Source organism: Lepidochelys kempii, chromosome 1 (genome assembly GCF_965140285.1).
Source record: "Lepidochelys kempii isolate rLepKem1 chromosome 1, rLepKem1.hap1, whole genome shotgun sequence".
NCBI lineage: Eukaryota > Metazoa > Chordata > Testudines > Cheloniidae > Lepidochelys > Lepidochelys kempii.
The window spans coordinates 171,592,957-171,737,135 of NC_136380.1; positions in this window are offsets into that span (position 1 = coordinate 171,592,957).

Consider the following 144,179-nt stretch of genomic DNA (forward strand, 5'->3'; position numbering starts at 1 on the left):
GTTCCGTCTGGGTCTCTGGGACTGGATCCACTACTGCTGTTGCAGACATTGGCCTGGGGTCCGGGTCCATCACCTCTGACTGGGTCCTGATAGAAGTTTCCGGAACAGAGCTAGGCCTCACGGCTTGTTTAGCCTGGCTGCGGGTGACCATTCCCACCCTCTTGGCCTGCTTCACATGATTGGCCAAGTCTTCCCCCAACAGCATGGGGATGGGATAATCATCATAGACTGCAAAAGTCCACATTCCTGACCAGCCCTTGTACTGGATAGGCAACTTGGCTGTAGGCAAATTGAAAGAGTTGGACTTGAAGGGTTGAATCGTCACTTGGATCTCTGGGTTGATTAAATTGGGGTCCACTAAGGAAGCACGGATAGCTGACACTTGTGCTCCGGTGTCCCTCCACGCGGTAACCTTCTTCCCGCCCACACTCACAGTTTCCCTCCGCTCCAAGGGTATCTGGGAGGTATCTGGGCCTGTGGACCTCTGGTGTGATTCCGGTGCAATGAACTGTAATCTGTTGGGGTTCTTGGGGCAGTTGGCCTTTACATGCCCCAGCTCGTTACATTTAAAACATCGTCCAGCTGACGGGTCACCGGGGCGAGGTGGGTTGCTGGAGAACGGGGTGGTGGGACGATAAGGGGTCTGGAGGGTTCTTTGGGAGGTAGGTGGGGCTTTGGGCGGCCCCCGGTAATAGGGTGTGGTCTGGGGTGGTCCCTTCTGGTCTCCGCTCCAACTGCGACCAGTTTTCTTCTTCTCTGCCACCTCCACCCATCTGGCTCCAATCTCTCCTGCCTCGATTACAGTTTTGGGTTTCCCATCTAGGATGTATCTTTCTATTTCCTCAGGAACACCCTCTAGGAATTGTTCCATTTGCATTAGGAAGGGCAAATTTACTGGAGATTCAGCACTTGCTCCTGATATCCAGGCATCCCAATGTTTCACAATGTGGTAGGCATGTCGGGTAAATGACATGTCTGGTTTCCACCTTAGGGCTCGGAACCTCCGACGAGACTGCTCGGGTGTTATCCCCATTCTGACTCTCGCCTTGGATTTAAACAGTTCATACTTGTTCATATGTTCTTTAGGCATTTCAGCTGCCACCTCAGCTAAGGGTCCACTGAGCTGCGGCCTCAGCTCTACCATGTATTGGTCAGTAGAGATGTTGTACCCAAGGCAGGCCCTTTCGAAGTTTTCTAAGAAGGCCTCAGTATCATCACCTGCCTTGTAGGTGGGGAACTTTCTGGGATGGGAAGTGGTACCTGGAGAAGGATTGCTAGGGTTTGTTGGTATATTCTGCTGGGCCTTTATCCTCTCCATCTCCTCCACATGCTTCCTTGCCTCCATTTCCCTCTTGTGGGCAGCCTCCTGTACCTCCTTCTCCAGCCGCATGAGTTCTATCTGTCTTTCATGTTCCCTTTGTTTTTCCTCAGCCTGAAATTTGGCTAATTCCAGCTGTAGTCGAGCCGAGGATTTGGCCATTCTAACCTCTCTGTTTTTAACTAACTTTACACCCGAGGTTTAGAAATAAACAAACAAAACTTGGCTGTAAAATTTTGCTGTGCTGGAATAGAATACCTATTCTCTGATAGTGATTGTCAGCCTACAGAAAAAGACAATTCCCTTGTCTCTGCTCTGGGCCCAAATTAAAGTAAAAAACCTCCAACTACTTGGAAACCTGTTTACCCAGCCCAAAGAAAAAAAAAATTCTTTTCAAACCTGTGCTCCTTGTAAAACAAAAAAAAAATCAAAATCCAAAAAAAAACCCCTGCCACTTTTGTCTCCAGGCAAATGGGTAGAGCACACACCCCCTATTTACTTTTAGGAAGAAAAGAAAAAAAAAACCTCTGGGTTGGAAGACTGTGAATTTCCCTGCAGGAGTTAAGTACCCTGCCTCCAGGCAAAGAAAACCTGCAATTCACAAGATAATCCCCTTTTGTCTCTGCTTGGCCACAAAGCAGAGAGAAACCAAGCTGCTTTCAGTTTCAAAGCTGCTTCCTGGACTTCCTAAAAATTCCTTTTTAAAATCTGTATTTCTAGTTCAAAAAATCTCAACTGGATCTCAAAATGATTTCAGGTTAATCCCACCACTGTGCCACCATGTCACGGTTCCTCCCCCACTCTGAACTCTAGGGTACAGATGTGGGGACCTGCATGAAAAACCTCCTTAGCTTATCTTTACCAGCTTAGGTCAAAACTTCCCCAAGGTACAAAATATTACACCTTGGACTGGCCGCTACCACCACCAAACTAATACTGGTTACTGGGGAAGAGCTGTTTGGACGCGTCCTTCCCCCCAAAATACTTCCCAAAACCTTGCACCCCACTTCCTGGACAAGGTTTGGTAAAAAGCCTCACCAATTTGCCTAGGTGACTACAGACCCAGACCCTTGGATCTTAAGAATAATGAACAATCCTCCCAACACTTGCACCCCCCCTTTCCTGGGAAATGTTGGATAAAAAGCCTCACCAATTTGCATAGGTGACCACAGACCCAAACCCTTGGATCTGAGAACAATGAAAAAACATTCAGTGTTTTACAAGAAGACTTTTAATAAAAAATAGAAGTAAATAGAAATAAAGAAATCCCCCCTGTAAAATCAGGATGGTAGATATCTTACAGGGTAATTAGATTCAAAAACATAGAGAACCCCTCTAGGCAAAACCTTAAGTTACAAAAAAGATACACAGACAGAAGTAGTTATTCTATTCAGCACAATTCTTTTCTCAGCCATTTAAAGAAATCATAATCTAACACATACCTAGCTAGATTACTTACTAAAAGTTCTAAGACTCCATTCCTGGTCTATCCCCGGCCAAGACGACTACAGACAGACACAGACCCTTTGTTTCTCTCCCTCCTCCCAGCTTTTGAAAGTATCTTGTCTCCTCATTGGTCATTTTGGTCAGGTGCCAGCGAGGTTACCTTTAGCTTCTTAACCCTTTACAGGTGAGAGGAGCTTTCCCCTGGCCAGGAGGGATTTCAAAGGGGTTTACCCTTCCCTTTATATTTATGACAGACCTGTGTTCTTAAAAATGGATTCATGCACCTTTCCTGATACCACCCCACCCCACCCATATTGATGTCAATGGAACACCCCCTGTGATCCACCAGTGCTTGTAACACCATTTAAAAATATCTTTCAGTTTGTGTACTTGTTAACAAGGTGGTCTGGTGCCAAAATAAGGATGTGTGCCATCTATCACCCCACCACAGTTAGGGAACTCCATTGCAGCAAAACCATCCACTATGTCCTGCACATGACCCAGAGTCACTACCCTTCTTAGCAGAAGTTGACTAACGGCCCTGCATACTTGGATCACAATAGCTCCAATGGTGGACTTAACGTCTCTGAATTGATTCCCCACTAACCTGTAGCAGTCTGGCATCGCAAGCTTCCACAGAACAACCACCACTTGCTTTTCCACTATCAGAGCAGGTCTTATTTTAGTGTTGCTGAGCGTCAGGGCTGCAGAAAGCTCTGCACAAAGAACTTATGCAGTCAAAAATTCTGCAGCCACTGCTTATCATCCCATAACTGCATAACATTGTGATCCCACCGGTCAGTGTGACTGCCAGTGGCAACCAGGAATTGTTTCGTTCTGTGGCTTGCAGCAGGGCTGCTTGAAGGACATTGCGATGTTCCACATGGCTGCTCCTGTCTCTGCTCTGGAAATACTGAATGATAAGGAATGAGGTGTTTGTAACACTCACAGCAAGAGTGCACAGCTGATCAGGCTCCATGCTTCTTGGGCTACGGCCTATGTGTGGCTAAGTCCAGCTTTTGGGAAAAAAAAAGCAAAAATCGGTTGTTTGCTGTTGACAGGGAGGGAAAGAGAAAACTGCATCATGGGAAGTTGAAGCCATCTTCCCATTCCCCCCATATCAAGGTTCCTCCCCCACTCTGAACTCTAGGGTACAGATGTGGGTCCTGCATGAAAAACCTCCTAATCTTATCTTTACCAGCTTAGGTCAAAACTTCCCCAAGGTACAAAATATTCCACCCTTTGTCCTTGGATTGGCCGCTACCACCACCAAACTAATACTGGTTACTGGGGAAGAGCTGTTTGGACACGTCTTTCCCCCAAAAATACTTCCCAAAACCTTGCAACCCACTTCCTGGACAAGGTTTGGTAAAAAGCCTCAACAATTTGCCTAGGTGACTACAGACCCAGACCCTTGGATCTTAAGAACAATGAACAATCCTCCCAAAACTTGCACCCCCCCCTTTCCTGGGAAATGTTGGATAAAAAGCCTCACCAATTTGCATAGGTGACCACAGACCCAAACCCTTGGATCTGAGAACAATGAAAAAGCATTCAGTTTTCTTACAAGAAGACTTTTAATAAAAATAGTAGTAAATAGAAATAAAGAAATCCCCCCTGTAAAATCAGGATGGTAGATACCTTACAGGGTAATTAGATTCAAAAACATAGAGAACCCCTCTAGGCAAAACCTTAAGTTACAAAAAGGATACACAGACAGAAATAGTTATTCTATTCTGCACAGTTCTTTTCTCAGCCATTTAAAGAAATCATAATCTAACACATACCTAGCTAGATTACTTACTAAAAGTTCTAAGACTCCATTCCTGGTCTATCCCCAGCAGAAAACAGCATATAGACAGACACACAGACCCTTTGTTTCTCTCCCTCCTCCCAGCTTTTGAAAGTATCTTGTCTCCTCATTGGTCATTTTGGTCAGGTGCCAGCGAGGTTACCTTTAGCTTCTTAACCCTTTACAGGTGAGAGGAGCTTTCCCCTGGCCAGGAGGGATTTCAAAGGGGTTTACCCTTCCCTTTATATTTATGACACCCCATAAGGCATTGCAAGACCTTTTCAACCCCACTCCCCCATGTATAGTTGCACTGTGAAATAGCTATCCAGCGTGCACTACTCTTTGTGCAATGCAAGCACTGCTAACGATGGCGCATGCCACTGACACAATGAGCAATGCACATGTATGGATGTACACAACTGACTTAATTAATACAGAGGCAGGATGTTGACTTACGATAAGTTGACATATGTTTGTAGTGTAGACATGCCCTAAGTGTGAAGATGTAGTAGGCAGACAACCCAGGTAATAGAAAATTCAGAATGCTTTCAAGGAAGCCCTATTTTATAGCATCAAAGCCTAATTTACAAAGCAAAGCATTTGAATAAATGGAGTATAGAGAGCATTGACATTTAAGAGGGTTCTTTCAAATAATAGTTCTAGGAAAAAAATCACTCAGAATACTTAAACACTATAACAACACCAACTGATAGAAATGATACATGTCTTCAGAGAAGACATGGGAATCCATATTTCCAGGACAATAGTCTAAGAAGCAATTATGATTTTTATTTGCATAATCTTAGTGTTTTCATTAATGAGAAGGGGCATATCTGATAAAGGGATTGTATGCCTCTTTTCTTTCGCTAAAAATCTTATTTTCCCGAAAAAGACTACTTTAATTTTTCATGATGTATGACTTTAAGATCAATTTTTGCTAGGAATGCTTGGAGCAATGATTTCAATTAATGAGCTCAGTTGTACTTTAAGAAAATGATTCAAATATAAGGTGTTGGAATGCCCAATTCAGATACAAAGTAACTTTTCCCCCTCAAGGTGAATATTGTATAATATGTTTCAATAACTCCTGTTAAAAAAAAGTTTCCAACAGGAGATGTAGCTGGAAGCATTATTATATTGTTGAAATTAATCTTCAATATATTTCAATTTTAAGGGACAAGGAGACATCTGATCACACTGATATTCTTGTTCCTTCTGAAATTGTTAAGATAATGAGCCTGAACTAATAAAGATCCTATTTAACATTATGGTAATACTGTCTGCATTGCAAGTGAGTTAATGGTTGCTATTTATAAACATGTACATATGGTTCTCAGTATTACCATACTATTAAAACAATAAGCAAGAAGCATAAGCTGTGATACAGAAATCTGAATAGGCTTTAAGCTGTATTTACATGCCTGTGTAATAGTAATGATGAGATTGACCAGAATTATGAGTTGTAATTTTTTTAAAGTATTTTATTGACAATCCATTCTAGGTAATGTCACATCAACGCTTTAAAAATATTTTAAATAGTAATAGTGTAATTAGCTTGCTGAACAAGCTAACTTAGTGTGTGGAAGGGTAAGTGAACCTAGGCAAGAAAGTACTGGGAAACCTGTGGAAGAAAGGGCACTTCACTGCCTAGGTCTCCTGCACAGAGTATGAGAAAGCGGGGAGGAAGTTTCACTTCCTAGATCTGCTGTATGGAGCCCAGAAAAAGTAAATGTCTGCTTTGCCACTGTCCTGCCATTAGCACCTCTGGAGAAGAGTTTCCCTCTCTGAAAACTTAGAAGGTTCACAGTAGGTAAGGCTTTCCTCCTGAACACTTTGGAGAGGCAGCTGAAGTGGGGTGGGGGATGTTGCTTGTTCTTTATTCTACAAGCTTTTGAACATAATGGTAAAAGTTAAGGCTGAGGGGAAATATTATATGGGTAAAACTCCTATTGTCTTTAGTGGGAGCAGAGTTAAACCAATGCTTTTGGAAATCCTACCCAAAACTCCTTGCAAGAATGTTGCTTTTATGCTTCAGGGGCAGCTGTCAAACTCCAGGCTGAAGGGTTGGTCAACATGTGTCATTGTCATTCCTGTATTTGAAAGGGAAGGTCTGAGCTTGGCCTCTGCAAGTTTCTTATATAACATCACTGTGATTCCAGTAGGGAGAGGAAGGATTCCCAATGATTAGGTCAATAGCCTAGGACTATTGAGAGTCTTGGATTTAAGTCCCTGCTTCACTGTGTGTAATTGGGAAAGTCACTTACTTTCCTTGAGCCTCGGTTCCCAATTTGTAAAAATAGATATTATAGTTCCTAGCAAGGGTGTCAAGTATAAATACATTAAAGATTGTGATGTGATTAGATACTATGGTAATAGAGGTCATATAAGTATCTGAGATAATGTAACACCGACAGACCTTGGTCATTGGCGGGCGGGCTCAAACTGGGGACCTCTGGAGCTTAGTGCATGAGCCTCTACTGCATGAGCTAAAAGCCAACTCTTTGTTAGCTAAGGCTGTAGAGCAGACTCATTTTATCTCTCTCTAAGTGGTCTCAATGCCACTAGATTGGACAGAACACTACACCCAGGAGGTGTGTGGGTTACCATAACACTATGTCTATGACCAACACTTGGTAGGAACTGTTATATGAAGGGCAAAATTCTCTTGTATGAGTCAGAATATGTCACAAAGTTCTAAGCCAGAAAGGACTACTAGATCTCGTCTGATCTTCTGTGTATCACAGGTTTCAGCATCCACACACTAACCCCAACAACAAAATTAGACAAAAGTAAATAAGACCATGTGAGACTAGATTTATATACCACAGGCAAAGAATAAGAGGGACGGGGAGGCACCAGTGCTCAAGGCCCCTGCAATGGCAGGGAAATGATTAAGTGAGAGAGACCCAGAAAATCTGGGAAAGTGACCTCCACCCCCACACTGCAGAGGAGGTCAACTCCCCCGCCCCACATGCTCTATCTGATGTGTGTGTGGGGGGATTCCTTCCCAACCCCATGTATGGCGATTAGTTAGATTCTGAACACATAAGCAAGAGCTGCCAGCTAAGTACCTGAGAGAGAGAAAATCCCTGGTGCCACCTCAGAGCCTTAGCCCCCACCCTGCCCAGTGTCCCATCCCTAGTTGTGACCATCCCTGATGCTTCAGAGAAAGGAGATAAGAGAATCTCCCAGAATCACATGGGGGTGGCTGGGAGGAAATCCCTTCCTGGCCCCTGCTGGTGGCCACGTGAACCTCTGAAGCGTGAACTTTAAGAACATATGATTTAAATCAGAAGTGAGCCCCAGGGCTGTTGAGCCCTGCCCCCTATGATCACATGCAAAACTCTGTCATCTAATCACATTGATAAACTTCTTTAGCTCTCTCTTAAAACTAATTAAGTTTGACCCAACAGTTTCTAATGGGAGGCTGTTCCAAAACCTCACCCCTCTGGTGGTTAGAAACTTTCTAATTTGCTGTCTGAATTTGTTTGTGGCCAATTTATATCCATTTGTTCTTGCGCCAACGTTGGCATCTAGCTTAAATAGATCTTCACCCTTCCTAGTATTTGTGCCCGCAATGTACCTGCAGAAGGCAATCAGATCCCCTCTCAGCCTTTTTTTGTGAGACTTAAGCCAAGCTCTTCCAGTCTCCTCTGATAAGATAGGTCCTCCATTCCCCTGATCATTCTAATAACTCTTTTCAGCATCTGTTCCAATTTGACTTCATCCTTCTTGAACACTGATGACCAGAATTGTATATAGTATTTCAGATGAGGACTTATAATGACATTAATGTAGAACTCTAGTGCAATGATTCCATTGATGCCATAGTCATTTCTGAATATGCAATAGAGATTTATGCAGTAGCTAAGATGCCAGCCGGAAAGGAGAATTTCAGCAGATGTGTACTTCTGAGAGGAGACCAAATGTCCAGTGAAATCAGAATTGAGACCACTTGATTCATTTTAGAGCAACCCAAGCCTGACTTCTGCTCTCTTTATTGGCTTCTCACAGAAAGCAAATTCTCGATTTTGGTGCGTATCTTCAAGGTGCTCAATGGTTCAGGCTTAGACTACCCCAGAGAGTGGCTAAAGATACAGGATGAGGACCGGGGTTCAGAACTCCGGTTTTTTTTTTTGACACAATGGAACTTTCTACTATAAAAAATAAAGCTTAATCTGTGTGGGAGACAGAGCTATCTCCTGAGCCAGTCTGAGACAGTGGAATGAACTGCCACAGGAACTAAAGACCATTAAACCTCACAGTTCTTCTGTTCAATGTGTGCAATGTGTACAACTTCAACCTCCCTTCTCCAGTATAAATGCATAGCAATGTGTATATTTAACAAAAAAACCACACACACAAAATAAAAACCCTACAAAAAAAAACTACACTGCAGATATATTGTTCCCCCTAGAAAGAGAATCAACCACATTTGGGAGATGATAGTCCTTGCTTAATGTAGTACTAAAAAGCATTCAGATACTAATAGTCAAGGATATATAAGAACTTAGAATAAACTCACCATCAAATTCTCCAGAGTAACTCTTTTCTTCAGAGTACTCTATGGAATGCAGGAATTGGGTGGCACTGAATATTTTCCCAGTATTACTTTTTTTGGGTGGGAGAAGGAATAGGATATTCCCCTTAGAAAGGTACACTGCCAATGATACTAATAGTTGCATAGGTAAGTTGGGGGAAAATAGCCTCTATTCACTCTAGTTTCTTTTGAGAAAACACTGTCTACTACACTTCGATATATTATAAGGATGATAATAGAAAAAAAGTGTGTATAAGTAGTTCTTCTCACTGAAAATTCAATGCACTAAAAATGCTAATTTAAAACTACGCTTAGATACTTGCAAAGATATTATATAGCTTTTTTCATACAATTCAGTTCACAGAATTTTAATGCTCATACTGAAGTTGCTGAAAAAGTGGGTGTTAGCTAATACCCGGGGTTCTTTGGGAACTTGGACTTGCTTACGCATGAAATATTATTGAAGAAACTGAAAACAATTGTAGGGAGATTACTTTAGTTTCAGTTCAAATTTGTCTCCCAGCTTGTGACCAGGAGGGAGCAAGTGTTACACTTAATGACTATTATGATGCTCTATGAAGTTCTGTCATGAAATCTGTTTTATTTTAACTAGTTTTCATAAAGGTATAGATAATCTTCACAGTTGTTATACTAAAAGTTTGGGGGGAAATGTGACTTCACACTTTTCAATTAGAAGAAATTATTTCATGATCTTTTGGAAAAATGATTTATGGTTGAATATAATGTTAATGATTTTTAAAGGAATTTTGTTTCATAGACATGGTGTTTGGAATATCACTTTTAGAACTGTAGACCTTCTCCATCTTGTGCTGTTAATCACAATCACCCTATTTCCCAGTTGATCTCAGAATAAATAATTTACATTGGCAAGTTGTTCAGTAGTATCACATGACAAATATAGAATTTGTCATTAAAGTTGGGCTATTTGTGATATGACTGGTCACAAGAGATGAGCACCGTCCATGGAAGTCAGTGGTATGTCGATTTATACAATCAGAATATCTGGCCTTATATTGGCTGTGAAAGCCAAAAGAAAGACAATAAGATAATTTGTCTGGTTCTGTTATTTCATTGACTTTGTTGGTGTTACTCAAAGTTTCCACAAGTGTATGTATGACTAAATTACATTGGATGTAATTCTGAACTTTCCAGAAAGTTCAGGAAATTCAGTGAAATACTATGCGACTCACTAACACATAAATTAGCTTTTTTAAAAAAAAATGTACTTCCCTTCTTCCTTTTCTGAAAAAGATTGAATAGGATAGGGGAATGTGAATGTTCAGAGAATGTAGACAATTATTGCCCACTACACTAAATTTACTCTACTGTGGTGAAGCAACAAAGCGGGGTGGTGGGGGGGAATACATACAGGAGGACAACTGCATACAGACTGTATATGAAAGGGTTAGAACTCAAAAAGGAAGTTCCTTGTTAAGCCACCTTACCCCTCTAAACTACTAAAAGATAGCCATCTATAATATGTAATCTTGGAAGAGTTTTATATCGTGAGCACTTCTAATAAACATGCTTTATACCTCCTAGCAAATATTTTCATTATGTCACTGTTAGATGTGATTTCAGAAATCTGATCTTAAAGTCTGAGTTCAGTTTTCATGTCTAATTCCACATTTGAGTTCTGAAACCATCTTTGGGTATCTAATAAATGTGCAGGTGCTAATGTAGGTGTCTAAGTTTAAGAATTGGTTCACTTCTCCTTTGGACTGTTTCTCATATTTACCTTGAAAGGGTAAATCTTACTTTCAATTATATTTGACACAGTTATCTCATCTTATCAAAATATAAACCTGTATGATCGCCTAAGACTGGCACTCTCTTTGCCAGTACTAGGTAAGCAATTCTATTGTACTCAATGGGAAGGAAACATGGAGGGAAGTGTTTCAGCTGTCATTTTTCCTGTCTGTTACACATAGATACTGTACTCTGAGCCAGATTCATTCTATAACAGTCCCCAGGAACCATGGGTAGCTGGCTCGAGGTAGACTAGCTTGAAGGTCACTCTAACTTGTGCTAGGGAGTGGATCAGCTCCAGGATAGCCTTGGATTGAGGAAATATAAATGTGACATTAGGCCACTTTTGCTATTCCTGCCCCACTTTTTTGCACCCAGCATTGTTCTGTGGTACTAGAGAATCTGGCACACATTATTTTTTCTTTCAAATTCCACAAGAACATAAGTACGCTGCAGGCTGAGAGGCTGCAAAACAATATTAAAACAAATGGGTCAAAGTGTGGTGATGTAACTTTGGTCAGTAAACCCCTCTGGGCAAGGACTATATCTTCCTATGTTTGTACAGAGCTTAGCACAATGGAGATTTGGTATTGATTGCAGTAGTTAACCAGTACCATAAATAATAACAATAACAAGAGTAGAGTTCTAACATGTTGGGACATTATGGGCTCCCTTAAAAATATTTTTACTTCAGTTTGCTTCTCTCTGTTCCCAGAAAAATTATCGATCAGATTTTCCAGGGACATACCAATCCACTTCCAAAATCTGTACATCTGTTTACTGAAATGGTAAGTGCATTTTAATTTCCTCAAGCCAATAGCTGCAGAAGCAGCAGTTGCAAATATACCACTGAGAACAGAGGCTGAAACTTTTCAGCTAATGACACTATCAAGGAGATAAGAATAAAAAAATAAAGACAGAAATGTGTTTAATAGGCTCACAATATTCTCTTGATAGTGTTTGGGTATCTGCCCCAGACTCTGATTTCAATCACAATTTCTGCAGTAATAATGGAAGGAGTTACTGCCCCCCTGTTGCATCTACTGCTGCTAAGATAATTCTCATTTCTGCATCTAGACATAGCCAATGTTCTGCCTCTTGATTTTTTTTTATTAAATACAGTAAATCTAGCACACTAAAAAAAATGTAATTCCAAAAAGACCCAGGGTCAGATCCTCAGCTTGTGTAGAGTGGCATAGCCTACTGAAGGGAAAGCAGCAGAGACTGCTTACACCAGCTGAGAATCTGGCCCCAAATCTCTAAGCTTTTAAAAAAAAGAAATTTGACAAGGCTATCCTAGTAAACATCTACTGAATGCAAATGTATAGATTTTGCTTACATCAAGGTTTAATTTGCAGATTCCTCTGTAGTATATGAATGTACTTGAACATCTTCAATACAATGCAATAATCTCAAAGATCCATTTGAATACCCCCTTTCCCCTCGATTCTTTCATTAATTACGGACATTTACTAACTTCCCAAACCAGGTGTCAAGTTTCCTTCCCCACTCTGAACTCTAGGCTACAGATATGGGGATTTGCATGAAAACCCCCTAAGCTTATTTTTGCCAGCTTAGGTTAAAACTTCCCCAAGGTACAAACTATTTTGTCTTTTGCCCTTGGACTTTATTACTGCCGCCACCAAGCGTCTAACAAATATATAACAGGAAAAGAGTCCACTTGGAAATGTCTTTCCCCACAAAATCCTCCCCAAACCCTACGCCCCTTTCCTGGGGAAGGGTTGATAAAAATCCTCACCAATTTGCATAAGTGACCACAGACCCAAACCCTTGGATCTTAAGAACAATGAAAAAGCAATCAGATTCTTAAAAGAAGAATTTTAATTGAAGAAAAGAAGTAAAAGAATCACCTCTGTAAAATCAGGATGGTAAATACCTTACAGGGTAATCAGATTCAGAACATAGAGAATCCCTCCAGGCAAAACTTCAAGTTACAAAAAGACACAAAAACAGGAATATACATTCCATTCAGCACAACTTATTTCATCAGCCATTTAAACAAAACAGAATCTAATGCATATCTAGCTAGATTACTTACTAAGTTCTAAGACTCCATTCCTTTTCTGTTCCCGGCAAAAGCATCACAGAGACAGAGAGAAACTTTGTTTCTCCCCCCCTCCAGCTTTGAAAGTATCTTGTCTCCTCATTGGTCATTTTGGTCAGGTGCCAGCGAGGTTATCCTAGCTTCTTAACCCTTTACAGGTGAAAGGGTTTTTCCTCTGGCCAGGAGGGATTTTAAAGGTGTTTACCCTTCCCCTCCAGGCATGTGCATAAAAGCAAAAATCTGGGACAAAAGCTTTTGTATACCATATTTAATTAAACTGCCATTTAAACTTCCATGTTAGATTTCTAATTTTAAAGTCTTTTTTACATGCTTAGATGTCAGCTTGAGTTCTTTTATACTCCCATCATTGCAATACTTGAACACAAAGTTCAGGCACAGATGAATAACCCTTGTCTCCCTAGGGGGTTGTTGATTTTCTTCCTCTGCAGTGTCAGCCAAATCTTATAGAATCATAGAATCATAGAATATCAGGGTTGGAAGGGACCCCAGAAGGTCATCTAGTCCAACCCCCTGCTCAAAGCAGGACCAATTCCCAGTTAAATCATCCCAGCCAGGGCTTTGTCAAGCCTGACCTTAAAAACCTCTAAGGAAGGAGATTCTACCACCTCCCTAGGTAACGCATTCCAGTGTTTCACCACCCTCTTAGTGAAAAAGTTTTTCCTAATATCCAATCTAAACCTCCCCCACTGCAACTTGAGACCATTACTCCTCGTTCTGTCATCTGCTACCATTGAGAACAGTCTAGAGCCATCCTCTTTGGAACCCCCTTTCAGGTAGTTGAAAGCAGCTATCAAATCCCCCCTCATTCTTCTCTTCTGCAGGCTAAACAATCCCAGCTCCCTCAGCCTCTCCTCATAACTCATGTGTTCCAGTCCCCTAATCATTTTTGTTGCCCTTCGCTGGACTCTCTCCAATTTATCCACATCCTTCTTGAAGTGTGGGGCCCAAAACTGGACACAGTACTCCAGATGAGGCCTCACCAATGTCGAATAGAGGGGAACGATCACGTCCCTCGATCTGCTCGCTATGCCCCTACTTATACATCCCAAAATGCCATTGGCCTTCTTGGCAACAAGGGCACACTGCTGACTCATATCCAGCTTCTCGTCCACTGTCACCCCTAGGTCCTTTTCCGCAGAACTGCTGCCTAGCCATTCGGTCCCTAGTCTGTAGCTGTGCATTGGGTTCTTCCGTCCTAAGTGCAGGACCCTGCACTTATCCTTATTGAACCTCATCAGATTTCTTTTGGCCCAATCCTCCAATTTGTCTAGGTCCTTCTGTATCCTATCCCTCCCCTCCAGCGTATCTACCACTCCTCCCAGTTTAGTATCATCCGCAAATTTGCTGAGAGTGCAATCCACACCATCCTCCAGATCATTTATGAAGATATTGAACAAAACTGGCCCCAGGACCGACCCTTGGGGTACTCCACTTGATACCGGCTGCCAACTAGATATGGAGCCATTGATCACTACCCATTGAGCCCGACAATCTAGCCAGCTTTCTACCCACCTTGTAGTGCATTCATCTAGCCCATACTTCCTTAACTTGCTGACAAGAATACTGTGGGAGACCGTGTCAAAAGCTTTGCTAAAGTCAAGAAACAATACATCCACTGCTTTCCCTTCATCCACAGAACCAGTAATCTCATCATAAAAGGCGATTAGATTAGTCAGGCATGACCTTCCCTTCGTGAATCCATGCTGGCTGTTCCTGATCACTTTCCTCTCATGCAAGTGCTTCAGGATTGATTCTTCTTCCCTTATGTAGTGATAAACACCCATTTTTGCATGATTTGTGTGTATAAAAACAAACATCTTCTGTATTTTCCACAGTATGCATCCGATGAAGTGAGCTGTAGCTCACGAAAGCTTATGCTCAAATAAATTGGTTAGTCTCTAAGGTGCCCCATGTATTCCTTTCCTCACACTGAAGATTAGAAATAAAGACTCTGTCATGCCCTGAGGCATGGTCCTGTGTTGCAGGCTCCAGGTCCTCACAGAGGCAGAATGCCTTTTTTAGAGTTCACTTCCTGGGGTGCAGCATACTCCTCATTCTGCATGTTGGTCTTGCTTTGCAGTCCAGTGTACCAGGGAAACATGTCTCAATACCTCTCTATTCCTTTGAGACCAATGTGTGTCACTAGGAGCACGCTGAGGGAGTAGTCTGCAATTCTGACAAACCCTTGCATATGGCATAACAAGTGTGGAGGATCCTTGGGCCTTCTGTTCTTTCCTGGATAAGGAAGGATAAGGGCCTGTCATTATATGGCCCAAACTGAGATTATGGAAAAGGACCAAACTTTAGTCAATATGATTTCTCCACTGAAGCAAACAGCTTCAAACAGTTCATCTTTAATTCCAAGCAGAATAGACATCTGTTTATCTAGCTGGGGTACATATATAGCAGCCATTACTTTAAAGACTGTAAGGCACTCAGATGCAGTATCTGTCCTCATAAGACCACTGTGAGGTAGGCAAGTACTAGTATCTCTACTTTACAGATGGGAAAATTGACATAGACACACATTAAGGGCATGAATGCACTGCAGGTGGGAGGTGTAATTCCAAACTCTGATAGACATACACATACTAGCTCTGCTCAAGCTAGCATGCTAAAAATAGTGGTGGCTTGGGGTAGCCACCAAAGGACAATCCCATCCAAGATCCTAGGTATGTGATGAAGCACACTGCTACTTTTATCTCTCTAGCTCACGCAGAGCTAATGTATACTTCTACCTGAGATGGGAATTACATATACACTGCAGCTGGGAGATGTACCCTGAGTGATTTGTCCACAGTCACACTGTGGTATAGCAAAGAATTGGGTCTGGGTCTCCTGAGTTGAAGGTTAGTGCCCTAACCATTAAACATCCACTCTAAATTCCCCATTCAGCTTGCCTGTGTGAATATTTTGAGTGTCTCAAAACTTGGCCTCTCTCTGGATGGACCTCTTTCTTTCTTTCACTCTTACAATTTCCTTTCTACTAACAATTTCCCAGCTTTTATCTTGATTCCAAAAGTTCCACATGCTAAAATAAATCTATTTTTAGTATATAAGGACTGCAGTATTCATGTGTCTATTTCATGTTTCTCTTCAAAATCCTGTGTGGCCTTTTTCTGGGTTTTAATGTTTAATTTTAGTGTATTATGTTTTGGTATGTTTTATAATAACCCTTTGGGATCAAATTACATTTACTTACTCATATGCTGAAAATATTTGGAGCCTTAATGGTCCTTGAGGAAAAGAGAATGATACAAAATAAGACATTTGGGGCTTGAAAACTTAATTTGATACCATCTATCAAATTATTAATGATGTCTAATTAATCAAAAATTCTGAAAATTCTCTCAGATAAGTGGGGAAAAAAATTCTAAAGTCTTTCATTTTATATTAGAACAAAAAGAATATCCCAGAAAGTAAAATATAGTATGTAGCAATGCAGCCATAGCTTACAGCTTTAATTCACTGGAGATCCAAGGAAACTTATCAAATGAAAAACAATACTTTCTATGACTTACGCTTTTGTAATGTGGGAATTCTAAAGTATATTGAGTAGGATGTGGGAGCCATAAATCTTGACAAAGTTACTAGTCACATAGCTATTTTACCAGACATCATCTTACTCTAATGCCCTGTTTTGAGCCAATAACTGGTGTTTTTACAACACTGTTTTTAAACATGATTTGAAGTTAGATTCAGATCCTTCAGCGAGTTACATGTGTGCTCAAATTTACAGACTGTCATTAGTCCCACTGAAGCCTACTAAAGGACTACTCACAGTATGTGAAATGAAGCATATGTGAGTCTTTTGTAGAAAAAGGTCGAGAGTTTGGCCCAGATAACTTTCAGTATCCATAGTATGGGCCTGATCGAAAGCTTACTGAGTTCAATGGACTCCAGATTAGGCCATATGACATTAATTCCATATCGGGATCTACTAGCATAGGCTCTGATATTCATATAATGTACATGAATGCAGCAATAAAAAACCTGTGGAATGGCTCAGACTTGTGGGGCTCAGTCTGCAGAGCTAAAAATTGCAGTTTAGATGTTTTGGTTTTGGGCTGGAGCTTCTGAGACTTTCCCACTTGCAGATTCTCAGAACCTAAGCTCCAGCCCAAGCCTGAGGGTATACACTGCCATTTTTAGCCCTACAGCCGAGGATCCAAGACTCTGTGCCAAAGGTTTTCTAATTGCAGTACAGACATACCCCTAGAGACCTCTTGACTTGAAACTGAATCTTCATGGACACAGTAGTTCATACTAGCAAAATACAGAGCAGAAACAAGACTCATTTTAGAAACTGGTTGAGCTGTACCCATGCTTGACATGAGTTCCTGAACTTAATATTGAAGGATAAAAACCTGCCTTTATTGAAGTCAAGGGCAAAATTTCTATTTAGAAATAAGTAAATACTGGGTTTTTCAGTTTGTTGACAATTCTGAAAAACTGGAAATTCCACCCCCCCATATTTTTTTTTGAGTGAGTCAAAAAGTCAAAATTAATTTTGGATCTAATGATGTTTCATTTGACCTGAAATGAAAAGTTTTGATTTTGAGCGTGTTAATGGTTCTGAATCTTTAAACTTGAAGGAATTTCAAAGAGAAATGGTCAAAATGCTTAGATTTTTCTGTTTGGAATGTCAAACCTGAAACTGACTTTTTGGAATTTTTTTGTACTCAAACACTTTGAAACAAACAAAAATTAATTTAAAGTTTTGGTGCCTCCAAATTTTGGGCAAAAAATGTATCCCAGTTCTACTCCCTTTGACTTCAGTGAGGTCTGGATTTTGCCGTAGGCCATTGTAAAAGGTTCCTTGGTAATATTTTAACATATTTAACAAGAAACTGCAGAAGACCAATTATTTTTCAGCTTTAGTAACAGTTCTTAATCAGTCTAGTTGAATAAAGACAGTTCTTTCTAAATTTTCTTTCCCTTATTCATAGTTTAAGAAAACAATTTGTGTGCATACTAGCATCTTCATGTGCAATTTTCTATGCAATTGATGAAATATTGGAAATTCTGATCTGTCATGGAAAACTTTACAGAGCTTGGCAGGTAGAAATTCATACTTTTTAAAACTCCTACCTTCCTCCTCAGATATGAATGATTAATTGGCATCATAATTGGGGTGGGCAAGATAACTTCCATTCATATTCAATAGGTTTTTATCACTGTGTTAAAACCATAAACTATGACAGTAAGTAGCATGCTATTTTTTCCTCATTTATTCTTTGTAGATTTTCAATGAATTGCCATCAATGACAGCAATGTTAAGAAATTATAATTGTTAGCTATTACTGAACTTAGTGATTTAATTCATTTTCCTGTGAATGGCTCAAAATAACCATTTTTTCCCTTAGGCCCATACTTCAGCTACTCTCATCAAGGTTGCATTATCACAGCAGTGCATTTTTAGATTCAAAGTTCAAAGTATTTTGTTCTATAATAAGGATGACAATACTTTGCACTTACGTAGTGTCGTCTATTTAATGATTTGTACAGAACATTAAAAAAGAAAAAAAGAATGAATTAACCCTCACACCATCACTTGAAGTAGGTAAGTAGTAGTAGTTGACACTTTTAGTTGTTCCTGTTGAATATAAGTGGTCTCTGAGGTTTCTCTTTATAAGTATTTTATAGCCAACTTAATGTCATATTAAGGTACATAGAGTTTTTATGATATATTGACTCAAAAGGATTTCTATTCGGGAGTATATGGTAGGATCAATAGGAAGTGTTGTATGCTGCCAAATTTCTCCCTTTTCTTGCAGCTGTATTACAAGGAGATGTGTGTTCCTTTTCTGAAAGTTTATTTTAAAGTTTAGTCTTGTTCTATAGCTTTTGTCTGCTGTTTAAAAATAGTATTCATAAGGGGTGCTTATTAAGTACATTCAGGAAAGTTATGAAAGCCTTTTACCATCCCTTCTAGTATTATATAATATAAGAGATTTACAGTATTGAATGTCTATGGTTAAATAACTTTGTTAAAATTTTCACAGTTCAAGTTATGGAATCTTTAATATATTAGATCATAAGCTTGGAATACTCTAGGTGTTCATTGTATTTGGTTTTTGTCACAGACTTCTAATCACCATTCCTTTCTCCATCTCCTTTCCACACTTGTGTCTACAGAACAGTTAGGGTTTGTTAATGTACCTGATCCAGTTGGGCATTCATGTACAGTATACAAATTGCGACTGCGGAACTGGACACCAAAGTTGGAAAATTGGACTCTTGGGGTAAAATCTTGGCCCCATTGAAATCAATGGCAAAATTGAGCAGTTCTCCAGATCTAGGGTTAGGGAAACATCAGTTACAGGTTCCAATTTTTACAAACTCAATCTCACATCTAGCGGCAGACAATTCACTTAAGATAGTGCTGTTTGCATGATGGAAACAATGTCAGAAACTTAACTTATATGAGTAAGCATATTTTTTTTATACTGGGTTGATGATAAACCAATAATAGATACAATGATGACCTGTAGATTTGCTGCTGGAATTTATGGTTTTATGGTGAGTATGAGTGAGGGTGCACAAGTGCCTGTGGTGTGTGGGGGACTGGTTGGGGGTTGTGTGTTTCGGGTTATCATATGTGTTGTATGGATGCTTTTGAAGAATTGTGGCCAAGTAAGCCATAATAAATGCAATCTCCCTCATATAACCTGTCATAAACATAAAGGGAAGGGTAAACCCCTTTGAAATCCCTCCTGGCCCGGGGGAAGCTCCTCTCACCTGTAAAGGGTTAAGATGCTAAAGGTAACCTCGCTGGCACCTGACCAAAATGACCAATGAGGAGACAAGATACTTTCAAAAGCTGGGAGGAGGGAGAGAAACAAAGGGTCTGTGTGTCTGTCTTATGCTGGTTTCTGCCGGGGATAGACCAGGAATGGAGTCTTAGAACTTTTAGTAAGTAATCTAGCTAGGTATGTGTTAGATTATGATTTCTTTAAATGGCTGAGAAAAGAATTGTGCTGAATAGAATAACTATTTCTGTCTGTGTATCTTTTTTGTAACTTAAGGTTTTGCCTAGAGGGGTTCTCTATGTTTTTGAATCTAATTACCCTGTAAGATATCTACCATCCTGATTTTACATGGGGGGATTTCTTTATTTCTATTTACTTCTATTTTTATTAAAAGTCTTCTTGTAAGAAAACTGAATGCTTTTTCATTGTTCTCAGATCCAAGGGTTTGGGTCTGTGGTCACCTATGCAAATTGTTGAGGCTTTTTACCAAACCTTGTCCAGGAAGTGGGGTGCAAGGTTTTGGGAAGTGTTTTGGGGGGAAAGACGCGTCCAAACAGCTCTTCCCCAGTAACCAGTATTAGTTTGGTGGTGGTAGCGGCCAATCCAAGGACAAAGGGTGGAATATTTTGTACCTTGGGGAAGTTTTGACCTAAGCTGGTAAAGATAAGCTTAGGGGGTTTTTCATGCAGGTCCCCACATCTGTACCCTAGAGTTCAGAGTGGGGGAGGAACCTTGACATAACCAATGGAATCTGCTGCATGCAAATCCACCGTACAGTAAAGGTGGTGATTGGTTAGTTACCTCAAATATCACAATGGTCTAGGACTCTTGGTCAGGCATACATGACCTTGTTGTACCTACATACTGCATCGGTGTAATGTCTCAGAGCTCAAGCCCACATAACTACACAGCCCTGTAGCCTGAGCCCAAGTCAGCACGGGCGAGCTGCGAGTATCTAATTGCAGGGTAACTGAGAGCTTAAACATTGGTCCATTAACAGACCCTGAATCCCAGTGATGACTGAATCTGGTGATATTCTCAACATAAAGAGCTTTCAGCTCTGCCTGTAGCTGTTGCTGTAATTTCACGGTGACTCTACAGACATTATAGGCTTCAGAGTGACACATATAGATGGTAATCCTGGAATTTTATTATATATAGCATGTATCTCATATAGCATGATATATGATATAGCATGTATCTCAGAGCAGGGAACATCATGCTAAGTAATAATACATCAATCTCTGACCATTTCAAAGAAACAGTGGACTTGATTTCCTTCTCAGGTATGTTCATTTTACACTGTTTTAATTTTATTGATTTCAGTGGAGTTATTCCTGCTCCACAATGGTATGAGTGAAAGAAGAGGCTCAAAGGGGAGGGACAGAGCCACAGGAAGGGACAAGGAGGACGAACCGTCAGACCAAAATGCCACAAATTCACAGACCTCGGAAAATCACTCATTATTTTAATAATTGAGATTAGACCATCCCACCAGTCTGGCTAGTATACAATCATATTGTAGGGTATGAGTGATGTTTACGTACTCTTCTCAGCTAGAGCTGGGCAGGAAACTGTTTTCCTTTTGACAAATACTTTTCTTCAAATTTGGGAGAGTTCTCCACCCCCATGAAAAATATGGCTTTCAACAATGGAAAACAAAAAAATTCTGTTCGATGGCCGAATAGGATTTTTTTGGTCTGGTTTTACTGAAATTTTTTGCTCAATCAACTGAAATTTCACCTGAAACTTTTCAGGTTTTGGTTGATGAAAACCAAAACCCTTTTTGTTTTCTGGGTTTTCAATGAAAACCTGAAAACTATCAAAGACATTTTTATAGAATTTTCTATTTCCACAAAATAACTACTTTCTGCTGAGCAAACTGAAAAATTTCCATTAACCAGCTCTCCTCTCAGCCTCCAGAATATACAGATGGCAGTTTTCAGAAGCATTTCTCAGGGCTGATGACAGAGCAGCCTAATAGGCTCAAAAGAAGCTTTTAAGTTTTGGCACCCCAGTTCCTGATCCACAGGGCATGGTGATTTTTTTAAGTTACCAAATGAATTCCACAACAAAATATTTTGGAATATTTTTGGTGTGTACCATGAGACAATGCACTAAGGCAGCTCAAAGTCCCAAGTGCTCTCTTCACCAATGAAAGAGATGGGTGGGGAGGAAACAAAAATACAAATATGACAAACTTAGGGTTAATATTAGTTTTCTGCTGGTGATGAGGCACAAACAGGCACTTCACCAAGGATTTTGCAAATTTGAAAAGGATTCTGAAAAGAATTACAAGAATCACTTGAGGTCTGGAAATCACTTTTTATAGTAAGAGATTTAAGAAGCTCATTCTCTTTTGTTGAAGAGAATGCTCAGAGCTGCCTTGATCATGATCTACAATTACCTGTATGAGGAAGAGATTACTGGTAGTAGATGGCTCTTTAATCTAGAAAAGAAAGGTATAATAAGATCCAATGTCTGGCAGCTGAAGCTAGACAAATTCAGATTAGAAATAAGATGCTGCAAATGTTTAAAAATGAGCATAATTAACTCCTGAAGCACCTAAGGGTGTAGAATGGATTCTCCATCAACTTCAGGTATTTAAGTCAAGACTGGACATCTTTATCAACGATATGCTGTAGTTCAAAAAGAAATTAGTCTCCTGGGCTGCATAAAATCCCTAGTATGTTCTTTTATTATATACCAACAAAGTGTACATAGGCTAGTTAGTGTGTTTTATAACTCATAACCCCCCTCCCCATGTATGCATTGACACACCGTATGGACAAGTCTTTAGACCAGATGAACATAATGTTCTCTTCTGACCTTAAAATCTATGAAATCAAAATTATCTCCAAATGACTACACTAAAAGAACATTAAGGATGCAAAGTCAAGCACTCCAAAGTTAGAAAATGCCAGAAAAAAGAATGTCTATGCAAACTTAATTCAGCATCCTTCTGTATATATTGTTTAGACAGTCTATAATTACATGATCACATACTTTTTTTTTTTTTTTTTTACAGTAGACCCCTACCTCATTTAGAGCACAGGCTGCACAGTGGTAAGGGAATTAGGGATATTTAGTGAATATAGGAGTCTTCCTTTCTTTCAGAAGTTAGAGGCCTGACACAGACACCTAGCATGGAAAATTGCAACTTGAATGGTTTAGTCAGTCAAAGTTATAAGCAACTGGAAATGGGATCTTGTAAATCTTAGGCAACCTTAAGTACAGGCAGTGTTACTAGCTTTGCCTATAATAATAACCCAAAAGGACTGAAAGGTTGTGGTTAATTATTAGTAGACCAGAAGCTAGAAGAAGATGGTGTGTGGATTTAAGAGCTATCCGGTTTGCTTTGTTTCATTTAGTTTCCTTTGTTTTATGTAACTTGTCTCCAGTTGATAAGCTGTTAAATGCAGGAACAAAATGTGACCAGATACTTTGCTGTTCTGGGTCTAATTGAAGAAGAACTTGTTTTTAAGGCACTTGAGGGTACAGAGTTCTAAAAGATGGAAAATAGATGCGAGCTTACAAGACCCTATTCAGTATTGTTTACATAAGTAATGAGTGAAAAGGGTTTCTGTGCAACAGATACATTTCTATGATGACTGCTAGATAGAGGCTCTTTTGCTATGTTGAGAATAAAAATGTTTGTGCCTACAGAGTATGAATTTTCCACAGGCAGAAGTCAATATCCGGAAGCCTATTGAACCTCTTGCTGTGTAGTATACTGTGTTCTAGTTTTATCATTATAACATAATAGAAACTATCTTTTGTTGTTGTTTAGAACTTAACAATATTTCATGCAGTTCCCGAGGTAGAATAAGTTACCTACCATTAAAAATTTAGACAACTATTGCACAAGAAAATTGACTGAATACTGATCCACCAGAAAATGTGCTGTTAAAATTACTTTTAATGGAGACTAACCCATCACTTCTAGAAACTTCAATTATTTTCAGGCAACTATATTATAGCTGACTTTATAGTTTAAATTATTTTGCATCTAATGTTTGAGTGCATCATTTTTCTCAGAAAATAGTTAAAAACCCTATTAGAAGGTGAACCATGCCTTTCATAAATAAATGAAAATGTGAAATGTTGCTAGATAGTTTATAATGCTTAACCTGTTAGATGAAATGTCAGTGACCTTCACAGATGGGCTATTTTTCTGCATTTCAGATCAAAATCAAAATGTCAAATACTGGAGTAGTGTGTGCTATCAGAGGCAGAGAATATTAAGAAGTTAAATTGATGTATTGAAAAACTAGAGCTATCTTGGCATATTTCATATTGTAGTATTGCTTATCTGAATAATTCTTTGTTTTCCAATCACATTTTTCTAAGCTATTTTTAAATTGTAGTGTTCTTTGAAAATAGATGTTCTCTTAATTACCCTGGGATGGGAACAAAAGAGAAAGTGAACTGAAAGCAACATAGCATACTCCAGTTACTCAAGTTCCAGATTACAAATACAGAGAATACCTACTGTTAAGGTAAAATATTTATTTTCTTATTTTCTTTTTTAAAATTGAATGCACTGTGTGTGTGTGTATGTTATATTCTGGGACACATTCTCAAGTGATGTCTTTGTAGCTCTGGTGATTTTTTAAAAACAGCTGAGTATCCACCCATATTGTTAGTTTATTTATACTTACCCTGGAAGGAGGCTCCTTTAGGTACACAAGAAGTTACATGATAATGATATTGTGATGTTGCACTCCATATGATTTTATGAAGATATGCTAATGAGTGTGAATATAATGTGACTGGAATATGCTTCATGCAAGTCTCTTGTAAGGTATCATTACAAAGCTTATAATCTACTGAGTGTGGCCATCGTATTTGTATAAATGTATCATTCTTGTATCTGAAACTAGAAATATGAAATATAACTCTGAGATCCTATTGTAATTATGCAAAGTGTGGGCCATTAATGGTGATTTGGAATCTTGAAGGCTCCCATTAACCAAGAGAATTGACAGTAGATGACTCTGTTTACTTGCAGGCCTTCCTGTGAGTCAGGCCCAGAAGAATGAAGGCTTGGGGTCTCACAGGACATGTGACCATGTCACCTGGTACTGAAATCCATCTTAAACCCAGTGCTTTTCCATTTAGAAGGAGGGATGGGGACCCAGAAAGACAAAAGATTCCCAACTTGTGCCAAAGCTATAAAAGGGGGTGGAATAGGACAAAGGGCACAGCAGTCATAAGAAATCCCCTAGCTGCCACCTGAGCTAACAAGAACTGTACCGGGGAAAGGATTGGGCCCAGTCTGTGAAAGAAGCTTATTGAAACATCTCTGAGTGTGAGATTTTATCTGTATTCCATTTCCTACTGTTTTAGGCTTAGACTTGTGTGTTTTATTTTATTTTACTTCATAACTTACTTTGTTCTGTCTGTTATTATTTGGAATCACTTAAATCCTACTTTTTATATTTAATAAAAAAACACTTTTTGCTCATAAATTAACCCTGAGTAAGTAATTAATTCCTGGGGGAGCAAACAGCTGTCCATATCTCTCTATTAGTGTTATAGAGGGCGGACAATTTATGAGTTTAACCTGTATAAGCTTTATACAGAGTAAAACAGATTTATTTGGGATTTGGATCCCATTGGGAACTGGGTATATGAGTGCTAGAGACAGGAGCACTTTCTAAATTGTTCTCAGTTAAGTCTGCAGCTTTGGGGGTGTGGTTCAGACCCTGGGCCTTGTTGGAGCAGACTGGCATGTCTGGCTCAACAAGGCTGGTTTCTGAAGTCCCAAGCTGCCTGGGAAAATGGGCTCAGAGGTAATCCCAGCACATCAGGTGGCAGTCCCAAATCCCCAACCTGTCACAACTATTTTAAACTCTGGTAGTTTCCATCCTTTTTTCTCTCACCCACATCCCCACTCAGCCACACTGAAATCCCAAAGGAAGTATACTGTCAGAGATTTGTTGAATTGTAAATTAAGTGAGACAACTGTCCTAAATTGTAAGTAGTGTAGCTGTAACCATGTTGCTCTGTGTAGCTCATAAGCTCATCTCTCTCTCTCTCCAACAGAAGTTGGTCCAATAAAAGATATGATCTTACCCACCTTGTCTCTCTAAATTATACGAATAGGCACACTACCTGTTATGTATCTGGGGACTGGATGTAACCCAGGATGGATTACTATACTTTAGTCTTTCATATAAAAAGGAAGACTTATTTGATTTAAAGTCAGGCATTTTGTGAAATTGACACCCAGGGTTTCCATCTCCTCTTTCCTTTTATACTCTTACCAGCTTTACTTTAACATTCACCCTTCTCCCCCTCATTCAGTTTCACTGACCCTTTCCCACTCCTCCTCCAAATCCACATGCAACATCTGCAGCATCCATTGATATCTGATGCAATCCTGCCCCTCAGCCAATGCTTATTATTTAGCCTGAGAGATTCATGGATACCAAGGCCAGAAGGGACCACTGGGATCATCTAGTCTGACATTCTGTACAACACAGGACAGAGAACATTTCTAAGATAATTCCTAGAGCACATCTTTTAGAAAAACATGAATCCACCAGAACCCTTGGTAAGCTCTTCCAATGGTTAATTACTCTCACTGTAAAAACGTATGCCTTATTTCTTGTCTAATGTGTCTGATTTCAAGATTCCCTTGTTTATGCATCACAGGATTGTGTTAGCCCTTTTGTCCACAGCATCACACTTGGATCTCTGATTCAGCTGATTATCCACCAGGACCCCCAAATCTTTTTCAGAGCCATTGCTTCCCAGGATACGGTCTGCCGTCATGTAAGTGTGGCCCATTTTCTTTTGTCTTAGATTTATGTTTACTTTTAGGCATATTAAAACACATATTGTTTATACCCAGTTTACCAAGGTACCTCAATAGCTCTATATTAGTCCCTTGTCATCTTCATTATATACCTCTCCACCTATATTTGTGTCCTCTGCAAACTTTAAGTTATGGTTTTATGTTTTAGGTAGTTAGGGCAGAGGGCTAAGGGTAACTTGGTAAGTCAACATCTATTTATTTGTGATTCTAACACTACAATATAAGCAACTAGAAGAATAAAAAATAAAGTGAATATACTTAGTTATGTAAAAATCTTTATTAATTTTTTATACTTTTGATTGATTCAGTTAATCACCCCTCATATGTTCTTCTTAGATTCTAAGCAATTTGCATCATGGGCTTGATCATGCATCATCATCTACCATGGTTTGTATTGTCCTTGTACAATATTATTCCAATTAGGACCTTTTAGCACTGTTGTCATGCCCCCACCAATTTAACAGATGGGAAATCTGCCACCTGCTGGACAGCTTTAGGAGGAAGCGTATACAGGGTCAGCCTCCTCTTCCCCGAGTGCCCTGTTGTTGTTGGCCAGCCCAAAAGAGGGAAGTCAATTAGCTTCTGTCTTCCCACAAAGGTTTGTTTAAAGCCTGGGCCAGGGTTTCTCAGAACTCTCACCCCACTTCTAGCTCACCTCACCTTCCCTCCCTATAGTTGTACAGTAGAGGAACAGTGTTTTCAGGTTTTTTTGGGTCTGACTGTGATCACCTTTTACAGGAATCAGGAAGCAATTTGTCCCATTGGACAAAACCCTGTGTTGGTGGTGGGTATTTTTGCTTTTGTTTTTTTCTTTCCTCATGACATAATGGAGACCCAGTTAGGCTAAGTAGGCTTAGGATTGAAAAACTGTAAATGTTTGTTTATTAGAACTTGAGGCTGGTGTTCAGTGCAGATAATGGGACAATGTTCAGAAAATAAGAGACATGGGATTTCTCTGGTGAACACCAAGTCTGTGAGCAAAAGGGAAACCTGAAGTCCTTGCGGATAGGGGTCCCTCTTTTGTTCTTTATATCCCCTTTCCAGGGAGGAAGGTGAGATGATTCAGAAGAGCAAGTTGAATCATTGGGGTATGCAGTGGGAGAATCTACCCTGAATTATGAGCCATATGGTGTGTGTAAACCCCACACTGGACCCACACAAATGCCTGTTATGGGAATATGGAGCAGATAGCACCCGTCTCTGATGTACCAGGGTGGGACAGGAAGTATAAAGGGAGGGCTCAACAGCTCAGTTGAGCAGGAGCCAGGGAAGGAGAAGGATGCATCCACTCTCCTGAGGCACCCTGGAGCTGAACCTGTGCCCTACAACAACCTGCCCCCGGAGGAGACTGGTCCTGAAGGGGAGTTACTGGAACTGCCATCCAGTGTGTATCCAGAGGAGCCACAGGACCTGTGAATAATAGAGGTACCAAACCCTGGGGAGTAGGAAGTAGCCCAGGGGCAGCCCACAACTATCCGTCTACCTTGCAGACTGACTCCAGGTCAGCATGGTGCAGCTGGATACCTGCTGACCCAGTGGTGGACCACTCCACCTTTAGTGCCCTGGGCTTGGACACAGTGGAGTTGCGTGGGCCTGTGTCCCGCTGCCCCCTGTCACCCCACCTTTGGGGCAGCAGACTCCCAACCCTAGGCCAGGACGCCTGTGTGAATCTACCATCCATTGAGCCAGGACACTAGACTTGGTTGGTGCTCACCGCTACTGGAGTCCCTAGACTGTGGTTGTGCTCCTCCCCGCACCTGAGACCCTAGAAGGTGTGGATGCTCACACCTACCTGAACCCCTAGACAGTGTGCTTGCTGGCTGCATTAGCCTACAAGCTGAGGCTAAGGCCTGATCCCTGTTCTGCCACACCCAAAGGACTAGATCCCCAGACAGTGGATGGTTGCTGGATGCATCGGCCAGAAGGCTTTGGCTACAGCCTGCTCTCTGTTCGGTCCCGCCCAATGGGCTAGAACTACAGACTGTTAAGTACTTCCAGCCCCAGCTGAGGGGCTGCAAGCTAAAGACTACTCTGTACTCTGTCCCTCCCCAGGGCGGGGACAAGATCATCAGACTGTTATTGTTTGTTTGCCTGCCTTTGTAAGCCAGGAACAGAACAATAGACTACATATGGTTTGGCTCTGCCAGCGAGCCCCGAGCCTGGGGGTTATCACCCAATACAAGGAGGCAGAATGGCCTTCCTCCCCACTGGAGAGCAAAGGACCTCTACACTGCCACTTAAAATCCATCTCTGTGTCTCTCCTCATTCACTTGCATGTCGATATCAATACTTTAAAGCCTTTAACAATGTTGGTCATGGCTGCAGTCAATATCAGCTGCAATCGAAGGGTCTCTGACATTGTGTGTGAAATTTACTGGCAATCATGCTTTTGTCGGCATCAGCCCTCTGGTATATAACTCATTCCCCACTGAAATCCATCCCCTTCTGTCCTTCCACATTTTCAGAGAAAACTTTTATGCTTCATATTTTTCCCAGGCATGGTTTGTTTTTTTGGTGGTTTAGTATATTTTTATAATATTGTATTTGTATTGCTGCAAGGCCAAATTTGGTAGGTCCTTTTACATAAACCTATTTAACAATAATCCTCAGATCATATGTGATGCTGTATTATCATAATGAGCCTCTCCTCAGTTCTCAAATACTTTCCCCACAGTATTATTTTCAGTCCACAAATTCTCTACTTTGAGAGACGAGCTCAGTATCCGTTACACGATTACAATGCCTGTCTAGACTCCCATCTATCAAACTATGTAATTTTAAAATAAGGTAGTTCACAAATTAAAGCTCTGGTAGTTTTCCTCATACTGACAACTGTGCACATCTCCCAAAATCCATTTTAAGTACTGAAATAGAGCAGTGGAGCTAGTGTGGATATATACAAATGGTCTCTCTGTGATGTTATGATATAAGGGCTAATCTGAAGCAGGGAAGTAGTGATTTGAGGCAGGATTAAACACATCTAAGGTTAACAGGGGAGATGTATCTAGAAACACATTACATAGAATTCAACAAGAACACAGGCTGGGTCTGGAATCTTTCTCAGCCCTTGATATTTGATATTACATTATTAATCCTGACAGGTTGATACTGCATTGCTCATTATCTCTCTAGCAATATCATTTTCCAATTCAGGTACTTCATTTCTCTCATGCAATAAAATTGGTGTTTGAGACTCCAAAGTTTTTGAAAAATTGTGAGGAGTTACAGAAGATGTTTTGTAGTAACTAGGAAAGTGTTTGAGGAATGATCAAAAGATCAGAAGTAAAAAAAAATGTTCATCTATATAATGATATAATAGAAATTTAACAGTGTCTATATTCTGTCTTGGAAACAATGCAGTATGTGAAGCTTCATGAGGTCACCCAGTGGATGACCTCTACTATAAACTGTTATACATAACTGTGCATAGTACTGGTATCTACTTTCTATGTTGATAGATTCATAAGACTCCTATTGAGATAGGGTCACCAAAACTGTGAACCAGAATGGCAGTTTGCCAGGAACTGAAGTGTTGCATCTTGCTGTTCATTAAGAGAAGAGACAGCAGCTACCTGAAAGTGCAGAGTAAGCCCTCACATGTAATGCTCCCTCTTGACCTGGCCTAGCAGCTTGACTCCAAAGATGAAATGTTGCATTCTGGAATCGATAGCCTCCACATTTGGCCCCATGTGAAAAAGAAATACGGGTGGCCATTGTCTGCAACAGAGAAGCCACTGGGCTTTTGCTTCTCACCGCCCAACATATGAGCAGCTTGTAACTGCCAAAAAGGGAGTATTTTTAATCTGCAACATTGTAATATAAGTGTATCTTGTAGAATTTAAGGCACTAACTTCTTGCTAGTGGAACTGTTCAGTTATGAATTATTTATTACCTTTCTGTCCTCCATATCTTATCTTCTCCTTTCTGCATTGTCACCCTGGTAAATTAGGGCTTAATTCTGTCACCCTTACTCACTTGAATAGGCCCATTTTAAATTAATCACTCATGAGGAACCATCCATCAATAAGAAGCTGATGGACCTATGCCAATTTGCACCAGCTGAAGAATTGGCCCATTATCTTTTTTAATAAACCTGATGAAATGTTCAGACTTTCAGACTCTATCAGTTTAGTCCCACATTTCACAGTTTTAAAAAGTCACATATAACCCCCTGCAAAGATTTCTCAATGTCATTAACTGCCTACTATTCATTGAACAGACTGTTTATAATTAATATTGACCGACAATGTTTGATATAGCATTGCAATTCTGACCAACAGGAAACAATAAGCAATTTTAGCCTGTGTAGAAACTAATGTATGTTGGTCTTACTGTTGTGTATTGGGGTTATACAATGGCTACAGCGTCTGTAATAAATGTTATTACTGTGTGTACTGGGAAAAATCCAGCTAAACTGTACATATCTGGATAATGTGTTATGCGTATTTGGGGAATGTTTTAAATGTATCCCAGACTCTCTTACTGCTGCCTATGGTCTGTTTTTACACAGAATGCTGCTTTTTCAGATTTCTACTTTTGTTCATCAGCAGGATAATTTTAATAAGTAAGTTGTTTTCAAGCCTCTCTCTTTTCATGTGTATGTTTGCTTTCCTGTTCAAGGATGAAGTTTTGGGGGAAGGAAGAAAATGCATTTCACACAACTGAAATAACATTCTTCTCTCGCTGAATATTAATGAAACTATAGCATGCAAGGGTGTCAAGATGAAAATGTGGTTATAATAATACAAAATAGGAATTTACAAATAGAATTTATGTAAATATTACAGAAGTTAATCCCTCAAGGTAAAACTTTGATTTCATGCATAAATGGCAACATTACTATGTCAAAATAGAAACTTCACAAGATCTGTCATTCAAACATATTGTAGCATATTCATATGCTCTGGGAATGACGTACAGTCATTCTTCATGAAATAAATGCTTTTTAATAAACAGAGACCAGGTAAACAAGATGATTGTTGATCTTTGCTTGACTGAGTTAATGAAAGTAAAGCTGATAATGATTTGTCTAAATTATCCCTTGAAGTTACTTAACTGCAATGTTTACCTATTGGTACAACACATTTCTCAGTGTCCTGGGAATTCTTATGGATATAGATATATAGCTACATATAAATGTGTACTCATTATATGAGGACTATCATTAGAGAATATTAAAAAAAAAAACCTTGAATTATATATCAAGCACATCCAAATTGGATCACGTGTATTTTATTACTAATATTGTAATATGAATTATGCACAAAATTAGCCAATATTTTTGTTCATTGTAGCCTGCACAGTGATATTAAGCATGACTAACAGAAGATCAGTGTCTATGGAATTATCTCGCATTTCAGTGCTATTTACTCCAGTGAGATTTGTCAGAATTATTTCAGAATACTTTCTATTAATTTTGGTGTCATTACCTGTGACTAGGCCCTGAATACTGCATGCAACCACTCTGTCAGTGTTTCTAGTATATCTAAAGTGTCTTTTCTTTTGAAAGATTTTATTGCTTTGAGAGAGATTCCTTGTACTTCAAAATGGGGACTAGTGTTGGAAAAACTAATATCCTTCAGAACTGATGAAATTGTTTAAAAATTATACACATTCATTCTAGATCCCTTCTGACTAGAGGGAACTCTCTGCCAGGCCTTCTAAGGGTACGTCTACAGTACAAAATTATTTCAAAATTATTCTATTCGAATTTTTGGAAGCTATTTTATACATTCGATCTTCTGTATCCCCGCTAAAGTGCGTGAATTCGGTAGAGTGTGTCCACAGTACCAAGGCTAGCATCAAACGTCAGAGCAGTGCACTGTGGGTAGCTATCCCACAGTTCCCACAGTCCCCGCCACCCATTGGAAATATAGGTTAAGCTCCCAGTGCATGATGGGGCAAAAACATTCTCGCGGCTGTTTCTGGGTGTGTGTCATAAGAAAGCTACGGCAGACAATCGTTTCGTGCCTTTTTTCATGCAGATGCCATACTGCTTTCAGCAGACGGTGCACTGCTGCTCTCCTGCTACTATGAATCCACCTCTCATTTCCTCTCGTCTTCCTATGTAATCTCTACTATCTACTCTTTCTCTTCCTCATCGAACGCTTCCACTGCCAACTCTGCTGGGCCATGGTGAACAGAGCAGCACAGCCTCTGCCACCAGTTCTGCTCTCCCGCTATTGCCGCGCTTCCGAGCTTCTCCATGCTGTCTGTCCTGGGCTCCCACCTCTGTGAAAGCCACAGAAGACAACCATTTTCCGCCTTTGTTTGGCTACCATGAACCAAACAGCACAGCTTCCACTCTACTCTCCTATGTTTTGCGTCCTTTTTCCAGGATTACCTGTGCAGGTGCCATAGCCATGGAGCCCGATCAGATCTTCGCTGCAGTTTTGACCATTGTAAATGCCTCGTGCATTATCCAGCAGTATGTGCAGTACCTGCAAAACCGGGTGAGGAAGCGACAACAGCGCGATTACTATACTGATGAGGACATGGACACAGATGGCATGGCATGTTGCGATTGAGAGATCATGGTGGTGTTGGGCCAGGTTCATGCCATGGAATGCCAATTCTGGGCCCGGGAAACAAGCACAGACTGATGGGATTGCATAGTTTTGCGGGTACGGAATGATTCCCAGTGGCTGAGAAACTTTCATATGTGTAGGGCCACTTTCATGGAACTTTGTGACTTGCTGTCCCCTGCCCCGAAGCGCAAAGACACCAAAATGAGAGGAGCCCTCACAGTTGAGAAGCGAGTGGCCATAGCCATATGGAAGCTTGCAACGCCCGACAGCTACCGATCAGTCGGGAATCAGTTTGTAGTGGGCAAATCTACTGCGGGGGCTGCTGTGCTGCAAGTAGCCAACACAATCATTGACCAGCTGCTATCAAGGGTAGTGACTATGGGAACTGTGCAGACCATTGTGGATGGCTTTAATGCGCTGGGGTTCCCTAACTGCGGTGGGGCGATAGACGGAACGCATATCCCTATCTTAGCCCGTACATAAACTGCAAGGGGTACTTTTCCATGCTGCTGCAAGCACTGGTGGATCACAGGGGACGTTTCATCAGCATCAACGTGGGATGGCTGGGAAAGGTGCATGACATTCGCAACTTCATGAACTCTGGTCTGTTTGAACAGCTGCAGGAAGGGACTTACTTCCCAGACCAGAAAATTACTGTTGGGGATGTTGAAATGCCTATAGTTATCCTTGGGGACCCAGCCTACCCCTTAATACCATGGCTCATGAAGCCGTACACAGACACCCTGGACACCAGTAAGGAGCAGTTCAACTGTAGGCTGAGCAAGTGCAGAATGGTGGTAGAATGTGCATTTGGACGTTTGAAAGCATGCTGGCACAGTTTACTGACTCGGTTAGACCTAAGCACAACCAATATTCCAATTATAATTGCTGCTTGTTGTGTGCTCCACAATATTTGTGAGAGTAAGGGGGAGACATTTATGGTGGGGTAGGAGGTTGAGGCAACTCGCCTGGCAGCCAGTTTTGCACAGCCAGACAACAGGGCAATTAGAAGGGTGCGGCAGGGCACGCTGCACATCAGAGATGCTTTGAAAGCCAGTTTCCTGACTAGCCAGGGTACGGTTTGACAGTTGTGTTTGTTTCTCTTAAAGTTACCCGCCCCCAATATATATATGAAAGGAAATAAAGTCACAATTGTTTAAAAACTGTTCTTTATTATTTGTTGCTCAAATCATTGAGAGAAATCAGAAGCTAGACGAGGGAGGGGGGTATTGGGTTAAGGGGATGGAGGAGGATGGAAGGACAAGTCCAGAAACCAAATCAAAATTTAGGATATGCCAGCTTTCTGCTGCTTGTGCAATCCTCTGGGGTTGACTGTGTAGGTCCCATAGCCTCCCCCCACCTCATTCTTGGGCGTCTGGGTGAGGAGGCTATGGACCTTGGGGAGGAGGGAGGGTGGTTATTCAGGGGCTGTAGTGGCAGTCTGTGGTCTCACTGCCTTTCTCACATTAGATCCACCATACAGTGGAGCATGTCAGTTTGCTCCCCCATGAGCTTGACCATAGCATCCTGCCTGCTCTCATTGTGCACATCCCTCCTCTCTTCATATTCATGTAATACTTAACATGACTCTGCAATTGTTTGCCTCCATGCATTCAACTGGGCCCTATCAGTACGAGAGGACTGCATGTTGTCCCAAGTTAGTTTTTTCTGCCTTCTAATCTGGACCAGCCTCTGGGATGGAGTAGATAGGGGCTGCATTGAAACATTTGCACCTGCTGTGGGAGGAGAAAAAGGGAGGGTAGTATTTTAAAAGATACATGTTAGAGAACAAAGGGGACACGATTTTTCAGTGAAACAAACAATTCATAGTACACAGCACATGTTCTTTCTGTACAAGGTCTCATTTTGCCTCTTATACTGAAGTGCCTGTCACTTTGGTGTGAGTAAGCCATCACATACGGCCAGGCAACAGAATTCCGCTTGTAGGCAGCCTGTGGGCTCTCTGGGATGATGGCTTCACACAACACCCTCCCGCCCCCACACACACACCCACTGCGGGGCTCCGATTAGGTTCTGAGCAGGGACGAGTTTAGTCTTAAACTAAAGACGAACAGCCCAGTGCGGCTGGGTTTCCCCCCACCTCCCACTGCATGGCTCCGATCAAGCTCTCACTCACCAGAAGTGCCTTCTCCAAGGTCATGGTCTGGGAGCATGCTTTGGGAGTGGGGGGAGGCTATTGGCTCCAGCGTTAAGAATAGTTCCTGGCTAGCAGGGAAAACAATAGTTCCTGGCTAGCAGGGAAAACACTTGCTACCTGTGCACTGTCGTCGTCCTCCTCCTCCTCTTCATCCTCCAAAAACTCATCTTCCTTGTTCTGTGCTACTCCTCCCTTGCATGTGTCCATGGATAGTGGTGGGGTAGTGGCGTCGTCAACCCCCATAATGGCATGCAGCTCATGGTAGAAGCGGCATGTATGGGGCTGTGACCCAGAGCACCCATTCGCCTCCCTGTCTTTTTGGTATGCTTCCCTGAGCTCCTTGATTTTTGTACGACACTGTTCTGTGTCCCTGGAGTAGCCTTTTTCCATCATGGCCCTGGAGACTTTAGCATACGTATTTGCATTTCTTTTTTTGGAACATAGTTCTGACATAACTGATTTGTCTCCCCAACATGCAATGAGATCCAGTACCTCCCATTCAGACCGTGCTGGAGCTTGTCTGTGAATCCGGGACTGTGTGGTCTCTTGTGATGGTGGACTCTTCATGGTCGCCTGTGATGGTGGACTGTGCTGATGGTGACCAAACAGGAAATTCAAAAGTTCCCGGGGCTTTTACTGCCTATCTGGCTAGTGCATCAGAGTTCAGAGTGTTGTCCAGAGCGGTCACAAGGGAGCATTCTGGCTAGCTCCCGGAGGCCAATATCGTCGAATAGCGTCCACAGTATCTGTAACCCGAAACTGTGATCTCGATTTTAGCGCTACTCCACTTGCCGAGGTGGAGTACAGAAATCGGAGTAAAGAGCCCTTTAAATCAAAAAAACTGGTTTGGTCGTGTGGACCGAATCAGTTTTATTTCTAGGTAACTCAGCTAATTCTGAAATAACCGCGTACTGTAGACCAGGCCTAAGACTCTATGATAAGTATTGATTCTAGCTGAAAAAAATCTGTTAAAATGTTTGTCGGGGGGGGGGGGGGAGAGATTTGTTTTTAAACTGTTCAGAATTCCCCCTTGTTCGTTGGCCAGCACAGAATTCCCCTCTTGTTTCTTGGCCAGCTCTAAAGTAGGGCTTACTGGGGGAAAAGAGAGGATGTTTGGGGAGTTTGATGCAAGATGGGAATTGGTTACAGGGAAATGATGTGTAGGTCTGGGAAAGATGGATGGTTCTAAGGGGAAAAGTGAATGAATTGGTTGGGTTGGGGGGGAGGAGAAAGTCAGAGAACACCTTCAAAAAGCTTGGGGAAAAAAAGAACTTGAACTTCTGGGGAGTTTATCCAAATAGCATTGTCTCTGGGTTCATTCATCAGAAGTAACTAGATGCATGAATGGTGGTGGTGGGGGGGAACTGAAGGTGCCTAAATTAGTGAGATTGCTATTTGAGCTCAGTGTGAATTGTATATTGTCTGTCTGATAATCAGATGGTATTTCTATGCCTTAACCAGATGAAGGCATAATCACTTATGGTGTCCCAAATACTTTAAAATTAATTTGTCTGTCAAGCCAGATAACCGGAACAGTGAAAAGTACGTGCAAGCAGAATATGAGCACAGCCAAAGCAAATTTAAAAACTGATGCAAATGCTGCAAACATTATCTGTGAATATTTGTCCAGCTCTAGGTATTAATACACAAATTGACACAAATATGCTGAGTGCGTATCAATGGACTTTGGTTAATTCTAGTGGAAACTGAGTTGCCTCCTCTTGTACAAAGTACCATTTAAAGTTAAGCTGGTTCTTTCAGCATAATGAATCAGGAAAGTATGTGATCCAGTTGGCTGTGGTCAAGTTGGTACTTTAACTGCTTTCATGAGCTACAATAATTAACAAAACATGATCCAAGAGGAAATCAGTCCTTTATAGTGGTTCCTTGCCAAGTAATGCTATATGGTCAATCTGACACCAGCATTGCCAAAGACCAAAACATAAAAGAAAAAAAAAATCTTACAAAACCTTTCACTGCCATTCACAATTTGAAATAAAAGTACATGAGAGATGTGTCACAATGTTAATGATGCAGAGGAATCTTCTAAGTTAAAAAAAAAAAAAACTATGTCCTGTAGAACTTAGTGCTAGTGAAAAAGAGCATTTGATATACACTTCCCCCAAAACAGCAAGTTTCATTACAAAAAAAAGATGAAATTATTTGGCTTTAGAAAGGATCTGATTAAAGTTTTTTGAATAGCAATTTGGGATTTATACATACTAAGGCCCTGATTCTGCAAATATTCTTGTATACAAATTATTTTACTTGGGTGCTTAATTGTTTTTTTTAGGACTGGTGTCTTTAAGTGCAAACTAAAGAGTACCAAATTCCTTTAATTTCAACCCAAGGGAAAATTCCATCAAAACTCTTATTAACTAAAACTGATGGGGTTCCACATTTTGTTCTCAGGATCTAAAATATGGCACTTGAGATCATTGAATGAATTTTTAAAAGGATAAACAATTTTTCTTCAAAGAAAACATTTGGTAGTGCAGTTCTTTACAAGGTTATTACTTATTGTGCTAATGCATGAGGCAAAGAGCAGACACCTCCATGAGAAATCAAGCATATGCCATATGTTCTTCTCAAATAGGAAATTCTAATGACTATATCTGAATGTCTTGCATAAATTTGGTCTCACCTACTCTAAGTATTCTTGATGCAAAACAAAAATATCTTTCTTCGGAAATTACTTGTTCCATAGTGGAACATTAAACACTCTGCAAGCTGAGTACGGTATTGATATGTTTAAGGGAGGATCTTTCTCTAGATTTTTTTAAAGTATAACTTTGCTCAGTCTTATTAATTTTCAGATGTTTTCAGAGGACAAAGCAATTATAATAATAGATGTTGTAATTACATGTTCACTGACTATCAGCTATGCAGCTCAGATGAATTTGAACAATATACAGGGGAGAGGGTTGGGGTTTTTTTGTTTGTTTTTTTACTTATGAAGTGTCTGCAGTGAAGTTGGTTTTCTGGCAAAAATTCTGTCTCATTTGAGGCTTTGACATGTATAGAATAGTCAGATGTGAATTCCTCATAAACACTATGGAGTAAAATGTCTTACCATATGTCATTTGACAGGTAATTTTAATTAGGCTTGAAAATAATGTCAGGTTTGATCTATGAGTTTGAAGTATGATAGTGGGTATATAATAAATTCCTAAACAGCACAAATCTCCAAGTTCACCATTTAATTGTCACTTGACAGCTTTCATTAATTTCAATATTTTTGATGAAATAAAGGATAAAATCAAATACTTAGTTGTTCACTGGAACATTTGGGAACAGGGAGGCAATCAACCTTGTCCTCCAAAACTATAAAAAGGTAGGTAAATAAAAACTATTTGAAGGGTAAACTAGAACATCCAAAAAACAAAATATGGAAACTAGTCAATTCATATTGAAGCTGACAGAAAGCATTTCCTTTGTTTAAGTCCAAAAGTATCATCGTTTACAGTACTGCATATGCATACCTTTTAGTACCACAAAATAATGCTTCAATCTGTATATTGTTCAAAATTTCTAATGCACAATATCAATATATTATACCTCTTTAAAGAAAAAAAAAAAAGGAAGCAGCCAGAGAGAGCTAAATTAGCTAGCTAGATAATATCCACTAATGCCAAACTAGCAAATGTACAAAGGGAAAACAACATTTGCATAGTTGGTTTTTTTATCAGTTCCACAAGAATGCTAGTAGTGAGGGGTGCTTTGTGTTGTGGTAAATAATACAAACGCACTGTCCCTTCTCAAGATGCTCTCATTCCTGAACTCTCTCACATAAACTCTGAATAAAGGAGGGATTAGCAGTAGAGTTAGTTGGAAAAATTCCAACCAAAACATTTGGAATTTTCCAGTTGAACAAATCAGTACTTTTTGTGGAGATGGCCAGACTTAGTCAAAGTTTTGATTAAGTCCAGGCTGGTTTCAAAACCTGCCTAGTTTCCTACCATTTCACCTGCCTGCTCCTCAGCAGTGCAGATTCCAAGATCTGTGACCCTCACGTAGCCAGCAATGCACAGTGCCTCAATGACTGGGGACATAGGGTTTTCTGGATCTGTAGCTCCAGGACAGCCAGACATGCAGTCTCTCCCAGGGGTTCTGAATCAGAATGAAAATAAATTTTGAAATACTTAAGTCCTCCCTGAAATGGAATTTCTTTTTCTGGTACCGGTCTAATCAGCGGTCAAGTGAAACCTTAAAATCCATGTGCTGATGCTTTAAGAATATTCACCCCAAATAATAAACACCTGAAATTCTAATTCTTGCTTTTGATAACTACCACTTCTTCTGTATTGTATCAAATGACTTAAATTGCAAATTGCCCTGTTGTGTATTGTTATGTAATTATGTACACAATTATATTCCCCTTGTTCCTCTTATTCTTCAAGGAATCTCAGGCCAAAATTCAATTATTTTTTCTGCACTTCCTTCCCGCCCCCCCAGAAACTGTTCCACACAGTCAGTAACAAATGCAGAGTATTTAAACTCTGAACTTTAAATTGTACTAGCAGCTCCCAGTCATGCTCAGAGAGAACACACACAAGCTTAATATTAAAGTATGTAAATTTAATACAGACTGGCTTATCTTGTGAATCCCTAACTCATGCTGCTGAGTATTTACTCATATAAGTAACACTTAACTTCAATGACTAATTACAAATAAGTGCTCACCAGCATGAGTAAGCATCATACAGTTGGTCTACAGTAGGTGCATTTAAAGTGTTTTCTTTTTAGCATTTTGTTTCGATGCAAAATATTTATGTTTCTAATTATATTTTCCATTTTAAGTATAAAGAATGTCTGGCCAAAGTTAGCTTAACTATTCGGCAAAAAGTAGAAGGCAAATATTTTACCATGGCAAATGTACAAACAAAAGCAGAACTTGAGGACCAGATCTTCAAAGATGAGGATTTACATGGACCCAACTTGTGTATGTAAACTCTAAAGAATGCATGCAAGATGAATGCATACAACACTATACTGTAAAAGAGATTGACTATAAATAGCAGCTGAAGTGCATGCATCCCATATTACACGGCAAACATCAGCAGTGGCTGATATAATCCCAGTTTAAAATAATTTGTTAATAATCAAACAGGTTTCCACTGTCAGTTCATCAGATTTTAGGAGTGATGAAATCTCACCACCTACTGTTCCATCCATATTTCTTATAATATACTGATGTATACTTAGTTAAAATATATATACTTCTCCCCACCCCCCAAAGCTACCCTAAGGTAATGACTGAGTTCACTCTTCTGTCTGTAGTCAGAGGCATCCATCCAGCAACACTCTAACAGCAATAATGGACTTGCTTCCCTGCACTCAGCTCTGATTTACACAGAAACACAGATGCATATGTCAGAGTTCCCTCCCCACTCTGAACTCTAGGGTACAGATGTGGGGACCCACATGAAAGACCCCCTAAGCTTATTTCTACCAGCTTAGGGTAAAACTTCCCCAAGGCACAAACTTTTTGCTCTTGGAGGGTACACTGCCACCACCAAAAAGAAAAGGAGTACTTGTGGCACCTTAGAGACTAACCAATTTATTTGAGCATGAGCTTTCGTGAGCTACAGCTCACTTCATCGGATGCATACCGTGGAAACTGCAGCAGACTTTATATACACAGAGAGATCATAAAACAATACCTCCTGGGGTGGGAGGAGGTATTGTTTTATGATCTCTGTGTGTATATAAAGTCTGCTGCAGTTTCCACGGTATGCATCCGATGAAGTGAGCTGTAGCTCACGAAAGCTCATGCTCAAATAAATTGGTTAGTCTCTAAGGTGCCACAAGTACTCCTTTTCTTTTTGCGAATACAGACTAATACGGCTGTTACTCTGAAACCTGCCACCACCAAGTGATTTAACAAAGAATCAGGGAAAGGACCACTTGGAGTTGCTATTTACAAAAAATATCCCTCCAAGCCCTTACACCCCTTTTCCTGGGGAGGTTTGAGAATAATATCCTAACCAATTGGTTACAAAGTGATCACAGACCCAAACCCCTGGGTCTTAGGACAATAAAGAAATCGATCACTCTCTTAAAAGAAACAGAACTTGATTATAAAGAAAAAAGGTAAAAGAAGCACCTCTGTAAAATTAGAAGGGAAGCTAACCTCGCAGGGCAATCAGATTTAAAACACAGAGGATTTTCCTCTGGGCCAAAACTTTAAAGTTACAAAAAGAAAATCAGGAATACACCTTCCTCTCAGCACAGAGAAAATCACAAGTCAAAACAAAAGTAAACTAACACGTTTCCTTGCTAGTACTTACTAATTCTAATGGAGTTGGAGTGCTTGCTTTCTTGATCTAGCTCCGGCAAGCACACAGAACAGACAGACAAAAGCCTTTCCCCCCCAGATTTGAAAGTATCTTGTCCTCTTATTGGTCCTTTTGGTCAGGTGCCAGCCAGGTTACCTGAGCTTCTTAACCCTTTACAGGTAAAAGGATATTGTGCCTCTGGCCAGGAGAGGATTGTATAGTACTGTATACAGGAAGGTTGTTACCCTTCCCTTTATATTTATGACAGCATATAACCACCTCATCACTGCTGCTGTCTTCTGAGCTTTTAGTAAGGAAATAAAACACTGTGGCATAAAGCAGTTGCATCTGTCAGTCACCCTATGTCATAATATTGAAGATTTCTCCCTTTTCAGAATCATGTGTAATACCTGGGTATAGTGATAAGAGGGATAGATATCCTAGGACACAGTCAATAGGGGTCAGTCAAACTTTTAAAATTGCCTGATAAAGCCAGCCTTGTGTTTAAGGATCTAGAAATAACTCAATGGAAAAGATGGATTGCCTTATTTTGTCAATACTGGAAGCATGAAAGTGGATGCTTTCTGTAGCAAAATAGACCCAGAGTTAAGAGGATGAAACACCTTCCTTGGTTACAGAACTTTCCACCTTTTTGCCCTTTCACTTTTCAATTTAAAGAAAAATGCTTTGAGCTCAAATTAGATCTCAATTACTGAAATAGCTCAGGTTAAGAAGTTTTGTTACTAGAACAACAAATTTAGTTTTTTTTCTTTTACTAAAATGATCTTGGTTAAGGTAAGCTTGGCAGTCTGGTCTTCAAATTGCATGCCAAGCTGTACAAATCCATTACATATCCTTAGCAAAAAGGAAACCATTAATTGATTTTCTTGTTCCCATCCCTTAGTACCAGAGCCTGTGAAGTATTGAATGACCAGCACTCGTACTGAAAACAATAGGAGTGGAGGGTATTCAGCAGTACTTCATAGGATTGGGCTAGTTATCTTGTATCATTTCTCTTATCCACCCTGCTTGTCATTTAGAAATAATCTAGTTTACAGCTAAATCTTTTGTTTTATTTCTTCAAGGTATGTTTTGTTTGTTGACTAAACCACTGCTGATTTTTGACCAGCAATGTGGGATGTGTGATGAGGTGTAGCAGAAGCCATTTTGAATCACTTTCTTAGAGAGAATTCCTGACTTGTGTGTGTGTGTGTGCGCACGCTCTCTAAGTCAATTGGGAGGAGGGAGCAGAACCTGTCAGTGGCAGCACTACGAAGGGGCTCTGAGTCAGGGTGAAGGGGGTGGCTGTTTATCAGCTCATCTCCAAGGTTTATCCTGTGTTTTAGAAGAGCAGTACCTCCACACAGACACACTAGAGAGGAGAGCAGCCCTTCCACCAAACAGTGGAGTGAATAGCAGGCTATCAGTCCTTGCTGCAAGAAAATATCAGATAGATCTAGGAGATGATTGTGGTGACAGAGCTGCATGGCAGGGTGGCTTCCTCAGAAGTTTCAAATAGTTTGGACGTGGCATGCAAATTCTGAACTTTCTGGCCCACCTGCCCTCGTTCTGTGGTGCCTTATTCAACAGAGCAGATTTTGCTTCCCTATACACTGCATCATGTTCTCTGGTGTTGTCTTGCATAACAGGTAGCAATAGAGGAGAGACCAGGGTGCTTGGAGAGAAGGTCCCTGAGAAATCAGAATCTCTCTGTCTCTATCAGAGGGAGACCAAGAGCTGACATTAGTCTTAGGATAGCAATTAGGGTAATATTGGGAGAGGGGAGGGGTGAGGGAGGAATTAGAGGCTGGATCTGCTATGTTCCTCACAGGAGGGGAAGAACAGAGTGAAACAGGCCCTGAGCTGCTGGGCTCTTCACTGTCTGGGAAGCTCCCCTCTCTGCTTCCCTTCTCCCCATGGGCCCTACTTACTCTGTCTGACCTCCCTATTCCTCTTCAGGGAAATAGTAGGACAATTTACTGTGCAGGTGAGCTTCTTTTCTCTGCCCCTTGGAAGGAAGAGGAAGAGAAGGTCAACAGTTGGGTAGATCTTCCTGGGGGCAACACACAGCAATAGAGCACTGCAGGAAGGCAGAGTCCAGGAAGGAGGTGGCGGCAGTCTGGGCAGGAACCATCCCTCACTCCCTCAGACCCCCTTCCCCTTATATCCCATGAGAAGCCAACTCAGCTCTGTCCCCAGGCAGCCTGGACAGAAATTTCTCCCCCACATCTGTAACACATTGCAAAATGGTGCATTTCACTCTGTCTGAGGAAACAGTCTAAGAACACAAAATACATTATAACCTGCCACTTGTAGTATAATGCATAGCAAAACTCTGTGAGGCCAATTTACAGGGTGCTTTTGCATGTAGTTGGCAGTGTTTGTGTGAGTTTGCATGTTTTTATTTATTTTATTTCCCCGAACAAAAAATATACACTCTGAGAGGGAGAGAGACAATACTCTGGTTTCACTAACAACCACAGGCATTATGACCTCAGCCTCAAAATTGCTTCTCTTCCTCCAGTAACCCCAAATCCTGGTTTGAAATAATTCATCTACTTGACTGGCTCCCCTCCCAGGAACCTATCCTATCACCAGGATCTATAAAGTAAGGAGATAAAAAGGAACTCAGTGTCAAGTCAGAGGTGTATTGGCAGTCTGGGTTAGTACTTTGAGATGAGCCCATACATAACATTCAAAAAGATTGAGGGAAAGGATATCAACATGTGTAAGGTTGCATGCCAGTAGATTTCAAGGAAAATGGAAAGGGAGCTTGAAAATAGCAGTTTTATTGTCTATAACATCTGACATCTAATTTTTTTCTAATACAGATAACTCAGATTCAGTGATGAAAATCCCACACTAAATCAATGGGAGTTTTACCTAAATAAGGTTTGTAGGACAAGGCTGATTAGCAACTCAAGGGGTTAACCTGAACATGTGGTTCTTGTCACTAATAAATCCTCTTTTAAAGCATATGTTTTCTTGATAGGGTGGATTTAAAAAATAAAATAATTCCTTATAAAAGAGCTTTACAGTCTTTCACAAACTAATTATAATGAAGATTACTAGATAATAAAGAAGGAAGGTTCAATAAACAAATGACTGCACCACAACTAAGGTGGGGCAGAGTTTGTCTGGGGCTTACCCGGGAAGGACAACTCTGCTCTATGGCGGGGGGGGGGGGGAGAAGGAGGTCAGAAACTGCTGTAAAACAGCTTAGCAATGACTCATCCCCACCCCTCCAGGAATGTGAGGGCCGAAGGGCATGAAGGTGGGTGGGGCAAGTCTCTTTGTTCCACACAGCAAGTTAGCCAGCTCCCTCCACACCCCCCCAGTGGAGGTGAATGGCAGGCTGGGTTAGGACCTGCTGTGGGTATTACACTAATTGCTCCTTTTAAAGGGGGGCTGGGAAGGAATTTTTCCCACACCACCAGAATTAGCTTTGATGGAGTGAGGTTTTTTCGCCTTCGGCCATAGTGGGTGTAAGGGAGGACCTTTTCTGGTAAGAAGAAAAGGTGGTAAGCTATATGTCACAACTTATTTTGTACAGTTGGGCGGATGTTCAGTGCAGATACTCCACAGGGAGAGCAGCCAGTGACCAGATAAATGGCCTGGTAAAGGACTTAAAAGGAGGTACTGGATAAAGGAACAGAACAGGGGAGGGGGACTCCTCTGACTGGTATGGCAGGGAGCCAAATCCCCTCCCCCCCGTTCTCATGGCCCACTTTAACCTTCTTACGAGGTGGTGGAGGATAAGGGCCAAGGCATGGGTCGGCTGGGGGACCTGGATGGTACACCAGCCCCGGAGAATTGATTTGAATAAGCATGGATTTGCCTGCTCTGTACACTTTATGTGCTAGGTTGTCTGAAACATCTATATAACAAAGTTGCGTCCTGATTAAAATCCATAACAAGTGTCTCCTGTCCTTCTTGTGGTGTACCCAGACAATGGCTGTACTGCACCTTTAAGCAGAGGAATTTTGATGGCTGGCTGAATGAAGGAAATAGTGCTATATGGCTGCAGGGGGTCAAACTGCTTCAAAAGGGGACAAGGAACTCATCCCCTGGAGACCGGATGGGCGGAAGGATTTAAAAGGGGCAGCCCATGCAGAGAATCCCCCATTTACATGGAGCAGGCTGAGGCTGCGTCCACCCTCCCTCACCTTTAAGTGGCAAAATAAGTGGTAACGAGCTGCTGTGGGGATTGCACTAGCCACTTCTTTTTAGGGGGGCTGGGAAGGAATTTTTCCCGCACTACCAGATTGGCCTAGGTGGAGTGGGTTTTTTGTTTGTTTTGTTTTTTGCCTTCCCCAGAGCAGGTCTGAGGAGGGCTTTGTTGATACGTGGCATGAAGGGTGTTAGGCTATGATATCGTAAGTGCGGGGCAGATGTCCGGTGCAGGTACTCCATAGGGAACGCATCCAGTGATCGGATAAATGGTCTGGTAAAGGACTTTAAAAAGAGGTGTTGGTTAAAGGAATAGAACAGGAGGAGGGGTTGGGGCTGGGGCTCCTATGAATGGTGTGGCAGGGAGACACCGCCCCCTTTCTTATAGCCCACCTTATCCCTTCTATAAGGGTGGGTGGATGGTAAAGTCCCAGCAATGGGTTGGCTAGGGAACCTGAATGGAAAAAAGGGGGAGTGCTGACGAAAGCCCCCCAGGTAGTTAATGAATGAAAATGGGGTTACCAGCACTGACCACTTTTATGTGCTGAGTAATCTCAGACATCTAATAATAAAGTTGCGGCCTGATTAAAACCACATCTAGTGTCTTCTGTCCTTCTTTGGTATACCAGGACAATGAGTTTTCCACCTGACAAGTGGAGAGCATATTTCCTGAAGTACTTTCACAGGTAACAATAACTTCTGTTCACTGAGAAAATAAGATTCAGATTTCACATTTTTTTTTGTTTTGTTGTTTAGAGGCGTCTGCATCACACTGATATCTCAAAAATTGCAACCAGTGGCATTAGTGTTTGGAAAAAAAACATCAACAAAACTGTGACATCTTGGGAATTCAATCTGGTCAGTCTCCTTGGTTTTATTTTTATTTGTTTTAAGTCAAAATTATGAGCCTTCAAACACATTATTTAAAGATAATTAGGAATTAAAAAGGGGGAAGTGACAAAGAAACGAATTAAAACTGCCTAGTGAAACCAAATTAGAGAAAGCAAGTTGGACCTAATGCCTGACTTAATTGCTATGAAGGATAGCCTGTGCCAAAGATAGGGAATATCATGAAGATTCTGTGATGAGTAGTAAGGATATATCTGTTGAGAGTCTTCCACATAAGATAAATTGTCATCATATGATGGTGATGGGTGGCAGCACAAAATACTGAGATAGTATTAGGGGGAGAAAATAGAACTCTATCACCATCAACATTTTGAGTTTTGACCTTAAGAAAATATATTTAAAATATTCTTTAGAACCCTCTCAAATCATGCTGCACAAAACCTCGTGAAATTTTTACTTTCACAAATCACTTGTAGCATTGTTGAAATAGAGGGGTCTGCAGTTATCAGCATAATATTTGGCTTAGCATGTTGCAAATGGTTTTTAAATACAGTATTACAAACATTTGAAATTACGTAAAGCTTTGATAAACCAGTAAACATTTAAAACCTATCACTGACACTCCTGATTGAGGAAACTATAATGAGACTTGGCTTGTGTGTCTGAGCTTGCAGCATCAAGGCCTAAGTTCAATTAAAATTTTCACAACATAGTTTTTCTTGTGTCTGTTTAGTTTTCTTATACATCTATTTTAAGAGGAAATGGTGAAAACAAGCATTTAAGGATTCTAACAAAATGCCAACCACACAATAAATTAAATTGTAGAGAAGTCTGCTTCCCACATATGTTGTTCTTTGTACTGTATGTCCTTTGCTGGTTTTTCATTTGATTTAGTATTCCCATTAATTCAATGTACCACTTTCCTGTCTATCTTGTTAATACTGCAGCTCTGGGAAAGAAAAGAAAAATGCCTTTTAGCTATAATGAATGTGAGACAGAAACAATAACTCTTCCCTCTCTCCTTTTCACATGTGTATTTCTTGCCATTAGCTAAAATTAAATGGCAGATGTATTATTAATGACAAACCTAGGCAGTTTCCTGGTGGCAAAGTGGCCACTGATGTTCAGGGGCAAATTCAGAAGAGGCTCTTACCCCCGCATACACTGAGACTTGGTGGGTAGTGAGATTAGTGACATATCATCTATTAATCGAGTCACGCTCCTTTTTAGGAGTATTGTGCCGTTAGAAGTGAGCCTCTTTCCCTCTTTATATTTAAGATGTGCTAGCATTAGCATTGTGGTTGTTCTTGTCCATGTGCAGTGAGCCTCCATTTGTCCCTATGCATTCTTCCTCTAAATGAACTAAATAAATAAATTAAAAGGCCACCTTTCAAAATTTGCCTCCATGTATATTCTTTTAGGAAACAGAGTTGCCTGTTCTAAATGATTAGCTGAACCTCTCACAAGCCGTAGCAGGGAGGGAGTATAAAGCCAGCTTTCCATGAGTGCTTCTAAAAGGTATTATTGGTGGATAAGTAGATGGGCCCAGATCTACAAAGGGACTTGGGTGTTTTCGTACCCAGTGAATCTACAAACCATGTGTTAGTTACATAGACTTCCTATACAATGCATCTTGGGGAGAAAAGCCCCAAGAATGGTATTCACAAAAGCCAGCATGCTGAGCAGAGAGCTGACTTAGCTAGCCAATAGCAGATGCTGATGAGGAGTGTGTCCTAAGCCCCAATCCTGTTATGGAGTTAGGCACCTGAATACAAGCTGGAGGAGGGAGGTACCTATCTCTGCTTGGGATCCACAGCCAGGAATCTTCTCCTGGAGTCAAGGACCTAAGCTGTTTCTTAGAAGAACAGTGGTAGTGTATGCCTAACTCCACACATAACGGCCTGGGAAGGGGACGAGCATAACTTTAGTGCAGAGGTTAAGGCAGTCATCCAGGATGTGGAAGGCACTGTTTCCATTCTGTGCTCTGACCGATGAGAAGGATCTGCACAGGGTTTTCCACCTTTCAGCTGAGTGCCTTAATGGAACACAGTAGGTACTGTACTCGGCCTAAGGAATTCTCTGGCGTGAGAGCTCATAGTGAAAAATACTGTCTGGATGTTTAAAGAGGTTGATTAATTGTATGCTAATATTTATAGCTTATCCTTGCCAAGAGGTACAGAGGTATGAGTATCCCCATTTTACAGATGGTGATGGAGAAAGAGGGATTTCTGTGACTTCCCCAAGGTCACACAGGAAGTCTGCAGTAGATCTCAAATTGAACCCAGAGTCCTGGGCTATCCATTAGATTCTCTTATCTAGTTGTGCAAAAAATGTCCAGCTGTGTGTTCAAGTAAAAGTCACAGCTCACTTTTCATCTCTGTTTGTCTTAGTGGTCAGGAAAAACTGCCCAACCCCACCACCCTCCATATCTGTATATCACTGCACAAATGTTCTGCCTTCTGAGAAGTCCAGAAGTAGGCAACAAGGAGGCTAAAGCTGGAAACCCAAGAATCTGATTCATGTTCAGGGGAGTAGCTAGTAGTGCAGCTACACTACTGCATATCCGAGTCAGAATGTTAATTTATAAAGTTTTTATTTAAAGAGTATATTTCATTACATTTACATATACTTATATTATAAACATGGAGGACCCTGGCTGCCCATTTTGCAGCCTTTAGAATTCTAACTTGGTTCCTATATATTAAATAAGTATGGGTTGGCGCCAATCAAAGGATCATAGCGTAACATTGATTTTTTTAAAGCAGAATTCTTCAGTAGGAAGTTCTCTTCTGACTGGTAGTACAATAGGAGGCAAAGTTAGCCTATGCAACTACAGGACCACATAAGTGCTTTTAGACTCCTCCAGTGTCAGGGTGGTCACTCACTGTTTTAAGGTACCCAATTCATTGCTAGAACGATAACATTTGACCTGATCCAAAGCCCACTGAAGTCATTTGAAATCTTTCCATTGACTTCCAGGGTTTGAATAAGGCCTGTAGACATTCCTGAATTATCACCTTAACCAGGGGAGGGTATAACATTTCCCCCATCCATATCACATATGTTGCAGTAAGTTTCATATCTCACATTTCACAAACTGAACATGGATAAATGAGTGTGAATAGTTCCTCAAAAAAACAAAACAAAACAAAACAAACAAAAAAACCACCTGGTGTATAGACAGTTCCTCCTGTAGTAAGGATAGTATCCATGTGATAAACTCTAGAAGCATTTCAAAAATACAGATCCATGCATGTTTGGCTGACTCACTGGCCCTTTGCCATTTTTTTCATTAAATTTCCAAATCCATTTTCCACAAGGATTTACTTTAACCCCTGCACAGCCACCCTTCTAATGTAAATTAACCTGTCACCTAATAAATATTTCTATCTTTTCCTGCACCACCAGCTGTAAAATTCTCTATTGCTCCCCCCCACACCCAAGTTACCCTGTCCCAAAGGAGAATTGGCAAGATTCAGAATTGTTTCTGTCACAGCTCTTCTAGACACCAAAATGTATCTTTAAATTCTAATATCCCCTGACAAATAAGGGCTAAGAGCAGAAGCTATGGATCATTGGAAAGCTGATTCCCAAGATGTAAATGGAACTCAGCACTCACTTCTCACCTTGAGATAACAGAGGTTTGAGTCATGGTATTTTAGAAGAAAAATTCTAATAAATTTTTGTGGTATATCCAGAACAGGTGGTGTGGTATATCATAAAATCACCTGTAGTTTACCACTTATGAATAATGCAGCCATCCTAAATGTACTCCACAGTATATTTTTATATATAAACACACATGAACTGTTCATTCCCATGTGAAAAAAAATCACTTTATCATTCCTCTTTCATTGCTTTATTAGTTTGTCTTTGTCTGCTTGTTCTAACAACCTCTACAGTAGAACTGTAGTTTAAAAATATGGTATCTTAGCAAGCTGAGAGGCAGAATGGTCTATTGGATGGGGTGTTGGAATGGAATCTATTGGAACTTAGTCTCTTACCATATATTCATACAGTGCCTAACACGATTGGGCCTGATCTAAGCGGTGGCATCTAGGCTCTCCTAGAAAATTGTGTTTAAAAAAAGAAGTTAAAAAGTAATAAAGTCAAGTGTTCAGAAGTTAGGAAATGCCAGAATTAATGTTGCCTCCAAAACCATAATTCCTATGTGCATATGCATTATGATATAGTCTTTAATTTCATTGTCACATTTTCTCCACATGACCCGTACCTCATTCAGTGCACAGGATGGATAGTTATTACTGAATGATCTATTCAATATATATATATATATATATATATTAGTCAACATGTGGTACATGCCTTATTTACTGGACTTTTACCATATCCTGCTTGAAATACAGAATTTTGAATTTCCTCATCCACTTTTCGATAACACTTATTCCTCTAGTAGCTGTGTGCTTCACAAACATTAATTAATCATTACAACATTCTCGTGAGATTATACATTATTCCCATTTTACAGAAAAGGGCCTAAGAAATACAGTTTAAAGCCTAAATTGTCAAAGATCTACTAAATTTTAATTCCCAATTTGAGATTACTCAGGACTGGTTTTTCAGAGTACTTGGCAAGTTTGTGTTTCTTGCTATTTTCCAAATGGAGAAAGTTAGAAAATGTTTGTTTAAAAAAAAAAAGAAAAGAAAGGGTGGGGTGGGGTGGGGTGGGGTGGGGTGGGGTGGGTGGGAGAGGATTCCAAAACCTGAAAATAGCAAACCAAATTTTTTTGTTTCCAAAAATAAACTACATGTCATTTTTAAATTGAAAAATGTCATATTTAAAAAAAATATTGGGGATTTTTAAGATTAATAAATAGGATATTTTTGTTTTTTTCAAACTAACATTTTTCCATGGAAAATTTTAATGTTGACAAACACATTCTTCGATAAGAGAAATTCTTGGTCCAAAACTTCTGACCCTATGGTGAGATATGTACCCCACACGCGCAACAAAAGGATTCATGTGGGCCTGAGAGGTCATTTATGATACTGGGCTGCACCTGGAGAGTAGCCCAGACTTAATGAAAGATTAAGCACATCTTGGGAGAAGCTGGGTAGTGGTAAGAAAGAGTCTGGAGCAGAAGGGGATTGAAGGGAGAGAGAAGAGCTCTGTAATCACTCTCTTGGGTAACGGAGTACAGATTACTGAGAGAAACAGGAATGTCCCTACAGGGGAGAATGAGTCCAGGGAAGGTCCTGGGGGAAAAGCCTGAAGAAAGGCCTGTGGTACGAATGAGTACAAGGAGGCGGCAGAAAAGGATCTGACATAGAAGACCTTGGCTGCTTGTTTTAGGAACTCAGTTGAGTGGGAGGGACTCGGTTTCCCTTTCATCCACTGGAAAACATGATGTGGAAACTCCCAGACCAAGTGGGAGGACTAAGGAATTTGGAGCCAGGCCTCTAGGGAGAAAGCCCTGAGAGACATCACTCTGTACAAGAGCAGGACAAGCCAGCAGAGCCCAGAAAGGGATGAGAATCTGTAGAAGAGTAAGCCCAGATAGGGGCAAATAATTATGATTCTTTTCGTTTAGTTTATTGGACTCTTTGTTTACCCTGGAAGGGGTAGAACTGCAGATGATCTGGATGGAGGGCTGAGTAACGAGAAAAGACAGACAATTATAGGGCCAGAGTTGCTGTGTACAGGAAGCACCAGATGAGGAAAGAGCCTGCTACAGCATGTACAGTCACCAGAGGGCATGCTTGCAGTGAGTATCATCTAGATATAGTCTACATATGCCTTCTGCATTGTAGGGAGTGAAATTCAGATCCCATTGAAGTCAGTGGCAGTTGACTTCCTTGGGTCAAGGATTTCACTCATGCTGAATAACCATAGGCAGTTTCGTCTTTAGGCTTTTTCATTTCTGTCCAAGAAATCAATTGAATTACTTGACTGCTGCAAGAGCTTAAATAGTAGTTCTCTCCATTTTGAGGCTAAATCCTAAAATGGTCTGAGCATCCATTAACTTAAATAAGCATAGTACCTCTTAAGATTTTGCCCTTTGTAAATGCTTTACAGTAACTTTAATATCTCCTCCCCACTTTGCTTTCCTCTAATCCCAAATCCATTACAGCATTGAATACTTTGCTGCATTTTTAAACTCCATTGGCTCCGAACACTGTTCTTCAGCTCACTCTTCCCTCTCATCTATGTCAAAAATATTAGTTACAGTTCTAGCTGAAAGAAAAGGAGTACTTGTGGCACCTTAGAGACTAACAAATTTATTTGAGCATAAACTCGAGCTGAGAGTCTTATTCCTTCTGATTTAAAGAGAGTTTTGGTTCTTATCCCATTTTTTGTTTGGACTGGGATACTTTTCAGTTGTTCAGATTTTGTGTCAGGTTTAATCCTGCCAGTCTTTATGGATTATTATTGCACCAAGTTTTTCTTTCTATTTTCACAAATTCTCAACTTCTTCTTGTTAGTGATGCAATCACTACACAGGGCACCTAATTGATGGGTTAACTATAAACAAATTTACTTTCAGAATTTAAGTGAAACTTAACCTATTTCAGGTAAATTGTAATGTATTAGTGTTCTGAGTGCATGAATTACAATTGATTGAAGGGATGGCTTGTTTGTTTATGAGGTTTATTTGTAAAGTGGTTGGGTAGAAGACAACTGACAGGTTATTTCTTCTAACTGAGATAACAGTGATTACCTGTATGCATGCAGTAATATTGTTATTCAAAACATTTTGGTGGGGGGAGTAAAGCTAGACACTTTGCATCAATACATCTTTTTTTCTTAAAAGAGATTTGTCTGAAAAATTAAATATTTCTGTGTTCCTACTGGCATAAAGCACTGCAAATGTGCTGCCATCTGTTCCATTTACAGTACTTATTATAGGAAAAAATAGGCTATTAGAGAATTTAAAATATTGGGAAGACATTTTCCTTAACACTCTATAGATTATTTGTGTATAAGCAACAGTAATGATCTTGAATTCCTAATGAGCAAAATTTTTCTTCATCCATTCCTCAAATAAATCAACTCATGTCCAGTAAGGTGAGAAATAGTTTTGGTACAATGACTCTCTCTGCCTTAAATCTGTAACTACACACACACCAAAATGTGTTAAAAGAATATTATTGAGGTTTCAAAGCCAAGCACTCACGTTAGGAAATGTAAGAATTAAGGTTGCCTGTGCAACTTTAATCTGGTCCCTTTGTGCATATGCTTTAGGATACAGTTGACAGTCTTTAATTAACAAGACTGTAAATCTGATCAGACTACTTTTTTCCCCCACAGGACCCTTGCCTCATTCAGTGTACAGGATGGTCACTGTAGACTTATGAGCAGCTATTTAATATGTTGTCTTCGCTTTGTTCATTGTTTGGCCTTAGTTGCTGCATACTGTTCCAACCCTGTGCTGAAGACAGAATTAATAATTTCCTCATAGGCTTTTCTATGGTGTTCATTGCTTTAGTACCTGAGTGCTTCACAAATATTCATTTTAAAATTTCCCCTGTGCGATAGCAAATTGCAGCACAGGAAGATCGAAGTCAAAGGTTTTTCCACCAATTTTGGGAGCCCAATTTGGGGCACCCAGGGCTTGAGTTTTCTTACTTGAGTACTTAGTATTATATAGCATTTCATATATTCAAAACACAGCTCCCATTTACAGTACTTCTGTAAATGAGCCAAAGGGGCTCAAGGTAGACCCCTAGGACTTTTCTACCCAAACAATTATATCAGAGCAAGTCGAGGTGTGAATCTACCTTACACTGGCCTATTGCAGTTGATCTGTGTGGTCTGTCCCGCTGACGCTCATTAACAGTTCATTAATTTTGAGCTAGCCCTGTTTCAAATCAAAGCATTCTAACAACCTAATGCACTTTAGCAGGTACACACAGACTGTGGGAGGCAATGTGGGGTAGATTCACACCCCTCTTTGCCTTGCTCCAATTGCTTACATAGACAAGGCCCTAGAAAATGAGAACATAGTCAGTGACCACCTGTGAAAACTTTAGTTTGTGACTTACCTAGCATAACACAGAAACTGGAGTCCATGACAGAATGCAGTTCTCCAGGGCAGCATTCAACTGCTCTAACCATGAAACAGTCTTTTCTCTTTCTTTAGTCCTCTGTCTCCAGGAAGAGTCCTTTCAAATTCTGTGACAAAGAAGGCAGGGACCCTACAGACAGGTCTCTTTCTCTATGCAGCTCTGCTCCACGCCAGCTCCATCCTGTGCACTGAAATGAGACATGAGTCCTGTCGAAAAAATAGCATGTGGTCATGTAATTAAAGAGTGTATCACTGCATATTTGCAAAGGGGCTGAATTAAAGTTGCAGAAGCAGGACAGAGGATGCTCAGTTGCTCTATGTGGATGGTGCATAGGAATTATGAGGGGACGGAGCATGCTCAGTGAGGACAGAATCCTTGGTGACTTTACCTGTTAAGTTCTAGCAAGTCTCTACTGAGCCTGCGCAAACAGTCTCCTGTCCCGTCCCCGTCTTCCCCCTGCTCCCCACAAAAAGGCTTATAGCATGGCCAAATCTGATCCGATTTTCACAGGGATGGCAAAAGCATATAACTGACACAAAGGCCACCCCTTACCAAACTTGAAGTCCCTGCCCCAAAGCTGGGGATACTAGAGGTTTCCACAGAAAGGTCACCAGAACCTTTTTAATTCTGAAAAACATTTTAGTTCTTCCCTCGCGCCCCCGGCCTTATTCTTGGAAATGGTTGAAACATTTTGGTTAATGTTGTGAGTGAAGATATGCCCCTCAATCAAAGCAAATTTAGATTCCATAGGGATTAAAAAGATTAGTAGCCACAGGACCTTGTCTACACTAGTGCTCCTATTTCTGCTAACAGCAGTGTATCACTTGTTTGCAACAACTTTATATTTCTCAAGGCCTGAATTTCTAAACAAAAGTCTCTTTTGAGACAAACATTTTGTCATATCTCTGTTGCATATTAAGAAATAAACATTGCAAATATGATGAACAACTACAGAACAGTAATATGTCAGGTTAGTTATTTTAATGTAAAACTAAATTGATAAAGAAAGTATAAAGGCCTGATGGTAACCATGAGGTGGAAATAGGTAAGAATCCTAATGCCCATCATCACAAATACTTATGAATATTTTGGGTCCTGAACTAGCTTTATCATAGCAATATTCAAGCCATTTCCTAGATTCTTCTTGTTTTTAATGTTCTTATAACAGTCTCATAAATCAATATCACTGTACATTGTACTTAAAAATATGGGGTTTAATGCTGCAGTTATTACTGCCTAGCTCTGGAAATTGATGCTTCTGGAGATTATGTTAATACAATGTGTACTATAAAAGAATGAATTGAAATGTCTGATCATGTTCCATAGTATTCTGACTAAGAACATAGATTTGACCTTGTTAATCAAATTAGCTGATCACTCAAATCCACACATGTTGTGCATGCAGAGGACAAGCAGGGTTAGGACCAGAGTCTATATCTGAATTTCGAAAACCAGCTGAAACGAACAGTCTCTCTTATAACTACTACTTGAACCATGCTATTTTTCCAGCCCTGTTCTTTAGAAATGAGAACCTGATATACAAAAATAAGATAAAAATAGATTTCATAGTAAAATATTAGAGGTCAGATTCTGGTTACATAAATCCACAGTGTTTTTGTCCTTCTTTTTGTCTTTTTAAATGAAAAAGGTAGTGGGACGGAAAAGTCAACTTCCTCTTCATACATATAAATACAAAAATACAGCCGCTCCCTTTGCTTAAAATGATAAAATCAAGTAAATTGCTAAATACCCTTATCTCCCACATAGGCAGACCTGTGTAGCGTTGAGTGCCCTCAGGTCCAGTCCATTTCAGCTGGATAAAAATAAAAATAATAATATAGTGTTTAGTACTTTTTCTGGCTACAGCATAACACCTTAATGGAGGCTGCCAAATTATGCACTTAATGGACAAACTATACTTATCTTAAGTTTTTTCTTTGTATTAGCTGGCACAGAGGTAGGCTATAAAAATGTTTGGATGAATAACACAAGCCTTTGGCCTAATATAATTCTAATATTTTAACATATGCTGTTGAACTAGCAAAATTATAATGGTATCCTTTAAATCATGCGCCTGGGAGCATTCCAATTGGTTTAAAGCACTCATCTGTAAAGTCCCTCATCAAGTTGGGTTGATCTTTTTAAACTTGGCAATGTAGTTTTCAATTGCTACTATTTCTAGCAAAACAATATTTCCCACTACGATTAATTTCAGCTGGACTTTCATGCCGGTGCCAGTGGGATGACTGATGCTTAACTTGTTCATATTACTGGAGGTTACTTAAAAAAAAAAAAGTCAGGATATGGACACATTCATAAAAAATGTTTTAAAAGATATTTTGCTCACCAGGCAAAATGTCTTTCACACAGAGATATATAACGTTAGTGAAAGTATGCAGGTGCTACAAGCTTGTCACTAGTAACCTTGGCTGAAGCAGTTTAAGATATAAACTAACCAAATAGAAACAGATTGGGAACAGGTTCCCAATTGTTGTTCCTTTTTTTTTCATCTTTTTGTAGAGACCAATTATTTACAAGAAACATTGATTCCCTGGAATATAGGAAAGACCCTACCCAGAGGCAAATCTCTCTCTCTAGCTTCCTAGCATACTAAGAGAAAAAATGTCTTTCTCCAAATGTCAAATACAATTTCATATTTTCAAGAAACATTAAAAAAACAATAGGGAAATACATTTTTAAATATTGCAGGTATGTGAAATGAAATCCACTTGTATTATATCAAGTAATATGAAAACTGAATCATATTGGAATATTCTCGTTGGACTAGACTGAGAGTGGATAAGGTGTTAGTTGGATCATTCGGAGGGAGGTGCTGTGGGGAGGCAGAAGACAAATGAAACAATGTCTGCATTAATAACATTTATGCTAGAGACTAAAAGGGAGATTAAGCAGGAATTTATTTCCTTTTTCAAATCATTGTATAGCTTCTGGCATCTTAATAACACACAATAAGCACAGGAACAGCTTAAAATATAAAATTAGCTCAATTGTCCTCAAAAAATATGGTGCTTTAAATAGTAGCATAATAGTAGTAGAAATAAGATAAGATATACTAGTGGGCAAGAGTGCTGATCCAAATGGATCCCTGATAGAAACTGAAGTTACTAACCTCCAAATTGTCCTCTCTTCTAGATAGGGTATTTAATATTTAACCGAAAGGGAAAATTCCTTCTTCAGTATCGGTTGCTGGTATAATATTTTGACATATGGAAGGTGATAGCCATACACCTGGCCTGTTCATCTCATTATGCTATTATGAATATAACATCTTTACTAAAATTCTGGCAGTTGGATTGGAAGAGGTAATTTCTGACCCTATACACAGAGACCAGGTTGGGCTCATTTGGAAGCATAACTCAATGGATGTTGTGTGCAGGATTGGGAAACCAGATCCACATGAGATTATCCTTCGGTAACTCTCTCTGTACATACAAGAAAAAAACCAAAAACATTAAACTTGATTGAGTGGAGTTACCTGTTGCAGCTATTATTACCTATGGGCTTTGTAGAGAATTAGGTAAACTGGATTTGAGTACTATATACCGTCTCAAAGAATAATTATCAGAAGAGGTAAAACATAGTTTTAGACGGTCATGGCATTAGGCAGGACATTGGAACCAGAGCTGGACAAGACACCAATTTTTCATGTTGTGGGGAATTCCATTATTTCAATTTTTTTGTTCTGAAATGGAACGGAAACAACAAAATATCAAACAATTTTGAAAAAAATGGTTTGTCAGATTTTGAGTATTTTATTTTATAAAATTTGAAAAATGAAATCAAAATTTAAAAAAAATCTGGTTATATTCCTAGAAGAAGTGCTCTTTTTTAATTTTTTCTTTCTAAAGAAAACTTAGTACAAGTTGATACATTTCTGTGAAATGCTGCATTTTACATCAGAGACAAACTCTACCTGAACATTTCCAACCAGCTCTAATTAGAACCTTTGGACCAACTTTATGCTTACACACACAAATTAAGATGTGAGATTGAGCCTTTAACCACAGCACTGTTTGAAGAGGTGAAATGTAGATACTTTCTCCTGGAAGGAAATCGGCTATTGGCAAGCTGTGGTGGCCAGTGTACTGGGAGATGAATTTAAGAATCTCTCCATTCACTGCCTGCCATATGTGATAATAAGCATTCACATCAGACTGGTTTGGAGGTTGTACATAATATGTGAAACTTCCTACAGTTGTATTTTAAGAACAATGGTGGGGGAAAATATACGTCTGGTTTCTTTATCATTACAGAGAACACATGGCTACAGCTTCCACTCTATTTTCATTGTTCTTCTAGTAGATCTTCCCCTGAATATGTACACATTGTATTCTGATATATTAAAAATCTTTCATGGGGGAGAGAAACACCCCCTATTGTCAATATGTGGGTTCACCAAATTTGGCCCATGTCTAAATTAGCTCTGTAGTAGGCAGACGATATCAGGACCATGGCCCAATTCAACAAAGCACATAAACACATGCTTATGACCATCAATATGGCTATCTATATAGATATGCAGACCTTTTTTTTTTTTTAAAGTGTGATGTAGAAAAAAAATTCTCCAATAAAGTAAGGTCCAAAGACTTCAGGGTAAATTTTCACAGGTGTGTAGATCAATAATTAATAGCCTAAGTGAGATGTAGATGTGTTTAGCACCTCTGAAATCAAGCCATTCTAAGTGCCTAAATATGGATTTTGGTGTCTAACTTTAATCACCCACATTTGAACTTTGGCTTATATAACTGTCACCTTGATTTTATTTTATGAAGCTGTTGTTCCTAAAATACTGCTGATACCCACACTATTATTTCATATTAATATATGCTTTCTTAATATTCTATAAAACAAAGGTGTTTATTGTAATAGCATTACAACATATGCAATATAAAACATACCAAGTAATAATAGTTTTTTTTAACTATTCAATTCCTAAATTGAATGTGAGAGAGAGGCTGTGTATGGTAAACTATTTAGATAAAGTTTATATACAGTATGTTAAATTGCAGTGTTGTCTTTGTGGTTAAAACAAGAGACCACCCCAGATTATCCAGTAGCCCATGGGATGTAGACTGTAGACTGAAAATCAAGTTCCTGCTCTGGATCAGGCATCGCAAGTGAGTGCCTTAACTACCAGGTCATACAGTCAGTCTTTTTTTGGGCCCAGTGATCATTTAATTTATACAAAGGGGAACAGCTCTGACAGAGAGAGAATAAAAGAGACCAGTTCTATAACTTTGTGGTAAAGGTACTTACCTGGTAGCTTGGCCGCCTAGGTTCAAATCTCTGCTCTGCCTGATTCAAAGCAGAAACCAGAACTTTGGCCTAACCTAGGTGAGTGTCCTAACTGTGCCTTGGCTGCTCTGGGTAGGGTGACCAGGCAGCAAGTGTGAAAAATCAGGACAGGGGGTAGGGGGTAATAGGAGTCTATATAAGAAAAAAAACCCCAAAATCAGGACTATCCCTATAAAATCAGGACATCTGGTCACCCTAATTCTGGGATATATCCATTTTTCAGTTCTGAGAGGTCTTGACTTCATTCTGATGAGGAACAAAACAAAGGTCAAAACCTTGAATTTTTTTTAAGACAAAAGTATTATTTTCTGTCCAGCCCTACTGAAAAATATCTGGATGCAGGAGTTTGACCTGGGATGGCTGCGTCCTTCCTATTTCCAGCTAATCCTGAGTGCCAGAACAGCTGATAGGGACTGCTACAGTTATCATGCAAGTTAGAACAGCTAAAAGCATCTGAAACCTGCCCTGGAGGTCCATCCAGTCTCTCATCAAGCCCCAGTTTTCCACAAGTGCATTGGCCCACCTGTCTGAGGTCCCTGTACCAGGTTTAGTATTGGCACAAGGATAAATTAAGGCCAGTGAGTCTGATATTTATTTTCTATTTTCCTTTATTTACACAATGTGTGTATATTAAAGAAAGATACCAATCACTGGCTTTCCTCTTTTCCCCCTCTCCTGTTTTGTTAAGAAAGATACCTGGCAAATTGAAATACTATAAAGCCTATCTGTATAACACACTGGAAAGCACTAAACAAAAACCTTCCCCTCTTCCCGCAGGCACACCATGCCACTTCTAGTAAGCCACCATGCTACGGGCTACAGTGCAATTGTTGAATGAAATATCAAGTCTATATTCATTCATATTTTAACAGGCTGAATGAACAACTTGCTGTTTAGTTTTTTTTACATTATTATCAGGCTCGCGAGGCATTTCCTTAGTGAGCGATATTCAGGAGCTGTTTTGACTTTGAGATCATCATTCCTCACAAGGGCCAGATTAACGCAGAGGCTTTAGGGGCTGCAGCCCAGGGCCCTGGGACAAGGGGGGGCCCAGTTCAGCAGGGCTTAGGCAGTCTGCCTGCATGCCGTGGCCCCACACCGCTCTCAGAAGCAGCTGGCTGCTGGCATGTCTCTGTGGCCCCGGCGGGGGTGGGGAGCCAGCTCCATGCACTGCCCCTGCCCCAGCACTGTCTCCGCAGCTCCCATTGGCCAGGAACCCTGCAGCTCCCATTGGTTGTGGGGGTTGTGCTTGCAGGCATGGTCAGAACATGGAGACATGCTGCCCCTCTCCTCCTAGGGGCGTGCAGAGACGTGCCAGCAGCCGGCTGCTTCTGGGAACAGTGTAGGGCCACAGCATGCAGTCAGGCAGCTTGCTTGAGCCCTGCTATGCTGCTGGCCAGGAGCCACCTGTGGTAAGCACCTCCCAGCCGGAGCCTACACCTCACACCCTCTCCTGCCCCCCAACCTCCTGCCCCAGGTCAAAATCCCCTCCTGCACCAAACTCCCTCCCAGAGTCCACACCCCTCACCCTCTCCTTTACCCCAACACTCTGTCCCAGCCTGGAGCTACCTCCTGCAACCCAATCTCTCTCCCAGAGAGAAACTAATGTAACAGCTGTCTAAGGTAAGAAGTAGGCTATTTTGAATTAATTTAACTATATTCTACATGTTTTAGGACTGAAATGTAACCACAGAATGGATTTATGTTAATTAAAAGGCACATTTAGTATAGTGTTAATAACCTCAAAGCCATAATTGTGATCATTTTGTTTTAAATTAGGAAAAAGACTTGTATACAGGTGGCCCACAAAATCTAATAGTCCCGGGCCCACAGGAGAATTAATCCGGCCTTGTCCCCGTGAATTCGAGATTTTGAATTTTTTTCCCCCATCCAAATTATGACAAATTTAAAATCTCAAAGCTTTTAATGAATTGATAATCCAAAAAAGTTGGACTGTATCAATCAATGTGTTAATCATTTTTTTTAATTACAACAAAGGAGAGGATATTTACATATTTGTATGTTGACCATATGGATAAAAGTGCACATCTGTAAGTAAATCGCCAGTATAACCACCATTTACATGTTTGACTTGTAAACAGAGAATGATCTGAACCACAATACCTGGATCTGGATGCAGATCCGAATTTCCCTAAAATGTGGAAATATTTACATTTGGAGTTCTAGTTTTAGCCTTTAATGTCATATTGTATTTCAATATATAGTATTGGAGCACAAATATTATCACAGAGTATATTGGGTGAAAAACATGTACAGCATATTTCAAATAGAACTCTTCCTCAGCTCCAGAATTAGAGGTTAATCACCCCCAATTAATGTTTCATGTATATGCACATTCAGAATACTTCTGAGATTAAACCTGAACATCTTTCTTGTTAGCATATGCATGTGAATGCAATCTTCTCTGCATGAGTAACAAGGAGTCACTTTAAAGCTAGGGAAAAAGCTTTGTGATACAGCCTGTTTTGGACCAAAATTTTCACATATGGGTACCTAAATTTAGGAACTTAAGCAAAAACAACTTCATTTTTCAAAGGTGCTAAGAACCTGCAACTTCCATGGGAGTCAATAAGAACTGAGATACCTTGTCATCTCTGAAAATAAGATCCCCATGATTTAGATCAGACAAAATTTTTGCCCTAGGAGCCTTGTCTGTTCTGGCAGGTAAAAGGAGAGGTATTGGGCTTTTTGCTGGTAAAGATTAGTACCTGTCTTGAAGAGGGCAGGAGAGTGTTGATTGGATGCATGCTTACAGCCTGGTACTGACAATCTATTCAGCTATCACTGGGCAAATGAACTTCATTTCTTGGTAAAGGTTTGTGGTGAGACAACTCTTAAACTATTGTTATACCTCTGACTTTCTTGACACATGTCAGTCAGGGTTACCACTGGAGTATGGTTTAGACTGCACTTCTCAAATGATCTAATAATATCTACAAGGAGATCTATCAGCCATATGATGTACATGGGATCATGAGGTGGTGTTTGCCACAGGTCAGGACCACTTCATCAGAATTCTGCCTTTATGGCCCAGGAAGGTCACCTACTCTAGGCTTTAGAGTCCCTTACTGTCACTTCTCTTGAGGGGAGACCTGCAATTCACTCCCTCCTGACTGGGGTATTTCTAGGTTGCACAGTTCCCTGACTATACTGTGATATCCCAGCAAGAGACTCTACTATGCATGCCCACTTACTTTCTCTTCACAGACTAACAACAGAGTAATTGTCCACTGTTACAAGGTACCACACAACCCTTCTTATGCAACCTTGTTTTATTCTTAAGATAAAAACATTACAGAAAAATAAAAAAAAATAAAATAACCAACATGCATGCTAATGAGCTTACCAGGAATCACCCTAACATGGGCTCTGGCAGGAACAGAGCCCTTAAAAACCCCGCCAAAGTTGTTTCCTTGTATTTTCATCACAGCTTCAGCTCAGAATAAGCATACAGTCTTATAGGGCCACATCAGGTCCAGTCTTTCCAAACCTACCGTAAGGATTGGGGCCCTCTGTGGACCAGGGGTCCTGTCTGTTTGTTGGATGAGGAAGAAGGCCCTGAGTCTGTTTGAAACAAGGCTACTTATCCAAAAATCATCTTCTTCTTCTTTTTTTTTTTTTTTTGTCTGTTGGTCCCCATAGAATCTAGTATATGCAAATCTCTCCAGGGGATGGCTTCAAAAAGATAATTACATTAGCATCACCCTCCTTCTAGAGGCATTATGTACCATTCCACAATGGCATATACACAATTGCTTTTTTAATATAAACAACCCCAAGTGTATTAAACCTAATGCAATAAGGCTTAACTTAATTCAGTAATGTTCATAAGGTTTGCCTCAGATATTGTCAGTCTGTCAGATTGTTGATGTGCTTGTGGTCTCTGGCACAACTGGATGGGACTGTCCTGGGGGTTCCTTTTCCTTGGGGAGATCTCAGATGAATTAATGGTTCTTCTCAGGTACAGTATCAAAGAGTTCTATGATATGAGGCCAGTGGGAGAGTTAGTGAGGTGATAGTAGTGGGAGTATCCTGCTTAGACACTGGATAAGTGCAAGCTGGCTAAAATGTTAAGGTGCATAAAATAGATGATCATGGTAGGATGATTGAACCAATGAGATGATTTGGCACAGATTATACAAGCCCCCTTGCTGAGGATCTTAGTTCACTAGTGGACTAGGACAATGACCTCTACATTGGACTATTTTAAATGAATTCAGAAGCTAGAGCTAGGGCAAAATGTGGCAGCTCATTTGAGTGGAGTATCCATGTGCTACCAGTGTTTTGGGATTTGCCTGTTGGCTAATGGGTGGACTTTAAAGTGTTTTTAAAACCCTTCATTTTTCTACCCTTCTGTTCCCTCATTCAAATCAAAGAAGTTTTTGATAATTTCAAAGTTGTGAGATTTCATGCCAAGACTTCTCCAAAATTCTTGTGTGTTTGAATAGCATCATTTAGGCTTTGAGATAAACTTGACAGTCAAAGGTTATAATTACCAATTTGCAAAAGCTGAAAAGTGGTGTTCCTTTGAGAATTGGATTCATGGCTTCTGATGTAATTAGAATAAATCCTTATGAAACCATTATGTAAGCCCAGAGAGTGAAAAAATAAAACCTTCTAGACTTTGCATTTAACATCAAAGAAGAAAATAGAATAATAATAAAAATAAGAAAATAAATATTTAGCACTTATGTAACACTAAGGAACAAGGAACATGTTTACTTGACCCCCATCACTCTCTTTACTTTCAACAGTGACTATGTCCTCTTCACCCCATGTTCCTCTCTTCCCCCTCTTCTGTCTTGAATAGGATCTCTTCTTGACCCTCTCTTTAACTGTGCCAAACAGTTAACCTGTTCCATTAGGCATAGAACCTAAGGATCTCTGCTCTCCATCTTTCACAATCAAGTAAAAAGCAACTCAAGTCGATGGCAGTATTTTCTCTACCCTTTTAGTGTATTTCTTAGACATGGTAACTAACATACAATATTGTGCTACCTCAACCAGAACCCATACTCCTCACTTCAATATAGAGGTCATCTCTGAATGGTTTCAGTTATAAGCCAAAATCACTGGTGACTGCTGCTGGCCCAGGGAATGTATAGTACCTGATTCTGCTCTCCACTCTGTATGACCATGTAGTATTTTACAGGTGCTGTAGAGGAATCATGAGGGGCTCACGAGCAGGGTATAGCCAATATAAGCAACTTATACTGACCCCATGCCCATAAGCCTCAGAATATTGGATTGGGCATGCTTGTAACACTCATAAGAGAGTAGATCCTGCACAGTCCAGGACCCAAAAGATGCTCTAGTTATTGATTGGCAGTTTTGGCCCATGAAGTCTCCAGGACTCCAGAGGGCATAGCTTTTAACCCTCACCCACAGTGTGGCTTCAGATGATCATTCGGCACCATCAACATGATTTTAGCAGCCAGGCAGATCCAGGAACAATGTCAAGAACAACACCAGGAGATGTATACAGCCTTCATTGATCTGAAAAAAAGCCTTTAGCTCTGTCAAACTGAGGCTCTGTGGAAAATCATATCAAAGTTTGGCTGCCCAAGCAAATTTACCACCATTATAAGACTCCTCCATGACCAGTGACTGCCTCCATCTTGTGCAGTGCTCTATCTCTGAGCCCTTTGCTATCTGAACTGGTATAAAACAAGGTTGTGTACTGGCACCCACTCTCTACTCCATTTTCCTAGCAGCTATGAAAACACTAATCCAAGACCATCCATTATAGGGAATGGGGATTCAATATCGGACTGATGGCAACCTTTTCAATCCTATTGCCTCCATACCAGAAGTAAAGTAACACCAGCAACAATAACTGAACTCCAGTATGCAGATGATTGTGCTATAGTTGCACACTGAAAAGAGGATCTATAAACAGCCCTTAATTGCTTCTCTGAAGCTTACAAAAGCCTAGGGTTAACCCTTAACATCAGAAAAACAAAAGTTCTCCATCAGCCAGCTTCTGGTCAATCATCAGACCCAGCAAAGAATTTCTACATTGACAGAGAAGAACTGGAAAATGTAGAACATTTGCTGACCATGGAAGTCATCTGTCACAGAGAGCAGACCTAGACCTTGAGATTCAGCACAGAATCCACTGTGCCAGATTGTCTTGATGGGTGTTCAACAATCACAACATCAGAACACACACTAGACTTTTAGTTTACAAAGTGGTGGTAATCCCAACTATCCTCTATGGCTGCGAGACTTGGTTGACTTACAGAAAACACCCGGAAAACGTGGAATGCCAACATTAGCACTATCTTCAGAACATCCTCAACATAAAGTGCGAGGATTGCCACACTAACATCAGTGTACTCATGGAAGGCAACACTTTCAATACTGAGACTCTGATTATTTGGCACTCGCTGAAGTGAAGCAGGCACTGTGTGCACATGCCTGATGCACAACCCAAACCATTGCTATACTCACAGCTCACCAAAAGAGAAAGGAAAAGGGGGCAAAAGGAATGCTTCAGTGTCACCCTCAAGATAAATATAAAGAAGTGCAACATTGATACCATGCATTGGGAGACAGCAGCCCAGGACTGGCTAACTGGTGAAGACTTGTTAGAGAAGGAACAATCACTTTTGAAGAAAATTGCCTTTCCCTGGCCACAGAAAAATGAGAGAAAAGAAAGGACAGATGATGGTCACACAGCAATCATGGCCTTTACCTGCCTTCCAACATCACCTGCAATGTTGACAATGAGTTTGCAGCTCAAAGATGAGCAAAGGACTCCTCAGTCTCTGAAGGACTCATAAAAAAATAAATCCTGTGGAACAGATCATCATCCACTTCGAGGGATCACCGACCAACCTTCCCCCCTTTCTCTCAAAAAGTATAGCAGATAATCTAGCCCACAGTATCACTATCAATTTGTGAACATTCTGGTCCATATCCTATATTATAGGTTATAATCGATTAGGGATACTAATAGAATCTACTTTATTCATAAAGAGTCATAGATTATTTTCAGCCACCAAAGAAAGGTAGGAAAAAAGCTTAGTCTAACTCCTCTGACAGTGCATGGTATTACCAGCCTTCTGTTCAAACGTGGGAGTGATAATGAATCATTGTGATTATTTATATGGCGAAAGTCAATTGTGTGAGCTTTTTGTGGGGCACTACCAGAGCTTTGGGGGAAATAATTTACCTTTCCAATGTACAGGCAGGCCCCCTCCATGTCAGCTAATCTAGCTCATACCTGGAATAGTGACTGCTGCTGCTCCAGTACCACTTGCAGGAGTGTTTATACCCACTTGATCCATATAGTCGTGGATCCCATGGTTGTCCTGTCCCTGGACCATATCCAAAAAAAAAAAAAAATCTGTGCGCCAGCCTGCATGAGGTCAAGACAAAATTCTGCTACATGATGCATAGGAGGCCCCTTGTGCCTTCAGTCTGCCACTGGCCTTCTGGGCAGCCTGTGTACAGAGTTTATGTGATGTGGAGAGGCATGCACAGGCCTTCCATATCATGGGTGAATTTCATCCATAAGACTAGCTGCATGTTATTTTTTCCCCCACCAATTTGATTGCACCATGCCAGGTTTTTTTTTTCCTTATTGTTATTGCTCAAATAGATAATGGGTCAATTTCCATGTCTATATCCATTTAAAAGATTAATGAATGAATAATCATTTCCAATTATACAGTTCTTACTTTTGAATGTGGTGTTTATCTTGGGAGATTCCAAACATTCTACCCTGCACCAAATTTGAAATGTTGTATTTTATGTAGCATGGAGAAGTCACTAGAATGCCTGTGAAGGAATCAGAATATTTAGGGAGGAAAGCCTTCCATTCTCTTATGCATCAAATATCCATAAAGCATTTAATTTTGCAAAATGTTCATGGGGCGAGTGAGCTTTCCATCAAGATAGGATTAACGGCAAAACATTATTTGAAACTGATTGGCCTTAGGACTAAGTGCCTGATTACGATCCCAATGAAATCATTTGTAAAATTCCTACTGACATCAATGGGATCAGAAATAGGCCCTAAATGTATAAATTTATGTTATGGGTTGACAATATTTACTTAAAACAATTTTATATATGATATATCATAATTATATATTTGATATAAAGAAAATAGACTTTGTTGTTCAGGTTTTAATATTTGTTAGCTAAAGAAAATATTTTTTCATGGTCAAGATAAAAACAAACAATAAAAAAACAACCTTTTGTCTTTATTGTTTTATACTCATTGAAGAACATTGTCAAATGTGTAGAAGGTGACTAAAATTGTTAACCACAAAAGGCGTGTGGAAAGCGTAATGTTTTCAGGTTTTTTCCCCGCAGTTGATTGCTACTGTAAGTTGATTAAGTCCATTGAGGAGTTCTTTGTAAAGTTAAGCATATGGAAATCTTTGCAGAATATAGGACTCAGAAGGTATATCCATGCTTACCTAAATGCACATGTGTATGTGATCAATAATTTTATTTCTATTCATCAAAATATTTTTCTGCTCCATTAATGCATTCCGATTTGAAAAAAACTCATAGTTCTATAAGCTATTTTGATGTACTGATGTGATGATCTCTGCTTATCTAACACCAACACTGACCATTCATTTTTATCTATTTGCTGGTTGGCCAGATCAGAAGGTGCACATTGACATCTCCATATTAGTAAAGTGATGAATCAGATCTTTGGGGAGATCAATGTTGTTGAGATGGATCAAATGACAAAGCAATTACTGATGAACAAGTTTCAGTCCGTGTCCTAGGGTATGTTTACACTGCAATAAAACAGCCATGGCTGGTCGACGTCAGCTGACTTAGGCTCATGGGGCTTGGGCTGCGGGAATGTACAATTGCACTGTAGACCTTTGGGCCTTTTGGCCTCCTAGCCCTAACATAAACAGGTACCGGGCAGTTTCTACCACCAGTTGGAGTTCTGTAAATTTATAAATTTAGAGCACCCAATCCCACTCACATGTTTCAAAATGGCATCTTACATCAGTGAGCCAACACTGCTGGCTTCTTCTGGTTCCAGGGGTTGCATGTTGGAGTAGGGGCTAAAACACTAAGGTTCTATTATCTTCTAAGATAGGAGAGTATTCCGGTTATACTTTCTGTAATATACTGAGGATGAAAATGGGGCAAACGTTGCACAGTATGGACTCTGTAGTTAGGTTTTCCTTCTCTCTAACTCTCTTTGGGGTTTCAGTGAATGGGTTTAATTAGAGCCTCAAGGGGAACCCGAAGGGTACCCTATCATCCACAAGGCCAAATATTCAGGCTGGGTGAAGTCCCTTTTGTGCTGCGTTTAACTGGGAGTAGAAGGAGTTGGGACACTCCAGTGATATTCAGCCAGCAGAACCAATCCTGGGAGAATATTCCAGCTCTCATAGGAGTAGCCTGTAATTTGCTCTGCCTTGTGCCAGGGTTGGGGATGACAAAAAGGTAGCCCAGAGGAATGTGATCTTGGCACAGCTGAGAATCAAGTCTTCGAATTTGAATGATCATTTTCTGAGTTTATAAAAGTCCAGACATTGAAGTTTAAGATTAGTTGTTGTGAATTACTTTTAATCAGTTCTTCAAACATTTTAGAGATTCAGATCCACATCTCCAGATCCAGACTCTGTAAATTTTAAACTGATATGTGAAATGTTTGCTTCCTTTTTTCGAGGTTTCAGATGTTGGTTGCTCCAAGCATATCCGTCTTCTTCATGGTAAAATACATTAAACGAACCCAGAGGCATTTTTAAAAATATACTAAAATCTGTTAAACTCTTCTAGCTATATTAAAATATTATTAATGTATTTAAAATATTTTTTTTCATAAACCTTCAAGTAGAAAAGTTCCATTTAAACTGGAAAAGTGGTCTTTTGAGTTTTATGGGGCTTTGTGTATTAAGTTAGTAGTCTATTTAGTAATACTATACAAATAAAACAGAATAAAATGGTAGATGGTTCACTTTAGGAGATCTGAGCAGTTATGGCAGCTTTATCATTCTCTGGTTTCACAATATATCTCATAGCTTGTGGAGCTAATGCAGGGGTCATTTTGGTCAGGTGCCAGTGAGGTTACCTTTAGCTTCTTAACCCTTTACAGGTGAGAGGATTTTTCCTCTGGCCAGGAGGGATTTTAAAGGTGATTACCCTTCCCTTTATATTTATGACAAGGGGTGTGTGTGGAAAGGGTGGCATCCAGGCCATGGAACAACTGTTTTTTTTAGCTGGGCCAAACCTGAGTAACTCCATGACCCCATGTGACAGGTTGTAATGCCACCTACTCAGATTTGGAGGTAGTGGGTGTAAGGGGCTCATGGGTCCTGGGGTCAGATGCTTGAGAGATGGAAGAGATAAGTCAGGCACTGGAAGACAAATGTGTGGTCTTCCCCCTCCATCCACGCATACTTTAAAGGGCACCCACAGCCCCTCCATCAAAAATACTTAATCTCTTTATATAGTTTATTTCAATATTACTTTGCTCTGTAAGAGTAATTAATATTAAGAAAACTAGACACTGTATACAAAGGAAAAAACTAGTTGGTAGCTAGAACAGTTTGCAAATTTTCCAATGGAACAGGTTTCTGTCAAAAAATGCTGATTCAATTAAATCAATATGTTCTGCTGGGACCATGGTGATTTCAATGAAATATCATTTTTGAAAAAAAGTGGAAACAACGTGTTTTGACACTTCACTTTTGATTTGGAATGCCTTTTTTGTTTTAAAATGTATTTTATTTTATGGTTATAAATTAAGTCAAAATCAAAATGTTTCATTTTAATTTTATTTAAGCGAAAAATTTCCATTTCCAACACTTTTGCCCCAAAAATTCTTTTTGAAGGAAACTTTTTCTTAAGGTTTTTGTTCTGGAATTAAAACAAATTTTGAAATTGTGGAATTTCCAGTGAAATGGAAATTCTGGTACCAGCACAACTCTACTAGTAATCTGATCCAGAGCAGACGTAATCAGTACTGTCTATCCCATTCCTATCTCTTTCTCTCTTTTTATCTCCTGGCTTTGCTGTGGAAAACTTGGAGTGAACTCTTTCAAGGGGTACCAGACTCTGATACTCTGCTGTTGCCTTACGAACAGCTCATGGCTGGGTGGAAAGAACAGAAGTAAATTAGTCATACATACTACAGTATACCACTTTTGACTAGAATTCATTTGCATACTGAAATTATATTGGACAAGATACTTGCTTGCTCTTCAAGACCAAGAGTTCAGTTGGAAATGATTTGATGGCATGTATGGAAAAAATGTGATTTGAATGACCCTCACTCATCTAAATTGCTGAACTGCCTATGTAGCTCAGTGCATATAGATACTAACCAACCGGCACCTGCAAACTTTTTTTCTTTTAATTCCATGCAAATAACTATATTCATGTAACTTTTAATTGCCTAAAAGTCAGGAAATTCAGAGTTAAAATTGAGGCACTCACACAAGAGAGATCTGGGAGAAAGTATCAATAAAGAAAAATATAGCTCTTAAATACATACAGCATAAATACAAATAAAAACAATCTTTGATGAAAGGTTACAACTCTGAGGCACACAATGGGAGTATAACCCACCTCCAGGAAAAAAAAAACTTTTTGTGTATTAATAATAATCAAAAAAACAGCCAGGTGGTCAAGACTGAGAAGATCCAGGATGAAAGAAACAAGATACACATGAGAAAGGTTCATCAGGCTCTTTTCCAGCTGACAGATCCTTTTTTTTTTTTTTTCTTTTTGGTGAGGCAAACTGCTGGTCTAAAAGAGCCCACATGGGCTAAACTTCAGTGCCCACCACCAGGTGTATCTGTTTAAAGTTAGCAATTATGGCAGACTGTCCAATTTTTTAATTTCAACTGGTTGAAATCTCAGATCAAGGCTGAGGTGCTTTTTATGTTCTGCCTACTCTTTTGAATGGCCAGATACCACAGAAATGGGTACTGCATAAAAGTGAAGTATGGTGGGTAACTCTCCTAACTCTACTGCGATGACAGGATAGTGTGTATGTATATTAGGGAGAAGGGCTCAAAACTGACATTGGGCTGCTCCTCTTCCTCTCCCCGCATTTGAAAACTGCAGGATCATGGGGAAAGTGCATGAAATGTCCCTAAATAGCTTTGCATAAGATATACTTCATTGTCTCCTCTGGGAATCTTTTTTTAATCTCAACTACCAGTATTAGATGTGATTCCAAAACAAAGTTGCTAGGTTATTTCTTTTGGGGGGAGTATTTTTGTTCATGCACATTTTCAGTTTCCTGTCTCTTAGTGCTGTGTTTGGTATCTCGGGATTTGAACAAAGTAAGCACTGATACTCTTTCCCGGAAGAGTGGCACCTTTTTAAAAGACTCTCAGCAGCCCAGGAAGAAATCCTTAATTAAGGTGTATTGCGCATCAGAGAAGCTCTGTTGTATCACACTGCAGAAACAAAGGACGAGGGGAGCTGCTTGTGAGGAATGATCATTCCCAGGGTATTGTCTTTTTTTTTAAAAACAACCAAAAACACAGGAAAATGTGACAACAATTTTGTCACATGAGTATATTGTCCTGGGAGAGGGACTCTTTCCTGGGCCTGCTCGTGCTGTTCTTCTCTGGCAATATGGGGGAGAGACGCAGTTTAAAAATTAGATTTGCATGACTATTTCCTATGAAATTGCTCCCCTCTATATCCAATTACTTTCTGGTGCACTTTGAAAGGTGTTTGGCACCTACCAAATTGACTTCAATGAGATATTACCTTGTTTGAACGAATTAGAAACATTTTCTCTGGCTCCCCTCTCTCTTTACTCCATTTTCATTTCCTTTTCTTTGTCCTTTATTACACCTCTCTTTGGTTGGGGGAGAAGGCAAAACATCTATAAAGGAATAAATAGGTAGAAATAAATGAGAGAGGGGGAAAAAAAACTTTAAAACTTAAGGAAATGTATTTGTAAAACAACAAAACTTGGCAGCCTTTTATTTACATTAACACCTCTGACTTCACATGCCCCACAGAATGAAGAGCTGGGCCGGACAGACAGATGGGAGTTTCCCTCGGATCTGTCTGAGAGGAGGAACGCTAAGTGCTGCATTGTGGGGGCTGTGTTGGTGAGTATCTGAGTGTCTGTTGTGGGGACAGTTTGGCAGTTTGACCATGTGCTTGATTGATTGTCTGAAAAGCGTGAATTGGGAGTGCTTTGTTCCAGGTGAGCCTTGAGTGGGCCTGACTGTTATAAAAAGCCAGTTAGCTGCGAACCAGCTGAGCGGCGAACAGCAGAGAGGCTAACAGAGGGAGTTTGCCTGGGGAGGGCCCACTGAGGCTTACATCTTGCCGGCTTCTCTGAGTAGTTACTACAACTTCTGAGGAAGCTCGTAGAAGGAAGGTAATATGGATGGGGGGTATTCAGCTGTTGTGACCTGCACTGGATGTCCCATGTTTGTCTTTCTTCCACAGGACAGAAGCGACTTTGTCTGTACAAAGTGCAAGCAGGTCTCCATACTGGAAGAGAAGTTTCAAGGTCTGGAGAAACAAGTATCAACCCTGTGTTGCATAAGAGAAACTGAAGATTTCCTGTACAGACGTCAGGATATGCTTCTATGACACAATGTTCTAAAGATTCAGAGCAGACTGCGCAGCAGGGACAGGAGGACAGTGAAGAAATTTGGCAGCATGTGACCTCCAGGAGAAGAAAGGGGAGCGTCCATGTACCAGCAACGCAGATAGAGGTAAGCAACCATTTTCATGTTCTCTCCACAGATACTAATGCGGAGAGTGGACCAGATGATACATCTGAGAAGGGAACAGAAGGAGATTCTGCAGATTGGAAGGCATGAGATGTACTGTCTTAGGGATGGGGGTTCCACGACCACCGCTCCCAAGAGAAGGAGGCGGGTGGTTGTGGTCGGGGACTCTCTCCTCAGGGGGACTGAATCATCTATCTGCCGCCCCGACCGGGAAAACTGAAAAGTCTGCTGCTCGCCAGGAGCCAGGATTCACGATGTGACAGAGAGACTGCCGAGACTCATCAAGCCCTCGGATCGCTACCCCTTCCTGCTTCTCCACGTGGGCACCAATGATACTGCCAAGAATGACCTTGAGCGGATCACTGCAGACTACGTGGCTCTGGGAAGAAGGATAAAGGAGTTTGAGGCGCAAGCGGTGTTCTCGTCCATCCTCGTGGAAGGAAAAGGCCTGGGTAGAGACCGTCGAATCGTGGAAGTCAACAAAGGACTACACAGGTGGTGTCGGAGAGAAGGCTTTGGATTCTTTGACCAGAGGATGGTGTTCCAAGAAGGATTGCTAGGCAGATATGGGCTCCACCTAACAAAGAGAGGGAAGAGCATTTTCACAAGCAGGCTGGCTAACCTAGTGAGGAGGGCTTTAAATTAGCTTCACTGGGGGAAGGAGACCAAAGCCCTGAGATAAGTGGAGACGTGGGATACTGGGAGGAAGCACGAGCAGGAGAGCGCGAGAGGGGAGGGCTCCTGCCTCATACTGAGAAAGAGGGACAATCAACGAGTTATCTCAAGTGCCTATACACAAATGCAAGAAACCTGGGAAACAAGCAGGGAGAACTGGAAGTCCTGGCACTGTCAAGGAATTATGATGTGATTGGAATAACAGAGACTTGGGGGAATAAGTCACATGACTGGAGTACTATCATGGATGGATATAAACTGTTCAGGAAGGACAGGCAGGGCAGAAACGGTGGGGTACTTACATTGTATGTAAGAGAGCAGTATGACTTCTCAGAGCTCCGGTATGAAACTGCAGAAAAACCTGAGAATCTCTGGATTAAGTTTAGAAGCGTGAGCACCAAGGGTGATGTCGTGGTGGGAGTCTCCTATAGACCACCAGACCAGGGGGATGAGGTGGACAAGGCTTTCTTCCGGCAACTAATGAAAGTTACTAGATCACAGGCCCTGGTTCTCATGGGAGACTTCAATCACCCTGATATCTGCTGGGAGAGCAAGACAGCGGTGCACAGACAATCCAGGAAGTTTTTGGAAAGTGTAGGGGACAATTTCCTGGTGCAAGTGCTGGAGGAACCAACTAGGGGCAGAGCTCTTCTTGACCTGCTGCTCACAAACCGGGAAGAATTAGTAGGGGAAGCAAAAGTGGATGAGAACCTGGGAGGCAGTGACCATGAGATGGTCAAGTTCAGGATCCTGACACAAGGAAGAAAAGAGAGCAGCAGAATACGGACCCTGGACTTCAGAAAAGCAGACTTTGACTCCCTCAGGGAACTGATGGGCAGGATCCCCTGGGAGAATAACATGAGGGGGAAAGCTGGCTGTATTTTAAAGAATCCTTATTGAGGTTACAGGGACAAACCATCCCGATGTGTAGAAAGAATAGTAAATATGTCAGGCGACCAGCTTGGATTAACAGTGAAATCCTTGCTGATCTTAAACACAAAAAAGAAGCATACAAGAAGTGGAAGATTGGACAAATGACCAGGGAAGAGTCTAAAATATTGCTCGAGCATGCAGAAGTGAAATCAGGAAGGCCAAATCACACCTGGAGTTGCAGCTAGCAAGAGATGTTAAGAGTAACAAGAAGGGTTTCTTCAGGTATGTTAGCAACAAGAAGAAAGTCAGGGAAAGTGTGGGCCCCTTACTGAATGAGGGAGGCAACCTAGTGACAGAGGATGTGGAAAAAGCTAATGTACTCAATGCTTTTTTTTGCCTCTGTCTTCACGAACAAGGTCAGCTCCCAGACTGCTGCACTGGGCAGCACAGCATGGGGAGGAGGTGACCAGCCCTCTGTGAAGAAAGAAGTGGTTCAGGACTATTTAGAAAAGCTGGATGAGCACAAGTCCATGGGGCTGAATGCACTGCATCTGAGAGTGCTAAAGGAGTTGGCAGATATGATTGCAGAGCCATTGGCCATTATCTTTGAAAACTCATAGCTATCGGGGGACGTCCCTGATGACTGGAAAAGGCTAATGTAGTGCCCATCTTTAAAAAAGGGAAGAAGGAGGATCCTGGGAACTACAGGCCAGTCAGCCTCACCTCAATCCCTGGAAAAATCATGGAGCAGGTCCTCAAGGAATCAATTCTGAAGCACTTAGAGGAGAGGAAAGTGATCAGGAACAGTCAACGTGGATTCACCAAGGGCAAGTCATGCCTAACTAATCTAATTGCCTTCTATGATGAGATAACTGGCTCTGTGGATGAGGGGAAAGCAGTGGATGTGTTGTTCCTTGACTTGTGCAAAGCTTTTGACACGGTCTCCCACAGTATTCTTGCTGGCAAGTTAAAGAAGTATGGGCTGGATGAATGGACTATAAGGTGGATAGAAAGCTGGCTAGATTGTCAGGCTCAATGGGTAGTGATCAATGGCTGCATGTCTAGTTGGCAGCCGGTATCAAGTGGAGTGCCCCAAGGGTTGGTCTTTGGGACGGTTTTGTTAAATATCTTCATTAATGATCTGGAGGATGGCGTGGATTGCACCCTCAGCAAGTTTGCAGATGACACTAAACTGGGAGGAGAGGTAGATACGCTGGAGGGTAGGGATAGGATAGAAAGAAATCTGATGAGGTTCAAGAAGGACAAGTGCAGAGTCCTGTACTTAGGATGGAAGAATCCCGTGCACCGCTACAGACTAGGGACCAAATGGCCAGGCAGCAGTTCTGTGCAAAAGGACCTAGGGGTGACAGTGGATGAGAAGCTGGATATGAGTCAACAGTGTGCCTTGTTGCCAAGAAGGCCAATGGCATTTGGGGATGTATAAGTAGGGGCATTGCCAGTAGATCGAGGGACATGATCATTCCCCTCTATTCAACATTGGTGAGGCCTCATCTGGAGTACTGTGTCCAGTTTTGGGCCTACACTACAAAAGGGATGTGGAAAAATTGGAAAACGTCCAGTGGAGGGCAACAAAAATGATTAAGGGACTGGAACACATGACTTATGAGGAGAGGCTGAGGGAACTGGGATTGTTTAGTCTGCAGAAGAGAAGTATGAGGGGGGATTTGATAGCTGCTTTCAACTACCTGAAAGGGAGTTCCAAAGAGGATATATCCAGACTGTTCTCAGTGGTAGCAGATGACAGAACGAGGAGTAATGGTCTCAAGTTGCAGTGTTGGAGGTTAAGGTTGGATATTAGGAAAAACTTTTTCACTAGGAGAGTGGTGAAGCACTGTAATGAGTTACCTTGGGAGGTGGTGGAATCTCCTTCCTTAGAAGTTTTTAAGGTCAGGCTTGACAAAGCCCTGGCTGGGGTGATTTAGTTGGGGATTGGTCCTGCTTTGAGCAGAGGGTTGGACTCGATGACCTCCTGAGGTCCCTTCCAATCCTGATATTCTGTGATTCTATGACGGATGGAAAATCTGAAGGGCCCATACATTATGTGTTAAAGCAGGAAGGTAAGTATTAAGGGAAGGAGGGGATGGGCAATTGAACAAAACTGATCCTAAAGGATAACTCTACACTGAACGCTCCTTTCAGCAGTGGGTAGAGTAGAGACTTCATGTCTCACTAGCACAGGGATAAAAAGCAGTTTAGACAGTGAAGCACTGCTTACATGAGTAAAGACATGCCTGAATCCTGTGGGTGTCTATCAGTGTACGTACCATACAGGGCTCTCTATGCACCCAAGCAGTTCCTCCCCATCTATGCTTTTATTTTTAGCTGTGTAGTGTCCTAGAGCTTTGGCAGTTACTTTGCTGCTGGCCATCAACTCCTTGCTGCAGGAAGGGGCCTTTCCCTGATACAGTGAAAGACTCTGACAGGGGAAGGATGTGGGGAGGTAGTGGGAAAAGCCTCAGCTGCTTCCTACTGCCCCAAAACTTTCCCTACTGCCTCCTACCTGCCAGAGCCTTTCACTGACGCCTGTAGCTATACTCTGCAGTTTAATTGAAATCTGATTTTTGCAGCAGTGTACCTACCCATACCCAATGCACCTCTTCAAGAGGTGTGCTGTGTGGATGTAGCTGGAATGTAAAGTTTCCAGTTCAATTAAGGAACGTGCGAGAAGTCCCTAAGAAGAACTTGTTTGCCCTTGTTATTCTAAATCTTCTTTAAACTCCTTGCAGACATCAAATGATTTGTTTATCAAATCAATATCTTTGAGAAACTGTTTTCGATGTTAGATTTAGAGCTGTGACAATCTTCTCCTGGTCTCTTCTTCCCCCCCCCCCCCTCCAGTAATACAGTAACTAATTTGTTAGGGTCACGGTTGTACTTTGCCATTTTGAGCCCTAAATTAAGCAAATCAAATGAAGCCAGTAATTGGTTAGTCAAACTCTCATTTAATTTCTCTAGAAATGCTTGTCCCTTTTTTTCTGATTTGGCTGTGTGTGCTCTCAAATGAGAATTCCAGCAGTGGGATGATCTCAGCTTCAATCGCTCTCTAACCATTCATTCTGATCGGAAAATATGCCCACATATTTACTGAGTGAATGTACATTTCTAACCTTCTTGTGACTGTTTGAACATCTATTTGCAAATACATTTATTATTTTCATCCTTACCCTTTATTGTGTAAACTTTTGAAAATATGCACTATTCCTGTAAGACTCTGTGTGTGTGTGTGTGTATATATATATATAGACTCATAGAAGTGTAGGACTGGAAGGGATCTCAATAGGTCATCTAGTCCAGTCCCGTGCACTTAGGGCAGGACTAAATAATAACTAGACCATTCCTAATAGGTTTTTGTCTAACCTGTTCTTGGAAACCTCCAATGACAGAGATTCCACAACTTACATCCACATGATAAATTACAGAGCAGTCAGATAAAGGAATCTATTATGCACCTTTGTTCATTTGACCTGTCCTCTGTGCCCTAATCAATCTCCCCCAAGTTTTATTCTGCCATTCCAAACCTCTAAGAAGTGTCAAACTGTCATTACAGTCAGCCTGCTAGAGAAATGTTTAGTTCCTATCCAAATATGAAATTTCTCTCCCCCTCCCAAAGGGAATTACCCTGCCTCCTCCCAGTTCACATCATAAACATGTAAGAGTTAAAAGATCCAAGAACATTCCAAGAAATTTCCACCTAATTATCTCAGCAGAATGATAATCAGATTGGGGAAGTAACTCAAGAAGACCTTGGTAAAATGGAACACCTTTAAAATTCACTGCTGATCAAATGTTGCAGTTCTTTCCCAGATAAACTGTTTAAATCAAAAGTGAATTGGGCAGAGCACTGATTGATTGCTGAAGTTAGCCTCTTGGAATATTAAGAGATCTCATTTTGATCACACTGGAAAAAACTAAGTAGTAGGCAAAGGGAGGGAAAGACAGAACTGGTCTGTGATGGGTTGGATCACAGAAACCCCCTTGGTAACTGCCAACTGATGTGCCAAGACTACTTCTGCCCCTGCTTTCCCTGCCAGTTTGGGACTCCAGCACCCTGACTTGTTGAGCCAGACACACCAGTCTGCTCCAACACAGACCCATAATCTGAACCACATGCACCAAAGCTGCAGACTTAACTGAAAGCAACTTAGGAAGTGTTCCTGGCTTTAACACTCAGATGCCCAACTCGTAATGGGGTCCAAACCCCAAATAAATCTGTTTTATAAATTGCTATAACTCATAAATTGTTCACCCTCTATAACACTGATAGACAGATATGCACAGCTGTCCCCCCCCCCAAGGTATTAATACATACTCTGGGTTATTTAATCAGTAAAAAGTTATTTTATTAAATACAGAAGGTAGGATTTAAGCGGTTTCAAGTAGTAACAGACAGAACAAAGTGAATTACCAAGCAAAATAAAATAAAACACGCAAGTCTAAGTCTAGTACAGTAATAAAACTGAATACAGATAAAATCCTCACCCAGTAAGCTTCCTTTTACAGACTAATCTCATTCTAGTCTGGGTCCAGCAATCACTCAACCCCCTGTTGTTACTGTCTTTTGTTCCAGTTTCTTTCAGGTATCCTTGGGGGTGGAGAGGCTCTCTCTTTAGCCAGCTGAAGACAAAATGGAGTGGTCTCCCCAGGGTTTAAATAGACTTTCTCTTGTGGGTGAACACCTCTCCCTCCCCGTGTGTAGAATCCCGGCTACAATATGGAGTTTGGAGTCACATGGGCCAGTCACATGTCCCTGCATGACTCCGAAATGTAGGTAGCAGCCATGGTTCACATGCTACCTTGAATGTCCTCAGGTAGACTTATGTGGATTGTAGCATTCCAAAATCCATTGTTCCTTAAGTTCTTCTTGATTGGGCACTTAACTTTTCAAATTCCTTTCTAATGAAGCTAACCAAATGCCTTACAAAGCTTACTTAGAAATCAAGCAAGTACACAGCCAATATTCATAACTTCAAGGACAAAAATGATACATGCATACAAATAGGAGAAATGTATTCAGTAAATCATAACCTTTACAGAGATATGTTACATGGCATATATAGCATAAAACATATTCCAGTTATGTCATATATACATTCACAAGCATATTTCCATAAAGGCTTATGGGGGGCACTGTTACAAGGTCAGAATGGTACAGTGATAGTAAGAAACAAAAATACAGTGACAAATAGGCTCATGTAGGGAATTTAAATAGAATAGGCATTGACCTGCTGTGCTTGCCAGTTTGAGTAGTGTTAAATTTCTAACTGAGGTTTGCTTTTCCTCCTTCTGCCGTAATTCATGGTAAATGTAATTTGAAGTAATAGACACTACAGTCCATAGCAGGCATGAATTACAGAAATGCTCATTAGCGTCCTTATAAAGTCATTGGGTCTGTCAGAAGTTGCAATCGCTTGTTTTCTTTGTTTTATAATTTAGATGTAATATTTTTCTCCTGATTGAGATATTGGTTAGGAATTGCTGACAGAGTGCAAATGGCAGCCACAGTTACTCCCCCTAATATGATGTTTCCCCACTAGAGCCAGTGGGATTCACTGTGAAGTAATATTTTTCCAAGCATAGGTGCTTCCATCCACAGCTGGTTAAGGGAATTGAAGCCCTGACACATAATAATACAGCACCTTGTACAATTCCACCCCATGGCTCTGCAAAATGGCTCTAACCCTTAAATGAGTAGACTCAGGAAGTGGCACTGGGGCCTCCTACCTTCCCAGGACCAGCAACAGGTGTAATTGTCCATCTAGTAGCAGCAGATAGTGGCAATAGGGGTCCTTTCCCCAATGCCACACACACACCGAGAAGCAATAGCAACAGCAAGTCGCCATAGCACAGCAGGGAGGAGAGGTAGAGGGCAATGTCTGTGTGCTTTAGGGGAGAGGGAGGAGGATTAAACTATAACCATTTGAAAGTTCTCTGTCACTCATGCACACACAGTAATATTTCCATGTTCAGGTATATAACACACCTGGTGACTTCACTGAAACGAGAACTCAGTTGATATTTCAATATTGAAAATCTGTGTGTATGTGTGTGACAATCAGCATCCAAAGAAGGAATCTGGACACTGAGTCAGGGAAACCAGGGGGATCTGAACCCCAAAGAATAAGCAATCGATCAACTGATTATATACAATATTATTGTACTAGAAAAGAGTATCACATAAGGTATTATATTAAAAACTGGTCATGACTGTCATTGAATGATGTATTTTTGGGTTCTGTATACAGTTACAAATGTGTGCTGGAAATATGTTAAAATATGTTTTGGAGGCAGTGAATAAACAAGCCTGCATCAGATAAAGGAATGTGGATTCACCTGTCTGACTGACTTGATTACAGGCAGAGGACAATAAAAATATATTTATATATAAGGCAAACAAAGCAATCAGGAAACAAGGGTTGGAGAAAACAGCCTGGCAAGCGCACTGGGGGCCACACCAGTGTCTAAACCCCCAGTAAGCCTTCCTGGCTCTTGAGGCAAAGTTCAATGGACTGTGGGGAAATATAAGGGAAACAAAAAGTCAATGTTGTATCCATCACCTAGGAGACAAAAGGGAATAGCACTCTTGGTGGCTCCCTCAACAAAGTGTTCTCAACTCACTTAGAATTTATTGTTGGTGAGAAATTGCTTGAGGTCCAGGTTTATAATCTGTTAAATTTTAGAGACTAGAAAACATTTTTAAGTTTTGTTTTATTGGTAATGTTTTATTGGTCTGTTACTCTGGCTTAGTATCTCTTAAATCTATGTTCTTTATTGATAAATTCATTCTTAGTTTTTCTATAAACCATCACAGTTCACTATATCAAAGAGAAGTGTGTCCCCTCAGCTCAGCTAACAGGCTGGTTTGTACTTTGTCTCTTTGAGGGCAGAGGATTTGGCAATTTCTGTGAGTCTCCAGTGAGAGAGACTGACCACTGTGGAGAGACATCTCTGAAGAACTCAGAAATGGGGTTTACTGAATGTTACCTGCAAGGCATGGTGTAGACTGGCAGAGTTTTGTGGAGATTGCTGGTGAGGTAGGCAAACTGGTGTGGCAGGGAGCTGACACGCAGTCTAAGATCCAGCAAAGCTCTCCCTTGCTGAGGCTGAGAGGTAACACAGTGTCTCACAGTTCTGTGTCTCCTCAGAGAGGCACAGCATGCATGCAATGTGTATATACTTATATGTATTTGTATACATGCACACCTGCATACAGATAACTGTGATTACAAACGTAAATAATTAATTTCTTGTATGCACACATACGAGGATAATTATCTATGTGTGATATAATTTCATCCACTACTGAAGTACAGCCATCTCTGGGTATGTCAGCACATCAATAAAAGAAAAAGGTAAAATACCTCCATCAATAATAATCAACATTTACAGATAGGCAAAGTAAGAAAAATGCTGCTTGGGACTTTATTAGAGTTTGATTTAAGGATATTTACTTTGTATATTTTGATATGATGTTGACAATTTGTGTTTTAACAGTTATAAAGTATTTAACTCTTTGAATCTCAATGGCTACTGTCATTAAGAAACTGTCTGTTCCCCACATAATTTCCTGCAAATGTGAAAATATAAATCCATAAAAATAAGAAAAAATACTTAAAACCCATAACTGTGTGCAACTGAAAATTAAACTTGATAAAAATGGGAGGAAATGCTTAAAATAAACACTAAGATTACCAGTTGAAATTGTAAAAAACACTGCTTAATTCTTTTGTAGGGAGAGAACCTGAAATATAAGGCCGAGTATCAGAAGCCTGGTATGAGGCCTAAGGCCTGGGCTAAAGTAATGGTCAAAACTTGCTAATATAAAGCAAAGTCAGGTTGTGAGCAAGAGGCAGGCCCTGCTCACAGAATTTGGCAAGCATAGGGCTGATAGTGATAGGCACAGAACATTCACACGAGCACATTCCAGAAGGGAGGTACCAGAACACCTCGATACCAACACATTCCCCATAGATAATAGGAACACACTGACTCATCCTAAAGATGAGATCAGGATGACATGATGACTGGAGATATTTTGACCGAACCAACAGGTACAAGGTAATGAGAGGCCCCTGGATACGTCAATGGGTGGCACCCTAATACATCTGAGGGTGGCACCTTGAGACATCAGGAGTGATGCATAACTTGTTTGTATTGTTGTATAAAGATGTGTCTCAGAGGGAGTATCTTTGTCTGGCCTAGGGGATAGTGGAAAGTCCCGCCACTAACTGGGCCAGTCCATTGTCACGGGCATACGTGTGCTAGCACAGTGGCTCTCAAAGCCGGTCCACCACTTGTTTAGGGAAAGCCCCTGGTGGGCCGGGCCGGGCCGGGCCGGTTTGTTTACCTGCCGCATCCGCAGGTTCGGCCGATCGCGGCTCCCACTGGCCGCGGTTCAATGTTCCAGGCCAATGGGAGCTGCAGAAAGCGGTGCGGGCTGAGGGACATACTGGCCGTCCTTCCCACAGCCCCCCACAGCCAATGGGAGCAGCGATCGGCCGAACCTGTGGACACAACAGGTAAACAAACTGGCCCAGCCCACCAGGTACTTTCCCTGAACAAGCAGTGGGCTGGTTTTGAGAAGCACTGTGCTAGCATAACTGTAGACATTGATCCGAGGAGCTAGGGCCATGATTTGCTGACAGTAAACCTGACCAAGTGCCTTCGCATCTTGATGGATCTTGTGGTCGTTGGGTAGTTTGCTTGAGGTCTGCTGTGCCAGCTGTCTTCTTGGAGCTGGGACGGCACACAGGGAGAACACACACAGAGACACACACACACACACACACAGCTGAACATCCATCAACATCTGACAAAACCTCTGCTTTTCAATTAAATGCATTGATACAGTAGTTTTTTCTGAACTTACGTTTAACTTGCTAATCTCTCTCTCTCTCCTTTTTAAAACTCTTTTACAAAGAAATTTTAAAAAGCAGTTGAACTAAAATCTAATTTGTAACTGTCCATATGTTTGATATGTGAAGGAACCACATTCCATTAACATGGTCATACGTCCCTGGCAGTGCAGGATTTGCCTTCTGCTTCCAACTTAGTATTTGTGTTTAATCACCTTTATGTTACATAGTTTGAGATCTCAAGTCTTATTTGCTAAGAAATGTATTGCTACTCATTTCTTTTATTGCTGTAAAGTAGCTTCACAATCGGTTCTCACATCAACCGCAGTGTAAAGGACTATACCCTACTGTAGATAGTATCCCTTTTATATAGTGGCCTTTACTGTCTTCTGTGTTCCAGAAGCTGTCAGAGCAGCAGTAGGAGGTGTGTGTGTGTGTGTGACTAGGCCTTTTATATTTGTATATAATTAATTAAAGTGTTTATCTGTACCCCACTATGTCTCCTTCATATTACAGTTGTTGTAAAAACAGTAAGAGACATGATCAAACGTGTGTTCAGCAGCGTTTCAGACCATCACTAGACCTGATTTCTGGTCCATCAGGAAGAAACTCCATGTCTATTGCTGTCTGACCACTGCAAGGCAGAAATTTAAAAGCTTCTCACTATCCCATCACAGAAGTGGAACAGTATGTTGGCAAACTGTTGTATCAAATATGTTTTGTTTTTTAATACTATCTCCTGGAGAATTCTAACCAACTGCTGGATCAGGCTGACTGACAATGGCCTATTTGGATTTTACAGCCACTTAGGAATTTCTATACTGAATCAGACCCAAGGTTCATTTACTTCAGTATACTGTCTCTGACAGTGGCCAAAGCCAGATGTTTTCTCTATATGATTCAGAATACCATTCATCTTGTTTGCTTTTTTTTTTTTTTTATTGGAGCTATACGTTGAGCGGAAGTCTCTATTGAGCTGTCTACTCTGATGGCCAGGTCCATTCCCTCAGTTGATAGTTAATTTAGATCCATGTAAGGCATATTAATAATTCTGTTTTTTGCCCCTCCAATATGCATTACCAACAGGTTACAATCTATGATCCATCTCTGTGTCCTCTCTAGTCAACCAGCCAATCTTGGATATTTGCAAAGCAAGTGATCTGCTCATCTGTATGCATGTTAACAATGCACTATGTGCTGGTGCAAGTGGCCAGGCACTACGTATGATTAAGATAATCCTTGTTACAGTCCATGTTCCTGCCCTTGATGAAGGCTACTGCTTGACAGTCACCAACTGCAAAATACTTTATATGGACTAGCTCTTGAAGTAAAAGAGGTTAATTACTGTACAGTAAATGAAATTCTCAGAGTTGTATAATTAGTGTGTGTGTATATATATACATGACTATATATATATATATATATACACTATATATTCCATGACTTATCCACCAACCACACTAATTTGGAGTCCTGATGTCAGAAGCTCTTAAGTGTGGAAGTGTAGCTCCATCCTTTATACTTTCATGGAGCAGAAAAAGAAAGGAAAGGCATGTGCACTACCATGATAGATTCTGCTGACTAGAAAATTCTCTGACCTGTGTGCACTGGGCATGCACTTGCCCATCTGTGGAGTAGGTATACAGACTAGACGTTGTGAAGAACATCAGATACAATACAAGTAAGTAACCTTTTTCTTTCCTTTTTCTTTTTTCTTTCATATGAATGAAGTCCTTTTGTTCTAGATCATCTCTATCTTTCCAAGATGGGATAGCTTCAACTGACCAGATCAAAACTTGTCACAATTGTCAGGTGATTAAATAAGAGGTCTTTGCAATGGACTAACTGCACAAATATTAGCTGTTTAGACTATTCTGTAGGCAGTCACTTTTTATTTTCTGAAATGACTTCTGTTTTTCAGAGTTATATTATACTCTGAGGCCAAAAAATTACTTGAAACAAATTTCTAGAAACAAACAGTGAGAAGTAAGATCCACAAACCAATTTTTACCAAGGACAGAATTTAATCTGTCAAATAACCTTTTCTCATTACCCACTTTTATTAGTCTATTCTGTAGCACATTGGTATCTCACTTCTTTTAAATGACTTGTTCTTCCAGGCTATTTAAACAAATCATATCTGATACTGCCTTGAGAGCAATGGATGTTGTGCCTAACAAATGATATACCTGATTCTGAACTCACTTTTACTGGTGTAACTCCTTTAACTTCAGCGATGTTACTCTTATTTGTCACCAGTGTGAGGTGCACCTGATTGTCTTAGCAATCCAGTGTAAATCAGGAGTAATTTCATTCAAATCAATAGTGTTACACTGGTTTAAAACCAATGAAAGTGAGATCAGCATCAGGTCTTTTGTGTCCAAAAACACACTCTTGAAAAGTGAAAGTGGAAATAACAATAGCACTGAGATTCACTTCCAGGCAAAATAAAGAATGAGCTATAAGCAATATGATTTTGATTAAGCCTTAAAAAAAAAACCTGTCATTTGGTTTCTTTCTAAACCTAATTGTGGCTTCAACTTTAAGTATATATTTTACAGCTGTCTAAATTAAGGTACCATTTTGAACACAGTATTTTACTCTTGAAACACTATGGGTGAACGCCTGATCATATTGAAGTCCATAGGAAAACTCCCATTGACTTCAGAGGGGCCAGGATTTCACCCTTTGACAGGGTTGTTTTTTTTTTTTTTTTAATTAATCTGTCCAGTCCTAACACAGAATTAATGATAGAAATGGTAGAACTGGTGTATTGTGACAGCAGTAACCACCAAAATAACGATAGACATCATGCTCTGTACATTTTGTCTTTTATTTAGGTTCTGTATCTTTGACTTTTACTGACTGAAATGGAAGAATAAAAGGAAAAAATAATTAAGGCAAATATAAGCTTAAATCCTAGCTAGCAGAAAAGCTCATTCAAAATGGTTGGAGGAAGAACTATTAATGTAAGAAAATGCTTTTTTATATTCGTCTCTGCTGATTCTGAGTAGGATTGCCAATTTTCCCAAAATCTAAGATAGTATTTATGGGTCCTGAACTGATTTTGTCAAGCTGCCAAAACATCCTCAATTCAGGAGAAGTCACTTTTTCTCATTTACTGGGTAATAATCATAGAATTGTAGGACTGGAAGGGATCTTGAGAGGTCATCTAGTCCAGTCCTCTGCACTCATGACCATCCCTGACAGGTGTTTGTCCAACATGCTCTTAAAAATCTTCAATGATGGAAATTTAACAACCTACCAATTTAACAACCTAGGCAATTTATTTGAGTGCTTAACTCCCCTGACAGTGAGGAAGTTTTTTTCCCTGATATCCAACCTAAACCAACCTTGCTGCAATTTAAGCCTGTTGTTTCTTCTTCTATCCTCAGATGTCAAGGAGAACAATTTTTATCCTTTCTCCTTGTGTTACCTTTTATGTACTTGAAAACTGTTATCCTGTCCCCTCAGACTTCTCTTCTCCAGACAAAACAAATCCATTTTTTTTCAATCTTCCCTCACAGGTCATGTTTTCCAGATGTTTAATCATTGTTGTTCCTCTTCTCTCGGCTTTCTCCAATTTGTCCATATCTTTCCTAAACAGCATGGCATAGATTGGAAGAATTACTTATCGTGTCTTACTTACAACATTCCTGGTAATACATCCCAGAATGATGTTTGCTTTTTTTGCAACAGTGTTACACTGTTCACTCATATTTAGCTTGTGATCCACTATGACCCTCAGATCCCTTTCTGTAGTATTCCTTGCTAGGCAGTCATTTCCCATTTTGTATGTGTCCCATTTTGTATTTGGAACTGATTTTTCCTTCTTAAGTGGAGTACTTTGCATTTTTCCTTATTGAATTTCATCCTATTTACTTCAGACCATTTCTCCAGTTTGTCCAGACTTCAGATCATTTTGAATTTTAATCCTATTCTCGACGACACTTGCAATGCCTCCCAGTTTAGTATCATCCACAAATTTTTTGTGTGTACTTTCTATGTTATTATATAAATCATTTATGAAGCTATTGAAAAGAACTGGACTCAAAACTGATCCCTGTGGAACCACACTTGATATGCCCTTCCATCTTGACCATGAACCACAGATAACTACTCTCTGGGAATGGTTTTCAACCGGTTATGCAACCACCCTATAGTAGCTCTGTCTGGGTTGTATTTCCCAAGTTTGTTTCTGGAGGTTGTCATGTGAACAGTATTAAAGGGCTTACTAAAGTCAAGATATACCACATCTACCACTCCCCTTCCAATCCACAAAGCTTGTTACACTATTAGAGAAAGCTATTGTTTGTTTGACATGATTTGTTCTTGACAAATCCACGTTGACTGTTACTTATCTTACTATCTCGTAGGTGTTTGCAAATTGATTGCTTAAATATTTGCTTCACTATCTTTCTGGGCACAGAAGTTAAGCTGATTGGTCTGTAATTCCCCAGATTGTCTTTTTTCCCCTTTTTATACATCGGCACTACATTTGCCCTTTTCCAGTCCTCTGGAATCTCTCCTGTCTTTCATGACTTTTCAAAGATAATTGCTAATGGCTCAGATAACCTCCTCAGTCAGCTCCTTGAGTATTCTATTCATACTTGTTATGTCTCTGAATGCACAGTTATGCCAGGCCTATTGTGTAGGCAGAGGCCTTATAAGGTATGTCTACACATTTTGGAGCCTCCCAGCCTGGTAGGTAGTTTAGATTAGTGGAGATCGAGCTGGTGCTCTACAGGTAGCTGTGTAGACAGAACTTTGAAGTTGTGGCTTGGGCTAGAACTTGAGCTCTGGAGCCCACCCCCCTTCCTAGGCTTCAGCCTGACAACCTAGCGTGGGATGCTTGCCCTGCTTGGTCCAAAATGTTGTGTAGAGTAGATGTACCCACAATGGTCAGGAGCAGCACAACCGAAACCCAGCCTTTCAGTAGCTTGCTTTTGCAGCGGAGCTGCTTTCTCCTTCTAAAAGAAAGCAGCTTGGGCAATGTTCTGGTGCTTCGTACCCTTGTATCTCTCCAGAAGAATTCTTCCTGCACTACTTTCTCTTCCTTCCCTTCTCATGGCCACCAGTGAACAGAGACCAAACAGAACAAATGCTTCTTGATTGGCGTCCCAGAATACTCATCTTCAAGTACATCTTCCTGAAGGGGAAGGAGCTTACTATATTTCTAAGGCATTTTGGAGTGTTTCAGAGTATCATGCACTTGATGCAAGAAGAGCAGGATCTGTCTGTTTGGAAGTACAGCCCTTTGAGAGACAAGCAGGCCTACTTGAACTGATCCCACTTGAATGCCATTTTTGAATGGCAATAATCATGGATAGTCTAGGAATAAACATGTTGATGGAGGGAAAGAGAGATTAGGGAGATGCATGAAAGAGACACAACTCCCATAAAGAGACAATTCCATGGCACAACTTCCGTTGACTTTAATGGAACCAATATTTCACTCCATGGCTCTAAGAGTAAACTACCTTAGAACTGTTCATGCAGAATCTTGATTCTGGATATAGAAAATAAAAGTAATCAATTTTAGGACTTTCCCGTACAACCCAATTTCACTATTATGAAATCTGCAGTTCCAGCCATAAATGAAATTAAATTGAAAAAAAAATCTATGAACCCATTCTTAAAAAAAACCCTCATATTTTTGATTATATTTGGGTCAGAAATGTAAATATTACAGCTGCATCTGCATGTTGCCTAGTTTAATACTTTTCATTAATGCATTTTGAGATTAAATCATACTGATCTGCATGAAGCACACAATATTTTAATTCAAAAAGAGAGGCTCTTTCCTGCTTTATTCTGACAGTCAGAAGAAATTATAGTACTGTACATTTCCCACTTACATGAAAAAGTAACTTCTCAGTGAAAGGGCATATTGTACCTTTCTATCTGGTTCCAGTTTTCATGTTCTACCCACTTCAATTCTTTTTAGTCTCCAGAACATTTTTTTTAAAGGCTGAAATATATGTAGACTTTGCTTCTAAGTTATGGAAAATGTGTTTTTTGCTGTCACTAAAATATTTTTCATACTTGTCTTTTCAAGGTGGACATGTGTGCACTTAGGTATGAGTGTAATATCTGAGGCCCACGGGTAACTAAATCATGCCCAAATTATATTCCATAAGCACTCAACTCACAGAAAAGGCACAAAAATAGATGTGTTCTGCATGAAGTTGAGCTTCTATTTAATTGTTTCCACATCTCTGTCACTTTAATCCAGACTGAAACGACTCATTCTGTTTAGTAACATTCCCCTTCTTCCATGCCTTACAAAAATAAAGGAAAACAGTTTTTTTTAAAGTAATTCTGGATGTGTTAAACTGTATATGGCCTGTAAAGAACCTAATATTAAATAACCAAGGGAGGTATTTTAGGGAACCAAATCTCCATCCAGTCATTGAAACCCTCCTCCTATAGAATAATGGGTCTGTGCAACTATAGAGCAAAAGGTTTTAACGGTCACTATGGTTCACCTTATTTCCTTTACACTGCAGGTAGAAACATTAATGTCCTTTCATTCTATCTTGAATAGAGCTGTTTTTGCAGCACTGTCATCCTGTTCTCAACCTGAACATATCAATTGCCTAGACAAACACACAGTGGAGTGAAATGCATTTATATTTTGTATATAGCAAAATGCTTTCATGACCGCTATATTCTGTGATCCAACACTATACTTAATATATAATAGCTCTCGCTTAAAGCTTTCTCCAAGGAAAGCTTGGGACTTTTCAAAGATCATCAAGAACTTGTAATCCTGGAAACACAAACAGTAGCACAGAAAGAACCTGTGTCTACTTCTTTATAACAGAATAATAGAAAACAACACTAAGGCCCTAGTTCAGCAAAGTAGTTGAGCACGTGCCTAACTTTGTCAAGGCGAGTTACTTACAGGCTTAAATTTAGGCATGTTTTTAAGAACTTTGCTGCACTGAGATTTTAGTGTAATTCGATGTGATTGCCTAATGGACCTATAGACTAGAACTGGGCAGGAAACAGTTTTCCTGTTCTGTAAAAAAATTAGGTTTCAAAAAATTTCTTGTCTAGAATTGGAATGAAAAGTCAAATGGATAAAATTTTTGTGAAATGAAAATTATTTGTATTGCAGTCTATGGAAATGTTTTGATGTTTCTGAAGTGTTTCATTTTGATTTTGACCTCTGTGGAAGTATAACATTGTATAAGTATAACGTTGTATAAGGGGACATGCTGGATACATTGTATATGAGAGCGCATGCCAAAACATGTTACAAAGTGTCTGAGGGAGCACACGTAGGGACAGTTAGCTTTTGAATGGAGAAGCAATTAAGATAGAGCCAGCACGTCTAAGAAGCAGGCATCAGAATGGAAGGTGTGAAGGGCAATTAGTTAAGTTAACTGGAAGCTGTTAAAGGAGATTGTTAAGGGTGGCAGGTAATTGAAGATATGTGACTGGTCTCAGGGATCTCGAAGGGTGGTGACTAAAATATTTTTCTTCTTTTGTCTGTAACTTCTCTGTAACTTGTTCTCCAGCAAGCTGTATAAATTAAGGGACACAAGCCCCACTCGGGGGGCTCACTTCTAAATGTATTAGCAGAGCAGCTTTGCTAATAAAACAGAGTGGTCTGATAAATTGTGAGTCTGAGTCAAACTTGGACACCTCTTTCATTTATGTTTTTACTCTAATTAGCTTAAATGTTTAAATAGTCATTGGGACCAGAACACTGGATTTGTTTATGTTGAAAATGTGAAAATGGTACAGTTAAAAAAGAGCTCAAAATTAATCAAAACCCTTTCCAGCAGAAAGTCTTGCTTTTGATAATTCAGCATTTGTTTGACTGAGCAGGGGAGGTGCGAGGCGAATGTCTTGTCAACAAATTCCTGGCCAGCTCCAATATAGACATAGACATTCTGCTTTTGATCTGCTGTTTGAAGGTATGTTGTTCTCTGAGTGTGCTTGGTACTAGTCAAGCTTACAGTAAGCCACATGTTTAAGCCCTGATTGGTCAAGGTGTTCAGTCATTTTTCTTCATTTATAATATTGAAGTTTGGTAATCCTCAATTTGTATGGTCTCTTGCATCGGATTATATTATATAAATTTTACATGATAGCTAATTTTTATTTTTTACAATATATCATAATTCGATCATCAACTGTTAATGGTACAGCAACAAACTGAATTATTTCTAAAAACTTCACTATTAAAGCTAGATAGTTTACACTGAACTAACATGTCAGTTTCAATTATCAGGTGAGTCTTTTCTATAGGTGAAGATTGAAATAAGTGTTCCAAGAAATAAGACAAAACAGAAGTCTCTCTCACAAAATGGCACTTTGATTTTTTTGTTTTTGTTTTTGTGAACATATCTAGACTCCCTTGCGTACATGACAAATAGCTAATATTTTCTTCATTTAACATCAGTTATTCTATGAAACATTTCAATTTTCTAACTTTGCTTCCAATTATAAACCAGTTGACTGTTCCTAGGGATGAAACTAATATCTAGTGGTGATTTCCTTCATTTAGTCACAGTAAATAGAAAACAAAGACAGTCAAAGACAAATCTAAATATGATAGGTTCAAATTATATTTTGCTGTGTTACTGATGATCTCATTCTTGCACACCAGGAGCAAACTTAGACTAATGCAGCTGAACAATACGGAATGCCAAATAAAAATGTGCCAATACTTTTCTGTGAAAGAAATGTAATTGTTTAATAGTAGTAAGAGAGCTGAATTACCTAGCAGGGTGAAATCCTCATCCCACCAAAGTCAATGGCAAAACTCTCACTTCATTAGGACCAAATTTCATTCCACTTTGTTCCATCAAAGTGAATAGTAACCTGAAAACCTAAAGAAACAAAATGCTTCCAAAATGTACTGATCCTGTAAAGAGCCATCAAAGAGGCCAAAAAGGAACAAAAGTCAACCATACATTTGAAATCTAAATGTACACCAGTACAAACAGTTACACTTCTAACATGAAATAGTCATAGAGTATAGGGAGAGATTCAATTGCATTAAATCAGGCTTTGAATCCCTTGTCATTCTTAGAACACTCACAGTTTTTCTTATGGTGCATGATGTATTCTGTGTGTTGAGTTAGATATAATTCTGTAACACCTCAAAATCACATTTTGAGTTGCACATGTTCTGTGATAGCAAAATTAATTTGTAATGGTAGATCAAGAGTAGCCATCCCTGGACAAAAATAGTAGTAGCCTGGGTCTTTTTGAGCTGGAAGACTTTTCTGGCCACTTTCAGAGACAGCTTAGGTATTGACAATTAGTTACCAGCCATGTTATCATAAATTGTATTGGTCCTCTTCTAATAAAGTTGAATCAATATAGTACATTTTTTACAAAAAGTCATATGGCCCAGTAAGAGGTCATGAATTCTACAATATGATAATAGAAATGTTTATCCTGGTAGCTGTGGGCTACACACACACCTCTGCTAAGCACCTCCGCAGAGTGAGGCCATATACCTGAAAAGTGAATATGTATACTGAATGGTTGGTGTGGCAGAATGCCCAAAGCAGCTTTCTCATCAGAGCTATCATCCCAAATTACTGCCACAGTGTATACTTACTTGGGCTATCTCCCATGTAGCAGCTCTTTGAGTCATGATGAATGTCTGTCAAGATGCTAACTGTTAGGTACAGCATTTCTGTAGCAGCTGTTTCAATTTGGACTGTATCATTTCTTGGAGTGTCACTCTGTAGAAAGTGTATATAAAATATGTGCACAAAATTTAGCGCTTATACAAGGTAGAATGGGAAACTCAGCATTGGTTCAAGTTGAGTTTAGCCTGGATAAGTCCTGTATAGGTTTCCTCAATGTACGATGTAGGGAGGATACATTTATACTTTTAGGCACTTTTAAGTGTCTAAATGATGAGGACCATAGTAAAAAATCAACCACATTTGGTAAATAGCACTCTTCCCTCTATATAGCGTACACATACCTCAGGGGCCAACACTGTGCTCAGTAATTTAATCAAGCCTCTGACAGCTTGAGGTCATTTAATGAAGATCCTGTACCACTTTTCTGGAGAGTTGCAATGTTGACCCTGACATCCTGCCCAGTTTCTGATTTGGAGAACTGTATTCTGCCTACATAAATTTCCTATTAAATATCAATTGCATAAAGCCCACTCTTCAATTCTGGTCCTAAACTGTTGGGCAATAAAATTTGCGCTATAGCTTTTAAAGAGTAGTTTTGATAGGTAGGGAGGGAAGATATCAGTCAGCTCTCTATGAAGAACAGGAAAGAGCAGCTATGAGGGGGCTAGGAAACCTTTCTGAGGACAGTGAACTGAGCTGAGATAGCTGTGAGTGTGGAAAGGGCAAAAAGATAGATTTACTAAAAAGGGCCCTGCAAACACACACCATGCATGGATGATTACCTCTACATTTTGAAAGCAAATCTAAATCAGAACATATTTCAAGAAAACTGACAGATCTGGGGACCGAGATTGGGGGCCTACATCAATGGGTAAAGCAAATAAAAGCAGATCAAAATCAAAAGGGAGGAGGGGAAGTACTGCAGAGGAAGATCAGCTCAAACTGCCAGCAATCAACTGCCATGACCCACATGACCAAAGGCTGAAATTCCAGAAAAACATCCTGGCTGGCAACCTACTGGTTTTATCGGAAAATAGTTGTGACATTTTAGCTTTGAATATTAAGAATGATTGCCAGGTATGCTTATACAGTAGATAGTAAAGAACCGCTACCTGAAACCAGCCCATTATAAGCCTCTTCCAACAATATTATGACTGATATTTTAGTAAAATTGAGAGGGATCCTGGAATGTTCCACAGATACTTGGAAAGAAACAATATTAGATTTCAGGACCTAAACATACATCCCTTCCTTGATCTTAGTCCAAAGACTCAAGAAATGTGGGAAACTTTGGTGGAAATGGAAAAACTTTTCTTTAAATCAAGCATTCAAGCATCAGTACCATATGCTGTGAAACTCTGAGCACTGCCTGGGGATGGGTGCAAAACAACGTTTAGGATGCTGATTCTAATAAATATCTATCAAAGGTCCAGTTCTGAATGCAATATTGTACACTCCAGCAATGAAGCTCTGAAAGAGTGAGGATGAAAAATGATGTTGGGTTTTTACTCTCCACTATTCTAATTTAGCATTTTCATATGTATGTATGTTTGTAAGAGCCTAACTATACCACCAAGGTCAAAACCACATCAAAAATATTTTTTTGGTCTCAAGGTTTAATAGGCCCTGTAGCATGGGAGGTGTCTTTGAAAAAAGTGGAACAGTAGACTACGGTAATTCAGGACATTGTAAAAGTGAGATGCCCACCTTCATTTCCAAAATGGAGGGCGGACAGTTTAAAACTGAAACTCCTGTAAATCTGTCATTTATCTTATGGAGACAGGTGCTTAATATGCAAATAACACAAAAACTAAGGACAAGCCTTCAAATGTAAGTGAATTCTGATGTATCCCATATGCACATGTTGAGAATTTAATTAATGTAGGCAATTGGCTGAGAGAATCATCAGATAAATGACACTAGAAGAGTATAAGTATACCGGTACTTTTTTATCTGAACAGTTGTCAGAAACATCCTTATGAACTACACAAACAGTACTATATAGTCTCCTCTTTGAGATGGACACAGAAAACTCCTTTGAGATGCCACACTCCCTGCTTTTGTTATTAATGTTCTGTATGATAATATACAGAGTTTTATCTTTCTATAAAAATGTAGCCAGAGAGATGTCATATCCATTCCTATGGGTGCAGACAGGGAATTTAGGTTGTGGGAATTTAGGGCTGCCATTGGGATGGCAGGTCTTCCAATGGATTCCTGTTTGTGGAGGCAGACCCCTTCTTGAATTGCTCCACTTCTAGGAACGGTTAACTCTGTGTTCCCCTATTAGACAAAATTGTGTTTGTAGGTGGCTTTGAGTGAATTGGACCCACAAAATGGATGCAGAAGAGTAATTCTTTGCTATGCAACGTATCAGTCTTGTATGGTATTCTATATAATCATTTGAATAGGAAGAAAGATAAGTAATGTGTTGGACGACACGTGTGGCATCAGAACACAGATTAATTTTATTAATAATGACAGTACAAAAGTCTTGTCAGAAAATGTCATCTCTATTGAAATGGTATAATACACATTTTTATACAGCGTTGTAAAAAGATGCTGAATGATACAGTGACAGAGACATCAAGTTTCTTTTCCGGATGCTGACTAACCAAAGCCAGGTAAAAACAGTGCTGGCTTTGAGATTAAAACTTTTGTTTCTTATAGGTTATCAGTCTTTCTGCAGGCTGTCCCTCTGCACCATGAGAGAGTTTCACTGAAGTGGAGTGAAAGTCCCAAATTTTCAGTGCATTTCAAAGGTATTTCTTTTTGCTTTTTCTGGAAGTTTCCTCTACGCATGATGCATTTTCGTTCAAGCAGGAATGGATGTCACGATGATAATTCTACTTTCCACAAGAATTTTCTTCCACAAGAATGATGTATATTGCTGCATTTCAAGAGGATGGTCATATTGCAGCTCCTTCCTCTGGCTCATCAGGGAAGGAGAGGAGCAGAGCAATTACACTACTCTGCAGAAGAAGGATAAGGAGTCATCCCGGGCTTTCTTTCCTGCTACAGCTGCGAACAGCAAGGAGTGAGCATCATTTTCATTGGAGCTGACACTTGGTTAGTAAAGATGAGTTGGCCTTGCTACCTCTTGGCCCTTTCTTTGCAGAGGGCCTCTGTATATACACTGCCAGTACCTGCTGTATATGCAGCTGCAGAGAGTGGAAAGACCCTACCAAAATTTTAGAAGAGGAGATATTTTGCCATCTCCTGTTGTAGCAAACTGTTTTATATTTTTTAAAAATTTTTATATAAGTCATTTTTTCTGTTGGGGGGGGGATGAAAACAATACAGACAAAATCAGTTCATTTTTAGGAATATGCGGTATATTTTACATTCAGTTTAAAGAATGATTAATTTTATAAACATGCCTATTATTTCAGAATTGTCCTATGACTACAGTTTTCAGAATAGTACTGGATCAAGGGTGCCCATCAAGTCAAACAAGGTGCCAAATATAAGTATTTCTTTGACAACCACTGACGTATCTCTTGCATATAGCATCAAGTTAATTGGATATGTCTTTCAAACATTGTGCAAGGGATTTTTATACATTAAAAAGTTAAACTCTTTTCCAGATAGTTATGGAATAAAAAGTAACACAGGTTCCAAAGGGAAATCCTTCAGCATTTTCTTTGTTTTTTTCTGGGAAATGGTTATATACTGGATATGTGTAATGTCTGAAAACCTATAATGAACATGTAAGCAAAAAATACATTGGCCCCAAGCCTGCTTTTTTACACGGGGCCAAAACCCAATTACTTGCTGAAATATTAAAGCCACACTTAAATAATTAAAAAAACCCTAATGGGTCAGAGTTCACCTCCACTGGAAGGGCAAAGCAGCTATAATGTTAACTTAACCAGGTAATGGAGGGCTTCCCTCTGTGCTGATTGAATCCCCAGGGAGCTTAGGAGGGCCACAAAGGCTCTGCATCCCCACCCCCCACACTCCTCTTCACCTTCACTTATGCCAAGGACTGGTTTGCCTTTTTATGGCTGGCTCCACTATTAGGAAATGCAGGTAGTTAAAGTTGGTGCAAAACCACTTTTGCTCTCCTCACCTTGAGTATAGCTTTGAAACAGCCCTGAAAGAGATTTCTTTTTTAAAAGAACAGTTTATTCATGGCTTTATTTATGTAAGCAGTGTCAGGATGAGCTCCACCCTGACATCTGGTGGTGAGGTGTGGCAAGTTGTGGAAAAGAACTTCAGGGGCCGATCTCATTTGCATAGGCACACCCACCACGCCTAGAATGAGACCATAGCTGCCCAAATGGTCACTTTGGCTGCTGTGGGATCCCCAGTGTCTCTGTTATTGGGGCAGGAAGAATAAATTGTTATTACCCTGATTATGGGAACTGTGCTTGGAACTGTACGTGGCCTTTTGTTATGATGGAGGGATTCACCATCAACTAAGTAGCACTCGCTAGGCAAGGGTCATGGGTTCCAAAACTGTGTGAATGGAGAGAGGCTGGGGATAAGTAGTAGTACTTGGTGGCATGGGCCCCTTGGTGAGGGCCTTACATGCTGATTGCACTTCCTCCTCTCTCCACTGTGGAATATCAGAGCTAATTTTGATTTCATTAGAAGTCTAGTTATAGGCTGCTGAGCTCACTTTGGGCTGACAGTGCACCAGCACTGGGGCTCCCCTACTATAAGCTAAGAGCTGAAATCACTGAGTGTTGTGTTAAGTAGTGGGGGAGCCTGAAGATATATTGTGGAGCAGTTTGCGGGACGGCTGGTGAAGCAGTTCGACGCGGAGCAGTGTGTGGATGGCAGGAGCTGCTTGTGGGCCGTGGAGCTGAGTTCGTGGGGCAGCTGAGCGAAGGAGTTCGTGGGGCGGCTGGCGGAGCGGAGCGCAGCTGAGCGAAGGAGTTTGTGGGGCGGCTGGCGGAGCGGAGCGCAGCTGAGCGAAGGAGTTCGTGGGGCGGCTGGCGGAGCGGAGCGCAGCTGAGCGAAGGAGTTCGTGGGGCGGCTGGCGGAGCGCCGCTATGGAGCTATGGGGCGGTCAGCTTCAGATCACGTAAGGTGCCTCTTACCCCCGTCCCATTTCCACCCAGGTTGGGAGGTAAAGCTCCGCCGATAAACTTTCGAACTCTGGGGCTGCCCTGACCAGGGACAGAGACTTTTGGGGCATTGGACTTTTGGGACTTTGGGTGATTTGGGGTTGCTGGACTCAAGAACCAAAGGGAAAAGGGCCTGCCCCAATTTGCCTGGGGTGGGGTTGTTTTTGCTCATGGGTTGTGTTATGAATCCTGTTGGTGGTGTTTCCCCAACATAATGCCACATTGTTTCTCTCTGTTATTAAAAGACTTTTGCTACACTCAGACTATGTGCTTGCGAGAGGGGAAGTATTGCCTCTTGGAGGCGCCCAGCGGGGGTGGTATATATTTGTCCCAGGTCACTGGGTGGGGGCTCGAGCCGGTTTGCATTGTGTTATTGGAATGGAACCCCTAGATATTGAACCCGGCCCTTGTTGCTGCCAACTCTGACGGGCAGAAGGGTTACATTTTTGGGGGCTCGTCCGGGATCGCCTGGGTCAGTACCCCTCGCAAGCACCTGTTGAGTGATCCACTACATTGGGAAACAATTTATATTTTTTTTGTTTGTGCTTATATTTTGAGGAAATTACTGTTTGTATAATGGCTAATATGTCAGGTTTGTTGGGCCCTGGCTCAGCAGCTTCTAGCTCGGAGGCTGCAGCCTCGGCTGATGATTGGACAAAAGCTCTGGGGCAAATATTGGAAAAGGTTGTGCTGCCCCATGCTGAGTCAGACTCTTGTCGTAAGTTAAGATTATTTGCTGGGGAGGAGGAGTTTGAACCCTGGTTAGAGCATACCACTGAAATGCTGCAAGAGTGGGCCGTACCAGATGCAGAAAAGCGAAGATGCCTTATAGAGAGCCTTGGCGGCCCAGCATTAGATGTGATTCGCACCCTGAAGCTCATTGACCCTGGGGTCAGTGTGAAGGACTGCCTAGAGGCCCTTGAACACAACTTTGGGAGCGTAGAGGGCCCTGAAGACAGCTACTGTAAGTTCCTTAATTCCCGACAACAAAAGGGCGAGAAGGCTTCAGCCTACATACAGAGACTGGAGAGACTGCTTCAGAGAGCTGTCATGAGGGGAGCAGTGACTGCTGAGCAGATGGATCAGACCAGACTGGCTCAAATTGTAAGAGGAACTCAGTATCAGAACCCGATTCTACTTCATCTCCGGCTAAGAGAACGACGGGAACATCCCCCAAGTTACTCCCAGCTGATAAAAGAGGTCAGAGAGGAGGAAGAAAGGCAGGCTGCCAGTGAGTTTTGGGAAGCCCAAACATCGGAGCCAGCCAGCACAACACCACTGCAAATGGCCAGTGTACTGATGGTGAGCACCAGAGAGGAACTTGCCCAACAAATGCAGGTCCTGACGGAACGGATAGCTGAGCTGCAAAGTACCGTTGACCGAGTTAAGACTTCTAGGAATAAGAAGCCTCAAACTGTGGCGATTGAGAAGCCCGCACTTAGAGCCACCATCCCCCCCAGGCGAAGGGGGAAAGGTCAATTCTTCTGCTACCGATGTGGTCAGGATGGACACAGTGCTGCCAAGTGCCGTAATGAAGAAAACCCCTCCTTAGTGTATGGAAAGCTGAGGATCAGTTGGGAGAGATCCGGTAGCTGCCAGAGGGTCTGGGGACGGGGACCCCCCAGGTCTGCAGGATTTGAAGATTCCCCCAGAAAAGACTGTCCAGCTGGGATCCCTGCAGGACTGATAGGGCCTCGAGCAGAGGTCATGGTGAGGATCGAAGGGGTGGAGTGTAAAGCAGTGCTTGACACTGGATCTCAAGTGACTATTATATTTCAGTCATTCTACCAACAGATGCTTAGGCACCTGCCTATACAGCCACTGACTGGCCTTGGCCTATGTGGCCTCAGCATGGATGAATACCCCTATCAAGGGTATGTCATAGTGCACCTGGAATTCCCAGAGGAGGTTGCTGGGGTAAGAGAAGAGGTAGACACAGCTGCCTTAATATGCCCTGACCCTAAAGGGACTTCCGATGTGTCTGTGCTGATAGGGACCAACTCCAGTCTCTTCAAGGTACTCGCGGATTACTGCAGAAGGCGGGCTGGGGACCAGTACCTGAATACCCTGATGATCCATACGCTTTGTGCTGAAGCCTATAGGAAAATTGAGAGCGCTAAAAGGGACACATCTGAGCTACCGCTTGGGGCACTGAAGTACGCGGGCACAACCCCCTTAGTAGTGCCTGCAAGGACGGAGCAAGAAGTGCTTGTCATGAGTACCTGTCTGAAAGGCAGTAAAGGGACGTTAGCAATGATAGAGCAGCCGATGGGAGGAGAGCTCCCTGAAGGAGTGCTGGTCCCCAGTGGAGTCATAACCCTACCTGCTGAAGCCCAGGAAAGGGTGACTATACTGATTGCTAATGAAACGAGTCGTGATATTTTTGTGAAGCAAGGACAAAAGATAGCAGACCTCTTTGAGCCTGAGTCGATTGTAAAACCCCAGTATGAAACTCCAGTTTCGGCAATAGACCCAGCAAAGTTTGACTTTGGAGATTCACCAGTGTCCGAGGACTGGAAAGATCGCCTGAGGAAGAAACTTTGTGAAAGATCCAAGGTGTTCTCACTGCATGAGTGGGATGTGGGATGTGCAAAAGGAGTAGAGCACAATATCAGACTACATGACTCTCGACCTTTCAGGGAGAGATCTAGGAAGATTGCTCTCTCTGAGATGGAAGATGTGCGACATCATCTTCAGGAGCTGGCTGCGAATGGCATCATTACAGAGTCCCGCAGCCCATACGCCTCACCCATTGTGGTAGTCCGCAAAAAGAATGGGAAAATCCGGATGTGTATTGACTACCGCACCCTAAACAGCCGTACTGTGGTCGACCAGTACACTATGCCTCGAGTGCAAGACGCCTTAGACTGTTTGCTGGGAAGCCAGTGGTTCTCTGTGTTGGATCTTCGAAGTGGATACTACCAGATCCCTCTGGGAGAAGAAGATAAGGAGAAGACAGCCTTCATCTGCCCATTAGGGTTTTATCAGTTCGAACGCATGCCCCAAGGGATTTCTGGAGCACCTGCCACCTTTCAACGTCTCATGGAGAAAGTTGTGGGAGACATGAATTTACTGCAAGTGTTAGTTTATTTGGATGACCTGATTGTGTTTGGAAGAACCTTAGAGGAGCATGAAGAAAGACTTCTTAAAGTGCTTGATAGGTTGGAGGATTATGGTCTGAAGCTTTCAATTGACAAATGCCAGTTCTGCAGAACCTCAGTGAAGTATGTGGGTCACATTGTGTCCCAAGAAGGTGTGAGTACCGATCCTGATAAAATAGAAGCACTCACTACATGGCCACGTCCAAGTAACTACAGAGAACTCAAGACCTTCCTTGGATTTAGTGGCTACTACCGCAGATTTGTGAAAAACTATGCTACGATTGTAAAGCCTCTGAATGATCTTACCAGGGGACATCAGTCCAGCAAGAACAAATCTAAGTCCAAGAATAAGGGGAGGTCCCCAAAGCCTCCTGTGCAGAGACACAATGGCCCCTTTGCACCATTTGGGCCACGGTGGGATGAGAGATGTGAAAGGGCTTTTCGAGAAATCATTACTTGCCTAACTCATGCTCCAGTCCTAGTTTTTGCTGACCCAAGCAAACCATTTATCCTGCATACTGATGCCAGTTTGGAGGGTCTGGGAGCAGTCCTGTACCAGGAAGTGGAAGGCAAATGTAAACCGGTAGCCTTTGCCAGCCGAGGATTGTCTGATAGTGAAACTCGCTATCCCACCCACAAGCTGGAGTTTTTGGCCTTGAAATGGGCCATCACTGAGAAATTTCGAGACTACTTGTATGGTGCTCAGTTCCAGGTGTGGACAGACAACAATCCACTGACTTATGTGTTAACAAGTGCTAAGCTGGATGCTACAGGGCAGAGATGGGTGGCCGCCTTGGCTAGCTATGAGTTCAGCATTCAGTACCGATCAGGGAGAAGCAATGTAGATGCAGATGCATTGTCCAGGCGTCCGCAGGCTCCAGAAGTTGCTGTGATACCCACAGATGGAGTGAGAGCTATTTGCAGTGTGAGTCGCCGAGAGCCAGAGGCCCGTGAAGACTTTCAGGGATGTGTTGCAGAAGCTTTGGGCCTGCCCCCTGAATGCATGCCTTCTGCTTCGGTGAACTATATTGCATTAGACCAATCTCCTTTGCCCATGCTCAATGCGGCTGACTGGCAAGAAGCCCAGCGGCAAGATATTGACATTCGTGATACACTACTTGCCAAAAGGGAGGGGCGAAGCCCAGCTGCGGTTGTCCCACCTAACCCGGAGGGTAAACTACTATTGAGAGAATGGACCAAACTAAAACTGATTCAGGGAGTGCTACACCGAATGACCACTGACCCTTTACAAAAACAACGAGCACAACTAGTACTGCCAAAAAAGTACAGAGCCCTGGCCATGAGGGCCCTGCATGATGACTTTGGGCATTTAGGGATGGAGAGGACCCTGGAACTTATTCGTAGTAGGTTCTATTGGCCCCGAATGGCTGAAGATGTTCGCAGGAAATGTGAGACTTGCGCTCGATGTGTTCAAAGGAAAACTCTGCCCACGAGGGCTGCATATCTCAAGAACATCACCAGCAACAAACCTTTGGAGTTGGTATGCATTGATTTCTTGTCTGTGGAGGTAGACAAGAGGAATGTTGGAAACATTCTAGTAGTGACTGACCATTTTACACGGTATGCACAAGCATATCCCACACGTGATCAGAGGGCCACCACCGTTGCTCGAGTATTGTGGGACAAATATTTCTCAGTCTATGGATTCCCGGCTCGGATACACTCTGATCAGGGGCGGGATTTTGAGAGTCACCTTCTGAAGGAGGTGCTGAAGATAGCAGGAATTAAAAAGTCTAGGACAACGCCTTATCACCCCCAAGGTGATCCTCAGCCCGAGAGGTTCAATCGAACCCTATTAGATATGTTGGGAACTTTGCGACCAGAGCAGAAGGCAACCTGGAGCCAGCATGTCGCATTTCTGGTGCATGCCTACAATGCCACAAAGAACGATGCTACGGGAGTCACCCCATATCTCTTGATGTTTGGGCGAGAACCAAGATTACCCATAGACTTGTGCTTTGGTGTATCAGAGGATGGAGATAGCTATGAAACTCATCAGCAGTATGTATCCCGACTAAGAGAAAAGCTGCGGGATGCTTATCGCTTAGCTACCGCTGCGGCTCGGAAGAACGCAGACCGCAACAAACATCGATATGATGCTAGAGTGCGTTCGCAGGAGCTCCAGCCGGGGGACAGAGTCCTGCTGCGAAATTTGGGTATTGCTGGCAAACACAAGATAGCTGACAGATGGAAGGCAATACCTTACCTGGTGATGGAAAAGCTGGGAGATCTGCCAGTCTACAAGATCAAACCTGAAGACGGTCCAGGGCAAATAAAGACGGTGCATAGAAACCTTTTGCTCCCTGTGGGGGAATTGGTAAGCACCCCTTGTGAGATGGGCCACGGCAGGGCCGCCGGGCAGAACAGAGGTGCTAGACCAAAGCCGCCATCCAACACAGACAGTGGGCCCCCTGCAGCTAACTTACCCCTATTCTGCACATCTGAGAGTGAGTCTGAGGAGGAAGACACAACCCTGGTGTATCCTGGGATGGAGACAAGATTTCAGTCTCGATCAGCTGAACCAAACGAGAGTTTTCCCTCTTCCGCCCTAAACCCAATGGCGGAACTATTTAGGCCCATTTCTGATACCCCGGTGCTGCTGATGAGACCCCCCTGTGATGACACACACAGGTTATTGGACAATGGGGACAGACAGGTAGAGGATGTCCTGGGCACCTTGGACCCTCCAGCGTTAGAACTAGGAGTGCAGGGGCCTACGCCAGTAGCCGAGGGACCCTCCAGGGAAGCCTCTCCATCCGTCACTCAAGAGGATGTTCCCCCTACCTCGGCAACAGAGATTCTCAATAGACGAGACAGGGTGATAAGACCAGTGAAACGGTTAACTTATGATGCACCTGGGGTGACTAGTGAGGAGCCAATACATTTAGCACACAGGCTTGTGGAAGCTAAAGTGGGCTTCCTGAGGCCCTTTGGAGGAAACCAATGAGTTGGTATAAAGGGAGTGTGATTTGTCGGGACGACAAAGTCTCGGCTGGGGGGAGGATGTAAGCAGTGTCAGGATGAGCTCCACCCTGACATCTGGTGGTGAGGTGTGGCAAGTTGTGGAAAAGAACTTCAGGGGCCGATCTCATTTGCATAGGCACACCCACCACGCCTAGAATGAGACCATAGCTGCCCAAATGGTCACTTTGGCTGCTGTGGGATCCCCAGTGTCTCTGTTATTGGGGCAGGAAGAATAAATTGTTATTACCCTGATTATGGGAACTGTGCTTGGAACTGTACGTGGCCTTTTGTTATGATGGAGGGATTCACCATCAACTAAGTAGCACTCGCTAGGCAAGGGTCATGGGTTCCAAAACTGTGTGAATGGAGAGAGGCTGGGGATAAGTAGTAGTACTTGGTGGCATGGGCCCCTTGGTGAGGGCCTTACATGCTGATTGCACTTCCTCCTCTCTCCACTGTGGAATATCAGAGCTAATTTTGATTTCATTAGAAGTCTAGTTATAGGCTGCTGAGCTCACTTTGGGCTGACAGTGCACCAGCACTGGGGCTCCCCTACTATAAGCTGAATTCACCTAAGAGCTGAAATCACTGAGTGTTGTGTTAAGTAGTGGGGGAGCCTGAAGATATATTGTGGAGCAGTTTGCGGGACGGCTGGTGAAGCAGTTCGACGCGGAGCAGTGTGTGGATGGCAGGAGCTGCTTGTGGGCCGTGGAGCTGAGTTCGTGGGGCAGCTGAGCGAAGGAGTTCGTGGGGCGGCTGGCGGAGCGGAGCGCAGCTGAGCGAAGGAGTTTGTGGGGCGGCTGGCGGAGCGGAGCGCAGCTGAGCGAAGGAGTTCGTGGGGCGGCTGGCGGAGCGGAGCGCAGCTGAGCGAAGGAGTTCGTGGGGCGGCTGGCGGAGCGCCGCTATGGAGCTATGGGGCGGTCAGCTTCAGATCACGTAAGGTGCCTCTTACCCCCGTCCCATTTCCACCCAGGTTGGGAGGTAAAGCTCCGCCGATAAACTTTCGAACTCTGGGGCTGCCCTGACCAGGGACAGAGACTTTTGGGGCATTGGACTTTTGGGACTTTGGGTGATTTGGGGTTGCTGGACTCAAGAACCAAAGGGAAAAGGGTATGCCCCAATTTGCCTGGGGTGGGGTTGTTTTTGCTCATGGGTTGTGTTATGAATCCTGTTGGTGGTGTTTCCCCAACATAATGCCACATTGTTTCTCTCTGTTATTAAAAGACTTTTGCTACACTCAGACTATGTGCTTGCGAGAGGGGAAGTATTGCCTCTTGGAGGCGCCCAGCGGGGGTGGTATATATTTGTCCCAGGTCACTGGGTGGGGGCTCGAGCCGGTTTGCATTGTGTTATTGGAATGGAACCCCTAGATATTGAACCCGGCCCTTGTTGCTGCCAACTCTGACGGGCAGAAGGGTTACATTTTTGGGGGCTCGTCCGGGATCGCCTGGGTCAGTACCCCTCGCAAGCACCTGTTGAGTGATCCACTACATTGGGAAACAATTTATATTTTTTTTGTTTGTGCTTATATTTTGAGGAAATTACTGTTTGTATAATGGCTAATATGTCAGGTTTGTTGGGCCCTGGCTCAGCAGCTTCTAGCTCGGAGGCTGCAGCCTCGGCTGATGATTGGACAAAAGCTCTGGGGCAAATATTGGAAAAGGTTGTGCTGCCCCATGCTGAGTCAGACTCTTGTCGTAAGTTAAGATTATTTGCTGGGGAGGAGGAGTTTGAACCCTGGTTAGAGCATACCACTGAAATGCTGCAAGAGTGGGCCGTACCAGATGCAGAAAAGCGAAGATGCCTTATAGAGAGCCTTGGCGGCCCAGCATTAGATGTGATTCGCACCCTGAAGCTCATTGACCCTGGGGTCAGTGTGAAGGACTGCCTAGAGGCCCTTGAACACAACTTTGGGAGCGTAGAGGGCCCTGAAGACAGCTACTGTAAGTTCCTTAATTCCCGACAACAAAAGGGCGAGAAGGCTTCAGCCTACATACAGAGACTGGAGAGACTGCTTCAGAGAGCTGTCATGAGGGGAGCAGTGACTGCTGAGCAGATGGATCAGACCAGACTGGCTCAAATTGTAAGAGGAACTCAGTATCAGAACCCGATTCTACTTCATCTCCGGCTAAGAGAACGACGGGAACATCCCCCAAGTTACTCCCAGCTGATAAAAGAGGTCAGAGAGGAGGAAGAAAGGCAGGCTGCCAGTGAGTTTTGGGAAGCCCAAACATCGGAGCCAGCCAGCACAACACCACTGCAAATGGCCAGTGTACTGATGGTGAGCACCAGAGAGGAACTTGCCCAACAAATGCAGGTCCTGACGGAACGGATAGCTGAGCTGCAAAGTACCGTTGACCGAGTTAAGACTTCTAGGAATAAGAAGCCTCAAACTGTGGCGATTGAGAAGCCCGCACTTAGAGCCACCATCCCCCCCAGGCGAAGGGGGAAAGGTCAATTCTTCTGCTACCGATTGTGGTCAGGATGGACACAGTGCTGCCAAGTGCCGTAATGAAGAAAACCCCTCCTTAGTGTATGGAAAGCTGAGGATCAGTTGGGAGAGATCCGGTAGCTGCCAGAGGGTCTGGGGACGGGGACCCCCCAGGTCTGCAGGATTTGAAGATTCCCCCAGAAAAGACTGTCCAGCTGGGATCCCTGCAGGACTGATAGGGCCTCGAGCAGAGGTCATGGTGAGGATCGAAGGGGTGGAGTGTAAAGCAGTGCTTGACACTGGATCTCAAGTGACTATTATATTTCAGTCATTCTACCAACAGATGCTTAGGCACCTGCCTATACAGCCACTGACTGGCCTTGGCCTATGTGGCCTCAGCATGGATGAATACCCCTATCAAGGGTATGTCATAGTGCACCTGGAATTCCCAGAGGAGGTTGCTGGGGTAAGAGAAGAGGTAGACACAGCTGCCTTAATATGCCCTGACCCTAAAGGGACTTCCGATGTGTCTGTGCTGATAGGGACCAACTCCAGTCTCTTCAAGGTACTCGCGGATTACTGCAGAAGGCGGGCTGGGGACCAGTACCTGAATACCCTGATGATCCATACGCTTTGTGCTGAAGCCTATAGGAAAATTGAGAGCGCTAAAAGGGACACATCTGAGCTACCGCTTGGGGCACTGAAGTACGCGGGCACAACCCCCTTAGTAGTGCCTGCAAGGACGGAGCAAGAAGTGCTTGTCATGAGTACCTGTCTGAAAGGCAGTAAAGGGACGTTAGCAATGATAGAGCAGCCGATGGGAGGAGAGCTCCCTGAAGGAGTGCTGGTCCCCAGTGGAGTCATAACCCTACCTGCTGAAGCCCAGGAAAGGGTGACTATACTGATTGCTAATGAAACGAGTCGTGATATTTTTGTGAAGCAAGGACAAAAGATAGCAGACCTCTTTGAGCCTGAGTCGATTGTAAAACCCCAGTATGAAACTCCAGTTTCGGCAATAGACCCAGCAAAGTTTGACTTTGGAGATTCACCAGTGTCCGAGGACTGGAAAGATCGCCTGAGGAAGAAACTTTGTGAAAGATCCAAGGTGTTCTCACTGCATGAGTGGGATGTGGGATGTGCAAAAGGAGTAGAGCACAATATCAGACTACATGACTCTCGACCTTTCAGGGAGAGATCTAGGAAGATTGCTCTCTCTGAGATGGAAGATGTGCGACATCATCTTCAGGAGCTGGCTGCGAATGGCATCATTACAGAGTCCCGCAGCCCATACGCCTCACCCATTGTGGTAGTCCGCAAAAAGAATGGGAAAATCCGGATGTGTATTGACTACCGCACCCTAAACAGCCGTACTGTGGTCGACCAGTACACTATGCCTCGAGTGCAAGACGCCTTAGACTGTTTGCTGGGAAGCCAGTGGTTCTCTGTGTTGGATCTTCGAAGTGGATACTACCAGATCCCTCTGGGAGAAGAAGATAAGGAGAAGACAGCCTTCATCTGCCCATTAGGGTTTTATCAGTTCGAACGCATGCCCCAAGGGATTTCTGGAGCACCTGCCACCTTTCAACGTCTCATGGAGAAAGTTGTGGGAGACATGAATTTACTGCAAGTGTTAGTTTATTTGGATGACCTGATTGTGTTTGGAAGAACCTTAGAGGAGCATGAAGAAAGACTTCTTAAAGTGCTTGATAGGTTGGAGGATTATGGTCTGAAGCTTTCAATTGACAAATGCCAGTTCTGCAGAACCTCAGTGAAGTATGTGGGTCACATTGTGTCCCAAGAAGGTGTGAGTACCGATCCTGATAAAATAGAAGCACTCACTACATGGCCACGTCCAAGTAACTACAGAGAACTCAAGACCTTCCTTGGATTTAGTGGCTACTACCGCAGATTTGTGAAAAACTATGCTACGATTGTAAAGCCTCTGAATGATCTTACCAGGGGACATCAGTCCAGCAAGAACAAATCTAAGTCCAAGAATAAGGGGAGGTCCCCAAAGCCTCCTGTGCAGAGACACAATGGCCCCTTTGCACCATTTGGGCCACGGTGGGATGAGAGATGTGAAAGGGCTTTTCGAGAAATCATTACTTGCCTAACTCATGCTCCAGTCCTAGTTTTTGCTGACCCAAGCAAACCATTTATCCTGCATACTGATGCCAGTTTGGAGGGTCTGGGAGCAGTCCTGTACCAGGAAGTGGAAGGCAAATGTAAACCGGTAGCCTTTGCCAGCCGAGGATTGTCTGATAGTGAAACTCGCTATCCCACCCACAAGCTGGAGTTTTTGGCCTTGAAATGGGCCATCACTGAGAAATTTCGAGACTACTTGTATGGTGCTCAGTTCCAGGTGTGGACAGACAACAATCCACTGACTTATGTGTTAACAAGTGCTAAGCTGGATGCTACAGGGCAGAGATGGGTGGCCGCCTTGGCTAGCTATGAGTTCAGCATTCAGTACCGATCAGGGAGAAGCAATGTAGATGCAGATGCATTGTCCAGGCGTCCGCAGGCTCCAGAAGTTGCTGTGATACCCACAGATGGAGTGAGAGCTATTTGCAGTGTGAGTCGCCGAGAGCCAGAGGCCCGTGAAGACTTTCAGGGATGTGTTGCAGAAGCTTTGGGCCTGCCCCCTGAATGCATGCCTTCTGCTTCGGTGAACTATATTGCATTAGACCAATCTCCTTTGCCCATGCTCAATGCGGCTGACTGGCAAGAAGCCCAGCGGCAAGATATTGACATTCGTGATACACTACTTGCCAAAAGGGAGGGGCGAAGCCCAGCTGCGGTTGTCCCACCTAACCCGGAGGGTAAACTACTATTGAGAGAATGGACCAAACTAAAACTGATTCAGGGAGTGCTACACCGAATGACCACTGACCCTTTACAAAAACAACGAGCACAACTAGTACTGCCAAAAAAGTACAGAGCCCTGGCCATGAGGGCCCTGCATGATGACTTTGGGCATTTAGGGATGGAGAGGACCCTGGAACTTATTCGTAGTAGGTTCTATTGGCCCCGAATGGCTGAAGATGTTCGCAGGAAATGTGAGACTTGCGCTCGATGTGTTCAAAGGAAAACTCTGCCCACGAGGGCTGCATATCTCAAGAACATCACCAGCAACAAACCTTTGGAGTTGGTATGCATTGATTTCTTGTCTGTGGAGGTAGACAAGAGGAATGTTGGAAACATTCTAGTAGTGACTGACCATTTTACACGGTATGCACAAGCATATCCCACACGTGATCAGAGGGCCACCACCGTTGCTCGAGTATTGTGGGACAAATATTTCTCAGTCTATGGATTCCCGGCTCGGATACACTCTGATCAGGGGCGGGATTTTGAGAGTCACCTTCTGAAGGAGGTGCTGAAGATAGCAGGAATTAAAAAGTCTAGGACAACGCCTTATCACCCCCAAGGTGATCCTCAGCCCGAGAGGTTCAATCGAACCCTATTAGATATGTTGGGAACTTTGCGACCAGAGCAGAAGGCAACCTGGAGCCAGCATGTCGCATTTCTGGTGCATGCCTACAATGCCACAAAGAACGATGCTACGGGAGTCACCCCATATCTCTTGATGTTTGGGCGAGAACCAAGATTACCCATAGACTTGTGCTTTGGTGTATCAGAGGATGGAGATAGCTATGAAACTCATCAGCAGTATGTATCCCGACTAAGAGAAAAGCTGCGGGATGCTTATCGCTTAGCTACCGCTGCGGCTCGGAAGAACGCAGACCGCAACAAACATCGATATGATGCTAGAGTGCGTTCGCAGGAGCTCCAGCCGGGGGACAGAGTCCTGCTGCGAAATTTGGGTATTGCTGGCAAACACAAGATAGCTGACAGATGGAAGGCAATACCTTACCTGGTGATGGAAAAGCTGGGAGATCTGCCAGTCTACAAGATCAAACCTGAAGACGGTCCAGGGCAAATAAAGACGGTGCATAGAAACCTTTTGCTCCCTGTGGGGGAATTGGTAAGCACCCCTTGTGAGATGGGCCACGGCAGGGCCGCCGGGCAGAACAGAGGTGCTAGACCAAAGCCGCCATCCAACACAGACAGTGGGCCCCCTGCAGCTAACTTACCCCTATTCTGCACATCTGAGAGTGAGTCTGAGGAGGAAGACACAACCCTGGTGTATCCTGGGATGGAGACAAGATTTCAGTCTCGATCAGCTGAACCAAACGAGAGTTTTCCCTCTTCCGCCCTAAACCCAATGGCGGAACTATTTAGGCCCATTTCTGATACCCCGGTGCTGCTGATGAGACCCCCCTGTGATGACACACACAGGTTATTGGACAATGGGGACAGACAGGTAGAGGATGTCCTGGGCACCTTGGACCCTCCAGCGTTAGAACTAGGAGTGCAGGGGCCTACGCCAGTAGCCGAGGGACCCTCCAGGGAAGCCTCTCCATCCGTCACTCAAGAGGATGTTCCCCCTACCTCGGCAACAGAGATTCTCAATAGACGAGACAGGGTGATAAGACCAGTGAAACGGTTAACTTATGATGCACCTGGGGTGACTAGTGAGGAGCCAATACATTTAGCACACAGGCTTGTGGAAGCTAAAGTGGGCTTCCTGAGGCCCTTTGGAGGAAACCAATGAGTTGGTATAAAGGGAGTGTGATTTGTCGGGACGACAAAGTCTCGGCTGGGGGGAGGATGTAAGCAGTGTCAGGATGAGCTCCACCCTGACATCTGGTGGTGAGGTGTGGCAAGTTGTGGAAAAGAACTTCAGGGGCCGATCTCATTTGCATAGGCACACCCACCACGCCTAGAATGAGACCATAGCTGCCCAAATGGTCACTTTGGCTGCTGTGGGATCCCCAGTGTCTCTGTTATTGGGGCAGGAAGAATAAATTGTTATTACCCTGATTATGGGAACTGTGCTTGGAACTGTACGTGGCCTTTTGTTATGATGGAGGGATTCACCATCAACTAAGTAGCACTCGCTAGGCAAGGGTCATGGGTTCCAAAACTGTGTGAATGGAGAGAGGCTGGGGATAAGTAGTAGTACTTGGTGGCATGGGCCCCTTGGTGAGGGCCTTACATGCTGATTGCACTTCCTCCTCTCTCCACTGTGGAATATCAGAGCTAATTTTGATTTCATTAGAAGTCTAGTTATAGGCTGCTGAGCTCACTTTGGGCTGACAGTGCACCAGCACTGGGGCTCCCCTACTATAAGCTGAATTCACCTAAGAGCTGAAATCACTGAGTGTTGTGTTAAGTAGTGGGGGAGCCTGAAGATATATTGTGGAGCAGTTTGCGGGACGGCTGGTGAAGCAGTTCGACGCGGAGCAGTGTGTGGATGGCAGGAGCTGCTTGTGGGCCGTGGAGCTGAGTTCGTGGGGCAGCTGAGCGAAGGAGTTCGTGGGGCGGCTGGCGGAGCGGAGCGCAGCTGAGCGAAGGAGTTTGTGGGGCGGCTGGCGGAGCGGAGCGCAGCTGAGCGAAGGAGTTTGTGGGGCGGCTGGCGGAGCGGAGCGCAGCTGAGCGAAGGAGTTCGTGGGGCGGCTGGCGGAGCGCCGCTATGGAGCTATGGGGCGGTCAGCTTCAGATCACGTAAGGTGCCTCTTACCCCCGTCCCATTTCCACCCAGGTTGGGAGGTAAAGCTCCGCCGATAAACTTTCGAACTCTGGGGCTGCCCTGACCAGGGACAGAGACTTTTGGGGCATTGGACTTTTGGGACTTTGGGTGATTTGGGGTTGCTGGACTCAAGAACCAAAGGGAAAAGGGTATGCCCCAATTTGCCTGGGGTGGGGTTGTTTTTGCTCATGGGTTGTGTTATGAATCCTGTTGGTGGTGTTTCCCCAACATAATGCCACATTGTTTCTCTCTGTTATTAAAAGACTTTTGCTACACTCAGACTATGTGCTTGCGAGAGGGGAAGTATTGCCTCTTGGAGGCGCCCAGCGGGGGTGGTATATATTTGTCCCAGGTCACTGGGTGGGGGCTCGAGCCGGTTTGCATTGTGTTATTGGAATGGAACCCCTAGATATTGAACCCGGCCCTTGTTGCTGCCAACTCTGACGGGCAGAAGGGTTACATTTTAACTCTGACGGGCAGAAGGGTTACATTTACATACAAATAATGTGTAAAGGTATCTATACATTGTGAAACAAAAAACGATATTTTGCAAGTGTATTAGAATCAGAAAGGGAAGCTGATCAGCCTGTTTTCATTATTCCAAATCTTGAATGTAGTTGGAATATAAAGATTTAGATTAAATATAGTTTTTAAACAACAGGATAAGTTGTTGAAAAATAAAGTGGATTTTTTAACACTTCATTTGATATTTTTGAAGCTGCTTGGAGGACTTAGACACACAGAAATCCTATATTCCTTGATTATGGTGATAGCCTGGGACTTAGGAGACCTTGGTTCAATTCCCTATAGAACTTAAACAGCTAAGTCCCATTTTCAAAAGTGACTTAGGCAACTAAATCATTTAGCCATTACAACACTGAGCAGAGCAGTGTCTCAACACCTTTAAACATTGGAGCCTGCATCACCCATCTCTAAAATGGAGTTGATAGTGTGACTCATATTGCAACCACATACAGTATATTTGGGGACCATGTTGTGTTAAATTTATGAACAACATTTTTGGGCTAGGAATTTTATTCATCTCCATGGGGGGAGAGTTACACATCTTTTCCAGGAACTAAAAACAGTGCTGATGGCTAATTACTGCAGCCCCTGAGGTTTAAACCGATCCAGAAAAGTAGCATCAGTAGGGTACTTTACATATGCTGGGTTAAACAGGTATCAAAGGCCCAAGAGAAACAAAGAAAGGGCTTTGGGTATAAAAGGCTGAGTTTAAACAGATCCAAGGTGTTCTTTGCAAACTAATGACTTTTTGTCTAAGGGGGAGTCTCAACCCTTGATGAAGGGTTGGAAGAACATTAATCTTCCAGAGCCCCATAGAACTGACAGCAGATTTCTGCTACATGTAGTATGAATTTCATTTCAACCTATATTACTATATTATTTGTCTTCTCTGTATGTTTTCTGTCCTGAATAAATGTGGTATTTGGAAAGAGCTGTGTGGTAACTTGTAACTACAGACTTTAACTATTCATAGTCCTTGGAGAGAGAGCACAGAACAGGATCTGGACTCAGTCATTCTTACTTGCTGGGGTGAATCACAAGGAAATGCTGGGAACTCTGCAGCCTCAAACCATGGTCAGGAGAGGGGATGGATGTTGGTCACTGCCCATACAGTGGTAAAGGCTAGGGGCCTGATACCTGAACAGGTATTCTTAGAACAGACCACAGAGACAGTTGAAGGTGCCGTTATACTGAAACTGTGACAGACAGTATTTCCCTCCCTTACAGTTTGGAGAAGTACTAATGGGGCAGGTGTCATGGCCTTCAAATCAGTTGGATTCCAGGACTAAATAGGAAAAGGAAAATGCAATCCTGCAAAATTCTTGTCTTTCAGATTTCAGAGTAACAGCCGTGTTAGTCTGTATTCGCAAAAACAAAAGGAGTACTTGTGGCACTTTAGAGACTAACCCATTTATTTGAGCATAAGCTTTCGTAGCTGTAAGATGTAGCTCACGAAAGCTTATGCTCAAATAAATGGGTTAGTCTCTAAGGTGCCACAAGTACTCCTTTTCTTTTTGTCTTTCAGTGTTACTCTTCAGACTCTACTTTTCCCTAAATCTCTCTCTCTCCCAACAGGCACCTCCCCTTGTATTGTCTGGGGTCCCCATGCACACACCCTTCTTAACTACTTTAACGAATGAGCATGATTGCCCAGTTAGTACATATGCTGTATATGTGAATCCCGTAATAGAAAAGAGAGGACTTGGCTTTGTCTGAGTGATGGTCAACACGCTTCCAACAGCTGTACAAACACAGGAAGTTTTCTTTCCAGTGTGTGCATTTTAAATTTCTCTCAATTGTTTTTATCCTTGGAAATTTGTGGTGGGCAGAAAGATGGCTTCCTTTTAAGTGGTGTGCTTAATGCAGGCTAGAAAGTGCAACATGTTACTTGAAAGATGCACTGAAAGCTCTTTTGAGAACGACAGTATTTAGCTGCTCTAAAGCAAAGCTCTTCCTTTGTGTTGTTTGAGACCGTCATTGTGAGTGCTTGGGGTATGTGCACCATGCTAGTGTGTGGGAGACCTACTTTCAGGAACTTGTCTCGTTATCCCCCTCCTGCCGCCCAACACCCCTGAAGCTGAATGAAGCATACTGTAGAAGTAATTGAGACAGGCCTGAGTGAGGTGGTTGGGATAAAAGCTGTTTAAGTTGCTGCTCCCTGTAGCTGTGTTATGATTGACATGTGGTAGGCACACATTCCTGGAAAGCTTCCTCTTCCTTAACCTTGTTTCTGTCTATCAGATCGGGGTAGCTGAGCATCTCACAATCTTCAGCGTACTAACCCTCACAAACTAAGTACCATTGTCCCCAGTGTGCAGCTGAGGCATACTTGCCCAAGGTCGTCTGTGGTAGAACAGGGGCTTGGACTCAGGTTTCCCACATCCTAAATATGTGCCCTAGCCTCAAGACCATCCTTCTCATAAGGGAATCGATGCCCCCCCACAAGGTTGGGGAATCTGGGTACAAAAGAAGGAAAAATAAAAATAAAAAATACTAATATTTTCAAAAGTTAGCAGCGGGGAGGTTCTGATAACAGACTCCAGGCCAGCCGGCCCCCTGTGCAGTGGTTACTGGAGCATAGTGATGTTATCTCATGATTTGGTACTGAATCCAGCTTGCCTTATTTATGTGAGCAGTCCCAGAGATGTCAAGGGAACTTCAGATAATAAGATACACAACACACAGTCAGTCTGTGGAGCTCCTTGCCAGAGGCTGTTTGTGATGGCTTGCCCCCCTTCAAGATGCCACCTGGTGTGCTTAGATACCACTGAGCCTGCCAGTTCTGTCAGCATGGGCCCCCTTTAACCTGTCTTGCTGAACCAGGCTCTTAAGCCTCCTCTAGCGTGCACACAGGCAGGGTGACACCCCGCTGCAGAAAGACACAGATGCTGAGATCAGCTCTGGGAAGATTCAGCTTAAAGGACTTGCCCCAGCACTCAGCTATCCACCTCCCTTGCAGTGCAAACCCAATGGTATATTGTCTTGCACTGTAGAAAAATCTATACAACGCAAGCTCATAAATTCGCCCCCTCCCTCAATGTAGAGAAAGATATGCACAACTTCTTCCCACCCTTCCAGTTAGAAATTACGGAAACTGAGTTTAATAATAAAACAAACATTCTTAACTATAAAAGGCAAATTTTAAGTGGTTAAAGAGGTAGCAAATGAAACAAAGCAGATTATTGAGCAAATAAAACAAAACATGCAAACTAAGCTGGATTCACTAAAGAAACAGGCTACAGAATGTAATTTCTCACCGTAAATGTTGAATAAGGCAGGATGCCGAGTTGCTGTAGCTCAGAGTTCCATTTATTTCTTCTTACAGACTGGACCCATGACTCAGTCTGGACTCTCACCTGCCTTTCCCTTCAGATTAGTTCAGGGGTTCCCAAACTTGGTTCACGGCTTGTTCGGGGTGAGCCCCTGGCGGTCCGCGAGATGCTTTGTTTACCTGAGCATCTGCAAGTATGGCCGCTCGCAGGTCCCAGTGGCCGCGGTTCACCATTCCCGGCTGATGGGAGCTGCGGAAAATAGCGCGGACCGGGCCACCACTTCCCACAGCAGTGCATATTCTCTGCAAAGTGTAGAGCTCTATTTGCCCCCTGTGGAGAACAGACAGGAGGAAGCTTGCCATCAGTGAGCCTGGATATATGCTTCTGTGTGGATGGATTCTCCTTTGGATCCTGAAGCCCACTTCAGCTGTTAGCTTGTGTAGCCTCCACGGAACAGTTCCATGATTGTGATGGGGAGAAGATGATCATCTGCCAGTACCTGGACTGGCTGATCAGGGCAGGGACTGGGCACAAGATATTTTTTTTTCTTTTGGGATAAGAGCTCATCATAGGCCGTATTTTGTGGAAGTCAGTGTTTTTACAGAGAACAATATTTCTAGCTATAATTGATAGTTCTTATATCGCTGTAGACAAAGCCAGTAGGTTAAATCAGTTAGTCCTGTGGACTATTACCTATTTAAATACTCATTGCTATCAAAATACTACTTAAAAATGACTGTGTAAAATGACACCACATTCAACAGTGTGGACAAGATCATATCTGCTCATTTTAATGGCAAAAACAAGTTTTTACTGTTTTTATACGCTAGTTAAACTACAAAAATAACACAAGTCAGAAAGTGAGAGCTGGATTCTATTTTACCATTTGCATTTACAGGATGGCCTACTACATTCCAATCAAGTGCATCCTTCCAATCTTATTGCCTTCAATTACAGTGTAATTTGATGAAATAGCATTGACGAAGATATGAGAGGCATAATTTAGCCTATAGATCCTTTAGTACTAGATGATGATGATGCAAAAGAAAGAATAAGCCACTTTAAGGCTCATATTCTAGTTTTGTTTTATGGGATTGGCTTGTTAAAACATCTCTTTACTTATTAATTGAGCATATATGCTATGGAACTAAGGATCAATAAACCAGGAACCTACAGTGGGGTTTATAGATACCTTTGTAGTCTCATTAGACCCATTTGGCTGTGCTTCAAAGGTCTATGTAAGATTTTTTTCCCTATTAATTACTGGTGTTTTGTCATATTTCTAGTTTAAAGTTAGAAAACAAACTGTACAGTCATTAATGCAAACAGAGGAATTGTATTCCTAAAAACAAATAAAAAATTAAGAAAAAGAGTATTAAACGTAAAATCATGGACTGGATAGAGCACTTCAGTTCAGATCTGTCAATCTAGCATGTTTTATAAACCTTAAATTCTCAACATTTACCTAAATCTTAAATGAACTAAAACCAGTTTCTTTAGAATGCCCATTCTGCAAAAAGATTCCTACTTAGATGTTCTATGCCTGAAAATATTTCATTGTTAAGAAAACTGCTGCTGCCTTTGCTGATATTTGGAAGTAAGGTCCAAAAACAATGTGTTTGGGAGATATGGGATTTGGGGGAATTTGTTTTCTATTGTTCCATTTGTGTTTACAATTGCTTTTTCAGGTTTTTTAAATGGTGTGATAGATGATTCAACTTCTGCACATCACTACACAAATGGATTTGTTCTCAGTCCAAGTTTGTACAACTTTCTGTGGCATTAGAAGGGTTTCTATACTTTGTTGGGTGCTTGCTTTTTGCTTTCTGTGTTGCTATAGCAGCCAGTTCAAACTGTCTGTCTGTTCTGGCAGTATGTGCTAAGAACAACATAAATATGACTCTAATATAGGACCAGATTCTGTATCTACCATATGTAATGAGTAGTTTAGTGCCATTTGTTCGAGAAATACACAATAAAATATAACTTCATCAATAAGCATTCTAGCCTTTCAGTGCTTCATTGCAAGTGCAATATCAGAAAACCATCTTCTTGCAGCAGTTTGTGGCAATATCTGGACATTGTGGGCATCCTTGCAAAGTATAGATTGTTGTTGGGCAATTTTGGCCACCCTGTTTGGTTGTGAGATTGACTGGCAAATTTCCTGGTGACACCTTTAAAATCATCAGAGGATGATGGCAACCTGATCCTGCTTCACTAACTTCCTAAACTCTAGTTGGACAAAACCATTACGAGTTTATATGATTTCCACTCTAAGGGACAGAACCTGGCACCACTGAAGTTTATAGGAGCGCTGCTATTGATTTACTTTTGCAAGAGGGAACACAACTTCATTTTCAGATCCCAGGTAGCCTTTTCAAATGGGACAGAAAAAAATCATATTCTTTGCTCATTAACTGGTCTGGAACTCATTGAGAGAAACATGGAACTTCACGTTGCCATTTTTACAGACTCTTCTTAGGGAAGAACAATTCTTTAAAATATTTTATTTTAGAAGACACAGACTGTCAGAACTATTCTTATGTATTGTAAACAATGGAAACTGGGTACGCCAACACTCCAATCTTAGGGGTTATTGCAGCTTTGGTAGACATACCTGCACTAATGTTACGCATGCTAACACCGCTGAAAAGAGCAAAGTAGGTGAGGGACGCCCAGGCTTCAGCAATGCGAGTATATCCAGGGTCCCAAGTGTTCTTGTACAGCTTGTGCTGCAACATCTACACTTCTATTTTTAGCTGGATGAGCATGGGTGAAGCTAGCACAGGTATGTCTACTCCAACTGCAATCACACCTTGAACTGCAGGGCAGACATACACAGTAGCAGCAATTTTAAATAAACACTGAATAGATTTAAGTTTGGTTAGACTCACTTTTTCCAAAGGCATGATACAATTAATAATGTTGCCCAGATGTTTTTTCTATTAAGGAATGCCAGGCTGATAGTCTCTGTAGTGCAATTTTAATGGTTTAATTAGGAGTGCTTTTTTTATATTGCAAAATGGTATAATTGGACACAATTACAGGGGTAAACATTTTATAGTGACTTGGAAAAAGAAGTGTCAAAAATATATTAAACTCAATCACCTTGTTTTGCAATCACCAGAGTGTCATTTAAGTCACATTGATATATGCACTGAGAATTTATTTCAGAAATATGTAACCCTGGAATACTTTATTTTTGTCTTCTCTTTATTGACAACTATAAAAAATGTGAAAGATTTGCATACAAAAATCCCATAAATTGTGTTCAATATAATTATCTATTTGTTTCTATGCAATTTATTTAGTAGCATTCCCAAATCTGGGCTACAGTAAGAATGTTACCTAGCAATTATTATAGGCGGGGCTAGTTAAGATTGCCCAACACTTCCCATTATAAGACCCTGTTTTCAATTACTTATAACTACATACTTTAAATGCTGCCAAACTTTTTTCATGATGAAATGTTCCAATCTGGGTGTCTGCTTCAGGCTAATGTTTTTTAAGCAAAAATGGTTCAGCCTTTTCTTACAATTGGATTAGGTGAAAATAAATTGTATTTCTCATATACCATTTAAAAATACTTACATCTGTAATACTGAGAATCTCTATTGCCTCCATGCTTTGAATCAAGGACTTGACATTTTGCAGAGTTTACCTTCATATCAGGGATAAACCTTTTGCTGTTCCTATGAAAATCTGCCTAAATCTGGCCAAGTTATCAGGCTTTGTGAAATCTCAAATTGTGCATATTCAGTAAAGACTCGTTAGAGTTTGACCACTAATTTCTACAAATATTCCATCTCTACTGAGCATGCTCAGCCCAGGGCTGCGATTGCTGAGCAGGACTTTCCTTATAGTTGGGATCCAGCATTGGCTGTGGTGCTAAACTTGTTTCTCCTTGTGCATAGTGCCCCCCCCCCCCCGCCCCATCTTGGCAGAAATTTAAACATATGAGGCTTTTAATTGAAATCAGTGGGATCCTACTCAAGATTAGAATCCATGATTGTATCTGGTCTCCCTTCAACTTCTCTCTCCTAGCCCCTCCACACAGGTGAGGTGCAATCTGATACTTGGTGTGTGGTATTGCGCAGCATATGCTGTCTGCCACATTTCTCTACACAGAGTAGTTAACACAGTACCACTGCTTAAACCATTGCTTTGCAAAGCTCTTAGAATAAGTTTAAATATGACCTTTTCTTTCCAATGAGGCTCTTGCCACAGTGTTCTACACCTTTGTCGCCTCCAGATGTGCTTTACGTAGGGGTCACCTTTTAAGATCATTCCAACTCCTATTGAAGTTAATGGGAGTTAGATTGGCCCCTGATTCGTATACTAAGGTCTATTTGTTGTTATGCTTAGCAGCTGGGATCATAATATCCCTTCCCTGGACGCCTAAAGAAATCTACTACAGTGTTTCTATTTGTTTGGGCAAGAGCAATATCTTTTTTATATTGTGAGAGAGACACTCTCAAATGGGAATAATGCATCACAGTGAAATATCTGGCCTTACAGAATTTAAAATCAGAATGATTTAACTCATTTAAATAAATCAGTAATAACCAACATGGACTGAAATAGAATATCTTTAATGCTAAAAAATATACACACAAATTATTTGTAGGTTTGAAGTAGATTATAAAGCATGTAACAATTTGCTCCGGTCTTCGACTTGCATGTTCAGTGCTATCATTATTATATAGTAAGTGGATGATTTTATTAATCAAACAGTTATATTGCAACTATTATCATCTGGTTTGGTCCTGGATAATGTACTTCAATATGTTGCTGGGGGTGCCATTTCAAAATTCAGGACAGTAATTTCTTTCTGCTAAGCAAAGATTTTGAATTGACTCTTATTACTGGAGCACATCTAAAATACCCTTTGGTCAAAAGAAGTAGAAGCATCCAACAAAATCATATTAGCATCAATAAGAATGTCTGCAGTAGGAAATATCAAATTATTTTGGAGAAAAATCACTGTCCTATTCTTTAGTACAGATCTAAAACCAAATCAACCTACCTCTTTAAAGTCTGAAAAAAACTGAGTATCATTTCCCTCTTCTTTGACTGCAAACGTCTCCTCAATTTACTAAATTGACAAGGTGAGTGAGATATCTTTTATTGAAACAATTCTCAACCTTTTTGGGCTTAGGACCCATTTGTAAAAGTTTATGGCCAATCATGACCCAGTAAATTGCCTGAGGGTGGAGGCCCTGGGTGATTTCAGTCAGTTCCTGCCCCCTGGGGGTGTGGGTCCTGTTTGGCACTCACCCCACACTGTCAGCTCGAGTGCTGTGTGGCTGGCTGGGCTTCACTGTCCACTACTGCTGTTGCAATATCCAGGGTTGCAGCTATGGGTGGCAGGTATAATAGGCCAGGGGAGGCTCAGCCTCCCCTGGTGCTGCCTCTGGACACCCGGTTGCAGGTTTGATGGGGGAAGTTTTTGCCTTATTATGCCCCATGCAGGTGTGTGGTTGGAGGGGGTTTTATTTTTGTACTGAAGCAGGTACTCTCATGGTATTTGGGTGACCTGTTCCAGGGTGGGATCTACTTCTCTGGTACAGAGTCCCTGTTGATGATGGGTTTTGAGTGTGTTAAGGTGTGTATCCCGGACTTTCTTCTCTGAGCCTATTCCGTGATATCTGAATGCTTAGCTGTAGATAGATTTCTTGGTGTGTTTGGGGTGGTTACTGGATCTGTGAAGGTAGGTGTGGTGATCCAGGGTTTTTATTTTTGTGTATATTTGTCTGTAGGGTTCCATTGTTGAAGCTGATTGTGGCATCTGGGCATGTTCTAGAGAGAGTTTAATGGATGGGTGGTGGTTGCTGAAGTTGTGGCGGAAATCTCTGAGGAAATTTAAATTGTCTGTCCAGAGGATGAAAATATCATCAGTGTATCTCAGATATATAATTGGTTTTGTAGTGCATTTGTCCAGAAATTTTTCATCAAGGTGCCCATGAAGATATGGGCATGTTGGGGAGGTATCCTAGTACCTAGGGCTGTTCCCACGATTTGGACAAAGTGTTTGTCATTGAATGTAAAAGTGTTATGGGAGAGATTAAATGGATAAATGGTGTACCTCATTCAGTGCACTTAGGGTGTCCCATTTTTATAGGGACAGTCCCGATTTTTGGGTCTTTTTCTTATATAGGCTCCTATTACCCCCCACTTTCTGTCCTGATTTTTCACATTTGCTGTCTGGTCACCCTAAGTGCACTAAATGCCCCAACAACAACTATGCAGGTGAAACCAGATAATCCCTATGCTCTCCAATGAATTCACATAGGAAAATAAGAGAAAACATCGTATCACCTTTGGGTGAACACTTTTCACAAAGCTATTGCTGTATAGCAGTCCTCTTCCTCAAATAAAACATTCCACAACACTTACAAAAGACAAGCCTGGGAGCTTAAATTCATAACTTTGCTAGACACTAAAAATCATGGTCTTACTAAAGACACTGCCTTTATGTCCCCTATTGGTCCTATGACTAGCCACTTCACTTGAACGGTCCCTTAGAATATGTGCCAACTATTTATGCTAAACTATCTGTTCAGTCTTGTGGTTAGCTGTGACACATTTTGAAGAACAGCTCTGCGTAAGCTTGAAAGCTCATCTCTCTCTCCAACAGAAATTGGTCCAATAAAAGATATTACCTCATGTATCTTGTCTCTCTAATATCGTGAGACAGACACAGCTACAAGAAGACTGCATTTACTAAGTAATCAGTAACACTGGTAGCTGAGTTGGAAGATAATGACTATGATACATTGATACATCAATGTATCTCATAGTCACAAAGTCATAATGGTGATAATGTTCCTGCCTGAGGTATATACTGGTCTTTTCTTTTTCTCACAGTTGTGTTTCTCTCTTCATGAAATGATAAGCAATGATAAACTCCAGTTAAGTTAAGGAAAGATAAAAGTGTCTTGTTTCTAAATGTGTTGTCCTTTTACCAGTAAATTGAAATTTGACAGTGAAAAATTGACATTCTATAAAATTGAAGTTTAACCAGATCTGATATTCTCAGTGGTTGAAATGGAAGAAACATTTTCATATAGATGCGGTGAGACAGTTTATTTTCATTTAATATTTATCTAATTGGGAATAGTATGTGGGGACTGTCCATTTTTTAACTCCACTATGTTGTATTCTGAAAGTCTATTCAAAATATCAAAGTAAATTACCTTACTCTAATCTAAGAACAGTATAAAATTAAAACAAAATCCAGAGAAATGTATACCACACTTATTGTGTCAAAGGCTGTATGTGCAGCTGTTAATTGCTATTGTCTACCAGCCTTTGAAACTAAAGGCAACTATCAAATACTCATTACGTTGGCTTTATAAACTAAATGTTTTTTATAGGATATTTAAAATTCATGACTCCATCTGGGCCCAAGTGTGTTGTATAGTCACAATCCACATAGTATTACAACTCAAGACAACATAAAACGTGTTTTTTACTTGTGATGGGTGAACCTCAAAATCTTTGGCAATTCACTTTACATAAAAATGCAAAAGACTGGACAGTTTCCAGAATCTATCTTAACTGTCAAAACCTTCTGCGTCTGCAAAATTGGGCTGTTACTATTGTGAGAAATATTTGCAGTATTTTGACAATTCTTCCAGTTCTGGCCAGAAAATGGCAGCACTCAGGTTCTGTTTTTAAAAATGTGGGGAGAAAAAGAGATCTGAGAGTTTTCAAATTTCTCAAAAATTATGAATTTCCATTTTCATTTAAGTATTGTAATACCAGACTTGTTTAACCAACGCAATCCAGTTCAGTCACGTTTAAATCCCTTTTATTTCTTCAGTGCCCCTGTTGTACTGCCATTTTCTAGCAACTTGTCATTTAAATCAGCTGAAGGTGGGAAATATCTGAGATGTTTAATACAGCAAGTGTGTGCTTTTTTTTTTTCTTTTTAATCTGAATGCACCTGGAATGTTCAACAACAGTCAAGTCATGAAGGATTCTGCAGAATTCAAAATTTCAGTGAGTCTGATCCTATATTTGTCATATCTTGATCATTTTATTTGATGCAGTCTATAGACTATATAATATGTATGCTTCAAAGTTAAGACATCTGTTGCAAATTTATAAATGTGGGATATGCTGCCAAACTAGACAGCAAAAAGATGAGTGCACCTGCTCAAGCAAGTTGGAAACTTTACAAACGTTTGAACTTGTCTTAGGCTATATGAAACAGGAACACTAATTCCATAAAGCTAAAAAAAGGATGAAATGTCAGCTATGTAATCTGTAATTTACTGATTGATGAACACATCTGTTGTTTTAATATTCATAACTGATGCCAAGTAAATTTTCAGATACACATCACCAAAAACAGAAGGTCTAGATAAAGCATATGGTGCTTCATGTTTTGAACTAGAACAAAGCTCTTGATATTAGAATAGCATCCATTGAGTGTCTGGCACACAGGTTAGAATTGCTTCACCAGAGAAAAAGGGTGAGCCGAGTTTAATTAGATTAGAAATTATGGCCCTGATCCAAAGCCCATTGGAGTCAGTGAAAAGACTTCCATTAACTTCAGTGGGCTTTGGATCAGGCTCTCTGAGAAGAAATGATATGATATATGATGATTGCTTTCCTTTCTGTAGAATTCTGCAGAAGTAATATGACTTCTACAAGGGCCTTTTCATATATTACATCTAGCGCCCTCAAAAAAAATTGGATTAAAAATACATCATGGCAGTGTCATGGGAAATGCATGGAATGCAGTCAGTGAAAGGTTACTGCTGCATTCCTTTGCATAAAGCCAGCTGCCTTGTCGCCCCACCCCATCCCCACCACCTGTGATTTTTCTAGTATCAGGAAGGTGGAAGTGGCCATCTGCCCACACCAGTCCCACATTTGGTCTGGCCTCTGAGACTGCTGCTCTGACATCACGCTACCTGAAAATGCCCCCTGTTGGAAAAATTGCAGCAGTTCAGGGTGGAGGTGGACTTGGTGGCCAGATTTATGTGAGAAACAGTAGTCAGTGCTACCCCTGCTTGGAACACACTCTTCCGCCTCCCTGCTAAGTCATTGGCTGCTTGTGTTTAGGGTGACCACCTTTTCAAAATGTAAAAACAGGACATGTGCAGGATCCCTGCCCTTCTCTATGGCTCCACCGCCTCCTCCACTGAGCCCCTTTCCTCCTCCCACCCATAGAGGTCCAGGTGGAAGCTGGAGTTGGGCAGTGGTAAGAATTGCTCAGGGGGCCCCAGACTCTGTACCTGCCCTGAGCAGCTCCCACCCCATGTCCCTGCCCCTAAGGTGTGCCACCCAGGGCAAATGAAGGGTCCAGGGCTCCCCACAGCAGCCCAGGCTCCCTGGGCAGCTCTTACTACTGCCCAGTTTTGGCTTCCATCATGGCCCCTGGGGGAGAGGGGAGGCTCAGGGGGGAAGAGGATGAGCAGGGGGTAGGACCTCATGACAAGGGGGAGCTAAAGTTCACCTCAGCCCCTCCCTCCCCACCCCCATGGGGAAGCGGCTGGTACCACTCCTGAGCCATGTGCATGTGCAGAGCAGCCAGCGAGGGTATCAGGGACAAATGCTGTCTTGGCTCCTGGAGTCATTGATCCTGGGACTTGAAATGTACATTTCACGAATGTCCCACTCTATTACAGATGGTGGTCACCCTACTAGTGTTAAAAGGAGCTCTTGTTTATTTTGATATCTCTTATCTGACAGTACCTACTGTCTGACCCAAAATAGTGGCTCAGAAACTTACATAATGACTATTTTTTGGAAGAGCACAGTTTGACGTCTTGCTAGGAGACTGGTCAGATTAAAACCAGGACAACATCAATTATTCTATTTTGGATTCAAGGAGTGAAATGCACAAATCTTTGCAAAAAGTTGAAAATAATTGCCCAGCTCTATGTGGGACAGGTATTCTGATCTTATTTACAATTATCTTATTTACTCATGTGACTTCAGTGCCATTATCCTAATATTTAGAGGCTTAAGTGAGTACAGAATCAGTCCCCTACTATAGCAGGCACTATTAGTTACCATCTCTAATGATGTAAACCACAGAGATTCAACCAGGAGTTTCTGAATCTTTACGAACAGGCACAGTTTGAGATAGTAAAATTACCTGGAGGCTCTTAAGAAATTATGCAGCCTTCAGCTGTGGAGATGTGAAACTATGTCCATAACTTAAAAATATATGGTATGCATTGTTGAAGTCAAATAATAGCCTGGACAGTGTGATGGTGAAAGGGTAAATAATAGTGAGTAGCCTGGACAGTGTGGTGGTGAAAGGGTAAAATAGGTGCCTAGCTTATATTGTTGATCATGAGGAACCATTTCACACTTGAAGTTTATAGAGAATTGTAATGTGCACCCGTATGGTATGATTACAAGGTAAATGTTGTTATATCTGTGTTGTAAAAGACAGAAAGCTTCAACTTCCCACAATCCCCTTCATTAGGCCAATAACACAGGAGAGGTGAAAATATTGTTTTACAACATACACCAAATAGACTGTCTAGAGGATGATTGGTGTATGAATTTGGATGATGATTGTGCCTGTGACAGCATGCTGGCTAGGAAACCCTGAGCCAGACCTCTGTCTCCTGATTGGAGCTGGTGTAAGAGGAATTGGAGCTGGCTGAATAAGCCCAGGCCTAAGTGGCAAATAAGATACAGCTGCTGGCCTCCTTAGCCAGGGGATACATAAAGGCTGGCAGGAAGCAAGGGGAGAGGAAAGGGAGAAGCCAGGGAGTTAAAGGCTACTCTACCTTGCTGGCTACAGAAGCTAGCAGTCCCTGATGCTGTCAGTAGCTACATGGTGTTGGGAACTTGTACTGTAAATAAAGAGCATGGGGGAGTGCACCAAAACAGAGGTGTTTGGCTGGTTTGTGGGTGCAGAAGTGGTAGAAGATAGAGGGGCATGCCTGTACCCTGTTACAGTGCCATGAAGGTTCAAACCACAGAGATATATATGATCTTTGATTTATCCTCTGTTGAAGAATCCTTTGACTAATTTGGGGGTTGAGCTAATTAAAAGCTGAGAGTTAAGCTTATGTTTAACATTTATAGTTTCTTTGTTTCATAATTTAGAATTTTCTAGCTTTAAAATAATTTATCTGGGGCTGGATATGCAAAAACTGTTAGAACGGAATAAGGGTCCTACCTCCAGATACGCAATTAAAGAAAGGAGGGGTTATGGAAACGTGAAGTTTCAGACTCTACAATGCATGAAAGTGGAGGGCAGTGGTTAAAGTAGGTGAGACTAGGAAATGCAATTTTGTTGGATTTATATCAGCATCAGTGTTAATGTCATGAGATATGATGTTGCATCATCTTGAGTGATGGGACATTTAATTTGTAATTTGCATTGCATGTGTTCTTTGTCAGTGGATTTTTTTTCTTTGCTATTAAAATCAAGAACTTACTTGCTTTATGAAAGCAAGCTGTCATCCTGGCTGAGTTACTATTGCTGCCATCTTACCTTTTGGAATTTCCTGATTTTTGAACAGTTACTATTGCAATTGCAATGGTTCCTTTTTAAAAAAAAGGATTCTTGATTGATTTTACCAAATTGATTTTTCTAGGGCAATACTTTCAAGCATCATTCATAACGTTCATTAGTTTCACAAAGGCAATATTTCAATAATCTGCTTTAATATTGAAGTCAATTGAATCTTGGCTTTCCCCCTCCTAAAATCATTACTTTTTTCTAATCTTGCTTTTCTAATTATCCCCTCCTTTCTCAGACCTTTTGAGGGGAAGAAAACAAATAGTTAAGTTGTTTTTTCTCACAATGTTTAAACAATCAGCTGATGAGTTATTCATATATTTTGTTTAGTTTTGAAGTTATATGACATGGTTGTTATTTCTCAGATTTGTCACACTTCATTCAGTGTAATTGATTGTAAATATTATTGTTATACCTTTTGTAATACTGCTGCTCATCTGGAATTAGATTTTTTTTTCCCTCTGAGACTTTCTATGGTTGACTGCATAGATTTTGATATCTTCTGTTTGCTATGAATTTTATTTCTAGCTGTCAGAATCAGCCAACGATTATGTGCGAGACTTTTAGTTACACTCTCATGCTCTCAGGGCACCTGATGTGTGGCACAAGTTGATGACCCATTTCTTATGTCTCAGTGTTTCAATTATATGAATTTATTTTTTCATTTAAAGCAATCCGGTGTTTTAAGATGCAAAAAATGTTCTGACAGTGAAATGATCAGTCAGTAACCAAGTAACTGTCACCTAGAAACCTTTATTTCCTCAAATATCATTTATTTGTAAGACTTTAATATAATATAGCTTAATCTTGTAAAAGCATCTTTTCATACAGACCATGTGTTTCATACAGCACTTGTTCTCCCGCAACACTTTGTACTGTTAAATAATACAGCTACAAAGTTCAAATTAAAATAAAAATCAGAGAGAAAGAGTGAGAGAAATTAAGGGATATAAACAAAGGAGAAATAGGTGTTCAGATGAAAACTGAAAATAGATGACGAGTCAATGAGGTGGAGAAATGCTGGAAGGCTGATTCCAGATGGCATGAGCTGAAGAAGAGAATTATTTCACACCAAAACTGGCAAGTTTTTTTGAAGAGACATTAAGGAAACTGCTACTAGATGAGATAAAGTAGCAAGGGAAGAGAGTAGAGTATGTAAGGCTGTTCTTCTTTGGTTGTTGGTGGCTGGCCTATGATGATAAACAAGTGGTCAGAACACATTATCTGGAAGTTCCATCTGGCCTTAAACCTATGACTTGGTTAATAATTGTATCATATTTTGTCATCTAGAGACCAGCATTGTACTTGGCACTCTGTACACACAATGAAAAGAATCAGTGTCCCCAATCATTTTGTCTAACATAAGGGAAAGAGAATAGCAAATTGTCATTATGAATGACTATGAAGTGCCACTGTGAAAAACAGTGAATAGTCATTGGGCTAGACAGGAAGAATAATGATAGCCTGTTGATTAGGGTTCTCCTCTACAACATGGATTACCCAAGTTCAAGTCTCTGCTCCAGTGACATTTAATTATTTATAATAAGTAGAATAGCTTTGACAAGGGAGAGTCCCACCTCAGAATACCCCATAGGGATATAGTGGTTAGGGGACTCTCCTGAGAGGTGGGAGATCAGTCTTCAAATCCTTTCTCCACAGCAGGCAGAGAGGGACAACTGAACTCTGGTCTCACTCATTCCAGGTGAGTGCCTTAATCACTGGCTAAATATTATAGGGAAGGCAGCATCACTACTACTGCCATCCATTTTGTAAATCTAGCACTTTAAAAGGAATTGCAAAATATTTTTCAGGTCAAATGAAGCACATTTTGTTCAAGTCACAATAGGTTTTTTTTTCAACTAGTAAATTTTCTTTGAAATTTTGGATTTGGTTCAACTTGTTTTTTTTTTAAATTACCTGTGAACAAAAAACCCCAAAATTTGTTTGCACATCTCTACTTCCAGTATCTTTATAGCAAGGAAATAAGAGATGGAAAAGACCTATTATATCATTTAATCAATCCCCCTGCCAGTACAAAATTGTTCCCTGTGGTAAGTTATCTAGTGCTTTTTTCCTGTATTAATAGACTACAGTCCTTTTAACTCCACTGAAAGCAGACATTATCCATTCAGTGCTGTCAGATAATGTCATTCCCATTTTGTGGGTGTTCTAAGAAGACTGAAATAAGCAAGTATCAGAGGCTGAATTTGTAGTTTAAAAAAAAAGCAGCAGCAGGGAGGGCACAAAATAGGTACTCTAACTAGGCCTACTGAAGGTCGTCTTATTTACTGGAAGTTGCATGCAGCTAAGCCTGGATTTGTCTACACTGCCATAGGGAGGTGGGATTGCAGCATGCGTAAGCATCCCTAAACTAACTTTGATCCTTACTAGAGTAACACTTGCAATAGCTTCAGGCTTGGTCAAGTAACAAATAGTGAAGCAACAACAGCTCAGGAGGCTGCATGGGCTAGCTCCACCCAACCAGAACCCTGGGTACATACTCAAGCAGCTCTGGACTGTTGTGCCATGGTTCACTGGTATTGTTACTCGAGGTATCTTTGATCAAAGCTAGCTCAGTATGTCTACATGCACTGCAATAACACCTCCAGATTGCACTGTAGACCTACCTTCTGTGTCCCTACCTTCTGTATAGATAACATTTTGCAATTTGATGGTGTTGTCATAATTAATTGAATATCTGAGATTTTTATTTAAATTAAAATATTTTAAGTGTTGTATCATATTTTAGACCAACTTCTAGTAAGATACAAAAAATACATTTATCAGCTTGAAATGTAAGTATTCTACAATGTTTAGATATAAACAAGTTTTATTTTGAAAGCACAGACTCATTTTTTAATAAAGAATACAGGCTGAAGTCTTTTTTTAAAGTCATGTTAATAGAAAATCCCTTCTAATGGCCCAGTACTTGGATGAGATCAGCAGAGATGATGCAGGTGAGAAGAAGGAAGTATTTTGAGGAGTTTGCATTTACAGAACAGTCTCCGTTGTTGGATGGTTCACATGTACAACTGGTCAGTTCAGTCCATAATCTCTGAGTACTCATGGAGTCCTTGCTGATGCTAAACTCTCACATCGCAATGACCATAAGTAATCCTGGCGGACTAAGACCTGACCTCAGTTATTCATACTTGTGATTTATCAGCTGGATTACAGCAATGCAGCATACCCGGGTACGAAATCCTAACAATTTAGGAAACGCCAAATACTACAAAAAGGTGCAGAGCATATTACCTCAGCAAAACAGGGTACCATAAGTACATCAGTCTTGGTCCTCTGCTCTCTACTCTGAAATTTCAAATTAAGGTCTTAATCTTATCTTTAAAGTAATCCATGGCTTGGGCCCAGGATACCTAAAATATCACTTAAAACTCTGGGACAGACTGTGGGTGACAACTTCACTCCTTTGGCACAGTTGAATTTTCAGCAATAAAAGTAAAGCTTGTTTGCAGGAGACAGAACTTTCTCCAGGGATGGTCTGAGAGTGTGGCATGAACTCCCCTAGGAGCTGAGATCTACCACAAGTCTCACCACTTTCTGCTCCAAGTGCATGCACATTTATTTGACCTTGTCTTATCTAATATAAACACACAGTAACAGGTATATTTCACAAAAAATAAGGGAAAAAACCACACCCAACATATTCCACTACACACACTTGTCCCTGTGGGGAGAACATGAGACAACAGAATACATGAGATGTGTAGTCATGTTGCTTACTGAACTCCTGGAGGACACTCAAATACCACAATAAGTGCAGTATAAAAACCTATATAGAATAAAATATGGATACTTAAAAATATATTTTTTAAATTCCTCTAGCCAAACTATGGTTGATCTTTTATATTTACTAGTTCAAATTCTTTCATGACATTACTCTGATAAGCCACAAGTAGTGAATTAGGGTCATTCTGTTTGCCATTACTTTGTTACAACAGAATTTTGAGAAATACATACACTAAGGGCTAGGGAGGTAAATTACAATCTGCCCAGAATAAATGGCAGTATATATTTTTATTTCCCCAACAGGATCCAATTTGTATTTGAGTCCTCAGATTTCACCACTTTCTGTAGTGGGAAATAATCTGTGCCAGCCCCTTTACTGGACAGATTACATCCCCCTGGCGAGCCAGCTCAGACCTACTGGATGGCAGGCTTGGCCAAAGTTTCTCCCCTTTATGGACGCTCTCTGCTTCCATTAGGCATGTTCCCCCTGAATACCTGGGAATTTGAGGAGAAATTAATTGTTCCCAGAGTTTCTAGGGGGGAGTGCAGTTCCATACTGCCCCAAGATAGGTTGTGCTTAAGTGAGGAAGTATGAGCCGTTAGAAACAAACCAAGAGGTAATAGTTGAAGCCTGAAGGAACAAAGCTATACAAATTGGTAGAACCCTTGGGACATACAGCATTTATATGAGCTCAGATGCAGTCACTCTAAATGTGTTCAGAAGTTTTCCAAGAAGATAGGGAAAGTAATGGATCTAAAACATCTGCACAGGACAGAGGTCAGAGCAGGGACTGTCTATACTATATGCTGTGTCTTGTATGGTGCCATGTCCATTAGCATTTAACAAAATTAACTATAGTAACAGAAGTTTATAATGCCTGCATGCTATTTTTTTAACAAACTTTTGTTTCTAATTTAGAACTATAATGGATGCCTCTCTCAAGGCTCCATATCCTCACAATATTATGGCTTGTGCTGAAACCGAATTAAGCAATTTGAATATAGGAATGTTACTTGTTTAACTGATTATTGATCACTAGCTCTTTTTTCCCTTTTCTGTCTAATTCTTCCCATTTTAATTTCACTAAAACTAGATGTCTTAGGACAGACAAATAAGGTAAATATACCTCCAGAATGGATACTACTACTCCCCCATCCCTTCTGAAATATGTCTCTCAAGGCATTTAATCAAGATGTCTACAGTTAGTGGTTCAGTACAATTGGCATTTAATATATATGCAAAAAAAAAAAAAAGCCCTGCCTGTAGCTAACAAGTCTTGTCTTATATGTGCAACAACCAAACAGAACACTATTTTTAAGCCATATAGTCCCATCCTTTTGCAACCAATGCACAACGTCAAGCACAATGAGAATCTTTGTGTACAGGGTTCTAGTTGCTACTCTTTAGACTTGACTGTGCAAAAGGGTAAAATCTGGTGAAGGACCATAGTTCTGCCCTCCCACCTTCATGCACTACAAAGCTAGCTGATTGTAGAGAGGATCACATGCTTAAAGCTGGTGTCAAGGTTCCTCCCCCACTCTGAACGCTAGGGTACAGATGTGGGGACCTGCATGAAAAACCTCCTAAGCTTATCTTTACCAGCTTAGGTCAAAACTTCCCCAAGGTACAAAATATTCCACCCTTTGTCCTTGGATTGGCCCCTACCACCACCAAACAAATACTGGTTACTGGGGAAGAGCTGTTTGGAAAAGTCTTCCCCCCCCAAATACTTCCCAAAACCTTGCACCCCACTTCCTGGACAAGGTTTGGTAAAAAGCCTCACCAATTTGCCTAGGTGACTACAGACCCAGACCCTTGGATCTTAAGAACAATGAACAAGCCTCCCAACACTTGCACCCCCCCTTTCCTGGGAAATGTTGGATAAAAATCCTCACCAATTTTCATAGGTGGCTACAGACCCAAACCCTTGGATCTGAGAACAATGAAAAAGCATTCTGTTTTCTTACAAGAAGACTTTTAATAGAAATAGAAGTAGATAGAAGTAAAGAAATCCCCTCTGTAGAATCAGGATGGTAGATATCTTACAGGGTAATTAGATTAAAAAACATAGAGAATCCCTCTAGGCAAAACCTTAAGTTACAAAAGAGATACACAGACAGAAATAGTTATTCTATTCAGCACAATTCTTTTTCTCAGCCATTTAAAGAAATCATAATCTAACACATACCTAGCTAGATTACTTACTAAAAGTTCTAAGACTCCATTCCTGGTCTATCCCCAGCAGAAAACAGCATATAGACAGACACACAGACCCTTTGTTTCTCTCCCTCCTCCCAGCTTTTGAAAGTATCTTGTCTCCTCATTGGTCATTTTGGTCAGGTGCCAGCGAGGTTACCTTCAGCTTCTTAACCCTTTACAGGTGAGAGGAGCTTTCCTCTGGCCAGGAGGGATTTTAAAGGGGTTTACCCTTCCCTTTATATTTATGACAGCTGGGGTAACAGCTGCATGTCCTGAGAGATCTGGGAGGCAATAGTGCTTCAAATTACACACAGTGGGCCAAGTCCTCACCTAGGCAATGAGTAATGTTTCACTGAAGTTGATGGAGCTCCAACCATTTGCACCAGCTGAGTATCTGGCACTATGCCTCATATAGTTCTTGCCGAGGTGGTGAAGAATCCACATTTTTCCCAGCAAAGCTCTTGTTTAATGTTATAAATTGGATTTTAGTGTTCAATATCTGGGTTTCGAGAGTAACTGCCAGAGCGAGGTGTGGTAAGATGTTTAACTACGTGTGTGTGCTCTCCCTGTATGCTGTCCCAGCACTGCCTCCTAGGCTGGCCAAAATACTCCCTCTAAAATACATCTTTATACCCTAATATAAACAAGTTACATACTGTCATCCTGACCATATTTTTTTAGGAGGGGCCAGTGTGTTTGTTATCCTTGGGGAATGTTTATGTACCATCCTTGCTATCGGAGATGTTCTGGTACTACTTGATATTGGGGTGTGTTTGTGTAAGTACTCTGTACTTAGCACTTCTTAGGAATATGTATTTTTGCAATATCAGCCCTGTTCTTGCCAAATTCTGTGAGCAGACCCTGCCTCATACCAGGCCTTTAATACAAGTGCTTATGTCTCAGGTTCTCTTCTTACTGTATGAGATACTTTAATTCCCTCTAGGAGCTCAAGAGGTGTTCCATAGGGTAAAGTCACTAAGAATGCACTAAATCTGAGAAATTCATGTAATTCCTGCCCATGTTACATTTGAGCTTCTGTTTTTGGACCTTCTTCCCTCCCCACCCCTGGACACAAAGGAGACTAGGGAGACTTTGTGCCATTGAACAAAAAAGTGCAGTATTTGCACAACCTAGTTTTATTTCTCTGGGACATCAACAGGTTGTGAGTTAATGACTCACTGTTGTTTTTTTTTCTTAATTGCCATGTGGAAAAATGCATCTTACCTTGAAGCTCTTTTAATCTAAAATGTTTTCCCCCCCTTAAATGATACCGAAGCTTTCATCTGATCAGTAATAATCTGATTTTTTTTTCTGTCAATTGCTAACTGTCTCAAATTTTCAAGCCATGCTTTGTAACTGCAGATTTAATTAAACACAACTGTATTGCATCTTTGAGCTTGAAGAGATAAGCAACACAGAGGGCTGGGGCTAGACTTACATAATATAGGGATGCACCATTTTGGATTAAATTAGAACCTCAATGGACCTATACCCATTCCTAGGATCAAAATCAAACTGGACCTTGATTTGATATTCAAAAGTGTTTAAAGACCTTAATCTCCACAAGGAGACAGAGGCTGTTCAAGTATTCCATTGCATTACTTAATTTCCCTCCTGTGTTAATGTCCATTTTTCAAAAGCTCTCTAAAATCCCCTGTGAGAGATCTCCCTAAAGTAGGGTGACCAGACATCTTGATGATGGGACTGTCACAATATTAGGAACTTTGTCTGATATACATAACTATTTACTGCACCCTGGGGAAAAAAAATGTCCCAATGTTTTCACACTTGTTATGTGGTCATATATTAATGGGACACCTGGTGGCTTGATACTTCCATCCAGGGTATTTGCAGCAGTCACTATGTCTGTTCCCACACACCACCAGATGGCCAGCATGGTAGTCTTTCTCCTAGTTATGCTTTACTGAGACGTGCTGTCCTAGGTATCTAACATATAAATTGCGATCAGGCTACAATTACCCAGAGTTCCATTGGCTACTCACAGGCTCCTGGTGTTCAATACCAAAAATCTTTGAATGTGTTGGAATTGAGCATGAAATGTATTTGAGAATGGAAAAATATAACCCTTTTTAGTAATTTCAAATAGATATTAAATTTATTTTCTGATACAGGAAGTTGCATGAGTCTTAGTTACACACAAATACTTGTTGAACCTGACAACATTCTGGAAGCATCTGTGACAAAGTTCCTCCTCTGCCATGGTGGGTCTTGTGCTTTTTGGCAGATTTGCTCACCTCAGAGGTTCACAGTAGCCCTCAGTTTGGCTGCTTCTGCTAGAGGCTCAAACCTGCCATTCAGTCAGCTATCCTCATCACTGGCCAGCATGGGGAAAATGGCAAACAGTCTCTGTTGTCCTACCTAGTGGGTTGGGGACAGGCCAGCTCTTTCTAAATTAGACCTTCCCTTCTGGTGTTTCTCACAGACCAGGTCAACTCCTCCTGTGTCCAATCAGGAGTTGGGGGGAACCCAGGACCACCCTCTACACCAGGTTCCAGCCCAGCGCCCTGTGGATAGCAGCTGTCTACATCTCCTGTATCAGCTGCATGACAGCTACAACTCCCTGGGCTACTTCGCCCTAGCCTTCCCCCCTGCACCTTCTTTATCCTCGCCACAGGATCTTCCTCCTGAAGCATGATCACACTTGTACTCCTCAGTCCTCCAACAGCACACCACCTCACTCCCTGCTCCTTGGGCACACACACACCCCCACTAATAGATGGGAGGTCCTTTTTAAACCAGGTGTCCTGATTAGTCTGCCTGCCATAATTGACTCTAGTATGTTCTTAATTGGCTCCAGGTGTCTTAATTAGCATGCCTGTCTTAATTGGTTCTAGCAGGTTCCTGATTGCTCTAGTGCAGCCTCTGCTCTGGTCACGCAGGGAACAGAACACTATTCATCCAGTGGCCAGTATATTTGTCTTCTACCAGACTCCTGTACCCCACGGGTCTGGGTCTGTCACATTCTTTTTTCACAAATGTTTCTGGACTTCAAGGCTGGAAGTATAAGTGGTTTTCATTACTCTTGTACTGGTAGTACTTACAGCATGCTCCTGGAACAGAAGAAAAAAGGCATTTTGAAGAAAATCCTGCCATATCCATTACTTTCCACTGACAACTTTTCTGCAGGGTATCCAATGCCTTGGTTGATCTTAATACTGAAGTGTTAGCAGTTTTAAAATAAAAAACAACAAAAACCTGATCCTTTTTTAATGTTGTTGTGTGTCAGGACAGACCAGCTGTCAATCTTGGTCATTCAAAGGAACATCTGTCCAATTAATTTCCAATTTTGCATTAAAATTTTACTTTGGACCCAAATCTAACCTACCAGTTTTGAGACTCATGATTCTTCTTTGTGATGGGGTGTAAAATGAAACCTTTAACTTTGGAGAGGCTACTGCTACCCTAAAATTACACATCTGTAAACCAATGTTATTGAGATTTATATGTAAACTTAATCAGTACAATTAAAATTATGATTCTGTTTAAATGGTTTGTAACTGTAACTTCTTTTACAGACCAGATTTGTGAGCCTGCTTTGCTCCTTTTGTACATTAACGGATCCGAATCTGGTCACAGCTCCCCAAGTGGTGAGTTCCCTGATGTAAGGAAATCGGCAGAAAGAGGGCTTAGCTGGCTCCTATGCATTCTCTCCTCCCCTCCCCTTCACAACTCAACCATAGAAGTTGTTGTGGGGTGGCAAAGAGGTGAGGCTGGAATGTGCTGCACTGCAGATATCCCCAGCTGGCAGATAGTTCCTTGAGGATCGTTGCCAAATGGCAGAATTTAGAGCCCCAAGGCTGCTCTAAAATTGCCCAGGTTTCATGCCAGAGTAAAACTGGGCAGAGAATCAGGGATCTGTAACAACTGCTGGGCAACCCCTCCTCTCCTTCTGTTGCACTGTGTTAAGCTGAGTATAACAATCAATTTGTGGCTACAATTTTAGAATAAGATTTAAATAGCCAACAAGGAAATCTTTGTCTTCCTAGCTGATTTAGTGATACTTTGTAGAAAAGATGCCCTATATACAGTAGATCATCTCCACTGTTGCTCTTCCCATATGAAATCATGTCAGTTTTTATGTATGGAGTATGTGTTCCAAAAAGGGGGGGGGGGGGTAATCTGGTTTATGTTACTAAATAAAACAGCATGGCAAGCCATTAGGGACAAACATTTAGGCTGCATGCCAGGAATATGTTCTTCTCTGTTGCATCAAGGTAGTTTAGACATTCAGATCAAATTACATATTAATTTAATCCATTTGTCAAAAAGGTTAGAAAGTACAGAAAGCAACAAAGCTTAATATAAGAATAAACACTTGGCACTGCATTCAGTTTAACTGCTTAGATGAGCTCATAGACTGATAAAAGAACAGATATTACTGGGTACCTATTCAGTGGGATACATTCCATTTTGGAAATACTTGTTTGAATCCAAAGGAACGAAGTTACAAAATGGCAAAAGGCAGGTAAAAGTAAACTTCATAGTTTGGGGAATATTATTAGCATTAGTCAGTTGTCTCTAAATTTCATACTAGTAAGGATTGGAAATGACAAAACAAATGTGAACAAAACTAATTAATGGTACTTTTTAATATGACAAACGTGACTTTATACAGAGTGTACATACAGGATACAGTGTATTCAGCAGGTGTCATAAACCATTGTAGAAGAGGTTTCAGAGTAGCAGCCGTGTTAGTCTGTATCTGCAAAAAGAAAAGGAGTACTTGTGGCACCTTAGAGACTAACCAATTTATTTGAGCATAAGCTTTCGTGAGCTACACTGATGCATCTAATGAAGTGAGCGGTAGCTGTAAGATGTAGCTCACGAAAGCTTATGCTCAAATAAATGTGTTAGTCTCTAAGGTGCCAAAAGTCCTCCTTTTCCTTTTTTCATTGTAGAAGAGTTTGAAAAAACAGACAATGGCACACAAGGGTTGAGATTTAAAATCCAAAGAGCATTTAAATGCTAATTATAGTAACTTAATCAAAGCACAATGAAAACAACGAATCAACTTGAAACACAGTAATTTCTCGGGCATGACCACGCACGAGCTAAATGTAAGCTATATGTAGTCCTGTTTAGTTAATGAAATTGAAGTTGTCTCACATCATTCACCATCACGCTCTTTACTGTAAATTAGAGCTCATTTCAGCTATTCTCAATGGTTTATCTGACAAATTTACTCCATTTTTGTGTTTGTGAAGAAACTTTTATTTAAAAAAATTCACTCTTGTTTGAACAGTTGATGCAAACAAACTTCTGAAAATGTTTACTTGTTTCTTCTGGCTATTCACCATTCATTCCCATGTGTTTGAGTCTCCTAAAGCACATGGTATTGTTTCTGCTTGGTGATTGGATGGTGAAGACCTTTGAAATGGGAGAGTAGTGACTGAAGAATACCAGCTATTGTGGATTGCATGCCACTATTAGTGTTGATATAAAATATAGCCATTCCCCAAACAGTTGTGTGTAGCAATTAACAAGGCATGCAAATGATATGGGTACAGTTGCATGGGATTAGAATGTTCATGTACCAGTTTTTTTTAGCAGTGCCCAATATCTGCTAAGCACAGGAAATAGTGAAGCTGCAAAGGAGTCAGTTGTGGCTGTCATTCTGGGGCCAGATCTGTGCTGGGAGATTGCTCAAACATGCATTGGGTGGCTCTGGTTATGCCCCTACATTAGTGTAAAAGCTGGCCAGGCTGACTATGCCAGCTGCAGGCTCCACTTTGCAGGGGAAATATCCATCTGGGAGAATCAGATGATCTCCAACTACAGTAGCACAAAAGGGCCAGATCTCAGAAGAGAATCTGGCCCACTAGTTTTGTAGCATTCACCCAGTTCTGCCATCTGTACGCACACATTAATGGCACTGCAGCTACACAGCAATAGTGGATATGTCTGAAAGCACTCTCTTTGGGGGTGAGGAGAAACTCACTTGGCAATGGACTTGTCACAAAATGTTTCAAAGAGACCAATATTTACATATGTTCACCTGATATGTAAATAAACCTGTCTAAAATAAACCATTATTCATAATACCTCTATGTAGTAGTGTATGCAACATTACACAGCTTAATTAAGACACATGTCCAAAAGAGGGTGAAAAAGGTTGGATGTTCATATGTCATTTACTTAGATTCTATTATGTGAGATACTGCAGCTTTTGAGAACTGCATACTGATGTTAATAGAAAATTAAACTTAACTGACACTTGTACTCTCTCACTAATCAATTTCAGTTCTATTAGGCTAAAATAGGATATGGTACTTTTAAAAAGTAGATAGAACAGATAAAAGTATTACAGGAGTCACCTGAAGTGGTTTTCAATTTAATCTTTATGTTACCATGGCAAAGTACATAGGAGACATTCTATTTCCAGTAACCTTTACTTTTCGTAGAAATAAGAGATCCTTTATACTTTTCTTATGGTTTCTTTGTATCTTAAAAAAGCTTTATTCATGATTAGTAAACTTAGAACCTTTGCAAAAGTTTGGCTTCTCATCGTGCAATTTTGTAGAATAGTGTTATGAATAATGCCAAAGATTTGTGCCAAAAGCAATCTAGCTCTGCAGCATTTTGGTCTACTACAGACACAGAACTATAGTGGCTATATACATGAATCTTTGTTAGTTGTTAAATCAGTACTATAATTCAGAAATGGAGTATTTGGAAAAACACTAAGCAAAGAACAGCTTGAGCTCTAAGGCGAAAGTATTCCTCATAGACTCATAGAACACCAAGAGATTTATCCAAAAGAATAAAAAATGATGGGGAAAACTGAGCCTTGGCAAAACAAGTGGAACACCTGCAACTTTAAATTATACAGGACTGAATTTGACCCAGTGACTAATGGTTCGAAAGCATTCACTATAGTTCACTGTGTTCCCAATAATTTTAAAAGCCATACTGTTCTTTTGATGTGTGTTTATTTTTTCCTATGATTTTAAAAAAAATAAGGTAAATAACATTGCCTAACCAGTCTACTCCTTCATTCAGTAGTTTTTGTCTTTCTAAGCTAGTGCTGATGATATTCCTTTTAGTACAGATAATTTCATAGTAAAGTTTGACCTTTCTTGCTTCTGATGACCTAATTTGACTCACCTAATTCAAACATCCTGGGAAAAATAAAAAACATACAAAGAAGATTTTCTCTACTCTTGGTTCATTCCATGCTGAATGTTAACATTTGTTTTTCAAATAGGTTACATGTTTCATTATTTTTAAACAATCATTTTAAGAATGAGTCATACCTGCATCCCTGCTCCTCCCTGACTTCCACCCATGAGAGAAGTTTTCCATCTTAAAAATATGTCTATTAGGGCCAGACCTGTTTCCAGCTTCTGGGGATATGCAAGTTTGCTGTGGAATACCAGGAAATAATCACACTCACTGTTATCCATACCAATGCCTAAATAGTGAATTACAGTGGTAGATTTTTGGATGGGATCTTACCAAACTATGGCTGAGATTTCAAATAAAGAGATCTGGGGGGGAAATGAACATACCAAAAGTGTACTCAACAACCAGCCTATATGTCAGGAAAGGAAATCTGTACACAGTTACCTCTTTGCTTCAGTGGTTAGCCAATATACAGGGTCTGGCTGGGGTGTTCTCATTAGTAGGAAAAAGTGATGATACAAGTTGGGTATTTCTTTGGTGCAATTCTGTTTATTTACAAAGAATGTAAATAGCAGAAACAAACAACAGCAGGCAGTTGCCTTGCTCACATTTTCATGTTTGACCCTCCCATCAGTGTTGTGCCCCAAAGAGCTCCCAGGACTATCTTCACAACGGTTTTTCTCTACCTGCTGGTTTTTTCTTTGCCTTCCCATCACTATCTGCCTCCAACACTCAGAAAAACACTATGTCAATCAATCAATGCCACAGCCTTACATTTACAGTCAGTCCCCTAAGAAACCCTTCTTATGGTCCCTGAGTTAGTTCTTGCTCAGGCTTTCCTTGTGGACCTGTGCCTTGGGTGGTGACTTCTATTGTTTCAGCTATCTTACTCCACAAAGGAGTTCAATTGTTTCTTCCATGTAGTCTGAATGAAGGGTGGCTAGCATGCCCATCAGCTTTAATGAGGTCTGTGATTGACTATAGATCAAAGACACACTCGTTGGCAGTCATTTACATAACACAGTTCCAATATCCAAACCCATTCAAGTTTCCATATATAATAGAGTGCTGTAATATTTTCCAGCAAATGAGCTTTATGTTACTTAGGAGTTTTCATAAATATATAGTATACTGTAAACTGCATTATATCCAAATGATCACTGTGGAGGTTTGCGAAGCGATAGCTAATTTTTGCCACTCTATTTAAAACTGTTGACAAAAGATGTAGTTAGCAAGAGAATCACCATTAATTAGGAAACTGTCTTTATGAATGTGTTGTCATTTACCTTGAATATTTGGAGATGTTTATGCAGCTTATTTTCTCAAAGATACTAATACTAGAAATAAGATTTCTTCATTCCATTATCCCAGCATACTGCAAAATTGTGAAAAATACACACAAATTTTGAGGCAGAAAACACCTTTTAGCTCATCCAGGTCACCTCCTTCCAATGCCAACTTGTTCCCTTACAGTACACTCTGTTTTATCTAGGCTAGTTTCACACATGTCCAGTGATAGGGTTTTCACCAGTCACTTGGGAGACTTCCACAAGTTTTTCCTTCATATTCATTTTAAATGGTGGTGGTCTTTTTCTCCACCTTCATCTTGTCCCATCATTTGGGGTTAGCATCTGCAAGCATTCTTGTCAAATGTATTTTTCAGGCTGACACCAGCTTTCTTGATGTCACCCTTCAGCATCTCAAATCACCTTTTTCTAGGTCTTCCTCATGGTCTTTGTCCCGTGACTACTAGCTCTTGTACTCTCTGGCCAACATATCCCATCTCTCACATCCCCCAGCCATATCAGTCAGTACTCCCTCAGCTTTTCCATCATGAGGGCTACCTGTGCTATGTCTCATACCACTTCAGTAAAAAGCCTGTCAACTCTCATCTTACCAAGTATCCACTTGATCATTTTCATTTCAGTAGTATGAAATATTTGTTCTTCTTTCTTCCTCATTGACTATCATTCTGACCTATACATCATGGCTGCCCTAATCCTAATCTGATACACTTTGATTTTTTGTGTACTTGGCATATTATCTCAGACAATTTAATTCTAAATGTTGACTTTCATAATTTCATCCCATTGTTCCTAGTTTAAATCCCTTGCACCATGCCAAGTGATGTCTAATGTTGGGCACAGACTTCCCATATCCTCTCTGTGTTTTCAAGTGGGGGATGGTACAAGATTGTATCTCAGCAGCACCCTTGTGAGCCTAGGCAGAGGCCCTGTCCTATATGGAAGAACTGGGAGCAATCTTCACTGGTACTTAAAGATCAAGACTTTGAGTTCAAGCCATCTAGTGGTAAGTAGGCACTGTGTGCCCTCCCACTCCCTCCAGAGCAGGTGGGCTGAAGCTTAGTCCACCACCAGCCCCTACAATCTGCTAGCTATCAGAGTGGAGCCAGCATCGGGGGGTTAGTAACTTGCTGATATAGATAAATGCAAGGTGAGAAGCAGACAGAACTATGGTCACAATTCCTTTTCTAGGGTGCTCCTGAGATGGCACAGCCATATGCTGCCCCATACACAGGGTTTGTGCCAAAAGCCACAATCTAGCCATTAAGATGGTCATTATAAATTTACCATACTTATTGTATGGCAGCCAAACAGCCTGAATTGTGCTGCGTATTATGGTCTGAATTATTTCAAACTGTTCCCATTCCTCAGTCTTTATGACTTTGGTACTGAATTTGCATAATGACACTGTACTCTTGAAACTTGGATTGAACTGCAGTGAAGTGATTTGCTTTCTGCTCTAAATTTGCAGTTCCTTTAAGCATAGATGAGAAACATTTTTTTGGAAAAAAAGACCAAGTATACTTGTGTTCAGGCAAAAAGCTCAGCTGCTATTTAGAAGGGAGAGAATATCTAGGAGTGTTTTTATCCATGCACAAGTGAGGGTTGTTGCTGCATAAGGAAATGGGAGCTCTGTGAACTCCAGCTATTGAATTTCCTGTACACTTCTATGTGGGAGCTGG